At 41.3% G+C, this 144,179-nt stretch overlaps 2 protein-coding genes and 1 non-coding gene across 10 annotated transcripts in view; all 3 read right to left on the bottom strand.

Moving 5' to 3' along the window:
* The window catches only part of FBXO22 (F-box protein 22), a 27,580-nt gene extending 12,077 nt beyond the window's left edge, over positions 1-15,503 (bottom strand). The window contains exons 1-5 of one of the 3 annotated variants that reach the window (XM_053594194.1): positions 15,252-15,498; positions 14,751-14,889; positions 10,304-10,391; positions 8,565-8,660; positions 5,696-5,860 (exon numbers count right to left, since the gene is read on the bottom strand). In XM_053594194.1, coding sequence (XP_053450169.1) covers positions 5,696-5,860; positions 8,565-8,660; positions 10,304-10,391; positions 14,751-14,889; positions 15,252-15,394 — 631 coding nt within the window. In that variant the 5' untranslated portion in view covers positions 15,395-15,498. Of the gene's footprint in view, positions 1-5,695; positions 5,861-8,564; positions 8,661-10,303; positions 10,392-14,750; positions 14,890-15,157 lie in introns of all 3 variants that reach the window. The other 2 variants (XM_053594195.1, XM_053594196.1) reach the window with 2 other exon arrangements.
* A 1,964-nt stretch (positions 15,504-17,467) lies between these two features.
* Positions 17,468-75,663, bottom strand: UBE2Q2 (ubiquitin conjugating enzyme E2 Q2). Of its 6 annotated transcripts, XM_053594197.1 has the most exons (14): positions 75,201-75,642; positions 66,314-66,376; positions 63,139-63,240; positions 57,462-57,566; positions 50,198-50,254; positions 46,705-46,845; positions 44,437-44,521; positions 42,996-43,056; positions 42,116-42,206; positions 34,748-34,806; positions 28,661-28,709; positions 28,114-28,209; positions 21,999-22,065; positions 17,468-19,092 (listed from the first exon to the last, which is right to left on the bottom strand). In XM_053594197.1, the coding sequence occupies exons 1-14, from the start codon at positions 75,387-75,389 to the stop codon at positions 19,061-19,063; spliced, it is 1,197 nt and encodes a 398-aa protein (XP_053450172.1). In that variant the 5' UTR covers positions 75,390-75,642; the 3' UTR covers positions 17,468-19,060. The 6 variants fall into 6 exon arrangements, with proteins under 6 accessions (XP_053450172.1, XP_053450173.1, XP_053450175.1 ...); XM_053594198.1 differs by lacking the exon at positions 66,314-66,376; XM_053594200.1 differs by lacking the exon at positions 57,462-57,566.
* A 3,982-nt stretch (positions 75,664-79,645) lies between these two features.
* LOC128589321 (U6 spliceosomal RNA) lies at positions 79,646-79,752 on the bottom strand. Its single transcript, XR_008380916.1, has one exon. It is a non-coding gene; the product is annotated as a U6 spliceosomal RNA (small nuclear RNA).
* Between the last annotated feature and the right edge of the window lie 64,427 nt (positions 79,753-144,179).

Consider the following 144,179-nt stretch of genomic DNA (forward strand, 5'->3'; position numbering starts at 1 on the left):
TGGCGGGTTCGAATCCAGCCCAGGCTTGCCAAAACAACAATGGCGGCTGCAACCAAAAAATAGTAGGGCATGGTGGCAGGCGCCTGTAGTCCCAGCTACTTGGGAGGCAGAGGCAAGAGAATCGCTTGAGCCCAGGAGTTGGAGGTTGCTATGAGCTGTGATGCCACAGCACTCTCTACCCAGGGCGACAGCTTGAGGCTCTGTCTCAAAAAAAAAAAAAAAAAATTATATGTGCTATGATGCTGGGTCAGAATATACATCTCCTACGTGCCATGTCTAGCAAACTGTAATTATCAAACATGGGTTGCTATCTTCTGGAATACTGCCAGTTTCAAAAGAGAGAATTTATTAGCCCCTTCTCTGCTTTTGTGAGTTCTTCCTATGAGGTCTTATAGTCCTATAGCTAAGCACCATAAGGCACAGGGAGAGAAACCACAGCCCATGAGCCAAACCCAGCTCACCTCCTATTTCTCTCTATAGATAAAGCTTTATTGGAACACAGCTATCATTTCCGTACCGTCTATGGCTGCTTTTGAACGCTGACGGCAGAGGTGAATAAACACCAACTGGAACACATGGCCGGCAAAATCTGAAATATTTACTATCTGGCCCTTTACAAAAAAACCCTGCCAATCCCTGAGGGACATTAATATGAACGGAGGGCTTTCAATGTTGAGTAACACAGGAGAGGGTGGCTCCAGGTATCTGGCTCAGGAATTCAGCCTGGGACTAGGTGGAAGGCACGTCCCATGTCACAGCCTCCAAACGTTCACTCCTCCCCATTTGGATTACTACACCTTCTTGAGCACATAAGAGACAAGAGTCCAAATTTAGACAGTCTTCCCTAAGTTTCCGTGGGGAACTGGTGCCAGGACCTCCCTCGGATACCAAAATCTGCAGATGCTCAAGTTCTAAAACCGTATAGCATTTGCATATAACCTATGTATATCCACCCCTATACATCAAATCATCTCTAGATTACTTACAATTCCTAATACAATGGAAATGCTACATACATAATTGTTACACTGTTATTGTTTAGGGAATGACACAAAGTCTGTACATGTTCAGTACAAATGCTTTTTTCCCTTCTCATAATGTTTGATCTGCAGTTGGCTGAATCGGCGGACACAGAACCCACAGATGTGGAAGGCTGAATGTACATAAAATTAGGACACAAAATAGCACGTGAAAGAAAAGAGATTATTATCTCAAGCTAGGCAAAGCTTCAATTTCCAGAAGGTCAAGAACGGTATGAAAACAATGCCTTGGAGTAAGCCAGGACTGCTGATAGCAAGTGGTTCAGCAAAGGACCCCTGTGAGAAAGGTTTCAAGAGCAGGGTAATTCTGGGTTTGTTTCTCCTTTCAGTTTTTTCATTTCTATACTTGGCCCTATAGGTGAACACGGTTTAACAAATGTAACAATTGTATCATAAAATGGATGGCTTCCTCTGCTCAAGATTTTGGCTACTTTTTTGTAAAGTGACAAACTGGGATTCTAACTTTCACCAGTGCTGTACATCAGCACCTCATCGAGGATTCCTCAGGTGCTCCAGGGGGACAGAGGAGAGGGTACTGCCCAAGGAAGTATCATATCAGGTTTAGTCAGATGACATTTAGCAGAAGCCCTAAATAAAAACCCAAGACACGCACTTCCAAAGGAGTTGATTGTTCCCAATTTCTTCTCACAGTCCTGCTTCTCCTGTCCCAGAGTTCCCTATTTCTGTTCTCTGCACCACCATCACCCCTATCTCTTAGGCATGAAACTCAGGAGTCATCACTGAGTCCCCAGTCTCCCTTCTCCATAACCGGCCACCTGCAAATTTCCTCCAATCAATTCCCTGCTTTCTGTGCCCTGCCTGGCGTTATTTCTTGCCTAGACTCTGAATGAGGGCTCCTCACTGGTCTCCCACTTCCAGCATCACCCCACTATGCAGGGCTGCGTCTCTGAGGACTAAGTCCAGACTCTTCAGCCCAGCCTCACCACACTCCTCCTGCTCCCATGATTCCCAAATGGAATTATTTTCTCTTCCCCCCCATGCTCCACGATCACCGGCTCTCTGTGCCTGTATATCCTTCAGCCTTTGATAAGGATGAGTAAGATCCTCATCCCTCACAGGCCCTGTCACCCTTCAAGGGTTCAAACAATGCCTGCCTGCTCCATGCGTGAATCCTGATCTGCTTCCCACTGGCAGGACCCCTATGGCACATCCCCATCCAGGGTTATGACTGTACAGTCCTGTACCACATAATGTCACTTCAGTCAAGGATGGACGGCACAGATGGCAGCAGCAGTCCCATGGGATTATGATGGAGCTGAAAACTTCCCGTGGCCTGGTGATGCCGTGGTGCAGTGCATTGCTCAAATGTGTAGTGATGCTGCTGCAAACAAACCCACCGCCCTGCCAGTCACGTGCAACACAGTTACGCACAGCACATCCATCATACCTGAAGCTGATAATAAGCAACTATGTTACTAGTTTCTGTATTTACCCTACTATACTTTTTATCACACTTTTAGAATATACTGCTACTTACAAGAACTCAACTGTAAAACTGCCACAGGCAGGTCCTTTAGGAGGTACTGCAGAAGCAGGCGCTGTTGTAACAGGAGATAACGGTCTGTGTGCTACTGCCCCTCACGACCTTCCCACCGGTGGGACAAGATGTGGAGGTGGGAGACAGTGACATTAAAATCCTAACCCGGTGTAGGCCTGCACTAATGGCTATGTTTGTCTTAGTTTATAACAAAAAGGTTAAAAAGTAAGACGAATAAGCAAAACATTTTGAAAGTAGAAAAAGCTTACAGACTAAGCATATAAATATTTTGTACGACTGTACAGTATGTGTTTTAAGCTAAGTGTTATTTTATTACATAAGAGTTAAAAAGCTAAGAAAAATGTAAAAGTTTATGAAGTAAAAAAGTTATAGTAAGATAAAGTTAATTTATTATTGAAGAAAAGAAAAATTTTTAACTTTAGTGTAGCCTACGCACACAGTGTTTATACAGCAGTGCACAGCAACGCCCTGGGCCTCATTCACTCACCATGCGTTCTCTGACTCACCCAGAGCAGCTTCCAGAACTGCACGCTCCATTCATGGTGAGAAGTCCTACACATAGGTACCATTTTTTAAAATCTTTTATAAGATATTTTTACTGTACATTTTCTAATGCTTGGATACGTTCAGTTACACCAACACCACTGTGTCACAACTGCCAACAGCGTCCAGTCCAGCCACATGCTGCTCAGGTTTGCAGTCCAGGACAGCAGGCTCGACAGCACAGCCCACGCGTGCAGCAGGCTACACGGTCTGCGTGAGTATATGCCACGATGTGTGTGCACAGTGACATCGCCCAACACTGGACTTCTCAGAACTTATCCCCATTGTTAAGCAACACATGAGTGCATACATATCTTTCCTACCCTTCCTGGAATGTCACTGAAACAGAATCTTCATTTAATTCCTTCTCTAACCCTATGAGAACTTTTAATCAATTAAATACAACTAGTGTAGGACTTCTACATCACAAACCAGCTGTGTTCGTGTACAACCATCTCCTTGTCTCCTTCAACCTCTATCTCTTCTCCCTTCCTTGTACCAGATTTGCCACTTGAATCCTTTCCAGAGTCTGACTGAAGCTGCCCTGGCTTTACACCAAGGCCTTCAACGGCAGCTGACACTTTCATAGACTGCCAGGCAATGTGCAAATAAATGGCTCTCAAACCAACATAAATGTCTGACTCCAACTTCTCCTTTGAGTCTTAGACCTACTATTTTTTAACCACTTGACCAATTCTGAGTAAGATCTGGTTTGCCGAACTTTGTTAGCTCCAGCCAGCCTTCCAACCTCCAGTCTCATTATAATAATGACAAACTCACCTAGGCCTGGCCACATAACCACATTTGCTCCTAAAATATTTTTTCCTTTACACTCAACATTTAGCTTAGTTTTAAAGCCACTATCTGATCTTTTCGCTAAAGGATATTTAGTGTCCTTTAATAATTCAGCTAACTCTGCTATTTATGTGCCTTAAGAGCCTTAGCTTTCTATTCTTATCAGAATTTTGTTTCCTCACTGATAATATTCCATGATAAATTCAACCTAGCAAGGTTGTGAAGATTAGAAATACCACAGTGCCTAGCACACAGTATCTCCACAAATGTTAGCCATTGCTGTCAGTATCAGCAAAGACACACAGGAGCTCTGCTGGCATGGACGCCCCTGACCCCTGACTGCTCTTATACTCAATGCCCCTTGGAGCTCCTTCCGGCCTATTCCTCCACAGACCACGAGGCCAACACCAGCCTTCTATCTACCATCTACTGAGCAAGGCATATTGCTAAGGCATGTGCTTTACATAACTCATGTCATTCAATCCTCACAAATGTTAGTTATTTCTAACTTGAAGAAAACAGAGGTTTAGAAAAGTTAAAAATTTGCTCACAACTAGAGAGCCAAAAAGTAGCAGAACTAGGGCAGCTACAAGCCTATATCTCTATTTTTAAAGAATGACTACCTTCTATTTATTTATTTAGTTGACAGATAAAATTGTCCTTATAATGTACATCATGATGTTTAGAGTAAACACTGGGGAACAGTTCTATCTAGCTAATTAGCATATGTACAATGTGCACATTCCTTTTTTTCTGATCAGTAAACCAAAACAAATTTCTCCTTTCCCACTATACAATTTTTTTTTTGTGAGACAGAGCCTCACTTTGTCACCCTGGCCAGAATGCAGTGGCATCATCATAGCTCGCAGCAACCTCAAACTCCTGGGTTTAAGCAATCCTCTGCCTTAGTCTCCTGAGAAGCTGGGACTATAGGCTATCTGCCACAATGCCTGACTAATTTTTCTATTTTTAGTAGAGATAGGGTCTCACTCTTACTCAGGCTCTTACTTGTCTTAAACTCCTGACCTCAAGCAATCTTCCCACCTCAGCCTCCCATAGTGCTAAGATTACAAGTGTGAACCACCACTCCCACCTGCTATAGAATTTTTTATTCCTGCTGTGTCATGACCCCTAAGGCCCTGTTCTCCATCCTTGCAGGAAGGAACCAGCATGACATGGATTAGAAGTACAAGCTTATGGGAGGCGGGCTAACCTTAAGTGCAGGTAGCCCTGAGCCCCCTCCTCAGTGGCTGTTTATTAAGGTCATACACAACAGGTGGGGAGAGTTAAGGTAATGACATAGGAGGGCTGCCTGTGTAAGGACTGCCACGTGCTCTTCCCTCACATGTTCTTTCCCCACAATCCCCATAAAGAAGTACTAAGCATCACTGTTTAACACACGCTTACTAGGGAGTGACTGATCTCATCTCATTCCGGAACACTGAGTTACTTGAGGGATTGCCCCTAAGTCACAAAACGTCTCCAGGCTTGCCAGGAGACTGTCCTGTTCTCAGCGTTTCCTTTTAATGTGATAAGAATCAGTAACTGTGCTTTGCAAGCATAGTGACCATTCCTCTATACTGCTGGGTTCAATGCCATTTCAAGAAAATCAATTCTATAAATATCTACTATATAAGCCTCTATTTATCACTAGTTTGAATTATCTACATCTCCACTAATGGGTGTACTTAACTCAGATTCTCACAAAGGGGCTTAATAGCTACCAACTATCCAGAAATAGAAACAGAAGAAAACTAATCAACATAATGAGCAATTAGTGATAAAAACAGTAACTTACCTACTTCAGTGAGTTGATGTCTTTCTATTGTTAATTTCTTCGGATCCTTAGTAAAATGGAAGGGCTGTATTTTTATTCCTTCAATTTGAGGGAATAATAGAGCAAAACCAGATTCTCCAATTTCTATTTCCTGAGGTCGATTGCTACCTGATCCCATTGGAGTCACTAGAAAAAAGTTAAATAGTTTCACGAACAGGTTCAACAAGAAGTGAAGTTTAATTTGGTAACAGTATAGATTAGCCAGTCCCACCCAGATCACTACATTCAGGTCAGGAAGATAACCATCAAGCTAATGGGCCACTATCTGAGGAAGTTTTTCAGCTTTGACAATTTTAGGGTGTAGTGTCAGGATGTCTGCAATTTAATTTTCAAATGTTTGAGAAAGAAATGGTCTTATAAACAAACAGACAAAGCAAATGCTGCAAAATCTTTTCAACTGGTGAATGCAGATGAAGAACATACGTGTACTTACCATACTATTCTATTATTCTTTCAAGATTTCCACAGGTTTGATGTTTTCCAAAATTAAAAAGTTGGGGAGTAGTAAATAAACATTTATAGCAATTTCACTTTTTAAAATTTACCCTAAAAATATTTGACAATCACATACAAGTATTTTTATCACCAAATTTTTAGTAAGAAATAAAGGAAAAAACCATAAATGTACTAACTGGTATTTAGATCGAAAGTGACATTTGTATAATAGAATACAGCCATTAAAATGACAAATGTGTACATATTTTTTTTTATTAAATCATAGCTGTGTACATTAACAAATGTATATTTATTGACAGGAAGATATGTCTGTAATATGCTATGAATTTTAAGGCAGAAGTTATGGATTAAATTGTGTCCTCCCAACCCCCAATTCATATGTTGAAGAACTTCTCATATGACTGTATTTGGAGATAAGGCCTTTTATAAAAGAGATGGTTATGATTTAATGAAGTCACAGGGATGGAGTCCTAATCCAACAGGACCAGGGTCCTTCTAAGAAGAGAAAATCGTCCAGGCGTGCTATGTATAAAGAAAAAGCCACGGAAACACACAGTGAGGACGCCACTGCTGGAACCATGCTGGTCTTGGACTTCCATACTCCAAAACCGTGAGAAAATATCTGTTGTTTAAGCCATCCAACGTGCGGTATTTTGTTATGTAGCCCTAGTCAGACTAATAAAGTAGGTTACAAGTCTATAAAAAATATTCTCTCATATATATATATGTATATATATATATATGTATATATATATATACATATATATATATATGTTAACATATCGTTAATAGAGTGGTCAACTCTGCCGTGTTTAAATTTTTCTTTTTGCTTACCTCTATCTTCTAATTTTTCTTTTTCTTTTCTAACAATAAATGACTGTAACTAGGCTAAAAATAAAATCTTTTTGAAAAAAAGCAGTAAGCCTGTGGCTCAAAGGGATAGGGCACCGGCCCCATATGCCGGAGGTGGCAGGTTCAAACTCAGCCCTGGCCAAAAGTAAAAAAAAAGCAGTAAGCCTTTTACAAACCAAAGCTAGGGCAAAATGAAGAATAATATTCATTTATGAACACTTGAAATCCTTTGTACCTCTCTGCACAAGAGTCTTAAATTCAGATCAAAAGTCTTTCAGTAAGATTAAAAATGCTAATTATACAGTACTGTGAGTTGGAACAAACAAAATAATTAACATCCAACATTTAACTTCTTGCTTTCTATACATTGCTATTCTTTTTTTTTTTGTTGTTGTTGCAGTTTGGCGGGGGCTGGGTTTGAACCCGCCACCCTTGGCATATGGGGCCGGCGCCCTGCTCACTGAGCCACAGGCGTCGCCCTATACATTGCTATTCTAAATGGTTTACACGTGTTAATTCACTCAAGCCTCACAACCCTCCAAGGAAAGCACTACTATCATCACCCCTATTTCATTGATGGGGAAACTAAAGCCCCAGAAGTCAGATAACTTGCTCAAAGTCATATAGGCAGTAGGTGATACAGATCGGTCCTATTGAGGAATGTTAACCACAGCCCCATCACAGTCTCAACAGAATCTTCCCTCCCATTTCCTATAGAAAACAATCAAAAACAGTAAAAATAAGGTTGGGCACGGTGGCTGATGCTCGTAATCCTAGCACTCTGGGAGGCTGAGGCGGGTGGATTGCCAGAGCTCACAGTTTCAAGACCAACCTGAGCAAGAGCAAGACCCCATCTCTAAAAATAGCCAGGTATTGTGGTGGGTGCCCACAGTCCCAGCTACTCGGGTGGCTGAGGTAAGATAATCGCTTAAGCCCAAGAGTTTGAGGTTGCTGTGAACTATGACGTTATGGCACTCTACCAAGGGTGACATAGTGAGACTTTGTCTGAAAAAGAATAAAATAAATAAATAAAAATAAACAAAAATTCACGAACAGCAAGCAAACACAGCAAAGGATAAGACCTCATGCTATAAATGTCAAACAGTAGTAGCCACCCAGAGAAATAGAAGTTTCCTAACAAGGCCCATTTTAACTCCTAATCCCAGTCCCATCTCACCCCTCCCCACCAGAAACAGGGCTAGGGGAACTGACAAAACTCTGAAAATGCTCATGAATCCGTTCTAATTTGGATAGAGGCAGAATGAGATCTTTTCCCTCCTATGACTGGCTACTAAGTATTTGTTACATTTGGTTTACAAAGGTAGCCTTGAGACTTGAAATACTAACCACAATAACTTAAACATTAATATACAAGGCAAATATAATACCTTGGTAAATGTAACTTTTTTGTATTTTTGATGGCCACTAATATAAATGTGCTTTTAAGCTACAAATAATTCAGCAATCTATAGGATCCCACATTAATGTAAAGAAGAAATTATAAGTTGCTAATTTCTCTCACCTACAATTCCTGGGGTCACAATTCCAAGGATTTGGCATTGTTTCGGGAACAGCTTTTCAAGGGCAAATGCTGTTTCCATACTAGTTCTTTTCCTTGCTGTAAAAATACAGTAGTAAAATGATTAAATACCATCCATTTAAAGTCAAATCTGACAATATAAAAGTCATCTGATACCGGAATGCTTTACAAAAAGTCTAAAAGCTTTTATTAGAACCAATGTTTTCTCTATTGTGGACTCTGCTTGTTCTTTTAAATTCTAAATCTAAACTTCAGCCTCACTTTGTTCATATACTGCTTTTGCCCCAATAACACCAAATTTAGCAGCAGCAGCCTAATGTTAGACTTGCTATTACCCTCCTGTTCAGTTGACAGACAGCATAACAGCCGCCTGACTGCATAAACAGTCAACTAGATACAAGTTAGATTAGGAGAATCCATTATCTAAGTCTAACCCAGGACTCAGCACGCCCATCTCAGATACTCAATCTGCTTTTCTCTTAGCAAGCCAAGAATGCACAATCTCTGCAGGTAACTTTGGTAAATGAGACCCCATGTTCAAATACAGTAAACAGCTTGTGTAAATAAAGTCACATCCTGTTTTAATAATAAAAAAAAGAAATGCTTGGAAGATGAAATGAGAAAAATGCCTTTCTAAAGAATTTGTTTCAACTGTATCACAAGGTTTAAAAATCAATCTGAAGCCAAAAGGGCTCATCGAGCAAAGTTCAATGACAGATATGAGGTCTAACAAGTAAGATCACGAACTTGCCACCATGCACTTACACTGGAAGCACTGTGCAAACAACATGGTAAGGTTTCATAACCTTGGTATATCAAGTGTCTCACAGCTGTGTTTGTGTCAGCACACTACAGTGTGTTGCTGAATGGTGATCATTGTTATTGTTGCATGTTTCCGTGTGCCATTCTGAGAATGTCAGAATTTGAATTAGAATAACCAACAAACATTCATAAATTTCTTGTTAAACTTGACAAGGGTGGAAGTGAAATGAGGGACATGTTAGTCCAAGTTTATGGGGATAAGGTCATGAAGAAAACAGCAGTGTACAAATGGATTAAACATTTTTCTGAAGAGAGAAAAAAGCATTACTGATGAAGAGAGGCAGGGCAGCAAGTAACAAGGAGAACGCTACACAAATTTGTCATCTTCTAAGTCAATACTGCTGGCTGACTAAGTAAACACAGATAGACAAACAGGAAAACTTTAACTGAAAATTTTGACCAACAACTGATGGCTCTTGCATCATAAAAATACACCAGCACACATGGCCCTGTCTATGAAGGTGGTTTTACCAAGTAAAGAATAACTGTGTTGGAACACCCTCCCTACTCACCTAATCTGTCCTCCAATGACTTTTTTCTCTGCCCAAAGATAAAGGAAATATTGAAAGGAAGACGTTTTGATGACATTCAATACATCAAGGGTAATATGACAACAGCAAATTACTTTGAAGGGTGGACTAGGTGGTGAGGGTGGTGTGTAGCTTCCCGAGGTGAGTACTTTGAAGGTGACTGTAACAATATTTAGCAATGAGGTATGTAGCACTTTTTCTAGGATGAGTTCGTGAACTTAATTCTTGGACCTCATATATCCACAACATTACAGGGTGCCATCCAGAGCCCCCAAAAGTCAGTAACTCTCAGGACTAGTATAATATTGAACTCCAAGCAAAAGGTACATAAGAAAACAAGAAAAACAAAATTTTTCTTTTGCTATTTACCTCTCTTATGGCCACGACACTCTTCCAGATTAATGAAAGTTTCTGAATCAGCCATGTAGAGAACTGTATGTGGTAATATGCGAACATTCTGCAAAGAAAAAAAATCGGAATTTGATCCCATGAATCTGTAAGTGCTCATGTGGTCCCTCAAAGCATCTCCCCTGTCCAAATTGCTGTTGCCCTACCTTCCTTCAGGCCAGTGCTGGCATTCTGAATCCAGCTACTTCTCACTCATGCATTCACTATCAACTCACTTACTAAGCATCTATTATTTCTTTTTGTACAACTCATTCCAGTCCTCAGAAAGTTCATCTTCATAATGATTATTTAAGCTCTTAGAATAAAAACATCAAGTACCAGCAAAAGATGCCACTTGCTTTATGTGAACAGACTTCACAGTAACAAACATCTCAGCAACAGGAAGGCAGACAGGCAGTATCACTCCTCTTTTCACTGCCTGTCAAATCAAATCCAGGCCTGCATTTCCAGCCTCATCAACTAGCTTCTTCTAGGGGCCCTTAGCTTACGATTATCTAGACATCTACTTTCACGTATGTTCTCCTGCTGCTCTCTTCCTATAGAACTTGATTTAAGATTCTAAAAAAAAAAAAAAAAAAAAAATTAGTAAGGCACAGTAGTGCACATCTATAGTCCCAGAGAGGCCAAGGTGGGAGGATCATTAAAGCCCAGAAGTTTGAGGTTGCTGTGAGCTATGATGATGTCATTACATGCTAGCCCAGGGAACAGAATAAGACCCTGTTGCTTTAAAAAAAAAAAAACTAGCCAGGGGGCGGCGCCTGTGGCTCAGTCGGTAAGGCGCCGGCCCCATATACCGAGGGTGGCGGGTTCAAACCCGGCCCCGGCCAAACTGCAACAAAAAAATAGCCGGGCGTTGTGGCGGGTGCCTGTAGTCCCAGCTACTCGGGAGGCTGAGGCAAGAGAATAGCTTCAGCCCAGGAGTTGGAGGTTGCTGTGAGCTGTGTGAGGCCACGGCACTCTACCGAGGGCCATAAAGTGAGACTCTGTCTCTACAAAAAAAAAAAAAAAACTAGCCAGGTGCATGGTAGCTCCCACCTGCAATCCTAGCTATGTGGGAAGCCTAGGTGGGAGAATCAATTGAGCTCAGGAGTTTGAGACCAATCTGAGCAAGAGCAAGACCCCATCTCTACCAAAAACAGAAAAAATCAGCTGGGCTTATTCAGACTCATCTGTTTTCCACTAAATCTTCCAGCTATAGACAAGTGAACTAAATGAAAAGGATGAAGATATTCTGTCTAAGCTGGTTATTTTCAAAGATTTTTACTAGCACAATGGAATGAAGTCCTTGGCATACAGCAAGTACTTGTTGATAAGATGAAAAATGTTGATTCATTATAATTTGGGAGAATACTGAGATGTTTCAGAATAGATTCCATATAAACTCACAAGGTACTGAGATGAGATGATGACCTGAGGCCTCAGGGCTAGATAAGACCTCTGGATATAGTTTCTGTGGTCCACACAGCATTTTAAAAAAATGTAAACTGGTTGCCAATATTCAAAATGCCACAAACTTTTCTATTTTTGAGTCTCACTCTGTTGCCCAGGCTACAGTGCTGTAGCCTCACGCTAGCTCACAGCAACCTCAAACTCTTGGATTTGGGTTCAGCTTCAGCCTCCTGAGTATCTCGGCATATGGGCACTCACCACAACACCCAGCTAATAAAATGCCACAAGATTTTTACACGAAAAGTGGACTTCCAGATGCTTTTGAAAATCTAGACATTCTGATAACACTCAAAGACTGTATAGCTCTTGACTGGGGCTAAACAGAGGCAAGCCTTCTCTAGTTGGCCATGGCCCTACCAGGGCACCCGGCCACGTGACCCTCTTCAGCTATCTGCCTGACCTTTGAGTATTCTGGTCTGTGATGCCTGGTGCAAAGAGTAGACAGAATTCAAGAGATTTAGCCCTTGGTGTTAATTCTGCAGCAAACCAATAGAATAACTGTCACGATGTTTTTTGCCTTCAAGTTTCCTATTTGTAAATATTAGAAGTCTGGTCCTGAGGTTTTATGAGTCTCTCTTTTCTGGCACCCACTGGGAAGCAATTGCTGAATTCTCCTTCCTAACTCAGAAGCAATGACAATGACAATGACAAGCCTCAACACGAAATGTTCTCAAAGCACAACTAAGGCAAATAGGAACACATTCCATTATTCAAAGAAGTTACAAATAGCAAGTGATTTTATAAAACTTTTAATGGACTTTAAAACATTTCTAATAAAAAGTTAAATCAACTTTGTTTATGGCTATGAAAGTACCATGTCCACTAGATAATTTGGAAAACATAAACAGTGTGTTTGGTTTGGACTGGATTTCCATGCTTTTGTCTCACTAGTAGTTTATCACAATGTATATAGTTCTTTAGGAGTACTACCATATGAATTTTAATAACAATATTGAGAGTATTTAATTATAACTACTAAAAACTTATATTCCAGCTACTGTAGGTAATGCATTATATTCATAACCTTTTCATTATTTAATTCTTAAAACAGTTCTATATGGTGTGGAGAAAGGACCTGAGGCTCAGAGAAGTTAAGTAACTTTCAAATTCACACTGCTAGTATGTGCCAAAGCTGGAGTTCACACCTAAGTTTATCTGGCCTTAACATCACCATAATGTATAAACTTTTAAAGCCTGCTGTGGTAAAAATTTGAAAACTAGCCCTACACAGAGAAAAATCTTAAAAAGCATTAAAAAAACAAGTTTCTCACAAGGAAACTTGCTAACATTTTGGCTTATTTCTTTTATTCTCTTTTTTATTTGTTTTTAATAATTCATATTACATTAACCATATAGTTTCATAATCTGCATTTTTTACTTTTAACATCAATATTTTCTCTTGTCATTAATGCAAGTTTATCATTTAATGATTTCATTTATTAGATTAACAGTAGGTTGTTTTTAATTTTCCTTATGATTAACAATGCTCCAAAGAACAATTTTGTGGGAAAGTCTTTGCTTGAATTTTTTCTTTCTTTCTTTTTTTTTTTAAATTTGTTTGTATTTTTTATTTACATTTTATATTTTTGTACATATTGTTAGGGGTCAGCCTTTTTTTTTGCACTTTTTGGCTGGGGCTGGGTTTGAACCCACCACCTCCGGCATATGGGGTCAGCACCCTACCCTTTTGAGTCACAGGCACCGCCCAAATTTTGAATTTTTTCAAATGACAAAGTTTTGGAAATAGCAGGATTTGGGCCAAAGTGTCAGAGAAGAAAGTCCTCTAATAAGCCTGCCTTTAGATACTGCCCAACTCCTTAGCATGTGAGTGCCAGGACCCAAATAGGATAAGAAAAAAAAATCTACACAAGAAATGGGGAAATAGAAGATTGGTTACATATAAAGCAATACCTAAAAATACTAAGAATGATGAGAGCCAGGTTTCTCACTGTCCAAGGGACTATAAATATAAGCAAAGAGCAAGTTAAAGCAACTTGCAATTCTGAACAAAATCCTTTTACTATGAAGAACACTACTGGGCCAAGTGGCAAAATCAGAATGAGGAGATGGTAGGAATGTATCAGTGATAACTTCCAGATTTTGATGGCTGTAGTCAAGTTTGTAAGTCATACTTAAGTATAGTGTGATAGAACATCATGTCGGCACTTTGCTCTCAAAATTCTCCCTCCCACTCCCCCAGGGAGATGCTACAGCCTGCTGCTCCTTTGACTCCACAGTACAAGTCTTCACCTTCCCAGGTATTGCCCCCCCTGTTGAATCGGGGTCCAGAGGAGTAAAAGAGTACAGGATCAGGAGTTGAAATATTTAGGTTTAAGTTTTGGTTCTTGGCTTTCTAGTTGTACGACACAGAAGTTGCCTTCCCCACAAAATAGAAACTATACTTCTTGAAGGGAAGTAGGTGAAGGAAAGGTTCTGAGCAGCATTTATTGTAAGAGTGAGGATTTGGATATTTAAAATACCCAACATTTGATGAACAGCCAAATAAATCATGCCACATTCTTAATGTATAGTCCCTAAACCTGATGCTTACAAAATTTTTTCATGACATGAGAAAATGTTCCATAAATTAACAAAATTGGGATAAAAAAAAAAACAAAAAAAACTAGGTCTCTGGCTCGGCACCCGTACTCAGTGATTAGGGCGCCGGCCATATACACCAGGGCTATCCGGCCCGGGCCTGCTAAACAACAATGACAACTACAACAACAACAAAAAAACAGCTGGGCGTTGTGGCGGGCGCATGTAGTCCCAGCTACTTGAGAGGCTGAGGCAAAAGAATCGCTTCATCCCAAGAGTTTGAGGTTGCTGTAAGCTATGACGCCACAACACTCTACCAAGGGCGACATAGTTAGACTCTGTCTTAAAAAATATATATGTAGTTTTCAAAGATTAACCCACTAATCCTGAAAATAACTGCATGACACCCCTTCTGACTTGCCTCAAGCTCCTCCGCTGCCACGCGAACCAAGCAATGCCCCTCCAGGTGGCCGGCCTCAGCCAGGCCTGCGGAGATCCAGGTCACACTCCGATGGGTCCGCAACACTCTGCGCACACACTCCCTCCATAAGCGGCACACGCTGGGGACGCAAATGCACAAAAGATTGCGAAAGGACGTTCATCTCTCCCGCAGCTTAGAAACCCCCACCCGTTGCGTAGCAGCAGGCGATCCCTGCGGGAACCAAAATCCCCGGGAGAGGTAGGTGCCGGGGCGCTGGTTCGGAAGAGAGCCAGATGCGGAGAAAACCTTGGGGGGAACTTCGCCCTCGGGGAAGTACAGGGGAGCACTGCGACACAGGTAGCTAGCGGGGGGAGATCAGCTCAGCAGGACAAGGGAACCGGGCACACCCTGGATCTCTCTGAAAAGGCTCCCGCTGGCCTCTGCCCGCCCCGCCAGCCCGGGACATGCCCGAGGTAAGCTTCCTGCTTCCTCCGTCCTCACCCGGCCACTCGCAGCAGCGCCTTGGCGGGCAGGAAGGTGAGCACCCGCTCCACCACCTCGGCGAGGTTACTCAACACAAAGGTGCTTCGCGGATCTGCGGAGGAGGAGCCGCAGCGGTCTCCGCCACCGCCCACCGGCTCCATTCCTCACCCAGCGGCCGGAGCAAGCTCTACGGCGGCCCGGAGGGACCCGAAGCGAACTGCGCAAGGCAGCCGGGCCAGAGCGCACTGAGCAGGCGCCCTCGCCACTTCCGGCCGGGCCGGAAAGCGGGGCTGCGCGGGGGTGGGGCTGCTTCCGGCGCCGGTCTGGCAGCGACGGGCTATGCTCCAAGTGGCAAGAGAGGGGGCCGCCAGTAGTGACGGGATTTCTTGCTGGCCTCTTGAGTCAAAACACTCTTTCCCTTCGCGCCTGTGGCTCAAAGGAGTAGGGCGCCGGCCCCATATGCTGGAGATGGCAGGTTCAAGCCATTTTGCAGTTTCGCAAAAAGAAAACTGCAAAAGAAAAAAAACTCTGTCCTGCTCTGTGCCGCTCACTACGCTTGACGCGGGGTATTTGCTTATTTCACAGCTTTCTCTAACTCAAGAGTTCTTTGAAGACAGGGATTAGGTAGCATTTTTTGGTCTGTAGCCCCAGTGCTGGCTAAGTAACAGGAGCCCAAAGCTTGAATCCACAGCATGTTTAAGAAAAAATTGTCTTAGTATGTGAAAATCACTGCTTTTACTCAACACCTTGTGAACTTGGGTAACTAGGGTTGCCCAGACAGCGCACCGGTTCTACACCAGTGGCACCTGGGAATTTAAGTGTTGCAACGTTGTCAGTCCTTCTCCAAGCCTACTGAATCAGATGCAGGGTGGTGAGGCCCAGCATCTATGTTTTAACAGACTGTCCAGTGATTTTGATGCACGCTCAAACTTAAAACCACAGAACCAATAGAAGCACACACAGGCAGCTGCCTCCCCACCTAATAGCCCTTCCTCCAGCTGCTTCCTTTGCTGAAAGTCCTGATTGGCTTCCCAGCTCTTGAGGGTTAACTTGGTTAAATTAGTGGTTCTCATTTTGGCCTCAGGACCCCTTTACGCTCTTCAGTACTGACAACACCAAAGCCAAAGAATTTACATGTGTTGTCTATCCCTATTCACCATATCCAAAATTAAAACATCAATATTTAAAAATAAATCACAACAAAATAATATTTTTATGGACAACTTTCCCAGTCCTCCTAATGGTAAATAGTATAACATCACTTTACATTTTTAAAATCTCTAACTTCTGACTTAATAGCAGACAGATGGATTCTAATCTGCTTCTGAATTCAGTGTTACAATATTACTGGTCATGTAGCCTCTGGAAAACTCCACTGTACACTGAGTGAAAATGGGAAAGGTTTATTACAAAGTTTTGACCTTAAAAATCTCCAGAAAGCATCCTGGGGTCTCTAGGCTTCCCCAAATCATGCTTTGAGTACCATTTGTCCAACCCAATTACGTTGTTTCATTCTTTTCACCAGCCACTTGTTTAGGGGTGGGCACAGGCCCCTGTTGCAGCCAAAGAAAGGTGAGAGAGGCAGTATGCTTGGTGGGATACAGCTTCTAAGATTTCCTCACCTCTTAAGGAGATACTAGCAGAGAAGGGTCATTATCTAACTCTGGACCAAATACCGTGGCTACCACCCAGATATAGTAAAAGATAAAACCAACAGGCAGTGCCTGTGGCTCAAAAGAGTAGGGTGCCAGCCCCATATACCGGAGGTGGTGGGTTCAAACGCGGCCCTGGCCAAAAAAAAAATAAAATAAAAAATACAACTAATGTGGAAAAATCTCAACACAGCAAAACCCTGAAGTGCTATAACTGGAATTGTCCCTACGTCTGTATTTCCTGCCTATGAGATAACCTGACAACTATGTGCAAGGAGGCCCTGGGTATGTTAAAGAGGGAGATTATTATAACCAGGGGAACTAGGGACAGACATAAAGCAGTCTTGAGTTTAAAAAATGAAGTGCAGAAGTGGGGAAAGATTGAAGAAAAACTGAGTGTACCAAATATACACCTTTTCTCAGTTCTCTTGCTCTTACAAAATCAATCTGCCTCTCCTCCTCTCAAAACTTCCCCTTACTCCATCTTTCCTTAAATACCCTATTCCAGAAACTCAATAGAGCCTACAGAACACCTGAAGCAGGAGTGTCTCTTACAAGGGGAAAAGGGACAAAATGATTTTCAAATGGTTCTTTATTCATAAACTTGATGCAAGTTTACAAAATTTATTATACATTGCCAAATAAATCTGCAATGAAAAATACCGCCCCCAAAATAAAAAAAAAAAAAGCATGCCAAATGTGCAGCTCTCAATCTGCTAGCCATCAGGATATTAAAGAATTCAAGAATGTATTCAAGATTCAGCCTTAGGTTTAAGGAACTTTAATGCTTTAAAGGATTCTGCCTTGTCACTTGTTCTCTCAGTAACTGGCAATCAGAATTTTATACAAATGTAACCCAAGTGAACAAGAATACCAGAAAGTCTACTTCCCTCTTAACCAAAATAGAATCAAAAGAAATTAAACACACGCAATAATGCAGAAGTGCCAAGTCTTTTGGATGTGGTTTACAAAGTTAAAAACGGAATCTTAAACCCAATGGATAAGAAACACTTTTGAAGTTTGTAACTGGTGTGTGCAGAAAAGTGTGCTTCTGGATTTCCTTTTAAAAGTGCTTAATACCTACAATTTATTTTCAATCAAACCTGGGTATATTAAAAAAAATCAATTACCAACCAAAAAGGACTGACTGGTTCAGGTAAGGCAGTAAAATGGAGAGTACCTTGATTTAAGTTTTATAAAAGAATTAATAATGTACATAGAGTTCCTATTAGTCTTTCAATGTAAAAGCCATTGTTATAACTATAGCAATAAATTTAAGAGTCTCCAAATTAGGTATCTTTTTGTACTTAACTGTGCAGCTTTTGTTCAAAGAGTCTGTCTTTGTGCCAATCACTTTAAAAGTTTATTAGTTTACAAATGATTGCAACATCCCGTTAATAAAATGGAAAAGTAAAATGACTTAGTATTTTAAATAACTTCAATTTCTATATTGTGGCTCTTCTTCATAAGAAATATTGAACCAACAATAAGCAGATTCAGCCGAGCAAGACTCTGATGCCCCAGTGAAAACACTACTTACAAACTTTAACTGGCATAGCCTTGCCCTGCTTTGCCTAAAAGTCTAACATAACTCAATTAAGGGTGTATCTTACGGAAATAGTTCGTATCTTCACATAGCCATACAGAAAAATAATTTAATGAGTAGGTTTCCTGTGATTATTTTGGCAATATCATAAAATGGTTTTAGACCTGAAAGAGCTACTGATTTAGAAGATCTTAAATTTTCTAAACCAATATCAAACATTCATTAAACTTTTATTGGCTCTACACAGAAAAATATCTTGCAATTTTCTTCATAACCTATGGGCTCAATATAGGAAAGTTACCCTAAAGCTGCATCTTCAGTAACTTGATGCTAACTTGTCTGTTGAAAAGATTTCATTTTTCAAGAGAGAGAGATAAGGAGTGGCCAATATGTGTATTTATCAGGAAAAATACAGGAAAGGCCCCATTGCTCAGTCCAAGATACCTAAAATGAGCAAAATGAAAAGGCTGTAACTTATACTGTATGTCAGTTGACAGATTATCCACTAAAACATCTATTAGCTAACATCTTCGGTACGGCTGTTATAGGGGCACTCAAAGCTTGTGTCTGCATGTTCGAAAGATTTTCTTTAAAGCAACATTGGTCCAAACATACGACAGTCAACATATTTAGCCATCTTCCTTTGGAGGTGTGTACCAGCCTGAAATAGAATGCAAAAAAAAAATTAAAATACTTTAATTCCTAAAGCAACTAGAAGAACTAGAATTTATTAAAGCTAACTATAGTGTCTATTCAGAATTTTAGTGTTTAAATTTACTGTAAAAATTACACTTATACGTGGGTCAGTAACACTGCATTGTGATACATTCACAACAGAAAGTTATTTTCTATGAATAAATTGTGCTTGCATTTTCAACACAAGAGCTTTATATTAATGGAATTCTTAGCTAAAAATGACAGTGTGGAATATTAATACATAAAATATTTTATTGCATTTCAATGCTGAACTTAAAAGTAAACTTTACAGGGCAGTCCCTGTGGCCCAAAGGAGTAGGGCGCTGGCCCCATATGCTGGAGGTGGCAGGTTCAAACCCAGCCCGGGCCAAAAACTGCAAAAAAGAAAAAGTAAGCTTCACTAAAAATAACTATTCCCTAAACAAAATCCTGATATTTTAGAAAGAACTTGGCTTGTCATCAGCACAGTGATGCCATTTCACCAATGAGGAAGCCATCACAGCAGGTGCAGTGACTAAATAACCATGCCTAAGATCTGAGTTGGTAGCAGAAGCCAACCTAGAATTCATCTTAATCTACTGTACATTGTGACATAGTTAACAATAGAGTGTATTCTTGAAAGATGCTAAAATAATGGGTGTGAAGCATCTCACCACAAAAATAACTAAGTGATACATTTGTTAATTAGCTAGATTTAACCATTCTACCAGTATATACTTCAAAACATCCATGTTGTACACAAAAAATACAATTTTATCTGTCATTCTTTTTAAATACAGATTTAAAATTAAAAGACCTGAATCTCTCCTGCTTCTCAATCCATTGTTCTTCAACCAAGATTAAGCTTACACACTCACACACATTTTTGAATATAGGCTATAATGTTTGTTTTAAGAAAAAAGTAAGAGGGAAGAAAAAATGTGACTATTTCCCACACTCCACAAAAATCTAAGCTCTCCATAGAAAGGTAAACTAAACTAAGTACTGTTTGGTGCAAAACTGACTAATATTTGTAGAGCACCCACATGGTCATGAAGTAGTTCCTTTGGGTCTATTTATTATGCCAGAAATGGTTATGAAAACCTGGCCTGTCCTCAGTTTTATCATTTCCTTCCTTGGCTTGAAGATTTTGTTTTGAATACCATTTCCAGAAGTATGCAATCACTGAACAATTGACAAGTTTGGCTTTGTCATTAAAAGTGAACACAGGGCGGCGCCTGTGGCTCAGTCCGTAGGGCGCCAGCCCCATATGCCGAGGGTGGCGGGTTCAAACCCGGCCCCGGCCGAACTGCAACCAAAAAATAGCCGGGCGTTGTGGCAGGCGCCTGTAGTCCCAGCTACTCGGGAGGCTGAGGCAAGAGAATTGCTTAAGCCCAGGAGTTGGAGGTTGCTGTGAGCTGTGTGAGGCCACGGCACTCTACCCAGGGCCATAAAGTGAGACTCTGTCTCTACAAAAAAAAAAAAAAAAGTGAACACAAAACACAAATCTTAAGTAACAAACTGCCACATTACTAGCAAAGTAAAGAACACTTTCCAGGCTCTGGTGCACACCTGTAGAGTCCTGCTACCACAGAGGCTGAGGTGAGAGGATCACTTGAGTCAAGAAGTTAGAGGCTGCACTGAGCTAGATCACATCTGTGAATAGCCAGCCTGGGCAACATAACAAGACCCTGTCTCTCAAAAAGTTTATTTTAAAAACATCTTACTGTAAATACTCTCTTAAAAAAAAAAATCTATTATTTACTTTGCATAAAAAGGCAGTTTCACTATCCCTGCTACAATGACTGCCTTATTATCAGCAGTTAGTTACAAAGTACTAAGCACATACACCACTCTTTTCTGTCACAAGTTTGGCAAGACAGACATTATGTCAATTTTAGAGATGAGGAAACCAAGGCTGACAGAGATAATGAGACACAGGACTTGCTCAGACCATAGACCCAGTGAGTGATAAAACTGGCACTTAAAAATGGGTATTCCAATTCCAAGTTTACTTTTTTTTAATCTGTTAGAGACAAAAACTGCAATAAGGCAGAAGCAAAATTTAAAGAGCAATAAAGTTTATGAAAGATATTTTAAAATTTAACTTTTTTACTAATTTACAACTCATCCTCAAGTGTATACTGAAATTAGAAGTATTCTTAATTGAATAGATAAATGTATAAAAGATTGTCAAAAGCATTAAATATAGTCTAAAGATGTTTCAGAAAAAGCTGGTCATGGTCCTGATTATATTTACTCAATTAGAACAAGAACTCCACCTATAAAGAGTTTCTTTTAACTGATTTCCTATTCTATTACCATAGATGTCAAGTGAGCATACTGAGTCATTCATTCATTTTATTTATTTATTTTGTTTGAGACAAAGAGTCTCACTCTCTTGCCTTTGGTAGAGTACGTGGAGTCACACCTTACAGCAACCTCAAACTCTTGGGCTTAAACAATACTCTTGCCTCAGCTTCCCAAGTAGCTGGGACCACAGGCACCTGCCACAATGCCCGGCTATTTTTTGTTGCAGTTGTCACTGTTGTTAGCTGGCCCAGTACAGGTTCAAACCAGCCAACTTTGGTGTATGTGGCTGGTGCTGTAACCACTGTGCTACAGGCGCCAAGCCTGAGTCATTTAATCTCACAGAAAATCTTGACTGAGAGATACCCAGCTCAAGTATTTAAGATACAAGAGAGTAAAGGAAGAACAGTGATGTTAAAAGTTCATTAAAAGATTCTAAATGAAGCACAAGTTAAATTTTTTTCACTATGGTTAACAGTGCTTTAAGAAATTAAAGCAAAACCAGAAATTAAACACAATAAATGTCAATATATTATGTAAAACTTTATAATTGCCAATACATACTTGTCGAATTAAACATACCATTTTTCTCATGTATCTGTACAATGGAATTATAGGATTGTTGAGCTCTTGCTAGATTATATTGATTCTGAAAGAGAATTATACATTTTAAATCAAAACTGTAATAGATGAAAATTAAAATAAATTTATGAATGCATCACTGCTGTGCTTAAATCTCAGGAAATTGGTATTTCCATTTAAAAAAAGTTTAACTTTATACTCTCATTTCTCAATTTCATTATTCTTTACAATGTTCTAAGAATAACAAAACCAAAATTATACCCCAATAAAAATTTAGAAGCGTCACAGTTCATTTCTATAAGTATTCCTACCAGCGGACAAGTACCAAGCTTTCTAGCTCCAGTGCTCCTCTCCACACTGATGAGTCAAGTTAAAGGATGCTATGTGGACATGAGTAAAATTTAAACTCGCTTCCTCAAAACTTCTACAGGAAAAAAAAAAAATGCACACACACATACACATCTTAAGAAAGAAAAAAAACTGTTATTAAAACTGTAATACTCAAGTCACATTTGACTTCTACAATGACAAGCGGAGCTCAATGTCACTCTCACAAGCACACACACACACAGCCCTTTCAGATAAACATTAAGCTTCAAGGGTTACACATACGGCAATTTGAGATAGAAATCTAAATGCCTATTAATTGGCACCAATCCATTACTAAGAGTCTTCTTTGGGTAAAAATATACTGTTTCCTCGAAAATAAGACAGTGTCTTATTTTAAGGTGTGCTCCCAAAGATGCGCTAGGTCTCATTTTCAGGGGACATCTTATCTTTCTTGTAAGTAGGTCTTATTTTCAGAGGATGTCTTATTTTCGGGGAAACAGGGTAGAATCCTTTCTAAGGAGCCAAATCTAGGATTAATTTTGTCACCCTAAGTACAACTGGCCTATATCTTAACTTCCAATTAATATATCATGAGCATTCACCATAGTGGTACATACCTAACATATCATGGAATTTGAGTAAAATTCACACAGTACAAGAATCAAAAATGTACAAAAAAATTCTAAGTGAAAATTGTCTTCCAACCACCCAGTTCTCGCCATTCACCCACCTTCCTCCACTCAAGTTAATCACTATTACCCTGTTTCCTCAAAAATAAGACATCCTCCGAAAATAAGACCTACTTACAGGAAAGATAAGACGTCCCCTGAAAATAAGACCTAGCGCATCTTTGGGAGCACACCTTAAAATAAGACACTGTCTTATTTTCGAGAAAACAGGGTAGTAGCTTCTTGTATGCCCTTCTTTAAGATTCTGTAAGAAAGCTCACATACAGCCCATTGTTAGTCACTGTCCCATGCTTTCCAACAAACGGTTATATTCTACAGACACTATTCTGCCTCTTTTCTCACTTAAATCTTGGAGCTTGTTCCATATCGGTATACAGAAAGCTTTACCTTTCACTCTTTTTAAACAGTGAGGTATTTCTATTGTATGTATGTTCAAATAGTTTTTAGTCAGTATTGGTAGACACTTAGGTTGTTTTCAATATTTTGCTATTACAATGTTGCAATAAGCAACCCTGTAAACATATTTGCAAAGTGTTGGTAAAAAATGTCCTAGAATGAAGCTGCTGGGTCAAAAGACTTACATGCCTTTGTAATTTTGAGATATTGCTAAGTTGCCCTCTACAGGACTATGTAATGTGCTCGCCAACCAGACTTTTATGAAAGTATCTTGATACAACCTCACCAATAGTATTTCATCAAACCTCTGATTTTTGGCAATGTACCATATGAAAGATGGACTCAGTGTAGTCTAATTTGCATTTCTGTTATTCAGTGAGATTGAGCATGTATCCATATGTTCATAAGCCATTTATTTCTATTTCAATAGACTTTTTATATCCTTTTCCCATTTTTCTAAGGATAATTGTGTCTTTTTTAATTTCTACGAGTTTAATGTAGCAGAGCCCTGCCATAACATACCTAAAAAACTAAAACATAAAATATGCAGCATCATTCTCAAAGTTAATGAAAACTAGTGTTTTTCGGTCTGCATTTTCACAAAAAAGGATAAAAATGAAAAATTTGGAAACAGTCTGTACATGACAAAGCACAAATACACTGAAATTCCCAAATGACTGTAAAGCAGTGACATCCTAATCCTACTGCCCACCCACTCAAGACACAGAAAAGGTCAGCCTTTCCACTTCTCAACTGTCCAGAGCAAGGTATTACAAGTCCAGTTTAAGGGGAATGTTTCTGCATAGGCTTTGCTGTAACAGGGATTCAGCACTTTCCATTTTTCTAATTTACTGATTTCTGCCTATCTCTTTATTAATTTCTCCTTTTTGCTTTCCTTCAGGTTACCTGATTATCCTTTCTAAGAGGCTTGATACACCTTTTATTTTTTTTTTAAATTTCAGATTAATGTGAGGGTACAATTAGGTTACAATGTTTGCATCTGTTAGGTAGAATCCCTATTGTAGCTGTGTCCCACACCCAGGAGATATATGGGAAAATGCCATATACCCTTACATTGTGCCCATTAAATGGGACCACACCATCTCCCTTCTTCCCTTTACCCCACTCCCTGTCTTGAATTGAGTTTTTCTCATTGTGAGGGTGTCTGTTAGATCATCTATTGGCTTCATATTACTATTGAGTACATTGGAGACTTGCTTCTCCATTCTTGTGATACTTTACTAAGAAGAATAATTTCAACTGCATCCAGGTTAATATACAAGATGTAAAGTCTCCATTTTTGATGGCTGAATAGTATTCCATGGTATACATATACCAGTTTATTAATCCATTCCTGGGTTGATGGACATTTAGGTTGTTTCTACATCTTGGTGACTGTAAATTAAGCTGCAATAAACAATCCAGTATCAATGTCCTTATGATAAATTTTTTTTTTTCTTTTAGAAAGATGACTAGTAATGGGACTGTGGGATAAAATGGAAGGTCTATTTTGAGTTCTTTGAAGGTTCTCCATACTTTTTTCATTTTTTTTTAATAAGGATTTTAAGGTTGTGAATATTTCTCTGAGCTCTCTTTTAGTTTGGTAAGTAATGACTGTATTATTAATCTCCATACAATCTGCAGTTTTAATTTCAAATTCCCTTTTGACTTAAGGGTATTTAAGTGAATTTTAAAATTCCACAAAGAAACATTTTTCTGGTTTTGTTATAACTTATGGTTTTATTTAATTAAATCAAAGAATGAGACATCTGTCCTTTCTTACTTTCTAGAATTTGAGGTTTTCTTCATTGAATAGAATTAGCTTCATGATTGTTTCAGATAACAGGGTGAGAATATTCAAAACAGAGGGAAAGGGAGAGAGAGGTAGTGAAGAACTAACAGAATTTTAGTATTTTAATTATGGTTCAATTCCAGGTATTTCTAAATTTTCATTTGATTTCTTTAAACCAAAATTTAGAAGTATGTTTATGCCAGGCATGGTAGCTCACACCTTGTCATCCTAGCACTATGGGAGGCTGAGGCAGGTGGGTCACCCGAGCTCAGGAGCTCAAGACCAGCCTGAGCAAGAGTGAGATCCTGTCTCTACTAAAAACAGAAAAACTAGCCAGGTGTTGCAGTGGACACCTGTAGTCCCAGCTACCCAGGAGGCTGAGGTAAGAGGACTGCTGAGCCCAAGAGTTGAGGTTGCTGTGAGCTAGGATGCCACTGCACTCTAGCCTGAGGAAACAGAGTAAGACTGTCTCCCCCCCCCCCCAAAAAAAAAAAAACCACCCACAAAACTAAAAATAGATGTTTCGTTTCCAAATTCACGTAGGTTTTTATCAGTCCCTTATCATTACACCTTCTAACGTTACTTGCATCATATTCAAATTATTAACATATATGGAAGGAATTGTTTTTAAATCTTTGGACTTCATTACTTTATGAATACATGGAGAACTTTTCCCCCTATTTTCCATAGATACTTGACAAGGACAGACAATATCTGATTATTGAATATAGAGTTCTATGTTTATCCACTAGACCATACCTGTTAATTGGTTACTCAAATCTGTATTTTGACAGTCTGTTTAACTTACCATAAGCAGAATATACTGAAGTCTCCAAATATAGTGGTAGATTTGTCAATTTCCCCCTGGGGTTTTTAGCCGGTTTTTCTCTGTATTTCAAGGCTATTTTGATAAGTACATAAAGTACAAAAATTGCTATCATCTCCCAGTTAGCTGAGACTTTTATCATAAGTAGTTCACTAATGCTCTCTGTTCCAAAATCCTGTGTTTGATAGATACTAGCGCTCCATCACCCTGTTTTTGATTAATGTATACATATCTTTATCACCCTCTCCCGTTATAAAACTAAATCTTTTTGTATCTTCATATTTTAAATATCTTTCTTAGAAATAGCTGGATTTGTTTTATTAATTTAATTTAACTGGTAACTTTAGTCAATTTACATTTCTTATGACTGATGTATATCAACTTGCTTTACAACTTCTATTTCTCTTACTTTCTAATATAATTTAAATATTTCCTCCTGGGACTCTACTAAGATATATCTTAGACCCCACTCACCTCTTTCAACTTGTGCCTATCTATTCCCATATCTCTCTATGCAATATTCTGAATTACGACTTTGGAAATACTATCTAATCAATTTTCTCTTCTGATGTATAAATAAATTTGAATTTCTCATTTCAATAATTATATTCTTTATTTCTCTTAAGTTCTGCTTACGTGTTTTTCATATCTTGTAGTATTGTAGTCTTACTGCTTGACCAATTTTATGAATTCCATCCTTTTTTTAATATTAGATTTCACATATAACTATTTTCTCACAATTCTACTATCCAATGTCTATTCTAAATCTGATAATTCCAAAACTTACACAGTCTTTGGGGATACATGTCCCCATAATTAATAAATAAATAATTATTCATTATTTCTAACAATTCCCCTATCTATTGGATTGCCTTCTTGAATGCTATAATCTTTGACTAAATTCATGCTTGCTTAACTTTAATCTCTGGGAATCCTAGAGGCTTAAATAAGAGATGCTCTCCTCCAGAAAGTATCCATGTCTGCTTTTAAAGCCAGCTGTGGATACAACTAAAATAAGACCATATTAGCCCCCTGGAGAATCTCAGTTTTAAGAAAGTTCTCAGATTTGGATCCCTGAGCTCTTTGTTATAAAAGACTGGACTGCGGGGTATAGGTAGCCACTTGATTCTCCTTGCCTGGGAAAAAATAAAACAGATCTCTCACCTGAATGTGATCACTGACTAGGGGACCTACCAGCAAATCATTGGCAGTCTATGGGCAGTGGGGAAAGATCAGTGCCCTTCTGGCTGGAGAAATAGGTCAGGAGCTGCCTCAAGGGCTGTGTTCTCTAAGATTACAGTATAACTCAACTACCATTCCCTTCCATAATAGTGAATGGAAGCTTCTTAGAACACTATCTTGCCTTTGAACCTCAAATTCCTACTGAAGTCATGACAACAGACCTCTGCTTTAGAAGGCTTCCTCACTGCTATGTCCTAGAGTTGATGTATACCCTGTGATTCATGTTAACTGAACAGAAAACCAGCCTGACCAACTTCCTTCTGTCCCATGGCTGGCTCTCAGCTCCTGCTGCCTGAGCCTATGCAAGCCAGACTGTCTGGTTCCAATCCTTGCTCTGCTACCCATGACCTTAGACATGTTATCTAACCTCTCTGTGCTTCAGTTTCCTCATCTACAAAACAAGGACAATAATAGCACCTACCTTTTTAGGTTATTAAGAGGGTTGAAAGAGTTAACATAAGTAAAAAGTTCAGACTAGAACCTAGCACATTAAAAGCACAATTGGAATTAACACAATAGGATTACGTGATCTTAATTTTCCAAGACTTCTAAGTACATATAATTTATTATGCTGTACATACCCATAATAAATTTAAAACTTTAGATATGTTTATACTAAATATAGCAAAGACAAAAAGAACAGATAGATACTAGATACTATGTAATTTATTATTGGTGAGTATCTTCAATTTTCTGATGTCTACTATAGATCACTTCTGTAACAAGAACAAACCAAATGAAAATGAAATGGTCCCAAAAAAAGTCAACACAGAAAAAGAACCCTCTTAAGGTAACATAAACTATATCTTATACTCTATGTAAAATTCTTATTAAAAGTACCTTATTTGCTCCAAACTGTACTCTGGCTTTGCCTTTTACTAAGGTGGCATTTATTTGCATGATGACGGACTCTATTGAGTAGGCACTGCTCCAGCCCTACAGGAAGAAGAAAACACATCGCGGAAACAGTAGTGTTCTCCATTCCCACTTGGGAAAGCCTAACAAAATGGCATATTAACAACTCCAAAACAGCAAATCAGCGTTAATAAGTTGGTAGTCAAGGGGACAAAGTAAAATTGGACCATTTCCAGAATCACACAAAAAAATAGACAAACTTACATAATCAATTGCCTAACATGAGCAAAGCATCACTTTAAATAAACATGACTCTTAATGCCTATCCTAGCATAGACTCAGCATGAAGTACAATGTCATTTGACTGGTTTACCTTAAATAGTTTTCTTTCATTATTAAAAGTAGATGCTATTTAAAAAAAACTAAATTTAAGGCAGGTGCTATTACATAAGAACTTTTCTACTTAGAATCTGATTTACATAATCAAAACATTATTGAAATTGACAACTGAGTACCCATAAGAAAATATCACCTGTTTTGTGAGAAGTTCCATACATAATGCTCCTCCACCCAAGACGTACCTTAAAAAGAAAAAAGGATCATACGAAATTCTCTTGATCTCAATATTCTTTCTTCAACCATTTTTAAAGTGCCATTACTTAGAAAGTATGTACCTAAGTAAGATTAGAAGATAACATGCAGAAAATGAAAACTACTGTTAGGATATAGAAATACGGGTAGTATTAATGGTTCTTAGAACAGAATACTTTTAGACTTTTATAATATCAGAAACTAAGAACTTAGCCCTAAATATTCTGAAGAATGGGACAGAAGAACCAGTTTTCTTAAATGAGATTCAAGTGTTCTTTGCATCTGAAACTTTCGCTACCATCATGTTACTCAGCCAAGTGTTTTTCCTCTGACTATGGCAGCAACTTTACTGCATGAATAATGAATATCTTCTGGACGTTTTTAATGGGTTAAGTTTTTATCCACTCAGTTGTTAAAATCAAATGGTTCTGACCACAAAGCCCCTCTCTGAGACTCAGTTTCTTTTTGAAGGTCCAAGGACTGCTCTCAGAACCAAAGACAACTCCCCTGAGCTCATGAGTTGGAGATCAGCCTGAGCTAGAGTGAGACCCTAGCTCTAAAAATAGCTGGGCGATTATATTATACATAATTCCAGCTACTTGGGAGGCTGAGGCAAAGAGAATCACTTGAACCCAGGAGTCTGAAGTTGCTGTGAGATATAACACCACGGTACTCTACTGGGGTGTCAAAGTGAGACAGTCTCAAAAAAAAAAAAAAAAAAAAAAAAGAAAAGAAAATAATTCAAGTTGGGTGAATACCTTTTGTATTTTCTCTGAATCTTCCATTGGGCTAAAAGAGTATCCAGTACATAATGAACATCTGCTGATTTAACAGTATTAAAAGATCTAGGTTCTCACTTAGAATTTGGTTCTACAATTGCTCAAAGCCTAGTAATCTGTCAATAAATTAACACCATACTCGATCTATACATTTTGGAAAACCTAAAGGTAGACAGGGACTTGTTTTAGGAAAAGGAAATATGCAGTATACACCAAGTAACCCATTATCCAACCACCACTGTTCCTTTAAGTACCCAGCCCCTCCTACCGAGGAGTACAGTCTCATCCTGTGGTGAAACTAACTCCAAAAAAAAAAAAAAAAGGAAATGTTTGCATTTGCATGTCAAAAGAAAGCACAGTGTATATGAGCACCTGATACCCACACAAATATTTGTTGGATGTCTAAACACAAGTTAGAAGTAGTTCTAGTACCTACATAAAAAAAGTTAGATAAGTAGGGCGGCGCCTGTGGCTCAACGGAGTAGGGCGCTGACCCCATATGCCAGAGGTGGCAGGTTCAAACCCAGCCCCGGCCCAAAACTGCAAAAAAACAAAAAAAGGTAAACTTTTCCTTAATATACGCTATCACCAGCACTTACACCTAAAAGGAACTGTTGGTTCTAGTTCTGCACTCTTTTTTTTTTTTTTTTTTTGAGACAGTCTTAACTCCTAAGTAGAGTATCCTGGCAGCATCACAGCTCACAGCAACCTCAAACTCCTGGGCTCAGGCAATAATCTTGCGTCAGCCTCCAAAGTAGTGGGACTACAGGCATGCACCACTATGCCTGGCTAGTCTTTTTAATTTTTTATCGGAGACAGGGCCTCACTCTTACTCAGGCTGGTCTCAAACTCCTGAGCTCAAGCAATCCACCTGCCTCGGTCTCCCAGAGTGCTAGGATTATAGGCTTGAGTCACCAAGCCCAAACTGAATTACATTCATTTTATCAATATGTGTTCCAAATTCTTACAGCTCTTTGCCTCCAAACAAAGAGTTCCTAGTGAATAGTGAGACAGTTCATGGACACTAGACAGCAAAGAAAAAAAATTTTTTTAACATTAATAATCTAAGTCACACACATGAACATAATATTTTTAACTTAAAAAATTTCAGTTGGCAAAGTTGTAAAGCAAACACTACTCTAAGCTCAGCCTCTTTAGGCATTTGATTGATAGTTACTGTTAAAGAATTCAGTTACAAAGGCAACATTTTATATAATTCTGTTTATCTAAAATGTCCAGGATAGGTAAATCTAGAAAGACAGAAAGATTAGTGGTTGCCAGGACCAAAGATCAGAAAGACGGGCGGTGCCTGTGGCTCAGTGAGTAGGGCACCGGCCCCATATGCCGAGGGTGGCGGGTTCGGACCCAGCCCCGGCCAAACTGCAACAAAAAAATAGCCGGGCGTTGTGGCAGGCGCCTGTAGTCCCAGCTGCTCGGGAGGCTGAGGCAAGAGAATCGCGTAAGCCCAAGAGTTAGAGGTTGCTGTGGGCTGTGTGACGCCACAGCACTCTACCCGAGGGCAGTACAGTGAGACTCTGTCTCTACAAAAAAAAAAAAAAAAAAAAAGATGAGAAAGACAGGGTGTATAGGGAGTGACTGATAATGGGTATGGGATTTCTTTTGGGGGTGATGAAAATGTTCTGAAATAACTTGTGATGATGGTTGCACAACTCTAAATATACTAAAACCACTGGACTGTCCACTTTAAAAGGGTGAGTTTTAGCACATATGTGTATCATAATAAAGCTTTAGGTTAAAAAAAATTGCCTATGTCAAGAAATAAATACGTAGCAACTAGAAGACATTGTGTGCTCAATCACACAATGCATTAACTTTACCCTAATTCTGAGATGGCGAGCTCTGAGTTCCATCAGTATTTCACCTCTTTCAGTTCTCCAATTTAGTTAACTCTTCCTTCTCACTGAATGGCTGACTGATTCTGCCTCAATTGAGCTTTTCCATTTCACTGCTCTTCCCACTCCCCTCACTGCTGCACCAGGTGAGGGTCATAGCCTTTCACTCTGAGACAGCAGCCTGGGCTCTCAATTTGTCTTGTAGCCTCTTCTACTGTCACCAGATTTATCTTTCTAAAACATTTTCTTTACTGGTGTTCCCTTGTTCTTGCCCCAGTTATGGAAAGATGAATTCAATACCCAGGGGTAACAGTTTGCTCACAAGGGGGAAAAAAAAAAGTCTTACTACTCCATGGTATTATATGAATCCTACCCTCTTTGTGTCAGAGCCCAAACTGGGTGGTATGCTCTGAATAGATCCTGTTCTTTCCTAGATATGTGATTGTGTTTACTTTCATCTATGTAAATAATTTTCCTTCAACTTCCACCAGCTGACCAAACCCCACTCATATTTCAAGGACCAGCGGAGATCTCACTGACTTCACTGAAGTCTTCCCAGGCCACTACTGCTTTAAGCCTCAAAGAACATAAAACCATACTTAACATTTGACATTCAAAAGAGTACTTATACTTCTAATTCTTTTTCATAAAGCTGGCATTTGCTATAATGGAAAACACTTATTAGGAGTCAGAAGATTTATTTGGATAAATCACAAGCCGACTTATTACTCAAACTTTTCACTGAATAATGGAGATAAAAACCCCATTGTTTTAAAAAAGAATCAATGAAGAGAAGCTATGTAAAAGATTTTAAAACAGAAAATGGAATTATTCATAAGTTCATGTATGTGTCTCTATTACTAGGAGTAAACTACTTAAGATCACAAACTTAAAATTCCTGGGATATCTCACGACAAAGTGTGGAAAACCTATGCTAATCAATTTTATAATCAAATTTCATAATGTTTCAAAATATTTTTATCCATTTATCTTGAACTTACAAAATTTTTCCAAATCCTTTCCTTGATTATGTTTTTCTCTTGAATAAGACTGAACAAAAATAACCTTTCTGTTCCCATGTTTATGGGAATTTTGAGTAAATATCACAATTTTATGAACGAGCATAAAACTAAAGCATAACAATTATGTCTTCTCCCCAATCAATAAAGGCTTCATAAAAAATAATATTTTAACATGAAATGATGAAAAACATAAGAACTACAACTTGGTGGCTAGTAAAAGACTGATATCTAAACAAGAGACACAAAGGTTAAAAAAATTATCATTTTTCAGTCCTGGGTTTACTTTGCATATGTAAATATTTGGCTAGGTTACCTAACATTCCAGCTTCCAAAGTTGATCAGCTTTAGTTTCTATAACACTTTTACTGCCTAATCCAAAACAGTATAGGAAAGCCTTAAAAGTAACAAAATGAAGTTTTACACAATTCTAAACAACTTTGTTTCATGCTCAATTAACCTATGACTTCCATTCATCCTTGTGATCAATTCTGTAACAGCCTAACAAAACACCCTGAAGTTGGCCCATTACTTCGGCTTTTCTTGCTCTCCAGCAGGAAACATATGGGAGTCACTCAGAACTTTGGATTTCTAACACAGTAGCATTTTCCAAAGCTGAAAGGAGAGGACAGCATTGTCTGAGAAGCTGTGGGATAAAAAATTTATGAATTAGATAGATAAATTTGGGAAAATCTATTTACCATCATGTTGGGAAGTCACATTAAGGTTCCAAGAAAGTCCTTTGGTAAAGAATAGTTTGAGCCTGGTTTCCCAAAATCCTGCAATCCTTTCGAAACAAGTATCTATGAATATATCATTGTACAAGTACTCACAGAACATCCTGAGGGATGTGGCTGCAGGTATCAGGTAAGCAAACTCTTAAAAAGCTGTATTACTGGCCGGGTGCAGTGGCTCATGCCTACAATCCTAACACTCTGGGAGGCTGAGACAGGAGGATCAGTTGAGCTCAGGAGTTAAGAGACCAGCCTGAGCAAGAGCGAGATCTCATCTCTACTAAACACAGAAAAATCTGTCAGGCACCATGATGCACACCTGTAATCCCAGCTATTCAAGAGGCTGAGGCAGGAGGATCATTTTAGCTGAAGAGTTTGAGGCTGCAGTGAGCTATGATGCACTCCACCCAGGATGACAGAGCAAGACTCTGTCTTAAAAAAAGAAAAAAAAATAAAAAAGGAAAAAAAAAGAAATGAAGGGCAATATTACTTTACTATGTTGCAGAACTTGAAATGGGTTCAGCACATCCATATGTAACATTAAACTTTTTTTTTTAAACCAAGCTTTTTTCCCTGAACTTCAGACACCATGCACAAACAACTATTATTCCATAGTATCAACACCACAGTTAATATATATTCTGACTACAAGAAACAGTTCTTAACAAGTGCTCTCCCCACCCAAAAAAAAAAAAAAAAAACAGAAATAAGCATGTAAAGCAAACTAAAATAATAAGAGCAAACCACTTCTTCAGAAAGTTCTGAAGTCTTTTACATAGTCACCCCTATTTTTACCCTAAATGTTAACTATTACTATTTCAACTGTAGAAATGATCAAAGTAAGGTCTGGACATTTTTAGATTTTAATCATCATAATATGGATTATCTCACAAAATGGAATAAGTTGTTTGAAAATTCCCTAATTAGTTTAATTGCTCCTACATTAAGGATCTGTATCATAACTAATCTGAGTACAACAAATTCTGATCTTCTCCTCATCGTTGTAAGACTTCTAATCACAAAAAAGCATCAAAACTTCAGTAATACTGCATGACGATTAGCATTTGATTCTACTGAACTGAAACTACTACCTCCAGATGGAATCAGACAGCCAGCACCCTGAGATTTCCTGTGATTATAACTAGAAGTAGCAATTAGGATCACAGGCATGTGGGAATCGCTTTCTAATCATAAAACTTTCTCTCAACCTTCAATCACAAAATTTATACTTGAAAATATTTGGGGGTTTTTGTGATGAATATATATATATAAACAGGAACCATTTTTTAAAAACTTCACCTATAAACAACATAACAGTTTATAACCAATGGTTTGTGGTATAGGTGCCCCAGACCCATAGCATCAATTTCACTTGAAAATTTCTTAAAAGGGCGGTGCCTATGGCTCAAAGGAATAGGACACTGGCCCCATATGCCGGAGGTGGTGGGTTCAAACCCAACCCTGGCTAAAAAAATAAATAAATAAATAAAAGAAATTATAGTCTTAAAAAAAAAAAGAAAAGAAAATTTCTTAAAAAATGTAATGTTCAGGCCCAGCCTAGATCGAAATCAAAAATCCTGGGACTAGCTCTCCAAATGATCCCATTGCACACTATTAAAACAATAATAATAACTTAAACTTACCCTCCTGAGAGAACAGGTAACACCACTCGAACAAACGGAGGATCAAATGGAAAGTTATCCTAAAAAGCAAGTTAAGTTTAATTAATTTTAAGACTATCCTTAAGACTATTACTTAGAAGATTCTAAGAGTCTATAAAGAAAAGGTACATTTATTATCAGATAATGAGTGAGGGTCATAAAATTAGTACCAAAATACAAAATGAAATGAAAACCAAAGCAAATAAAATGAAGTTAAGATCAGGCTCAAACAGAATTGTGTTGGTAAACTTAAGAAATCTATGACGGGGTTCCACTTCCACAAGAACTATTAAAAGAACCATTCCAATAACGATAGACTAGGCAGTACAGATCAATCATCTGGCTGAGAACTAGAAAAGATAGAATGTTAACAATTACAATGCTAAAAGCAAAAAGGAAAAAGGGACCCCAGAGAGGTCTTTTTCCCCTTAGGTTTTCTTCCAATTACAGAAGAAAAAGATAAGAGGTTGCTTTTTGAAAAGTGATTCACAACTGTGGCTTTTGTGACCTGAATAAGCTAATGATTCCAGTAACTCCTGGGAATCTGCTAAAGATTCCATTAACTCCTGAGGAAAGAACTACACAGAGTATCCATAAAGTTCTGCAATTTGAAATAGTTTGACTTAAATCAGATGGCTTCACTAGAAGAGAAAGAAAACTGTTCTTTGGTTGGTTGTACTAAAATCTACTGCTGTTGTCCAAAGAAGGTTTAGAACCCATTACAAGAAAGAAGCACCACACAGAATTCCACATCGAAGTGGATGGAAAAATTTAAAGAAACAGGTTTTGTCAATAAGCCACGGTCTGATAGGCCACGTGTTAGTGAAGGAACTGTAGCGTCTGTAGAAGAAACCTTTCAGGCAAATCCAAGAAAGTCATTAAGAGCTAGAGGCTTCCAAAGTCTGCTGTACAGAAGATTCTGCGGACAAGACTTCACATGAAAGCATACAAAATTCAAGTGCATCAAATGTTAGAAAGAGGATTATCATGCACAACTTTCTGTCACCAGTTCAATGAAAACCTTAGCAATGATGCATTTTTCAGTAATTTGATGTTCTCCAATGAAGCAACATTCCACACTAGTGGCAAAGTCAACAGGCATAACTGTCATATTTGGGGAACTGAAAATCCACGAGTCTGTTGAACATGAAAGAGATTCTCCCAAAGTTAATGTGTAGTGTGCTTTGGGCAAAAATCGAGTCATAGGGCCCTTCTTTTTTGAAGGGGGTGTTAATGGTGATAACTATTTAGAAATGCTGCAACATTATTTATTCCTTAGCTTGAAGAAGCAGGACTGATAGAGAATATAGTGTTCCAACAAGATGATACTTCTTGTTGCGTTGCTTTGCATGTTACACATGAGAAATTCCCTAACAGATGAATTGGAAAAGGTGAATCATTTTCCTGGCCTCCACATTCACCAGATTTAACTCCATTGGGTTTCTTTTTATGGGGACATGTGAAAGCTAATGTTTGTTCAACCAAACCTCAATCTTTAGAAGACTTGAAAATTAGGATAACAGACATGATTGCTGATATTACTGAAAATCAGCTTGAAAATGTTTTCCAAGAACTACAGAATGTATCACCCTTTGTATTGGTAATGTTGAAAATTAACAAGAATAAATTTTTTTTATCCTTAAAAAAAAGAAAGAAATAAGAAGTTCACAAACCAAGTAGAACTCATAGACCCACAGGGAGATAAAAGTTGGAGTTCAGGGTCCAAAGAGAGGCCCTGAGAAGTCTCCCAACACTTTAGGCTGGGACTCTGAAGGATAAACTGCAGACTGCCCTAAGAGGCAACGAAGTCCAGCTTTAAACCATGTCAACTCCAACTGAATGAAGTAATCCTGGGTTGCTAATACCCAAACATAAATCTTCTCTGGAGAAAAGGATCAGCTAGGCTTCAAATTAGTTCTATGATTTTTCATATGTAATATCTATTCCTAAAAATAATCAGTTACATGAGACTTACAGACTACACGATCAGAAAACAAGAGGCACCAACAATAGACACAGGGACCAAAATAACAGTTAAAACAACTGCTGAATATGTACTAGGAAAGACAGACAAGATGGAAAACCTGGCAGAGAACTGCAAATTATAGAAATGAACCATATGGAAATTCTGACATTTAGAAATACAACTGAAATTAATAACTTAATGGATGAAATTAACCACAGCAGAAACTTGAGAGATTCCGTAAACTGGAAAATAAGTTAGAAAGGTGGAAAATGCAGGAATTTAAGACACAAGATAATGTATAGAAAAGGCTTATCACATACACAGAGTCCTAGAAGGAAAAAGAATGGGGCAGAGCAATATTTGAAGATATGGATGCTAAGAATTTTCCAAAACTGATCAAAGACTTCACAAGATTTAATCATCCCTTCAAGAGAAAGTAGAAGCTAAGATAAGAAAATTATCTTCAAGATGCTGAAAGAAAGGAATTGCCAACCTAGAAATCTATCCTCAATGAAAATACTCTGCAAAAACAAAATACAAGTATTTTTCTATCCACAGACGCACACTAAAAAAAAAAAAAAAAATACCAAAGAGTATTTTCAGGCAGGAGAAAGATGATCCCAGGTGTAAACATGGAGGAAAAAGAACATGAAAAGAGTAAACATGCATGTAATATCTAAGTGGATATTGACTGATTATGTAAGAATTACTGTGTAGGGTTTTTTGTAAGTATAGAACTGAAATGCATGACAGTAACAGTAATAGCACATATTTGGCAGCGAGTGCATCAATTCCAAGTGTTCTAAGGTCCTTGCATTGACAAGGAAAAGAAAAACATTCAAGCTAACAAATTTATATTAGATTTGACAAGTCAGAGACACATACTCCAAATGTAGGGCAATAAAGAAGAACATAACAAGGCCAGGCGTGGTGCTCATGCCTGTAACCCCAGCACTCTGGGAGGACAAGGTGGGTAGATTGCCAGAGCTCATGGTTTCAAGACCAGCCTGAACCAGTGACACGCTGTCTCTAAAAATAGCCAGACATTGCGATGGGCCCCTGTGGTCCCAGCTACTCCAGAGGTTGAGGCAAGAGAATCACTTGAGCCCAAGAGTTTGAGTTTGAGGTTGCTGTGAGCTATGACACCACAACACTCAATCAAGGGCAACGAAGTAAGACTCTGTCTAAAAAAAAAAAAAAAAAAAGATACTACTAAGACTATAGAGGTGAGAAACTGGGGTAATAACCCCAAAATGAAAATGGAACATGGAACAAGAATGAGAAATAGAAACTGCCTAAAAACTGTAGATTTACACCTAAATATCAATGAAATAACATTAAAAGCAAGGGACTAACTGATTCAATTAAAGACAAAGATGACAGCCAGGCACAGTGGCTCACACCTTTAACCCTAGCACCTCCGGGAGGCCAAAGCAGGTGGATTCCTTGAGCTCAGGAGTTCGAAACCAACCTGAGCAAGAGAGAGACCTCATCTCTACCAAAAATAGAAGTTAGCCAGGTGGCGGGCACCTGTAATCCCAGCTACTCAGGAGGCTGAGGCAGGAGGATTACTTGAGCCCAAGACTTTGAGATTGCTGTGAGCTATGACGATGCCATGGCACTCTACATAGGAGGACTGAGTGAGACTAGACCACAAAAAAAAAAAAAAGAAAGAAAAGAAAAAAGAAAAAAAGACAAAGACCATCAGACATGATAAAAGTGTACGAAGAGAGGAATATGAAAGAAAAGAAGCCTCATCATCTACATCTTAGGCTATCAACACAACTCTCTTTTTCAAATTCTCAGGCCTGGGAACTAAAGTTTTCCAGAAGAACAAGAGCCTTTCCATTAATGAACTGACTATAGCTAAAGTGGCTAAGAATCTTTAACCCTCAAATAAGATTTTGAGAAACAGAAGTTATGAACACTCAATCCTACTAACAGAATGATATGCATATTTCTGATGGCTAAAGTGGATAATCTTAGATTTTGCAAGTTAGAAAAAGAAATCTACCCACACAAGATCCCAACTTAATGACAGTTGTTACAATCCACTTTCGAACAAGCAGCTCACCTTTTATCTACAATTTAACAGACATAATGAAAAGAACAGATGCAAAGTTTGGTAAAGTAAAACTCATTTAACCTCCTATTATTTAGATCTTTACCTATGTGATGCCAAATCAATGACTACAAAGCCTCACATCAATGAGTTATGTGAGAACTATGTTCATTTTAAGTAGCTCTGAATAACTTTTCTACATCGAAACCTGGGAATTCTATTCTATAAACTCTGTACAGTGGAACTCAGTAATCAAAATTTTATAGAAATGAAAAGGAATTCTTCAGGAAAAAAAAATTTTACATTTTGGCTTCTTTTTTTTTTTTTTTGCAGATTTTGGCCAGGGCTGGGTTTGAACCCGCCACCTCTACTATACGGGGCTGGCTCCCTACTCCTTTGAGCCACAGGCACCACCCAGTATTTGGCCTTCTTAAGGATTTTCTCTCTGAAAGACTACAACACCAGAAGGCTCTAAATAGTTACAAATCACTTCCTTAAACTGAATTGAAAATAGTCTTGTTATAATTTGACTTAACTAGCTCTAGTTTTACACCCTATGTTCAACAATGAATGAAACAAACTAATACTTCCACATACTCAGTCTTTCTTTTTTTTTTTTTGGCCGGGGCTGGGTTTGAACCCGCCACTTCCAGCATATGGGACCGGCGCCCTACTCCTTGAGCCACAGGCGCCGCCCCAGTCTTTCAAATAGTCGAAGACAAGTTAGTCTTCGACTATTTGAAAGACTGAGTATGTCTTTTCTCCACATTCTTTTCTCCAAAGCCACAATTTATCAGCTACCTTAGGACATGGAAAAGAATCTCTTCCCAACCCTGTCTCTAAATGAGCCTCAATTTGTCTGAAGAAAGCCTTCTTAAAGTACTACTTCACAATTCAATTCAGTCAGAAAAATGTTTCCTTAAAAGCATAGCAAAATGGATTTGCCAAGCTGTTGTCCCATTCTCTCCTGCCCCCATTCCCAATCCTCAAGTTCCATTTTTCTCAAGTTATTACTGCGGACATCTGAGGATATAAATATGTATTGTTTTGGCTCCTTCCTGTGAACCTTTCTTTCTGAGGCATACCTGCTATCCTCCAAAGTATGTAAATCCCACTACTAATGACTTGGCAATTCAGTTTAAGGTCTTCTTCATAAGGTTAGTTAGCTCAAGGCAATCACATTCTTCCCAGGCATAGTAAGAAATACTCCAACCCCAGAAAAGGCCCTTCTTTCTGGTATCAGGAGCCATGTTCCAGAAATGCAAATCCAACAGAATTTCAGCCATCCACCTTGTTCCCTGCCTGAAGTTGTACCTAGACTAGAAAAAAATAATAAAAACACTACCTGCAATCACAAGTCCTCTCATTTCTTGGCCAAGATTTCACATTTCCTTAAAGATACCCTTCCCAGAAGGAAGTCACAGGGGAAGGGCACCTGAGGGGTTTTGAAAGTACAGGTAAGATTATTTTTGTTTTTGTTTTTTAAAAACACTCTGTTACCCCGGCTGGTGTACAGTGGTGTGATCATAACTCACTGTAACCTCGAACTCCTGAGCTCAAGTGATCCTCTCACCTCAGCCTCCAAGTGATTAGGACTACAGGCACACCACAGTGACTGGCTACATTTTTTTTTTTTATTTTTAGTTTCAGCTTGCTTGTTCACTCTTCTTCATTTGAAGTACTCTTTTGTTGTTGTTGTTCATTTTCTTCTTCCTCTCGCGATGCTCTTTCCCCTTTCCTCCCCAGTAGCTGGGATTACAGATGCCCACCACAATGTCCGGCTGTTTTTGATGTTAGTAGAGACGGGGTCTTACTCTGGCTCACTGCTGCTCATACTGGTCTTGAACCTCCGAGCTCAGGCAATCCACCCGCCTCGGCCTCCCACAGCATTGGGACTACAGGCGTGAGCCACCACACCCGGCCACCAGGCTGGTCTCGAACTCCTGGCTTCAAGTGATGCTCCCACCTCAGCCTCTAAGGTTCTATTTCTTAAGTTTGGTGTTGGGTACATGAGAATGTGATTTAATGTATTAAAAAAGAAAGTTACCTTCCTGGTTTTTCCAATATTTTTTGTTTGTTCTGTTTGGCCTGGGTGTTTCACTCATTCCCACCACACGAATCAGTAAAAACACAGTCATTAGCAATTTCAGTAAACATAGACCAGATCCCTATTCTAGGAGGACAATCCAGTTGACACCCATAGTAGTCCCTACAGTAATAAAACACGCCTATTTGGGAGATTTCAAGAAAGTTCAATCATAAGCTATGTCATCACACAAGACAGACATGCACAAAAAAAAGATAAGAAACTTTCAGAAAATTGTAACAATTCTTTTATAAGTACAAGTAAAGTGTTCTTTTATATCTTTGTTTTCCTTCAAAATATCTCATATCTGTAGACTTTAAACCATTACACTTTATCCAGCTTTCATATTAAATCATTAACATGTTATCTAGATTTCATTGCTATTCTTTTGACTTTTTTTAGCATCTTAAAAATACTTTATCAAATATAACACATAAATTTAGAAAAGTGCATAAAATACAGAGGTACACCTGAACAAGATATTCTAAGTACATGCCAATGTAACCACCACCCTGGTCAAGAAATGGATTACAGTTGGTATGACAGAAGCCTGCAGATGTCCCTTTCAGTTCCCAACTCCCTCACTGCCACGGAGGCACACTCCTTATCCTAACCTCTATGGTAATCACATCTTTTTTTCTTGATAGTTTTACTGTCCCCCCCAAAGTGTGAATCCATAAATTAGTGTTTTTCATCCCTTCTTGGCTCCACCAAGAAAGCCTTTTTAGAAATTTTTTCTAATTCCATCCCCCTGGCCCCACAAAATTTTAACACCACAGACATACTGCTATCTGTTTCTGTTCTCTGGCTCTTTGGGGGACAAATCATTGTTAGCAGCTAAGACCAATATTACCACCATTGAGAATGCATGCCCTAATCAACATTAGTTTTACGTATTTTTGAACTCTAAAGAAGTGAAATTATAAAAAACAGGTTTTGGAATCTGGTTTCTTTTACTCAACAGTGTATTCAAGATTCATACATCTTGTTGCATGTAGCTGTATCCATTTTATGAATACCACCAATTCTCCATTTTATTGAAACAAACACAGGTTATTTTCTATTTGGGGCTATTTTAACAGTCACTCTGAACACACTACTGGTATATTTAAGTACTCAATTTCTTACAGAGCACACTATGTCTACAAGAATTCCTGAGCCAAATGACACCAAATTGTTTTCCAAGCACTGCACAAATATACACTCCCATATGGAGACCCATTACTATTTTCTTACCTTAAAAGAGAAGTTAAGCAAAATATATTCTATGCCTTCTTTTTCTTTTAAGATCTGAAGATCACTGTGCAAAGGACTATCTGGGTCAACCCTAAGAGTTACAAAACAAAAAACAGTTCAAACAAAAAGTCAGAGAATTTTTCTTACTAAACTCAAAAATGAACCAATCAAAGAGCTAAAAACAGAGCCCCTAGGTCAAATTCCAGACAAAGGAGGTGTAAAGTCCTCTACTGCCCCAGGAAAAACAGGTCCCTATAGCCTCAAGCTCCCTGGGAATAAATGTGTAAATGGTCTCAGTACTCTATTCTAACAGTGGGATCAAAGTTAGCAGTCATTCTAAAATAAAACAATCATGTGTATATAATTTTTCTTAAGAACTCAAAAAAAATTTTAATATGCTTTCCTAAATTTGTATTATTAGCAAAGGAGTTCAAGGAATGAAATTTGCTATGGACAAGACAACAAAAAGTTAAATCACTAATAAAATCTAAATTTGTCTACAATTATTCTATTTTAGATTGCATACAAACTTTATGGACACCCTGTACATATAGGTCCTACTCAAATCCCTTATTTCAAATATAAACTGGTTATCATTAAGTTACTAAAGATGCTTGTTTCTAAGTTCCCATTGTTTTACTAATTCCACAAAACATTTTATCCTACGACTGGTCCCTCTTTTCGCCTCCTTTCTCATTTTACTTAATAAGCCTCAGAAACAGCACATTTTAACAATCTAAGAACTATCTCCATAGAAACAAAATCTAAAGTTTTAAGCAAAAGTAAAGATATCAAATTAAGAGAAAAAAATACTCCATTGTGATAGTATAGTCTATGTAGTACCACTGCAAAGAGTGAGATAACAAAAAAACCCACTTACTTCTGTAGTTTTACATGCCAGTCATATAAACTGTCATTTATGAGTTCCACTGAATAAATCCCTGTTAACATATAGAGCATGTTAATTACTCTTCATTCATCAGATAATTACTACTCTGGTATAAATGTATACAATGAATATCCAACAAAAGCTAGACATTTTGCTATTAAAACATGGAACTAAGCTATATTGCAAATATTTTAACACCAGAGCAGAGTATCTTATTCCCTTAACAAATAATCACTTAAGAGGATTCTTTAATGAGTTAAGAAACTGCCTACCATTAGCTTTGAGTAAATGAAAAAATATATATTACACAAAATCCTATGTACCTAAGATTTCTCTTCTATGTACATATAAACATTTCTATAAAGATGGAATTCTTTCTACATATATTGTTTTACAACCTTTCTTCAATTTTCTATCTTTCCAATTTATATCAATCTACTCTTGATCTTTTTAATAACTCTGTAGTAATTTATTTTATGAATTTACTGTAATTTAACTAATGATTTAACTAATTTTTAACTAATTTAACTAATAATTTAACTAATTTAACCCAATATCTGGTTATTAATTTTGCTATTGTAAACAATGCTGAAACAAGTGATTATTTAACATTTAAACATAAAACCAGTATTCAAATATTTCTACCCTATTAGATTTCTATAGATAAACTTTTAGACTTCTATAAGAAAAACTGTAAGAATACCCAAAGTTCTAAAAACTCAAACAAGTTTGGCTTATCTTGTACTCTATAAAGCATAGATTTTCTTGGTTTTGTTTTTAAGCAAGTTCTAACAATTCTAATTTAACAATTCTGATTCTGAGGACTCCTAAATGGGTTAGAATGCTATCTCCTGAAACAAGTTAAAGTTTGGCTCTTTGTCTTATTTTAACACTGCTAGAATCACTGTAACAACGAGGGAATTTTATGTCTAGTTAAGAGAGATTCCACTATATTCAAAGTCTTATTGGTAAGAGCACTCAACTCAAATAATGAAACGAAAAATGTTTAAAACCCACCCTATACCATAACTACCTCTATAATAAGAACTGATTATACTGATTTCAAAAAAGAAGGGGGATATCATAAAAGTCAACTTGGCAATAGTTCTTTGTACAATGAAATATACGTGTATCATCTTTTATTTACTTTCCAAAGCAATATTACTCATGCTTTTGCCAGAAGATAAAGAATTATATGCATAAAAACAATTTTTTTAAAAATCCAATAGAACAGTAAACTCATCCTATCTTATCCCCAACATCTTTTGGAGCTTGATTACATTTGAGTTTCACATCCCTAAAATAAAACAAAACATTTCCATTTCTGTCCAGTTATAAGAAACGACATTACCTAAAGACAGAAAACAAAAGAGATCAGGAACAACAGAGATCTATAACACGACAGGAACAGCAGAGATCCAGAGGTCCTTACCTGTTTTATAACTCTGTGATCTGTATATGTCCCTGAGCTCTTTCATAAGTCTATCTGAGGCTTGTACTGACCCAGACACTGCACCCTGAAACACAAAACTTGCTGTTTACCAGGGTCTATTGAGTCAAGTAAAGATTTAAGGTATTTTAATCTGATATAAAAGTTTACAGTTTAAAAATGGACCACCATTCCATTGTTTTTTTGTTTTGTTTTGTTTGAGAAAGAGTCTCATACTCTGTTGCCCTGGGTAGAGTGCCATAGCATCAGCCTAGCTCACAGCAACCTCAAATTCCTGGGCTTAAGTGATCCTCCCACCTTAGCCTCCCAAGTAGCTTGGCCTACAGGAGGTAACCACAAGGCTCAGCTAATTTTTTTTTTTAGTAGAGATGGGATCTTGCTCTTTCTCAGGCTGGTCTCGAACTCTGGAGCTCAAGGGATCCTCCCCACTCAGCATCCCACAGTGCTAGAATTACAGGCTTGAGCCACTATATCTGGCCTACCACTCGACATTTTATAAAGTCAAAAAAGTTAAGTTCAAGTAAATGGAGGATTATGAAGTTTTAAGAGGAATATTAACCTGGGGATAAGTCTGGTTCATTTGCTATTTCTTAGCATCTAGAAGAAGAAGAAAAAAAAAAAAGTCTAGCCAACATGTCCAGATCACCATGGACTCTGCAACACCCAGGTTGCATGGAATTCAGTTAGACTATTTCAAACCCCATCAACACTTGAAGACCCTCATCACATGTTAACTAAAATAGAGTTCCATTAATAAAACTACAAGCAAGAATGTTCCACTGACAGTCTAGTTCACATATTAAGAAACATATCTGTCTACGTGCATTTGGCTTTAGTTCTTATTAGTGCTGGGACTTTTCTAAAGATGAAAATGACCCATTTAACTGAATATAAATGAAACTAGTTTTTGATTATGTTAAATTTTGATTACATGAAATTAGAGATTTTAACAGCTGCCCTATACTTTGAGGAGGGGGAAAAAAAAAATCAAGTTAAAAAGATGTTGCTTTCTAGCTATGTGACCTTGAACTGGCTTAAATCCTTTTTTTCATATCTATAAAATATGAAGAGTACTGGGCGGCGCCTGTGGCTCAAGGGGTAGGGCGCCGGTCCCATATGCCAGAGGTGGCGGGTTCAAACCCAGCCCCGGCCAAAAACCAAAAAAAAAAAAAAAACAAAAACAAAAACCAAAAAAAAATATGAAGAGTACTTATTTCATACAATGGCTATGAAGACTGAATGAGAATAAAGCACTTAGCACAGTACATCATATGAAAGTGTTCAACAGTTTACAGCTGTTTTGATTACAACTCATACAAACTAGAAATGATCACAAGACAAAGCAAAGTATCATCAATCTAGATGCCACAAATCTTTTAACAATCAAGATATAGGATTGGCTAAATTTCTTTGTTCCATTAAAAAGAATTAACCAATTAAATTAATGTACTAAATAAGAATGAAGGAGGGAGAATAATCTACTAAGTTTTCAAGATTTGGTATCTACTTTTACCATTCCCTGTGTTTGAAAAGCTGTGCCTAAAACAGGTCCTCAGATTGCATGGGTTTGCATAACTAATACAAGGAAGGAAGAAAGAAGTTCAGACAGACAGCCAGACTACCATCTGATGTTTCTGAGCATTTTATGTATTTCTTGTTCTCATTTTTCACAGCAATAATCCTAAAGATACGTATTGTCCACATTTTAGAGCTGAAGAAACTGAAGCCACCAAAGATGTGTTTGCCACCAAATTCAGTGCTCATTTCATATGTCTCTGCTGCTTCACATAAAAAGGATTTAAGTCAAAAGAGAAAAATTGGGCGGCACCTGTGGCTCAAAGGAGTAGGGCGCTGGTCCCATATGCCAGAGGAGGCGGGTTCAAACCCAGCCCCAGTCAAAAAAAAAGGAGAGAAATTACTCTTGGTTGGGTCAAGATGGGCCAGACCAAGGGTCAACTTTATGAAGGTAAAAGAATTTAAATGTACTTTGTAGGAAAAGACTCAATTGGAATACGCAGATCCAGCAGGAGAGTAAGCAGAGAAAACACCCTCAAAACGAAGGACATATACAGGGGCCAGCAGGTGGATATGAAGAGCAGAACAGGGTAGAAACTAGACCGAATTCCTGTCACTAAGGTAAGGAAGAGGAAGAAGGCCCAAGATTGGTATCTTAACGAACTGCCCAGTGTTAATGATGATTACTTAACCACAGAAGTCCAGTTTCTAGAAACAGTATTTATACACACTTACATTTAAATGGTCTTGCCGTTGAGTCTTCCTAATTTTCTCTAATATTGCCAAATTTTCTTTTTCAATACCTTCATCCTCAGACTTTTTCCCACTAATAGGCTCTTCTTCCTTCATCTCATAGTGATCTAAGTCTTCTATATCCTACAAAAGGAAAAATATTACCTTATTCAAATTACTTTTTTTCAGTAGTTTCTTATGCAAAAGTTAAATTATTGATTCAACAGGAAACAGTAAAGAAAGAATATATCTGTTCCATGAAGAAGGGAAAAAAATCCTCACATTCAACTCAAAAAGGCTCCCTTCTTTTATATCCTGTATTTTACTTAAACCTAGATTCTGAGTAAAGCAGATTTAATAGCTTTACAAAGTCATAATTGTTCACGTAAGTCATCTTTTAAGTCTCATATAAGAACTTTTGAAACTGCAGCAGGGATCAAGAACCGTAATTGTTCCCTACTCAATCCTAGAATTGTAATCTAAGAAACTAGTCTAAGTTATCAACACAGATTTGGGCGTAAAAATGCCCATTTCAATCTTACAACCAACCACAGAACAAACAATATAGCATAATTATTTCTCTGTATCAATAAAAACTTTGAAATGAAAATCAGAATACAAAATATACAGAATCTCAATTATACCAAAATAAACATCGACAAAGAGAAGGACTTATACTAAAATGTTAATATTTGTTATCTCTGAGACATTTAATACTTTTCCTTATTTTCCAAATTTTCTGTAGTAAGCATATACTGACTCTTCCAATTAGAAGTCAGAAAAGGGCAGCACCTGTGGCTCAGTCAGTAAGGTGCCGGCCCCACATACCGAGGGTGGCGGCTTCAAACCTGGCCCCGGCCAAACTGCAACAAAAAAATAGCTGGGTGTTGTGGCGAGCGCCTATAGTCCCAGCTATTTGGGAGGCTGAGGCAAGAGAATCGCTTAAGCCCAGGAGGTGGAGGTTGCTGTGAGCTGTGTGATGCCATGGCACTCTACCGAGGACCATAAAGTGAGACTCTGTCTCTACAAAAAAAAAAAAAAAAGTCAGAAAAAATTTTTTGAATAATTCTAAGCCAACATGTTTAATTACCTGATTCTGTTCCCTCCTTTCCCCTATTATTTTATCTGCTCTTACACAAACACACTATACAGAATTCTTCTTTCCATACTAACTTAACTTCTGTGTTTTATGTCAATTGCCTTCCTGTCTAAAGGAGTAGTTACATATTATCTCTAAAGGAGTAGATACATATTATCTCTACTTTTTCAAGCAGACTAATTCATTGATTTCTAGACGAGGTTAACAACTACCTTCTGTCCAAACTCAATGGGTCTCTTTCTGGGAACACCATCTCTCCAACCCTTGTGACATTCCATTCTTATTCAAACTGTGCCTGCTCTACTTCACAGAGCACCCCCACCAGTGTGCACATTTTCAGCCCTAATCTTCTCTTTTATGCTTATTTTCTTCAGAGTTCTCACAAATGCTTTTAGTCTGTATTTCCCTCTCCTACACCTTCAAGCTGTTACAGTCCCATCCACAAAACGTCTTTACTTGAATATTAATCAGCACATCCCAAATTGAATTTATTATTATCTTTCTAAAACTATTCTCAGCACACTATTCTCTACTTCAGGGCTTCCCATCAATAATCACACCAAATAAAAAAAAATAATAATAATCACACCAAATAGAAACACTAGGCTCTAAGACACGACTTCTAATCATCTGCCTTTTCTAGCTACTCTTGCTTCTGATGACTCCAAAACATCAACCACCTCTCCCAAGAGAACAGCATCCAGGGCACCCAAACACATCATACCCAGGTCATTCTGGGCCTTTTCTACCACTTTATTTAATAGCCTAGAATATCTTTTCACCTATCCTAATCTAACATCCCCAAAGTCCAGCCTCCTACTTTCTAGATTTCCCTAAATGTTGCTGTCCTTGTTTATTATCTTATGAAGAAAAAAGGTACAGAAATTCTCCTAGTATACTTCATATTATCTTCTTCCTCATACATTGGATCCAGAGAAAAAGTTTAATGTTTTCATACAGTATATTCCATCTAAGTTAAAACGCAAACATTAAACTCTCTACCCTAAAGAGTCATATTCTATTGGGATAATTTTAAGACCCGCCTTACTCCCATACACAAAACAAGACTATAACTACTACTTCTGTCCTGAAGCATTCTAAAAGTATGTTTTGGATTAAAAATTTCCGAATCAAGACAATAAGGTAAAACTCAAATCATTCTAAGATTCAAACAGAAAAAATATTTTCAAATCAAGACCACAGAATTTATATACCTTCTACCCAATCAATGCAGAGACAGATCTTCATTCTGAAGTTTGAATTTAAATGCAAAGTTTCAGAGCCTGAAAACCTTGAAAATTGTATCAGTGACTGACAACTAAGTGGCCTAAACTCAGTGTTTTTGGAATTTGCTATACTAAATTTGCTATGGTCTAAATGTGTCCCCTCCAAAATTCAGGTGTTGCCAGCATGATGGTATTAAGAGGTAGGGCCCTTCAGGTGTGATTAGGTCACAAGGGTCCTTTGTCTTCGGTGAGATTAAGGCCCTCATTAATAAAGTTGCACACAGCATTCGGCTATCTGTCTTGCTCTCCTGGTTCTGTCATGTGAGGACACAAGAAGACCCTCACCAGACATCAAATGCCAACACCTTATTTTGGACTTCACCTCCAAAACCATAAGAAAATAAATTTCTGTTCTTTATAAATTCCCTAGTCTCAGAATCTGTTATAGCAGTATAAATAGATTAAGAAAAAATTCTTGGACAATTTTTTTTTGAAACAGAGTCTCAAGCTGTCACCCTGGTAGAGTCCCATGGCATCACAGCTCACAGCAACCTCAACCTCTTGGGCTTAAGCAATTCTCTTGCCTAGCCTCCCAAGTAGGCGGGACTACAGGCACCTTCCACAATGCCCAGCTATTTTGTTGTTGTTGTTGCAGTTGTCATTGTTGTTTTAGCTGGCCTGGGCTGTATTTGAACCCACCAGCCTCAGTGTATGTGGCTGGCACCCTATCCACTGAGCTGGGGGCACTGCCACACCCAACAATTTTTCAACAAGAGATGGTTTCACTGTTCCTGACAAGTAGTCTTAAAGTGTTCTCAGATTCACCTTTTATGCAAATATAGACCTTTTTAAACTTAGTAGTTCCTCTTCCTAAAAATAACCAAATATAGGTTAAGTACTGATTGGTATTAAATGTAAATACAATTTTAGGGGTAAATGTTAAGAGCTTTTATTTTACAGGAAATCAAATCCAAAGAATTCAGATAAAGCTATTTGCTCAAAGGCATATGATTAGAGGTAATGCTGGAGTTTGGAAATTATACTGCATTCCAAAAATAATGTGCTTTGCATTATTCCACATGAACACAGGTTTATAAAGCAGAATAGAGAATACTAACATGTTCAAAAATGAAGATATTTATAAAATGTTATTCTTACATAAAATACCTACTTCGGTCATCTCTTCCTCTTCCTCGTCTTCTGAAGTCACTTCTTCTGTTGTTCCATTCTGAAACAGAAAGAATTTGTCAGGGCTACACAGAACGAAGATGAACAGGCTGAGTACATTAGGAGACTGGTACCACAGTTTAGATACAACCTATCTGTCACTGCGGTTTCCACCAACCGAAAGCTTATTAAAATTAAAATATTTTTAAATCCAGCTTTGATAAGATCAGCTTTTGGAAAGTGAGACTGGGATCCAGAGATCAAATCAGACCAACAAAGATCTCAGCAGTATCCAAGCATCTGTTCTCAGATACTCATCTTGTATAATTCTTCAAGAAAAAAAATTCATTATCATGGAGGATATAACTCTTCTGGATTAGTGAGCTGGAGAATCCCACATGAGCATACATACCAGGCAGGGTATACGAACTCGTATTTGCTTAAAATCTGTATATCTTTAGACATTATTTGTCTGCTAGAAACTGAATAAGAATGAAGCAAGCAGCAGCTCCCAAAATGTTACAGTTCACTCCTTTTCACTTCTATTAACGTCTACATTCCAAATCAGACTGTGCTGAGTATCTAAAGAACATACCTAGCCTGAAAGTCTCAATGACAAAGTCATTTCAAAGCCTACCCCAGAGAATCTGTTTTTAAAAAGCAACCTGAGGTAATTTTCCTTCATTTTACAAATGAGAAAGCTGAGTCCCTACCCCTCAAAAGGGGTAAGTAATGTAACCAAAACACAAAGCCAGTTAGGGCTGTAAAATCCTCAGATGAATTTCATTTCAAGATGTGGCCTGGCCTTCTTTCCAGAACTCCACAAAAATGACAGAAGAATTTTATTTAAAATTTTTTTTTTAAAGTATACTGCAGCACTAAAAACCCCACGAACATAAGCAAGGTACCACCAATGAACCACAACTATAGGGAAGTGTTAGAAGACACAAAGTAAATAGAGTTAAACTACTGGTCTTGAGAAAGGCACGGAGAGGACCACTTTCCACATTCTTTGCTATACTTGTCCCAGCTATAGTTGGCAAAAATCACTCTCCTACATAGGACACCTAAGTTGATGGCTTCTTAGTAGATGCCAGAACCAGAGAAAAAAGAATGTTTCTAATATAATTCAATGCAGCAGCAAAACCTCACGTTTTTCAGTTCTGAGAAATGAAAAATAAGATCCCCCCACCTCAAAAAACAAAACACAAAACAAAACCTCACTAGAAGAGCCAGAACACATGGGCTTGACTGAACAAAGTGTTTATGATTAAGATCAACTCGTGACATTGCCTTAGAATAGAGAGAATTCTGGTTCTGAATGCTCCAAAGTAATACTAAAAAGTAAAGCCCCATACTTTACACAATTAGAGAAAACCACTCCAACTCCCAGAAAGAAAAAATATACAGAAAAAAGAATCGGGGCTCAGACTTTCCATTTGTTAACAATAAATACCAGAAGATAAAAGTGTAAAGAACTGGGAAGAGAAAGGCCAGGCATGGTTGCTCACACCTGTAACCCTAGCACTCTGGGAGGCTGAGGCAGGAGGATCACTTGACCTCAGGAGTTCAAGACCAACCTGAGGGAGAATGAGACCCCGTCTCTACTAAAAATAGAAAAACTAGCTGGATGTGTGGCAGGCACCTGTCCCAGCTACTTGGGAGTCGGGAAGAGACTGGAAAGAGAATTAGTTAGAATGATTTAGAGCCTCCTAAAGAATCTTTATTTAGCACCCTTTACCAAGCTTCATCAGGACAGGAACCACGTCTGGGTTTGTGTACTACTTGATCCTCCACACCAACTAGAGTGCTTTTTACAGAGTCAGATATTCACTGAACGAAAAAAACTGCAAGTATTCAAGGAGCACTCTCCATACACATTCCCACAAACCCTTTTTTTTTTTTTTTTTTTTTGCACAACGGAATCTACCCTGGGTAGAGTGCCATAGCCTCATGGCTCACAGCAACCTCAAACTCTCAGGCTCAGGTGATCCTCTTGCCTGAGCCTCCCCAGACCCAGGACTACAGACTCTGGTCACAACACCCAACTTGTTTTTCTGTTTTTAGTAGAGACAGGGTCTTGCTTTTGCTTAGGCCGGTCTCAGACTCCTGAGCTCAAGCAATCCACCCACTGAGCCACTGCGCCCAGCCCCACAAACCCTTCTAAAAAGAAAAAACAAGTATATTATTCAGGAATATAGTTGGAGGGCAGGGATCGGGGGACTGTGAAATACAAGAAATGGCAAGAAAAAGACTAGGTATGGTGGCTCACAGCTGTAATCCCAGCACTTTAGGAGGCCAAGGCAGGAGGATCACTTGAGGCCAGGAGTTTGAGATCAGCCTGGACAAGAGACTCCATCTCTACAAACAAAACAAAACCACAAAAATGACAGTAACACCAGTAGTTAAGTCTCAGCAATTGCTGATAAAGCAGCTTAGAAGTGACAGGCAATAGTGACTATATTGACAAACTAAAAACCTAGAAGACACCTGAAAATATTTCATTAAGTTTATTTCCTAGAAAAATCTTAGGTTAAAGAAGAAATTCATCCTCATGCCCTAGTAACCCAACTCCTTCCTAAGTATGTGCCCTGGAGAAATGTTTACACAAGGCACCATAGCATATGGACAAGAATCATATTTGCCTCCTGTGTGTATTAAAAATTAACAAAAGACTGTTCCTAATAGCAAAAAACTGAAAACACCACAAATGTTTATGTTACAGTCAAATGGATAAACATTTATGGTATAGCCGAACAATGGAATAAATACAGTAATGAAAAAGAAGTATAGCTACACTCAAGATGAACGATTTCCCCACAAAGCTGAGAACAAAGATGGGAAACACAACAGAATGCTTGAAAACAGTCAACAATAAACCATATCGTTCAAGGATGCATACATGAGTGATAAAACTAGAGAAAAGTAAGGTACAGATTAGCATTCAGAGGGAAGATGATCTGCAAGGAGCCTGCAGACAGTGTCTATACTGTTAATGATGTCTGAGACATCAGTATTCCCGGGTATTCACTCTGTTACACTAAACTTTGTTTTACCAATTTTCAATACATGTTATATTGCACAATAAGAGGTTTTAACAATGAGAGTAATGTGAACAAAAGATAGGATAAAACCACTTGGGCAAGACAAACTACTTGGAAAACCTAAATTTTAAAACTTGTGCAATGAAGTCTAATAACACTCCAAGAAGTGTACAACCTCTTAAATGTTTAAAAAGCAATTTAAATTACATTGATCCACTAAAGTGGAAAAAGCAAAATAAAAAGGAATAATTAAAACACAAGCAAAAAAGAAAACATACGACATTTAAAAAAAAAACTCTTATTTCAAAAGATCAATAAAAACAGATGAGCCGTAGACAAGTCATCAAGGCAAATGAAATAAAACAAGAATATAACCACATATGAATGTTATTCAAAAAATACATGTTCTGACAACTTTACAACAGTTTCAAAAGTATAGATGAAGTGATGATTTTTTTCTAGGATCTATGGTTACTAAAAAATGACTATAGAAGTAGAAAATCTTGACAGACCAATACATAGAAAAGACTCATCCAAAACAGATCAGGCTCAGATATTTATTTAAAGCAGGTTTTCTCCACCTCAACAATAGTGATATATTGGACCAGATAATTCTTTCTTGAGGGCAATTCCCTTGTGTGTTGTTAGATGTTCAATAACATACCCTCTACCCATGACATACCAATAGCACTCCCTCACCAAAGCCAGTTGTGACAACCAAAAACATCTCCAGGTATTTCCAAATGTCTCGTGGAAGGCAAAAATTACCACTGGTTGAAAATTACTGGTTTAAACGGTCAAAGATCATAGAAGATGTAAAGCTTCCCAAGTCATTGCCCTGCACAGTCCTGATACAGAAATGAACCAAGAGACTAAAGGAATAAAAGCAAAACTACATTACAATCTGACTTAATATAAAAGTTAAAAATCCAAAAATAAAGCATTACCATATCCTTTCTAACAGTGTTTATTTATGGGAATGCAAGAATGATTCAAAGTTAGGAAACTGTCATGTACTTCACAAATTATGTTATACCCATACTTAAAATCACAGGCACAATCATGGAAACTAAGGTAGATCTACATGCATTATGCCCACTTATGCTATCACTAAGTGAAAAACACAAGTTGGTTCTTCCTTCCAGAAGAAGGAAAAAAGTTGAACACAGAACGTATTTCCTTCCCGTAGTATCTCTCTCCTGAGGCTCTACTAGAATTACAGTGAAAAACAAACATGGTATAAACACAAAAGGAGAAAAGGAATGGGGTTACCAACAAAAAGAATTCACCGGGGAAGTGCCTGTGGCTCAGTGGATAGGGTGCCAGCCTCATATACTGAGGATGGTGGGTTCAGACCCAGCCCCGGCCAAACTGCAACAAAAAAAATAGCCGGGAGTTGTGGTGGGTGCCTGTAGTCCCAGCTACCGGGAGGCTGAGGCAAAAGAATAGCCCAAGCCCAAGCCCAGGAATTGGAGGTTGCTGTGAACTGTGTGACACCATGGCACTCTACTGAGGGCGATAAAGTGAGACTCTGTCTCTACAAAAAAAAAAAAAAAAAAAAAAAGAATTCACCTACATTAGCAGATGATAGTAAATGGAGGAATGGTAATTAACGAAGCAAAGCAAATAAAGATGCAGAGGGATAGGGCGGCACCTATGGCTCAGTGGGTAGGGCACTGGGCTCATATATCAAGGGTGGCAGGTTCAAACCTGGCCCTGGCCAAACTGCAACAAAAAATAGCCAGGTGTTGTGGCGGGCGCCTGTGTTCCCAGCTACTCAGAAGGCTGAGGCAGAGAACTGCCTAAGCCCAGGAGTTGGAGTTTGCTGTGAGCTGTGACGCCATAGCACTCTACCAGAGTGCACTCTACGCACCCTGGAGGGGATCCAGACTGAGACACCAGGTACACTGGAGAGTTGGAGTGAGACGCAAGACTGAAAATAGATTAATCAAAGCCTGCAGACAGAACACATTTTCTAGCCCCTCAAACATACAGTTTCCCCCCATTTCCTTAAGCAGAACCCAGACAGACATATCTACCTTAGGCAAGAGACCAAAAGATTTCATCACCAGAGAAACAGAATAGTTCTGTCATCCTGAAGAGGAGCCACGCAAAGAGGCTCGTGCGGATGAGATGTCATGCACAGAGAAAGACCATGTGAAGAAATGCCCAGACACCAGACCTGTGAAGAAGTCATCTCAGACTTTCCAGTGCAGTCCAGCGTCCAGATGACACCAGTACCAGCCACCATCTAACTGCACAGTGAGAGTGCCCAAATGAGACCAGCAGAAAAACTATCCAGCCAAGTCTCGTTATCCCATACAATAGCAAGGGACAAATGAAATTGTTGTTTTATGCCATTAAGTTCTGGAATAATTGGTTAAGCAGCAATAAATAAATAACCAAAATAAAACTTAAAGTTATTACTGTCCAAATAAAATTTCCAAAAGTTGAAGAAACAGTATTACAGAATTTAGAATTAAAAGAAAAAGAGGTAGAATTTAGTAGTCTTTCCAAAATCAATAAATAAAATGGAAAGGAGAAAGTGAGTTTAAAAAATACATATGAAAGAAGATGACTGAAGATTCCAAGTTTGGAAAGGACTATCCATACTTAGTACCCAACACAACCAATGAAAGAAGATCCACAAGACCCACAACTAAGAACATCATCGTGGTATTTCAGAACACGAATGAAGAGAAATTCCTAAAAGTTTCAACAGAGAAAGTCATACATAAATGAATAAAACTCAGACTGACATAAGGCTTCAACACCATCATTGTTAGTCTTCAAAATTCTGAGGTAAAATTATCTTCAACATAGAATCACTATGTATATATTCAAATTCTCAATCAAGTATGAAGACAGAACATAACAAAGGTTAACATTTATTGGAAATACACTATCCACCAGGCACTATTCTAAATAATTGACACGTACCACTCATTTAATCCTTTAACTCCCAGGTGGTGCCTGTGGCTCAAGGAGTAGGGTGCCGGTCCCATATGCCAGAGGTGGTGGGTTCAAACCCAGCCCTGGCCAATAAAAAAAAAAAGAAAAAGAAAAAAAAAATACTGCTAATCCTTTAACTCCCCCAAAATATAGGTACTACTACTACTATCTCCCCCATTTTGCAAATGGGAAATTGATGCAGAGTGATTAGGTAATTAGTCCAAAGGAATATGGTTAATAACCAATGGAACCAAGACTCAAACCCATAGTGGTCTAGCTCTAAAACCCAAACTCTAGACTGTATTTTTTCAGAAGCTAGAACTCAGAAAGAGTACCAATCCACGCTTTCTTAGTGTTTTTCTTGAGGATGTCCGCAGGCAAATGAGAAAGGGTTAAGCCAAGAAAGATGCTGTGAGATCCAGGGAAAAAAATGGATCTATTCTAAGAGAACACACAAGAAAACCTCAAGACGACAGTTATACAGCCAGCCAAGGGTGTAAACTACCAAGACTAGGGCAGAACAGAGGGAGAGCTCATAGAAAGGACTAAAACAATTTTTTTTTTTTTTTTTTTTTTAGTTTCTGGCCAGGGCTGGGTTTGAACCTGCCACCTCTGGCATATGAGGCCGGTGCCCTACTCCTTTGTCATCCTGGGCGCTGCCCAAAACATAATTTTTTTAAACTAAGAATTGCTATAAGGAAGACACTGAAAAACCTACAGTTCACAAGAAAAGAAATATTGTAATAGAAAACTTGACTCTATGCTACCAAGTCCTAATGATAGTGACTATTTACATGACTAAAGATAATGTTTTAGGCAAAGAAGATGGGTTAGTGAGTGGTATAAGAGCTCAATGCTCATTTCTTACAGTAAAAAGTCAATAGTTGATGCCTAAATAGGTAAATTTAGAAATCCAGAGACGTAGGTGAACTAGTGAAAATTTCTGTTGCATCTGGGTTATTCCTTAAGCAGCACGGATAGACTTATGAGACGGCACTCCAAGTTAAGATAATTGGCTAAGCAAAGAAGCCAGGAGCATTTATGGAAGCCAGGAATGTTAGCAACAAAAATGACAGTGGTAGGGAGGAGGCCAATTGTTGGCCTATCACAGTAAATACCAGTAGTGGCAAAGAATGAAAATCTTAATTTTAGTACCTAAAACAAAAACAAAAAAATTCATTTGAAACACAAAAATTAACTTCTAAATAAGCAGAATAATAAAAAGAAAAATCATCCTAGTTTTACTTTTGCTTGAGAGAGTTTTTACTTTACCTGACCCGTGGGTAGTGGCTGATCTAGGCTCTCAACATCCAGGTGCTTAGGAAGGTTATATAATCTGCAGAGTTCACATATCAACCACTTCAACTGCTGACGAAGCTACAAAACACATGTCAGTAAATAAGTGTCATGTTAAAGAGCCCTCAGAAGACATGAACAATGCTATGACTACTGCAATTAATCCAGGAGGAAACGGAAAAGTTTGCTACTGCTTGACTGCAACCTACAGATAAAATAAGTCTTTAAAATATTTTTAAGAGCTGCTAGTGTAAGAAAGTTATAGCAGTATAGGGTGTGATCCCTACAACTGATATCTAGCAGAATGACAACAAAAAAAGCAGAGGAAGGGAGTTCCAGACATTGTCCGATTTCTAGTTGCTAACTTTTCTTAGAAATTTACAACTTCAGACAAAAGAACATTAATGCATTAAAAGGCTATAAAACAGTGTTACACATGGATTATAGAATTATAATATTCCACAGTCATATGCATTTAAAAGTATAGACACAACTGTGATCTAGCAGACGGAGGCTAGGACCTTGGATATGATACCTAATTCCCTGAGTTTGAGTCTGCCCACCTGTAAAACTAAAATTTAAAACTTTTCCAGGATGGTAGATTAAATGAAACTTATGAAAACACTTGATGATTAGTAGGCTCTTAAGTATCTTCAGATCTTAAGTATCTTTAAAAAATAAATAATTCACTAGGACAACTAACTACAAAGAGTAACTATAAATTTCCATTTTAAAACTGATTATTTTGTAAACAGAAATAAGCAAGGTAAACTACATGCAGAAACAGGTTTTTCATTGTTTAATTTTTTTTCAATGTGTATGTAAGTTTATCAATTATGTTTTAAGAAGAACAGCTAATATGTGGTAGACTCAAATGGGATATAATAAGGCAACTTACTTCACTCGGTCAGAAATGGTTTCCTAGCTGTCTCTGACCAAGAAAAGAGAAGAGAAAGAAGCAAGTTTATGGCGTAAGAAAGACACAGGATTAGAATGGGTTAACAAAGCAAAAACAAGCCTCTCCAAAGTAGACAAAGGAGCAAGTGGAAATGAGGAAGGCTGAACAGTAAATTAGCATCAAACAAAAATCCTCATACTTAAAAGGAAGCAAAGCCCCACAGGGGATTTGTTATCCATCCAATAAGCTCTGTTTTATGCTAAGTACATAATGAAGTAAGATCTGGACACTCCAACCCCTGGCACAGGAGGAGCTATAGGAGACGCAGTGGTATGGTGGAGTCATACCAAATGAGAAAAAGAAGGTAGTACATGTTGTAGGAATTTAAATTTTATGTTCTTGCCAAAAAAAAAAGTATCTGAGGGATGGGGGGTTAGAAAGTAGTTGGACAGGTCTTAGAAACTTACTAGATAGTTCTAAGGGTGTCAGGAACAGTGGTGTGAAAAAGAACTGGATGATAGTTTCCACATTTGGGCATGAGTGACTAGTTTCATTATTGCATTCTGTACGCCCACAACACAAAGAGATTTGCTGAGGGAAACGTGATAAGGGTGGTGGAGTGCTAGGAGGCAGATGAGTGGAAATTTAAATGTCATTTGGAAACCCATGGCACATCCAAGTGATATTCCTTTAACACATATAATACAAAGAGAGATATATGGGTTTGAAACTCAAGATAAATTTTAGCTAGATACAGATTTAGGAATCCCTGGAATATAGGTCATGACTTAAGTAATGGGAATGGAAAAGATTACTCAGAGAAAGCACAGACTGAGAAGAGAAGAGGCAGACCAAGAAGAGATCAGAGGAAAGCAAGGCAGAGTGATAAGATAAAAGCAGGAGGCAATCATCTGATGGGAGTCCCATTAGATTATCAGTTCCCAGAGGTCAGGAATATGTCTTGTTTTTTTTTCTTTTTTTTTTTTTTTTTTTGTAGAGACAGAGTCTCACTTTATGGCCCTCGGTAGAGTGCCGTGGCCTCATCCAGCTCACAGCAACCTCCAACTCCTGGGCTTAAGCGATTCTCTTGCCTCAGCCTCCCGAGTAGTCTTACTTGTTTTTAATACCCACCACTCATCATGGAGTCTGGCATAGAATCCAATCAACTTTTCAAAAATACTTTTCTGTGTTCTATTATTAACAGTTTTCTGTATCCACCCAAAAGGGAAAAACCAAGTATAAAAAAGCATTGTGATTTTTTTACAACATTGAATGCAAAAGGTTTTTTCACACACAACATTCTATGTCTTAATTCTACGCCACAATTTTTAATCAACTATCGGTGAACACTAATAAATGTTTGTTGATGGAGAAATATTTCAACAAGAGATCAACAGTATCAAAAGGCTGTAAGGGGTCAATTTTGGAAAGAAAAAAGAGCCACTGGATTTGGCAACTAAGATTTTTCTTTTTTTTTTTGTTTTTTTTTGTAGAGACAGAGTCTCACTTTATGGCCCTCGGTAGAGTGCCGTGGCCTCACACAGCTCACAGCAACCTCCAACTCCTGGGCTTAAGAGATTCTCTTGCCTCAGCCTCCCGAGTAGCTGGGACTACAGGCGCCCGCCACAACGCCCGGCCATTTTTTGGTTGCAGATTGGCGGGGCCGGGTTTGAACCCGTCACCCTCGGTATGTGGGGCCGGCGCCTTACCGACTGAGCCACAGGCGCCGCCCAGATTTTTCTTTTATTAAATCATAGCTGTGTACATTAATGCAATCATGGATAAGAGATAAATTTTACTGCAACAATGAAGGCAGAATCCAGATTATAAAGAGTTAAGTGAATTAAAGATGAATTGCTTATTTCCTCAAAAAACGAGACTGAGAAACTGGCAGAGGATGACTATAAGATACAGTCGGAGGTGAACTATTTTTCCTTAATTCAAATATATTTACTTTTTATAAAGTTAGGCCCAATTTTATATCCTATTTAACTTTAGGAGCCTTTTTATGTAATATTTTAGATACTGAAAAATAATTTGATTCATTTCTGCTATTTTAAAACTGGTGTCTTTAGATCTTTAAAGGTGACCTCCTAAAAGGACACAGCAGTTAATGGTGCTGTGTCTGTCACTCTTTCTCATCATCCCTTTGCTGGAGAATGGGAACATATGTCTGTATAGCTTTTAATTTTTATTTCTTACCTTCATGACTCTCCATGCCAGCCTTAACTCTTCAAATATATTCAAACTGATGTCCTTCTGTTCTTAATTTAAGAATAGGTGTGTTTAAAACAACCTATAACCTATTTCGACAAAAATCTTGAGTTCAGACTCTTAATGTTCCCAAATGGCCAGTGCTCTCCAATTATTTACAGAATAATCTATTCCTTTTTTTTTTTTTTGGTTTTTTGGTTTTTGGCCGGGGCTAGGTTTGAACCTGCCACCTCCGGCATATGGGACCCGGCACCCTACTCCTTGAGCCACAGGCGCCGCCCAGAATAATCTATTCTTTATTGAATTAAAATACCCCCTTTACTTTATTCTAAATCAGTGGTTCTCAACCTACCTAATGCCGCAACCCTTTAATACAGTTCCTGTGGGTTGTGACCCACAGGTTGACAACCACTGCTCTAAATCCTCATTTGCATGACTCTAGTCCTAAACTTCTATTGCCTTTATTTGGTGCAGGACCAGTACACAATTTTTTTATTATTTTTTTTTTTGAGACAGTCTTACTATGTCGCCCTCAGTAGAATGCCGTGGCATCACACCTCACAGCAACCTCAAACTCTTTGGCTTAAGTCAGTCTCTTGCCTCAATCTCCTAAGTAGCTGGGACTACAGGCATCCACCACAACACCCGGCTATTTTTGTTGTTGTTTCTGTAGTTGTCACCGTAGTTTTTTAGCAGGCCCAGGCCGGGATCGAACCCACTAGCCCCAGTGTATATGGCCAGCACCCTAACCACTAAACTATGGGCACCAAGACCAGTACACAATTTGTTATTTAACATCTGCTTGAGCAAGTCTCTCTTTTTCTTCCTTTTGGTGACAGAGTGTCACTTTGTCACCCTCGGTAGAGTGCCGTGGCGTCTTAGCTCACAGCAACCTCCAACTCTTGGACTCAAGCAATTCTCTTGCCTCAGCCTCCCAAGTAACTAGGACTACAGGCACCCACCAAAATGCCCGGCAATTTTTACAGATAAAAATCTCACTCTGGCTCAGGCTGGTTTCGAACCTGTGAGCTCAGGCAATCCACCTGCCTAGGCCTCCCAGAGTGTTAGGTTTACAGGCGTGAACCACCATGCCCAGCCTTTAAATTTTATTTTTTATTTACTCTTTTAAACAAATTTTAGAGTCATTTCGAGTTCCAAAAAAGTCTGCTGAGATTTGTACTAGAATTGCACTGTATTTATAAATTAATATGAAGACAAGTGATACATTTAATATGAAGTTCACCCATCTCGGAACATAGTATTCAAGTCTCAGTCCACTTAGAAAAATTTTATAGTTTTATTGATATAAACCCAGCATATCTAAGTTTATTTCTGGCTATTTTTATTGTGATTGTCAATAAAATACTTTTATCACTGTATCGTCTGATTATAACTGAAATTTGGGAAAGCTGTTGATTTTTATATAATATAGCTTTTACAAGTCATCTTAATTTTTTTCAGTTGGTTCCTTGGGATTTTTCTTTTTAGTATAAACAATCATGTCACCTGGAAATGTTTTAATTTTTTTGACAGGACCTTTGTGACATGGGAAATACAATAATGTTAAATTTCTAAGACATAAAACTATTTAGAATGTAACTTCAAACATATATACAAGGGGTTATGAATTTTTTTTCTTGTAAAGGAAAAAAATACTAGTAGAAAACAGCCATCATGTCAACAGTGGTTACTTTGAGAAACTATGGGAGATTTTAATTTTTTTTCTTTTTTCTTTTCTAGTTTTCTCACAATGGCTGCTTATAGTTTTATAATCAAAGAAAACAGGTTTTCAAAATTTTTGTAAGATGGAAAGTTACATTTCTTTATATATTAGAAAAAACCTTTCTATTTGAACATTTTTGGCACTTACTGCAGACTTACAATCCTTGAAAAAAAAGAACATTCCCTAACACTAGTACAGGAGTCATTCAATTTTCCTTCTCATCTACCTTGGTCTTATTCCATTTCCCACCTTGGCTAGTGGTCTCTCCCAAAATGTTTGCTTACTTCAGTGTTTAGAACTCAGGGAAAAGAGACCCCTAATTCCTAATCTAAAATAAGGCTATACAAGTGGGAAATAAAAAAGGAGAGACCGGGTGGCACCTGTGGCTCAGTCGGTAGGGCGCTGGCCCCATATACCGAGGGTGGTGGGTTCAAACCCGGCCCCGGCCAAACTGTAACCAAAAAATAGCCGGGCGTTGTGGCGGGCGCCTGTAGTCCCAGCTACTCGGGAGGCTGAGGCAAGAGAATGGCTTAAGCCCAGGAGTTGGAGGTTGCTGTGAGTTGTATGAGGCCACGGCACTCTACCAAGGGCCATAAAGTGAGACTCTGTCTCTACAAAAAAAAAAAAAAAAAAAAAAAAAAGGAGAGACCAAGTAGTAAAGAGAATTTGAAGGACTTAAAAAACATACACATCCTGGTTTTAACCCCTCTAAGATTATCAAATAATCATTAATCATGCTTTTATAGCACATTATCTCTTAATACTTAATTGTATAAAATGTTCTTAAAAAAAAAAAGTAGCTTGGCTTATTTTCTCACCGAATTGTTGTTCTTTGTATCTTCTAGACGTTCCAGAACTGATGTCAGATTGGGGTCATCAGAGTCCACAAACCATATGGGTGAAGAAGATGGGTAGGATTCCTGTTTCAGAGACATCTATGTTAAACACATTTACATACAGCCTGACAGAGATATAATGAAACCACATTACTAAATGTCAAGAGGATCATGGATTTAAGTAACTTATCAGAGGGAAAAAAGGCAACACATTAAGGGCAGCGCCTATGGCTCAGTGGGTAGGGTGCCGGCCCCATATACTGAAGGTGGCGGGTTCGAACCCAGCCCCAGTCAAACTGCAACAAAAACTAGCCAGGTGTTGTGGTGAGTGCCTGTAGTCCCAGCTACTCAGGAGGCTGAAACAAGAGAATCGCTTAAGCCCAAGAGTTTCAGGTTGCTGTGAGCTGTGATGCCATGGCATCTACCAAGGGCGACATAGTGAGACTCTGTCTCAAAAAAATAATAAAATCCTCTACTCACTATATTGCTTGTTTTCTGAGTAGTGTAATTATAGAATTTGAGATTTTTCTTTGCTTGGAAAATGGACCCTAAAGTTTATTCCATTTAATTTTGTTTTTTTCCAAATAAAGTTTCATTTAAGATTAAAAGGCAGAATGTAATTTCTAAAGGAACAGATTTCTTAAATGAAGTTAATATTAATTCTTTAAATATACCAGATGTCAGACAGCAAAACAAACAGTAACACGGGGCTGCCAGAGCCCTTCCACTTGCCATAGCAGTTGGACTTTTGAGACAACCATTCTCCTTGCATACCCATGGTCTGTGTGCCATAGCTCCTAGAATCAATGATGCTCTTGCAGTGCGGTAGGCAGCCTCTCAAATGGCCCCAACTGGACGTATTCATACCCTTGTAAAATTTCTCCCCTCGACCTATTGACACCTTTAACAGAATACAGGAAAAGTAATGGAATGTCACATCTATGATTAGGTTGCAAAAACAGGATAACGTCTGCCTTCTCACTCTCTCCTGCTCTATTGCTTTCTCTGATGGAAGTTGGCTGCCAAGTGGTGAGCTGCCCTATGGAGAGGCCCACATGGTAAAGAATTGAAAAGGACTTCTGACGAATTGCCAGCTAGCAAATGAGGGTCTCAGTCCAACAGGCTGTGAAGAGGTGAATCCTGCCAACTATGTGAGTGAGCTTGGAGACGGATTCTCTTCCCGTCTAACCCTGAGGTGACTGCAGCCCCCACCAACACCTTCACTGCACAGTAAGAGACCCTGACCCAGCATACCCAAGATAAAACTGCACACTGACATCTGACCCACAGAAACTGAGATGTTTGTAGTTTTAAGCTGCTAAATTTGTTATAGGGCAATAGATATCTAATTCAAACACCATGAAATCCAGTATTTACTCCACCACATGAACTGAATACTACCATGAAATGCTATCAATACATATATATTTTTTAAACACAATTATGTGTTGATTAAAAAGTTAATGAACTAATAAGCATTATGTGCTTTCATCCACTAACATTTACTTTGTTCATCTGTGCTGTTTCCTATTAAGAATTGGGGAAAAGATTACTAGATATTAGGTGCAGAACTAGGTTTAAGTTAAAGCACTGCTTTCAGAAGTATAATCTTCATTATAATATAGCTGAAGCCACAGAAACTGAATGTTTTTAAGAAAGGCATTTTACCAAACATTCTTTTAAGAAAAAGAAATTGTATTGAAGTAGGACATGAGTAAAGGTATTAGTAGATCTGTATAGTAATGGTTTATTTTTCTATTCTCATTTCTCTAACCCTTACTGTGTCCCAAATCCCGTTGCAGGCAAAAGGTAAACTGTCTTCAGAATGAGTACTGTTCCTCAAGAAAGCCACTTATTGAATATTACATTTTCTTCTTCAAACTCTTCAGCCTACTTTGGGAACATACCATTTAGATCATTTTTACTGTTTTAGTTTTGTATTTTCTTTAGCCTTAAAAGAAAAAAAAACTAGATTTTTTTAGTTTTTTTTTAGTTTTTTTAGATTTAGATTTTAGATTTAGATTTTTTTAGTTTTTACTAGACAACACTAAGTGTTGTCTAGTAAACTTCTGCATAAGCAAAATAAAATATACATTGTTGCTATAGCCTGAAACATATTAAGAGAACTGCAGAAACATTAACTGAATTCCTTTCCTACCTCAGACATGTTTTTCAATTCTGAACATGATAAAATATGATATATAACAGGTCTGAATACCTTTTTCTTTTTTTTTGGCCAGGGCTGGGTTTGAATCCGCCACCTCTGGCATATGGGACCAGCGCCCTACTCCTTGAGCCACAGGCGCCACCCTGAATACCTTTTTCAAATGGTTCCCAAAGGGGGCCCTCAAACCTCTAAGTCCAAACTGTATTTCTTAATCCCAGAAGAAAAAAAAGTAATTTTATCAGAAGGACATCTGCACTGGAAAGTCTATTACAGTTCAATTCACAATTGCCAAGACATGGAAGCAACCCAAGTGCCCATCAACCTATAAATGAATTAACAAACTGTGGTATCTGTATATTATGGAGTACTATTCAGCCATAAAGAAGAGACTTTTTTTTCTTTTCTATTTACCTGGATGGAGTTGAAGCACATTTTTCTTAGTAAGGTATCACAAGAGTGGAAAAACAAGTATCCAACATACTCAATATGAAACCAATATAAAAACAATTATACACCCACAGGAGAAAAAAACACAAGTATATTCAAGTGGGGGGAAAGGGTAGGAGACAGAGGAAGGGGAGGAAGGAGATAGAAAAATATAAAAATAAAAATAAGTCCAACTATTTCTATAAGAATACTAACATGTTGGCGGCACCCGTAGCTCAGTGGGTAGGGCGCTGGCCACATACACTGAGGCTGGCGGGTTCGAACCCAGCCCAGGCCAGCTAAAACAACAATGACAACTGCAACAAAAAAATAGCCAGGCGTTGTAGTGGGCCCCTGTAGTCCCAGCTACTTGGGAGGCTGAGGCAAGAGAATCGCTTAAGCCCAAGAGTTTAAGGTTGCTGTGAGCTGTGATATCACAGCTCTCTACCAAGGGCAACATAATAAGACTGTCTCAAAAAACAAACCAAAAAAAAAAAAAAAATACTAAGATGTTGATATTTGCAGTAGTGGTACAGATAGAGTGATAGGTGAAACTGCTGGTACCTTAGCATCAGTGAAGACAGTAACACCAATACCAGCAGTCACAGTATTCTTCATCTCTGTGCACTGGAGGTATTTAAAAGGAAGAAGACAAAAGAGGTCAGTTTCACTTAATAACGTCTACGATGAAGCAGTAAAAATGAACTTACTAAATCTTGGTCCTAGGATATTGCCAGTGATGAAATGTGATATATACCTGAGTACTCTTACAGACTACGTGAGAAAAAGCACTTGCGTGACTGGCTTGAGGTGAACTATCCACCTCGATGGAACACCATCATTACCCTCAAAAATGAATGACAAATAATGGTTACTCCAACTTGGATTTCTGGCAGATGTTTTCTCAACAATGAATGAAGAGAGTCTGTCATTTCAAGGAGAATAAAGGACAGTACCTATTGTCAATAATAAAATTCAAGCTTTTAAGCAGTCAGAATGTTGGAAAACTTGTACCCACCACCATGAACTAGATGTCTTCCCAAGAGTGTTCTCATAAGATTGAGGGCAATATGAATTATGTTTTGATATTGTATAATAAAAATGTATCAACATTTAGGTCTCAGTGAACCAGTATTTTCCAAAGGGGAAAAGATCCACTCAAAGTTCAAGACCAAGTTTTAATGGAGTATCAAAGAATATCCACAACTATCTAAAATGGCTATTAAAATAGTCCTTTTTCAAGCCAGATATCTGGGAGACTGGATTTTGCTTGCATCATTTCAACCAAAAAACACAAAACAAATTGAGTTCAGTAGACGAGAGACCAGATATCAAAGAGATTTGCAAAAAATGTTAAGACTGTGCTACTATTCTCACTGAATTCTTTTAGTTTAGAAAATATGGCTCTTCATAAAGCCATTTATAATATATATAGTAATTTTTTAATCAATGTTTTAAATATTTCTACTGATAAATAACAGATAAAACCTATATAAACAAAGGCTCCTTAAACCCTCAATATATTTTGAGTGTAAAGGAACCCTGACCTCAAAAACTTTGAGAACTGCTACCTTCCCCATCTACCTTCCCCACTCAACTAGAATTTCTTTCTTGGAAGAAACATCCTTTTACCATTCTTTACTAACCTTTGCAGCTCCATTGGGACTAGTCTTGCTACCTCCATCCCATCTTTTTCCTTCTCTCCCATGACATAACACCTGACCAAAAGACTCTACAGCCAGCTCCACCTTAGCTGTCAAGTGGACTAAGCCAGGAAAATTCAGGTCTTTCTTGAGGCTAGAGAGCTCTCTTTCTGGGAGACCTGGAGTCACAGGGACAATGTTGGCCAATCTGGGGTAGTCAATATACATCTTGCCTTCATCAGGAGTAGGGCGAGTATATGGAGATAAATCACTTTCTAAAAAGTCATAGAAAGTATACTTTCTGCCATGGCTATCAGAATACCCTCTTCACTGCACACTTGCTAACATTTTTCTCAATCTGATAAAAGCTGGTACCCAGAAGGAAAAAAAAATTCCAATACAATATAATTTCTAGAAACCAAATGAGCAATAAGTCACCACTTCTAGGAAGGTTTCAAGAACATGATCTACATTCACAAGCAATTAGCTCTAGCTATTAATGTTCGAAGCATTATTTATGACAAAAAAAAAAGCCCTAAACACATTTATATGTGCAGTACTAGGAGACATGACGTACAGTCATACGACAATTGAAGCCACTGTACAGGAGAGTATGGTAATGACACAAATCTACAATATTGTGCAGTAAGATAGATTACAAAATAATCTCATTTTTTTAAGAAAGGGGGGAGGGAGTAAATATAAGTGTAAGAGAAAGAGATAGCCAGAAAGATATATACCAAAATTGATAGTGGTATCTTCTGAGTGGTAAGATGACAAGTAATTTTCAGTTCTCCTTACAGATTTCTAGATTCCTTACAATAAGAATGTCTTATGTTCTATATTATATATTTCTACCACTACCCCTGGAAACTTAAACCTTCACAAACAAGGTTCAGGTTTGTTCAATGTAACATTTAAAAGACAATCTACAGTATTTTGAAAGACATGTAAAATTCTTAAACCTATATATTAATATTTTCCATCTCTCATATACTTCAAGCTTTGCAATTTTTATAAGATTAACTGAGCTTTGTATCTATCTTGAAAAGACAGTTTTCTTACGATGGCTTTTAAAATGACCTGTGATATGCCAATTTTTAAACATTAGATGGTGCTCAAAAATCCCAATAGAAGTCAGGCAGTTTTCCTTAACAGGATGTTTGCTTCTAACACAGCTCTTTTTTAAAAACCAGTTATGAAAACTTTAAAGACTTAAGTACATACAGAAAAACTGTCCAAGCATCTAATTATTCAGGTCCTTTGTTTCTACTCCATTCTACTGTTAGTTTAACAGTGATTTTAAGGCTCGCAGGATGAAGTTGTCCATTATGGCCAACATGAAGGTTACTGTAAACAAACAACTTCAAACAAGTTCACCAACCCCACCATAAACTTGTCCTAACATGGGGTAACACAGCTCAAAGTTCATCAAGCCAACGTCTTTGCCTATGACTGCTTAAAAATAAATTTCTGTATTGTTCTACATAAATCCACTAAGAGACCAAGGTGTGGCTCTCTTTCAAGCATAAGCCAGCAAAACTGCCTGGCAGAATGCTCAGTTTTTGCTGTCTTTCCAAATGGTAGGACACAGCCATCTCCAGGGATTTCATAATTTGGAAATTTGTGCACATACTTCTTATTGAAGGTTCAGAGACATAGCTGTTATAATTCTTCTAGAGGCCAATTACAGAATAGTACTTTCACACTTTGTTGTTCAATAAATGGGAATGAAGAATGAAGTAAACTGGCAAAATTACCATATAGTACCTTAATAAAATTTGAAGTGCTCTGACATATAAAAAACACTAAAAATAAACATACAGAACTATATACTATTCCCTGCTAATCATTTTACAAGTAAATAATCAAGTACCTAACCCAGAACCCACAAAATCAGAGTAAAAATACTAATACATGGTTAAAGAAAAAGGCATATATACGCGCCATGATTTTAAAAAATAAGCTTAAGTATCCAAACACAGGCAGCAAATTATAGCTACTCAGAACATCATTCTAAGTGAACTGAGGCAGAGAAAACAAAGGTGCTAAAGAGGATTTGGACCACCTGAGCTACAAAAACCCACTGGATAGTTTCTTTGGTTCTGAGTCTCAGAATGATCAACTAGAGCAGCGCTTCTCAACCTGTTGATCGTGACCCACAGGAACTGTATTAAAGGGCCATAGCATTAGGAAGGTTGAGAACCACTGATCTAGAAGAAATCACTTAACTCTGTTACAAAGGACTGGGGGAAAAAGGACCCATCCTTTATCACTCTGGCTCTCCAGTATGCTTTACATTTTGCAATTCATTTGCCCACTCCTCAACGAGCTGACATTCACCTTACTATCCTTTTCCATCTAAGATTAACCCTCCCCCCCCCCAAAAAAAAAAAGTTACTAAGGGATATACCATTCACCAAAGAGAAATCTAAGGGTCCTCTTCATATATCTGTTCCTTTCAAGGAAGGGCATAAAAATGGGGATGGAGCAAGATAGATGAGCACTGGGATTTTGACATTATAAACTGGCTGGATAAATGAAAACAATGATTTCTTCCAGCCTGAAAGTACCACTTAGGTATTTACCATGACAGTTGTGATATTTCCAAATGTTTCTCCATATGTTCAGTTTGGGAATATAATCTGTCCCATGAGGGTAAACCAAAGAAAAGGTCTTTGGTTCCTCGGTCAAGATTTGTTCATTATTTCCTTGTACAACTTTGGCTCCTGGACTACTTTTTATCAAGGTGAAGACTAGAAAAATGAAGTTAACAGCATTGCCTCATTTCCCATGAAAAGCTGTTATACAGCATTTTCAAAATAATGTGTTATTCAGCCACAAATGACCCCACCACTTTTCTATTTGCATACAGCAGAATGGTTACCGAAGAGCATTCCTATATGGTCTCTTGCAGGGCAAAAAGTATTACCTGTTTTATACAGAAACACAATAGAAGAAGTGATTTGCTTCAAGTCCTAACTACTAAGTAAAAGCTAAACCTATCCCTTCCTCCTAGATTCGGAGTTCCAACATCTTTAAATTTAGTATCTTGCTGCTGGGAAAAGGAACTTTTTGGCAATGAACAGAAATTTAATTAGCTCCCCAAAAAGAGTTCCACCAAAAGTAGCCTAGCAAACAGGCTCTCACACAGAAAAGGAATGATTTATGCTATACAAATAACATAAAAAATGAAGTTTCATCTGTTTACCAGTAATTTACTTTAGATGTTTTTCTCTAACATAGCAATTCTCTACCAAGAGTCCCCATATGCCAACAAGTCCATAAAAGGAGTAACGGAGTTGCAAAATTAGGTAAAATACTTCAAAAGGACTAAAAGAAAGCTATATACTAGCTTCCAATAAGGCTGCACAGGTCATTAAAACAAGGTGTTTTGCTTTTAGGTGTGATCATAACAACTGGATGTTAGCACTCACTAGCAATTTCACTGTTTACTGAAAATAATAAAACCATACATAAGTTTGTGTAGCTTGAAGTATTACAACTTCACAGAAGACAAGTAATAAAAAGAACTCCTTCAGATTTTAAAAAAAGCATTCTTCTCCCCTTATATTTAAGATCAGTACAAATCTGTGCTAAATACAAGGGAAATTAGCTTAATCCCCTTGGCTTAAAGAGTAAGACATCTATGTTTGGATGGGCTTTTTTCCCATTTCTTACGCTGTCTTTCATATGAAGTCAATGTACAGATTTCCTATAAGCCTTCAATGACCTTTTTGTACCATCCATGAATATTCTTGGTATTATCTCTGCAATTTTTACAACCTCTTGGCAGCAAACTCACAAGGTAGTTAAGATTTCTGTTCAAAATAGAATATAGCTAGAATGAGGCCATATAGTCAGTAAAACAAATATTTACTGAGCGGAAGGTGAAAAGCATAAAGCATAATTGAAGAATATTTTCCCTTGCTACCGTAAAAAAAAAAAAACCTCGCCAGCCCCATATGCCGAGGGTGGCGGGTTCAAACCCAGCCCCAGCCAAACTGCAACCAAAAAATAGCCGGGCGTTGTGGCGGGCGCCTGTAGTCCCAGCTGCTCGGGAGGCTGAGGCAAGAGAATCGCGTAAGCCCAAGGGTTAAGAGGTTGCTGTGAGCTGTGTGAGGCCACGGCACTCTACCCGAGGGCGGTACAGTGAGACTCTGTCTCTACAAAAAAAAAAAAAAAAAAAAAAAAAAAACCTTTTAAAAAAGACGTAAGGCTAAAAAACATGATAAATATAACAAAAATTTAAAAATAAAAATAATAAAAACAAAAATAAAAAAGATATAAGGCCAAATGTAGTAGCTCACACCTCTAATTCTAGGACTTTTGAGAAGCCAAGGCAGGAGGATCACTTGGGACCAGGAGTGAGAGTAGCCTGAGGGTAACACAGTTAGACCCCATCTCTACAAAAAAAATTTTTTTAGTTTTAAAAAAAGACTTAAACACCCCAAGTTGTAATAGAATACAGTATAAAAAACATAACCAAGACAGAAATAGTAAGAACTAAAGGGAGGAAGGGGAAATATCAGCATGAACTGAGTATGTCCCAGAAAGGCCTTGAGGGATAGTCAGATTTGGAAAGATAGACTGGGTCTGGTAAGGGTTAGAAGTTGGAGGCACATTCCTCATGGGAACAACAGCTGATACAGAAGCCTGAAAGAAAAAGGGGGCACAGTGTCTTTAGGACATTATTCAGAAACTAACATGCATGCTACGAAGACAAGTTACTTATTCACTCAAACATTACAGAAACTGCATAAGGATGCTTCTTGGTGGACATGAAGAACACAGACCCTACCACATAGTGGTGCTAAATAAATACCTGAGTAGTCTGAAAAGAAAAAGTTAAAGGATAAGTCAAATTTATTACATTCCCCACAGTCCCTGACCCAACAAGGTCTCTTACTCTGTCACCCAGGCTGAATGCAGTGGTAAAATCTAGCTCACTGTAACCTCAAACTCCTAGACTCAAGCAATCCTCCTACCTCAGCTTCCCAAAGTGCTGGGATTCCAGGCCAAAACCACCATGCCAGGCCTTTTTTTTTTTTTTTTTTTTAGAGTTATAACTTTTTAGAGAATACCCTGTTTCCCCGAAAATAAGACAGTGTCTTATTTTAAGGTGTGCTCCCAAAGATGCGCTAGGTCTTATTTTCAGGGGACGTCTTATCTTTCCTGTAAGTAGGTCTTATTTTCGGAGAAACAGGGTAGCAATCACAAACCCAGTAAATAACTCCTGCCATCTGAAATGCAACTTTTCCTTGCTCGTCTAAGTAAATGGTATCAACATGAACAAGCCATGTGGATTTTATCAAAACACTCATCCAAATTTAAAAGAATCATTATCTTCTAGAATACACACTGAAAATTACAGATAAAGTATTATGTCTGGAATTTGCTTAAAAATCATCTGCAATTTGCTAAAAAGTATGGATGAAACAAGATTAGCAAAAGTTTATTAAAACTGTTGAGGTAATGAAGCCCCAACAATAAAAAAAAAAAAAAAAAAAGGAAACAAAAAAAAACTGTTGAGATTGGGTACATGGAGGTTATCTACACCTGTGGTCCCCAACTCCAATACCCATCTGTGGCCTGTTAGGAACTGGGTTGCACAGCAGGAAGTGAGGGGTGGGTGAGCAAGCAAAGCTTCATTAGTATTTACAGATGCTCCCCAACACAGGCATCACTGAGCTCTACCTCCCATCACATGGGAGGGGTGCTAGATTCTCATAGGAGTGGGAACCCTTCCATAAACTATACATTCAAGGGATCTTGATTATATGTTCCTTATGAGAATCTAATGTCCCACTCCCGCCCCATCCCCCATCCTGTGTAAAACTGGTCTTCCATGAAACCAGAGCCCTGGTACCAAAAAGGTTGGGGACTGCTGATCCACATCATTCAACTTTTGCATGTTTAATGTTTTTACATAATAAAAAAAGTTAACACACATTCATACCGTGAGTCTACCATAATTGTTTTCTGATGATGTCTATAATTCATTAGCATTTCAACTTTAATAGTTCCTACTAGTGGTACCTAGTCCTCACCAAACCCTCCTTTCCCCAAAGTATAAAATTTCTTGCTCCATTTCTGTTGCCACTACCTAATCCACTGATTATCTTGTCTGCAGCAGACACCTATCAGCCTCCAATACGGTTCTCAATAGGATACTGCTGGCATTTTAGGTGGGGTAATTCTTTGTAGTGGCAGATTGCCTGAATGTTACAAAACATTTGGCATCCCTATACCCCTGCCAACACAGCAACATGGCCCCCAACCCCACTGGGATAACCAAAACCACACATACATTTCCTGATGCCACCCACTTGAGAGAACCCCATCTAGCACTGGATGGCAGACACATTTTCCCAACTTATCTGAGTAACTCAGTAACTCCCTACAACCTACAAGTTCGGTCTCCCATCATTCAAACCAGCCCTACCTTTTCCTGGCCATACTTCAAACTTTTCAGGCCAGTCTCCTTATTATAGTATCACCTACTTCATGCTCACTGCTACTTTTTATTTTCCTTCTTGGAAACTCTTCACCAGCTTGTACCTTGGGCTTCAAGTCTGAGCATAAAGTCTAATCCTAAACAAACCACTTTCTCAAACTTTGGTGTCTTTTTGGGGTAGTTTCTTCTGCCTAAAATGCCCTTCCACCAGCCTTCCAAAATGGTACTCACCTGTAGAAGCCCAACCCCTCTCTTTACTGCCCACAAAGCCTTCTCTAAAAGCCCACCTCCCAGTCAAAAGGGGTTGCTCCATTTGGCTTTCATAATGGTAACACAGTAGCTATCATACTTTGTTGTATAAAACTGTTCCAAGAAGACTGATTTCTAAAAACAGAGTTGGTTTTAACTATATATAAAGAGGAACATGAAACTACCACCTTGACTCCTGTTATAAGAAGTATATTCTGCAATTTCATAAAAAACAACCTCATTATACACTTATGGAGAAAGTTATGTAACTGCAATTATTTTACTAAGACTACGGTTTCTAATAAGGTTGCCTGCTTAAAGTGAGCTTGTAAAGTGCTTTTCTAGCTTTGTGATATAAATGGCCGTTCTGGGCAGCGGACTTGGGCCGGTATCTCCTTTCACCTATCAATTTTCAGGGCTTACACACTGGAGGGGCGACATAAACTAGACCCATGACACCACCTGCCGCATGGAAGGTACGATACCCCTTTAGGAAACACTTCAGCGCGGAGCCACGCGAGGGGGGGGAAGGGATAATTCAAACAGCACTACAGGCTGCATCGGAAACTTTTTTTCCTTAAATGACTGCGTTTTCAATGTTAGTTTGTGCTTAAACACAAACCTAAAAAGAATTGGTTCAACAAGCGGGAACGAGGGAAACCTGACTAAAGAGGAATGAGGCGTTAAAAACTTAAAAGGTAGGGGAGGAAAAAAGAAAAAAAAAAGGCAACTTAAAGGCCTTTTGCCTTCCCCGCCCAGGCTCAAACAGCCAGAGCCGACGCGCCTAGCCGCGGGGCGGCTGCGGGCGGCCATGGCGACCCAGAGAAGCGAGGGCCACCGCGGTCTCCCACCCCGGGGCGCGGCGACGGGGGCCGCGAGGGACCAACAGCCCCAAAGCCAGCCCCGCGCGAAGAGCCGGAGAGACGCGTCCTCCGCCTCCTCCCACCCAAGCCTCGCGCAGTCCCAGCGGGGCCTGGGGCGGGCCACGAGCCGGGAAAGGGGCGGGCCGGCCCCGCCCGCAGAGCCGGGGGCCCCTCCGGGGCAGGCTCCCCTTTGTCCCCCTTCCGCCCCCGCCCGCCGGGGCTGCGGCCGGCCGCCTCACCGTGATGTTGCAGTGGAGTGTGAGCGGCGGCGGCGGCGAGCGGGGGCTGCCTGGCGACGCCGGCGGAGGCACCAGGAACTGGCAATGCAGCTCGTCCAGCTTCCAGCTGACGATGCGGAATCGCTCGTGGTTCTTGTCGAAGATGGACGCCAGGAACTTCAGCTCGGCCTTGAGCCCTGACACGGACATCTTCCCCTCATCTCCAGCAGGAGGGGTGCGGAAGGGGAGCCCGGCCCGGAGCCGCCGTCACGGCCGCGACCGCCCCGCGGGGCCGGCCCGGGCCGCGCTCTCGCGGCTCCGCCTCTCCCCGCCGCTGCGACCCGCCGGCTGAAAACTGGCGAGGGGCACGGAGGCCTCGGCGGGCAGCAGTGCGGTAGCCTAGCCGGCAGCTCCCTTTGTAACCGACTCCACCGGCAGGAGGCGGCGGCTCCGCGGCTTAAAAGGGTAACAGCGACACCGCCCCCGCTACCGCCTGGGAGAGGGCTGCCCCCACTCCGCCCCCATCCCCTCCCCATCCCGGCGCGCCGCGCGCGCGCCCGTACCGGCGCGTGCACGTGGCCAGCGCGCGCGCCCGGCCGCCCCCTCCTCGTCGTGACCCAGCCCCCTTCAGCCCGGCCCATCTGCTCAGCTCCTCGCCCCAGCGGACTGGAGGCTCGGGGCCAGCTGGCGCCCGGGTCCCAGAACACCCGGAGGAGCCGGAGACCCCCGCGCGCCCCCGCCCCCGGACGGGAGCCAGACACGTGCGCGGCCCATTGCGCCGGCCCCGGGGGCGGTTCCTCCGGGTGACCCTCGGCGGGCCACCCATTCTCCTGACCCAGGCTGAGCTGCGGTAGGAGAAGGCAGGGTGCGAGCCGCGGGCGCCACTGGGGACCCAAACCGGCCCGCCGATACTCACCCTAGTCTGAACCACCACTTCTCTAGCCCGGGTTCCCGGCAAGCACTCGCTGCTGCCTTTTCAGCTCTCAATCTATTTACCATACAAGGTGATTTGGCCCCTGCTGACTGCTCCCTCCCATGTCCCAAGATTTCATCCTTCCCGTGACCGCCATGTGTGTTCACTGCCATATACGTATATTCACCACATACATATAGTGTCTCTTCCCTCCCACTCCTCTGCCTTGACCTTTTTCGCCCTATTTTCCAGGCTTCCTCCCTATGGAGGCAAGGCTGGTCCCCCCCCCCTTTTTTTTTTTAGAGACAAGAGTCTCACTTTATCACCCTTGGTAGGGTGCTATGGCATCACAGCTCACAGCAACCTCCAATTCCTGAGTTTAGGCGATTCTCTTGCCTCAGCCTCCCGAGTAGTGGGACTACAGGCGCCCACCACAATGCCCGGCTATTTTTTTTTGTTGTTGTTGTTGTTGTTGTTGTTTTTTTTTGTAGAGACAGAGTTTCACTGTACCACCCTGGGGTAGAGTGCCGTGGCGTCACACAGCTCACAGCAACCTCCTACCCCTGGGCCTAGGCGATTCTCCTGCCTCAGCCTCCCGAGCCCGGCTATTTTTTTGTTGCAGTTTCGCCAGGGCTGGGTTTGAACCCACCACCCTCGGTATATGAGGCTGGCGCCCTACTCACTGAGCCACAGGTGCCGCCCTAGCCCCTATTTTCATAAAAGTCTTAGCTCAAATGTCATCTCAAAGAGGGCCTTCCTAACCATCCAATTTAAAAGAGCCACCCAAGCACACAGCATCATATCCATTGTCGCTGTCCAATACGGAGGTCTTATTCAGAGCTGTATCCCCAGGACCTAGAACAATATAGTAGACAACCAATATTATTAGTTGAACCCTTGCTCTTATTTGGAATCCCCAGCAGTTAACACTGCCTGGCACATTCCAGGTGCCCCCAAAATGAAAGACTGCATAACAGTCCAAAAAATACAATGTAGGCTCCGCACCTGTAGCTGAGATGCATAGGAGCTGGCGGGTTCCAATCCAGACCAGGCCTGCCAAACTATGACAACTACAACCAAAAAATAGCCAGGCATTGTGGCCAGGCGGTGCCCAAGAGTTTGAGGTTGCTGTGAGCTGTGACGCCACTGCACTCTACCCAGGGCGACATAGGGAGACTCTGTCTCAATAAAAAAACAAAAAACAAAAAATACAATATAATTGGTTAGGCAAAAATGTGCAGGACCAGCTTCCTGGGCACAGGGCTCCTAGCTTAGAAGGGCCCTGAGCATGGTTTAAAGCTCTGCTATCGCCATTTTGAAATTCTTAAGTTTTCAACAAGGGACACTGCATCTTCTTTTTAAGTCAGTCTTACCTAGAAATACCAGCCCTGGTGCCTAAATGTCTCCTGCTTCATGATCTACAAAACGTCCTTGGTTTACTGGTCCCCTTAGGTGACAAAATACAGAACAAAATGGGAAGACATTTAAGTCCATTGAATAAGGAATATTTTTAAAGTTTTTATTTCCATTTCCTTCTGAGATATTTTGTCATGTTTAAAAAGCTATGGTCCATCTTCTATGGAAAATCCTCCTGCATATAAAATTTTGTACTTAATGGGGATTCAAGGCCCTGGTACTAGAGATACCACTATACACTGAGACTGGGAGGAGAGTGGGTTCCAGTAGTGGACTCTGAATCTAGAAATAACTAGGATGCTATCATATGTTGGCATTATTGCTGGGTTAGGCACAGGAGTGGGTGCCACGTTAATTTTCCTTCAGTCACTGGTAGTCTTGGGACCCTAATAGGCAGGGCAATCCCAGACAAAGATTGGAGACAAAGGGGGAACTTGGTATGACTTGGAGAAGTAAATAACCTAACAAGTTATTTAATCTATCTAGGCTTTATTTTGTCATCTCTAAATTGCCTTGAGAAAATAAAGTACTTTCTAAATTGCAAGTGCTCCTTACTAGTTATATCTCAGAAATAACATACAAATATTATTTTTGCTATCATTTTTTGAACATCTCTGCATGCTAAGTCCTAAAAGGGCCAAAAAGATTCATAGATACAGTCCCCAAATTCAAGAAGCTTAATATTTAGCATAGAAAATAAAACTTTGGCTGCAAATAATAGAAAATTGATTTAATGAGTCTTGGACAATAAGGAAATGTATTATTTCTCATGATGGGATGTCTAAAAGCAGGACAAGGTCCAGGGTAGGTTGATTTGCGCCTTAGTATCATTGTCAAGAGCCCAGATTCTTTCCATCTGTTTTGTCAGGCTGACAGCAAGGTGACAGGTCACATCTAGACATCACAATGTCCAGAGGCAGAAAGGACACTTTCTTCCATGGCTCCTTAAGACATGGGAATATTTCCAAGAATCTTCCCAGCAGACTTGCCTCATGTGTCATTGGCCAGAAATGTGTCCCCTGCCCACCCTAAACCAATCGCAAACAGATGGGATTACTCCTTGGAGTCCAATCTTCAGGGGTGGACTGGCTGCTGGCGGGTCTCCACAATGTCTAAAAGGGACATTAAAGAGAATAGATCAATGAGATAAGAGGTCCAAACTACTAAACTATCAGGGAAGGAAGAAATTCATTCCAGACAACACTTGTATGAAAGTGTGGCCATGTTCAAAGGACATCCAGGAGCCCAGGCAGTTATACAGTATAGCAAGGGCCAAAAGAAAGATGAATTGGAGATATTATTTGTGACCAAATTTTGGAGCTCTGAACTACCATGCTAGAAACTATCATAGTTTCATTCAGTGAGAGTAACTCTTTTAAGAAAATTAATCTGTAATTAGCACACAAAATGGATTACAGTGGGTTTAAAATCATGAAGTTGCCACCAAGAAAAAGCAAGAAACCTTTGGATTCGAGATCTGGCCTGCCATTAATTCAGTGAGGCAAGTCACACCCAGCTCTGAGGCTCCCCAGCTCCAAATACTAAATTGGTGGTTCTCAACCTTCCTAATGCTGCAGCCCTTTAATACAGTTCCTGTGGGTCATAACCCACAAGTTGAGAACCACTGTACTAAATGGCTTTGGATCAGTCCAAGTCAGTACACTCCAGTGGGAGTAGGAAGACCACACTGATTCTAGTGACATTGCTGAGGTAGAACAGCTAGATCTTAGAGATGATGAGGGGACTGAGGGAGAGTTAACACTGAAATTCCTAGAGCAGATATCTGGGAGGGAGTGATCCCATTGACACAGCCAGGAAACGATGTTGAATTTGATGTGCTGATGGAACCTTGGGCAAAGAATTTGTGTTTTAGGCGGGGAATGTATAAGAGAAGTCAGGACAAGAGATAGATAACTGGATCAGCCACACGGGTGATGGTGGAAGCCAGGGAAGACACCCTGGGCTGTTGAAGGGATCCTGAGGAAGGCTCACCATTGATGGATGAGAGGGAAAGGAGTCATTTTAACATGTCAGAGGATGACCCATGTGTTTAATTATTTGTGGAAAGGACAAAAAAATTCAGGACCAAGAAAATGCCATGGGCTTTAGAGATTAGGATGTCAATGCTTTTTTTTTTTTAAATATGGAACGCTTCACGAATTTGCGTGTCATCCTTGCGCAGGGGCCATGCTAATCTTCTCTGTATCGTTCCAATTTTAGTATATGTGCTGCCGAAGCGAGCACGTCAATGGTTTTTTAAAGAAAACCATTGTGATAGAATGGTAGGCATAGGGTCAGAGTGATGTGGAAGTGAGGAGAGTATACACCAACTACTTCCTTGAAAAGTTTTCAGAGTGACAGGAAAGAGTAATGGAACGATGATTAGCAAAGCAAAAGGAAGCTTTGGGGTTGGATTGGATTTTTATTATGGAACAGACAGAAGTAGACTTACTAGGAGGTAAGTTCAGGCCCCCTGACACTTAACACAGGCCCTTGCTGGGTAAAGATTAACTGTTACTCCTAATTTAGTGTTTGTAATTTTGTATTCTTTTTCTTGAAAAGAACTCCAAGATTGAATAAGCTTCAGGCCCTACAAACTCTGGATCTGTTGCTAAGGAAAGAGCCATTTGTAGGCCATGAAAACTGGAGGTACAAAAGAGGAGACCTTGGAGACCTTGGAGGCCTTGGAGAGGAGGGAAAGAATGGGATAAAGAGATACCAGAAAGAAATGCCCCTCCACAGAGAATTGGGGAAGACACAAAGAAATGTTGAGTTAAACTGGAAGGCTGTTGAGAGACCTCCTACTCAATGAATACCCTTGATTTGATTAAAGCAAGTTTGGGGATTGGCAAGACATATAACTACAAAAGCCAGAGGACGAGGCAGTGCTGACAAAATCTGGTTGGAAACACTGATCATGGAGTCTCACCTAGAAGTGTGTGAAGGACCATAAACTAGGATGAGGTTCAGAGCCTGGAAGTCTCCAGGAAGACAGAGCAGGTTTAGTGGGACAGAAGGAGTGAGAGCTGCCACAGCCTGTACAGGGGAAGAATTTCAGACTTTTAAGAGCTTGAATGTGGAACATTTCCCAAAGATAGCACATTCCATGCTATTCTGTTCCAACAGATCCTTTAAGGCTGTGCCCAAAAGCCATCTCCTTTATCCAGGCTTCCCTAGTCCCCTAAATTGAATTTTAATCTTTCCTTTTTCTGAATTTCCCAGTGCTTTGCCCATTACATTTCTTATTTCATTCTGCCTTGGTTATTATGACTAGCTGGTTTCATGAGTGTTTCCTTGGCTAGATTACAAACTTCTTGTCTTAATCCCTTTCATACACAGCCCAGGCCCTGAGACATAGAAAGCATCCAGGAAATGATTGTCAAGGGAATATAGCTTACTAGAAGTGAAAGCTATACATTTAACATAACATCCCTCGTTATAGAGACTGGAAGTAAATGAGAGAAGTGATCTACTTTCACTGAAATCTCAGGGAAGCCGTGAGGACCTCTCCTTGTCTGAAGTGTACACACATCACTATGTGGTCAGTGGGCCCAGCAACCACAGGGCTGCCCAGGAGACACAGGAAGCTGTGCCCGTCCCTGTTGAGATGAACAAGTTACTCGTTATTCTGCTACAGCCAGCTCAACCAGAAAGATTTCTAAGATAAAATTTTCTTGAATTTGGAGTCCATATTGTAATAAAACTCTTATCTCTGATTTTCATTTTGGTTAGCAATGTCTACCACTTCTCTCTTGCCTATGTTATAAAGGGCTTTCAGATCAAGGTGCAAACACCTTGAATTTGTATGAATTTGGGGTGTATATATGTATGAATGTTATTCTGTGGAGAAGTTCTAAAGCAGCACTGTTCAATAGAACTTTCTGCAATGATGGAAAAGTTCTAAACCTGCTACTACTGGCTCCCTGTGATTCCTGAGCACTTGAAAAGTGGTTAGTGTAGTTGATTTTAATTTTATTTAACTTCAATTAATTTTCATTTAATTTAGCCACATGCTGCTGGTGGCTACCATATTGGATAGCACAGCAATAGATTATTGTATGATATCTCCTATAGCTTGGTATAGTACTATTGAAACATCTATTATTACTTACTCCTTGAGAGTAGTGACTAGATGTAACTAATTATATCTTCAGTGCCTAACACATACTCAGTGTTTAATAAATGTTTGTTAAAGTAATGACCACCCCCCAAAAATACCCTCAGATTTCAATTTTTCTCTGAACTTTGCTTTCTCATTCCTGAAATAGACAGGTATACTCTAAGATTTCTTCTGGTTAAAAGCGAAATTATCAGATTTTAGTTGGCAAATATTTACTTGTTCAACATTTACCAGGCACCTATTATGTTCCAAAGTATGATACTTCTTTTTTTTTTTTTGGCTGGGGCTAGATTTGAACCCACCACCTCCGGCATATGGGGCCAGCGCCCTACCCCTTTGAGCCACAGGCACCGCCCCCAAAGTATGAGATTTCATCTTTGTAGCTGCCTTAGGAAGCTATTATTATGCCCCTAAATATGGGATTTCAGAAAAGGGAAGTAATTTGCATTAGATCATACAAAAAATAACTGAAAAAAGTCAGATTTTTTTCTTTTGGTGGGGGGACAGAGTCCCACTGTTGCTCCTGGTAGAGTGCCATGGCACACAGTTCATAGCAACCTCAGACTCCTGTGCTCAAGCAATTCTCTTGCCTCAACCTCCCTAGTAGCTGGGATTACAGGTGCCCACCACAACACCCAGCTATTTTTAGAGGCAGGGTCTCGCTCTAGCTCAGGCTGGTCTCCAACTAGTGAGATCATTCAGTCTGCCCACCCTGGCCTCCCAGAATGCTAGGATTACAGGCATGAGCCGTCACGCCTAGAATTTTAACCTGGTCTGTTTATTTCCACTACACTGCTGCTTCTGTATAAACTATATAAATATACTGTTTAAGTGTAAATATGAAATAGCAAATAAATTAAAATGGAGTGGGTGGGGTGGCATAGTCACTTCCTCTTAGAAAAGCCATGGTTCTATAATAGATTCTTGATTGTTGAGTGAGAGATGCCATCTCCTACAGGAAGATCACCTGGGCTACTGAGGACAGGATGCTGTTCAAGAGAGGCAGGCCAGGATTATAGGAGGCCCTCCTGAACCCAATGACGGGAATCAGCTACCCTGGGGTCTTCTATAGTAAATTACTAGGAAAACTTTCAGGGCACTATTTCCCCTCTGTCACCAGCACATGAGAGCCTCTGGTGAAAGATTTCCTCCTCATCCCTTCCATAGTTACATTCATACATATGTTTGGGTTTTGTTTGTTTGTTTTTTATTTAAGGCTACTGAGTGAGGATATCCAGCTCTTTCTAGATGGAAGGTATAACATAGCTTTGACCCAATAATTTCAAATCTAATCATTTACCTTAACAAACTAGTTAAACATGTACATCAAGATTTAGTTACCAAAAGTGAGGGCAGCAGCAAATAGTTATAAAGCAATTGGGGGAAATTGAACATTAAATACTTGATGATAATATGGAATTATTGTTTAATATTTTAGGTATAACAACAGTACTGTAATTACTATGAACTTTTTAAATGGGGCCTTATCTTTTGCAAATATTTATGGATGAAATAAGAAAACAAAGATTTGTTTCAAATATTTGTTCTAGCTCTTTTAATAATAGTAGAAGACAAGAAAAGACACAATTGGATGTACCATGTTTTGGTATATCCAACAGTGGAATAACACCCAGTCATTAAATAAGGTTGTGTATATATCTAGAAGGATACATTGAAATGATAACAGTGGTCATTTTCTGGTAGTGACTTTTCAGGTGATTTCAATTTTCTACCTGTTTATATTTTCTGAAATATTGATTTCGAGCATGTATTATTTATGTAATTAACATAAATGCATACTTTTAAAGTGGTTTGTAGACATTTAAAATAGAGAAAGGTAAGTTATAAAAGAATTTTGCAAAGAAACTTTAAAGGGCTAGTTAAAAAATATGGCTTGGAGGAGCGTTATTTCTATCACAAAAAGACACCTGAAATGGATGCAAGCTTGGAAGCTGAATTACAAATACCTGAACTTCAGGGTCTAATGGCAAACAGCCAGTTCAACTGACACGTGTGAAATTTTATCTTTCTTTGGAAGAATTCCTCCTCCCCCAACAGGAGGAGTGCTTTGGGTTTGGGTTACAGGGTCCTTCATAGACATTTCTTCCTTGGGTGCGTCTGTGGCTGGGCCTTTCGTTTTATCCTGTGGTCCTTCTCTGCAGAGCAACTGTGGCCTTCCTCCTGCCTCTGTTCCAGGGCTTCAGGATGGTGCTATTTCCAGGAGGAATGTATGGAAACATGGACTTGATCGTGCATTTGGGGTTTGGCATAATCAATTGATACATTATAGGATTTTGAATAGCCAGAGTGCCTAGAATCTATAGTCATCTCCCTGGTTACATTTAGGTCTCATCTTGCAAGATATGAAAAATTAAGTAATAACAAGCACAGTCCTTCAGACCTAATGGGGAAGATGACCTGGCTCACTCAAGGCAAGGATATTTTTAACATTGCAGATATGCTTCTTCTGCTAAATAGCCTTGGGCTCTACTCAGAAGTGATGAAAACAAAACCTAAAAGGAGACTGCTTGTAGAAAACCAGAGGAGCAGTCAGGAGACTGGGGCGAGTTGTGGTTCCCCTGTGCTCTCCATGGAACATGTGGCCAGTCATGTCCTCTCACTGAGCCTCCCTTCCTGTGTGTGTCAAGAGATATGTTGAGAGGGTTCATATTTTCGTCATTCAAACATTTCCTTAGTTTCAAGTACCTAGGTGCAAAGCAGTTTTCTAGCTCTGGAGGAGCTTGCTTATAGGCCTGAGGGCAGAGCAAATGTGAACAGCACAGAAGATCAGACAACATGAAAATAGGATGGGAAGTGGTGCTTCTTTGGAATGGAGTGTGGAAGGGCAGGGGCAGGAGAGATACTTTGTCTCAACTGAGGAACTGATTTCTACTTTCTAAATATAACAGTTACTTTATTTAGTTTCCCTCTGTCTTTCCAGGAAGCCTAGAGCTGGTTGTAGTTTGGGTTCTTCTAGAATAGAAGTAAACTCTGAGAGACAGATTATAGTGCAAGTGATTTATTTTGGAGGTGATCCCAGGAAACCCTAATCAGGAAAATGAGGCAGAGAAGCAAAACAGCTTACCACGTGGGCAAGTGTGGTTCTAGTCACTCCAAGGAACTCTGGAGACATTGTGGACTATGCAGAAGTTATCCCAACCACGGCAAAGAAAACCAGTGTGTTTATTGGCCAGTTCCCCATTCACTATTGGCTACAGGCTGCTTCCAGGGGCATTCACTCTTGGGCACTCCCAGCTTGCAATGAGCATGGCCAAGCACACCCCCATGGTAGAGGCTGCAAATGTTGGCAGGCAAATCTTTGACTCTCACTTTTCAGTATTTGTCGTCTCTCTTACCTTTCCCAACTTCCCTTGTAGGTAAGTGCGGCCAAATATGCACCACTTCCAAGTTGCACCTTTAAAAGGGTAGGATGTGCACCATCCTGTGCCCCCTACACCACTTCCTGCTTGCTGGAGCTGAGACCAGAGCAGCTAACCTGGACTCACTGATGGAAGCCACATGTTGATGAAGGAGCCGCCCTTCCAGCCCTTGAATGTATTTCCTGACTATTATGTAAGAGAGAAATAAACTTCTTTCTAGTTTAAACATTACATTTTGTGGTCTCTTTGTTAATGTCAGCTTAGCCTGAACCCTAATCCACTACACTCCCATTCTCTCAGGGCTGTTTTATTTTTCTTTTTTAGCCTTATTTTATTACTCTTATTGGATTATGTCTTTTAGCATGACTCTTTACATCCTTCCTAGAAAGAAGTGAGTGATTTTAAAAATAAAGAACAACTAAACCCTTGTTCCGGATATTTGCCATATTCAGGGCTGCCAATTACCATCTCTTTATTTGGGGGACGGTTCTATCAAAGGTAAACAAAGCCAGATATTAGTTAAAGTGGTGAAAGCAGCTTTTATTCAGTAACTACTGACAGCAGCGAAAGAGCTGAGCTCCATTCCAATCTGTGCAGAGGTGACTGGGCATTTTGAAGGGAGAATGAGGGAGCAGGAGCAGGGAGTGGACAGGGCTAAATGAAAAATTACAAAGGGTCAGTCAGCATAAATGAGATTAGGCCAGCTGTGTCTGCTGGCTGGCGATTGTCAAAGTTAGAATTCTATCCTCCCCCTGAGAGCGACTAGGAGACTGAGAGACCAGGTCCAGTCCTTCTTGATGATTACATTTCAGAGAAATGGCTTTCAGGAACTTGAGAAAAACACTACTGAATTGTAGGAGATACATATACATCTCAAAGAGAAAGAGATGAAGTATTCACAATCCTAAATGCTTTTCAGAAAATGCTCAAAGAAGGGAGGTCGGGGTCTAGCTCAGGTGTTAGCTAGAACAAACAGTACATTTTTTTGACAGTCTTGAGCTTTTTCTGGCAAAACTCAAATGGGGACCAGGTTGTCCCAGGCACAGAAGTCACGTCAAAGGTTGGTTGAGTCTGGTAGTGCAAGGGTTTGAATGGAGTGTTGTTTTGTGGTTCTCAATTCCCACAGTAGGAATCCCATCTGCACCATGTAGGAGTGAGAATTTGTATCCCCAGGCTGCCCATGGCTAGGGTGCAGGCACTTTACCAATTTCTACAATAATCCTGGAGTTGTGAGTAAGCAAGATGAGGAGGCCAGGCTCAGGAAGAATGACCGTCAGCTAAGTATGGTGGTAAAAAGTATTGCAGGGTCTGCGAGCCTGATGCTCAGAGGCAGGTGTGGTGAGCCTGGGCCTGAGAATGAGCACATACTGCAAATGGAAGTGTTTCTGCCACCACCAGTGAAAAAGGCTACTGCTGGGGTGAGGATGCTGATGGAAACAGGAGGAGAATAAATCACTCCTCCTTTCTCCAGCCTTTTGGTCTTTTTCAAGCACCCCCTACTATCCTGTAGGCAAAGGAGAAATGTGGTGCGTAGCCCTAGTACCCCAAGCTAAGAATGGACGAGTAGGTTTGCAACTAGTACTGATATTAATAATAAAGGTGTTAGATGTTCTCTTGTGGACATTATTTTGCATAATGACATACGTTTGGCTACTTCCTTGAGCAATCTCTCTTCTTCTTGACCTAGGCATTCTCCCTAACTGAGCTCCTCCATTCCCACAGCTTTTGTTAACTATGTCTTTGTATGACCCCAACTTTCTACTCCCAAAGCAGACCTCTTTTCTGCACTGCCATCCTGCATATCCAACGGCCTATTCTGTGTCTTCTTGCCTTTGTCTCTCCCAGGCCCCTCAAACTGAACACATCCAAACTCTTGGACTCAAACTCTTGGACTCTCCCTGGAGCCTGCTCCTCCTGCAGCACCCTTTCCTATCTCATGCCAGCACTGAAAATTACTCCTGACCCTTCCCTCCTTCTCATTTCTCACACTCAGCACAAAGTTACCTTCTAAATATCTGTGAATGGCTTCTTCACCTCTCCCCATGTCCACTAGCCCTGCCCTGGTCTAGGCCACCACTCTCCTACCTGAGCTGTTGCAATACCCTCCTGAGTAAACACCTGCATCTGCTGTGCTCCCCACCAGTGCAGTCTTCTCCGTCACCTTGTAAACATCTGTCATGATACTCCCATGTTACAAAACTGCCAGTGGTTTCCCTCTACTCTTGGTATAAAGTCCAGAATGGTGGCCACAGCTTGCAAGACACTGAATGGTCTGACCATTCATTTTAACCCCCTGCCACAGGTTTGTTTTTGGTTATTACAAAGCTCCGTCTCTTTCCTGCCTCAGAACCTTGGCACACTTCTTTCCTTCTGCCTCTATTTCTTTTCTTGTTTTCCAGGCCCTTGCCTCACTATCTTCTATTCATCCTCCAAATCTCAGCTTAAATGTCACTTTCTTGGAGAAGCCTTCCTGGATCCCATCACCACCACTGCCACCTGGGCTAGGTGAGCTGTGCTTTTGTAAGCTTTAATAGCACCCTCTAATTCTTCTTGGCATTCATCTCACTTGTAATTGTTTATTTGTATAATTATTTGTTCAATGTGTCTTCTCAGTATACTTAAGCTCCATGAGGACAATGTCCCCCTGGTTCACTGCTGTAGGTTTGGCACATGTCACAGTGCCGGGCACATGACAGTGTTCAACAAATATTTGATGAGTGACTGACTGAGTGAAGAGATGACGACTGTGAGAGACAGCATAGCTTTGTAGAACTCACACTGGACTAGCAGCCACAAGACCTGGTTTCTAACCCACATTTGTCATTTCCTGGGTAATCTTTAGCAATAATACCTCTCTGAAGCTTTAGTCCCCTCGTCTTTAAAACAAAGGGATAATGGTCTCCCAAATTTCTTTAAAAAGAAATTTCTTTCTTTCTCACAGATTTCCAAAATGCAGTGAGGATTACTAGCAATGACCCCTGGGACCAAGTGAAAAGATGTCTCTACGTTGACTTCAGTTTTGGAAGAGAAGAGCAATACCTCTCCCCAGCCTTCCCACTTCAGCTTTCCCATAATCTCCCAATCTCACCACTTTGGGTTTGATTTTGCAGTAAGTATCCGTCTCATTAATCACCACCAAACCTACAGTTGGCTGGTATGTTTGGGAGATGAAGAAATAAGAGAAGTTAAGGTGTATCAAGTTTGAAACAGAGACGGGAAACTGGTTCCCCTGAAACAACTTCCCCTCTTAGGCTTGAGAATTATGGGGTCAGTTTAATGCAAGTCTCTGGAACATTGCTCATACCCATAAGCCCATATCCCAATCCTTCTGTTGGGGAAAAGGCCGTTCAGGTGAGTGCAGGAAATGGTGCTGAGGGTAGGAGCCAGCGTGAGCCTTGGGTTCATTCACAGTGGGCTCTGTGATGGGTTGGGGTCCGCTTGTGTTGGGTGTGTCAGGCATTCTGGGAATTCATGTCAAACAAAATCACTTATCTGCAAAGCCCCTACAAGCTGTCTGCTTTTCCCCAAACTGTTCCCTTGAAGTCTTCCTTCCCTGCTCCCCAAACCACCTAGGGATCAGTGCACCCCCACCCGTGCAAGCAGCACCAGCTCCAGCCAGAAGGTGCTGTTTCCAGCTATCATCCCCACCCCACTCCTCCAGGCCACACTTAGTCACACGCCATGTGGTTGAGGGTCTTAAAAGTCTCTCAGGGAAGCACAATTATATCTAGAACTGAAAGAAACATGTTCCCCCAAAGATCCTGTGGCCCCACTATATTATAATATTACCTACTTACACTGCGCTAGCAAAGACTCTCTTCTCACATGCCAGAAATCTAAGGAGCAATTGTGCAAAAAAGATCACCCTGCAAACAAAAATATCACATTTCCACAAAACCTGAGCCACTATATGCTTTCTCAAAGAATTAGATTTAACCGGTCACCTTTCTAAGATGGAGTGACTTGCCAGCTTGCTCTACCTAGGGAAGACAAGCTGCAGAAGATTGTGTCCATTACTCAAGCAGAGAACGCCCGATTTGGGGGCTGACAGCCTCCCCGTGCTCCATGCACAAGCCATGTGTTTTGTGGGCTGCTCCCCTCCACAGCCTGCACCTTTTTCTAGTTTGCACAAAGACATTGTATGAGCTTGTGGGGGTTCTGGCCTAGGAATCTTTCCCCCCTCCAGTCCTGGGGAGGATAATGACGTGTCCGGAAGAAGTATGAGTTCCTTCTATACCTTTGGTCCTCTCCTTTTCTGAACCTTCTGCAAAACATTATCTATTTCTTCTAAACAGTATCTGGTCATTTATTCATCATATTTGTGCTGGGCAGGATGCTACATTAGGAGGCTGTATCAGAATCTATTTCCCAAGAGAAAACAGGAGTTACTCTTAGATGAAGAAAATTCAGGGAAGGGGTTTAGTAACAAAATTACAATTTATAAAGGTGAATTCGTGGGGGAGCACCGGAATAGCGCAGTAACCTAGAGCTAATAGAAGCTAAACTGACATCATCCCTAGACTTAAAGAGAGGAGAGGATTATCACCTTCTCAATTACCAGAAGTTAGAATAAGAGAGAATCAGGCAAAGGCGTATTACTCAAAGTGTGATTTTCAGACCTGCGCAGGTCTGCCTGCCGTTACAGACTGTGAGTATGACAATTGAAAGTAGATGTTTAGAAAATTTCACAGTAATATCAAAGTATGTGATCAGTGTCTGAAAATGTTGTTTGGCATTTAGCTTTGTGTAGGAAGATGTTCTAATAAGGCATCTGAAATGATAGGAAAACATTCTAGGATACTGACTCATATTAAGAAGCTTGCACCACAATGTAAGTCACACTGCTTCCTTCATTAAAAAAGTCACACTCAGGGGAGGCGCCTGTAGCTCAGTGAGCAGGGCGCAGGCCCCATATACCGAGGGTGGCAGGTTCAAACCCAGCCCTGGCCAAACTGCAACAACAACAAAAAAAAATAGCCGGGCGTTGTGGTGGGCGCCTGTAGTCCCAGCTACTCAGAAGGCTGAGGCAGGAGAATCGCCTAAGCTGAGGAGTTGGAGGTTGCTGTGAGCTGTGTGAGGCCACGGCACTCTACCAAGGGCCATAAAGTGAAACTCTGTCTCTACAAAAAAAAAAAAAAAAGAAAGTCACACTCAGGCCAGTGTAATTCTAGCACTCTGGAAGGCCATTGCTGAGCCAGAGTGAGACCTCATCTCTTCAAGGAGCCAGGCATTGTGGCAGGCGCCTGTCTGTAGTCCCAGTTACTCAGGAGGCTGAGGCAAGAGGATCACTTGAGCCCAAGAGTTTGAGGTTGCTGTGAGCTATAACACCAAGGCACTCTACCAAGGAAAATAAAGTGGATCAGTCTCTCTCTTTCTGTCTGTCTCTTTCTCTCTCTCTCTCTCTATACATATATATATATATATATATATATGAAGGAATTAAAAGAAATAAAAAGTCACAATCCTTGCCCTAGCTCCCCATAAACGAACAAATGAATGAATGCCAGCTAAACTTTCAGTGTGCTAGGTGACATAGGAAGAAGTGTTAATTCCATAAAGGCTAGTTAATGTGTTCAATCTCAGGTTATTTTCTTTATTATGTGATAATGTGGAATGCTGATCATAAACAGCTATTATTACATGCTGACATCGAGTGGTTATCTAAGGGAAAAGTTCTGTCAAGAAAATTTGAACAATAGAATGAACTTGTGCTTCTACAAGATATAGGCCACCAGTTTGGTCCCAGCTTTTTCAAGTTGTGAATTGAACAACCAGACCTGTTTTTTTGTTTAATATGTTGCGTATTTTAATAATCTTAATGCTTTCAAACAAGGAAGGAATACAAACTTGGAAGAATAGAATTTCTACAAACCATCTACGGCCATACCACCCTGAACGCGCCGGATCTCGTCTGATCTCAGAAGCTAAGCAGGGTTGGGCCTGGTTAGTACTTGGATGGGAGAATTTCTATAAACCAAAGTAGCATATTCCATTACTTAACAATTGTCAATGAAGTTGGTAATAATTCTGATAACCATACATACGTTAAAAGATAACACCAAACATCTTACAAATCTGATAGAACATTTTCAGTTTTGTTTTTCATTGAAAGAAAATCCACACATAGAAAATGGGTAGATCCAGAGTCCATTTGTAGGCTAAACTGTTCTGCTGGCTACATACTGTTCATACTGTTCATACCAGATTGAAGATGAATTTTGAAAATTCAGCATCACTTGCCTCATTTTGTATAAAGGTAAAAATTGAACAGCCTGAGTCTGCTGAAATTGCTTAAAATTTCTTCTTCCATGGCTGTCAATGTACCTTTTTAAGATACATTTTTATCGGGCGCCTGTGGTCCCAGCTACTCGGGAGGCTGAGGCAGGAGAATCGCCTGGGCCCTGGAGTTGGAGGTTGCTGTGAGCTGTGTGACGCCACAGCACTCTACCGAAGGCCATAAAGTGAGACTCTGTCTCTACAAAAAAAAAAAAAAAAAAGATACATTTTTATGCATAGGTACATTAAAAAAAAAAAACACTGAAGCAGAAGTGGATTAACAAGCTGTGGTATATGTATACCATGGAATACTACTCAGCCATGAAAAAAGATGGAGAGGGCAGCGCCTGTGGCTCAGTGAGTAGGGGGCCAGCCCCATATGCCGAGGGTGGCGGGTTCAAACCCAGCCCCGGCCAAACTGCAACAAAGAAATAGCTGGGCGTTGTGGTGGGCGCCTGTAGTCCGCTGCTTGGGAGGCTGAGGCAAGAGAATCGCGTAAGCCCAAGAGTTAGAGGTTGCTGTGAGCTGTGTGACGCCATGGCACTCTACCCAAGGGCGGTACAGTGAGACTTTGTCTCTACAAAAAAAAAAAAAAGAAAAAGAAAAAAGATGGAGAATTTGCATCCTTTGTATTAACCTGGATGGAAGTGGAAGACATTATTCTTAGTAAAGCATCACAAGAATGGAGGAGCATGAATCCTATACTCAATTCTCACATGAGGACAATTAATGACCTAGTACCCGGTGGTGGGTGGAGGAAGGGGAGAGAGAGAATGAGGGAGGGATGGGGAAAGGAAGAGCAGAGAGAAGGAAGGAGAGAGGGGTCTCAGTGTGTGACTCACCTTTTGGGGGCAAGACACAATTGTAAGAGGGACTTTATCTAACAAATGCAATCAGTATAACCTTGTTTCTCATACCCTCAATGAATCCCCAACAATTAAAAAAAATAGAAAAATAAAACACTGAAGCAGTTTACATATGCATCACACCATGTGGGTATCAATGCTGTCAGTCCAACTTAGATTAGATAAATAAACAAGCAAAAATCAAGTTGTCACATTAAAAAATTAAAATATTAATATATGCAGTTTTCAATGTCTGCAGAGGCATTTAATATGGACAATTACTGTATCATTCATAATGGTTTTTTTTTAGAGACAGAGTCTCACTTTATCACCCTGGGTAGAGTGCCATGGCATCACAGCTCACAGCAACCTCCAACTCCTGGGTTTAGGCAATTCTCTTGCCTCAGCCTCCCAAATAGCTGGGACTACAGACACCTGCCACAAAGCCTGGCTATTTTTTTTTGTTGTTGTTGCATTTTGGCCGGGGCTGGGTTTGAACCCGCCACCCTCGGTATATGGAGCCGGCGCCCTACTCACTGAGCCACAGGCGCCACCGATTCATAATGTTTGATTTAGATTCAATTGTGAAATGACAAATTTTTAGACACGCAGCCACAATTCTCTATATTAATTGCTTATATGAAGATTTTTCAATAAGCAACGTATATCATTTTTCTGTAATTATCCTATTTTGTTTTCTATGTTAGGTTTTAAAAAATTATCTATTTTCAAATATAACTTTACAACTTTAAATCTAGTAATGAAAAATCTGGTCTTATATTTTCCAAGTCATTGCTTTTCAATTTTTCTACTAATTAATCTTTTCCTAATTCAGGTTTCAATGTGTTTTACAAAAGTATGACTCTGCACTTGATTGGAAGTAAATAAAACAAGCTGTCTTTCTGTTTGAGGAGCACTCTTGTGGAGTCGGCTGCAGAAGAGGAACCGGGAACTTTGGTGAGGGAGGCAGCCAATCTGCGGCCACTTCTTAAAGACAGAAGGACAAACAGACACCCTGACTATACTCCCCTCCCTCCAGTCTCCTGCTGGGGTGCTCTCCCATAGGCCCAAACCAACAGAAACCAGAGGTCAGCCTCCAGGATAGAGGGCAGGATGCAGCACAGGAGAAGCCACATCTGCGGGGCACGGAGATCAAAGTAAAAGCCACTGTTTATATACAAAGGTGCTCATTGGTGGGGTGATAGGCAATTAAGAAGCAGTATAATCAGGACCAAGGCAGAAGGAAAACTGGGGTGCAAGGGCTTGCACATCTAATCTAGGACACCCCTAACCCAACCTGGGAATTCAGGTCTGGGGCAGTCAGGGATACCCTGGGTTCGTAGGGAACATAATATCCAAACTGAAGAATGAAGAAAGAATAATAGTTAGCAAGGAGATAGGCCAGTAGGGAGTTGGGAGGATTATAGGTGTGAGCCACTGTGCCTGGGTCCAGGTGTAGTTTTTATGCTATAGAAGAAGTTTTTATTTTGATTAAAAAAAAAAAAAAACAGAGGGTGGGGAGGAAGCAGGAAGAAACAAAGTTTGGATTCAGAAAGGAGCAGAGATGATTGTAGTAATAACTAAATCTGAGAGAAGGCTTATCGGTACCACACACTATGCTTAGCTCTTAAAGAGCTCAGCTCTTTAATGCTCTTGACACCTCAGAAGGGGGTATTTCCACTTTGTAGATGAAGAAACTGAGGCACAGAGAGATTTTAGAAAGTAGCCTGAGTTTACACTGCCAATATAATAGTAAAAAGAGCTAGCAGCCAGTAGGTGGGCCGGCTCTGGCATCTGTGCTCTTAATCACACTCGGGGGGAGAGGAGCAAGCCAGAGTAGGGAGGTTGAGGGCAGACAAGGAAGGTAAAACCAATGTCTACCTCCTTCACTGTTTCACAGTGAACATGAGAACCATGGTTATTCCTCTTCCTCAACTTAGCTATTCAATGTAACCTCAGTGCCACATTGGTCTTTGCCCCCACTCCTAAGATGCCAAAACCTGTCATCTGCGTTGGGTGAGTTTTTCCCATTTCTGTTTAGCATCTTGGCTTATACTACAATGGCAAGAAGACAAGAGGCTGGAGACCTATACTCAAGTCCTAGCCTGTCTCACGCAACCAATGGGATGAACACCAGTCTGAAATAAGTTTTCTTATTCTGGTGGCTCTCCTTTTGTCTTCTTGTACAGCCTGATACAAATTTTCTGCCTTTGCCACATTCCCTCCCACTCTGGACAGTTTGGTGATTGATAACTGGGTTATTTTATTACTGATAGCTCTGACTGTATTTGCTTTCCCAGTTGATGTGTGTTGCTCATCAAGTGCCTTGTCATCTATTAATCCAGGATAGTTACTGAGTTCCTGTAGGTGGCACAAACAAGCCATTCGATGTGTGTGCGTGTGTGTCCCATGGGAACAGGGCACTGCTGAGTTCAGGCTGGTTCTCAGCTCCTGATCTGTGGGCAGAACACATTCACAAGGGAGCAGTGCGCTGTTTTGTCTCTTGCAGCGACGTCATGTTGCTCATGTTTCATGGTTTTCAGAGTTCATTAGTTTTTATTTGCTCTCGGTTAATATCTAGCTCCATGGATTGCGTCAGCAGAATACCCCCCAAACTCAAATTTACCCACTTAAATATAGTTGGAAATATGTGCATGTTATTTTTTGTGGCTGACACTGGATGGCTAAGGGCACCAGAGCTTGGAGCTGGAGTGCCTGGGTTCAAATGCTGACTCTGCTAGTTGCTACCTGTAAAATACTTAACGGCTTTAAAGCTCACTTTATTTCATCTGAAAAATACAAATTATTAAATGAGAGCACCTATGTGAAAACTTTAAGCACACTTTGCCTGGCTCAGGAAAGTCCTCAACCGTTATTAGCTCTGATTATCACCACACTGACTGCATGTGCGTTAATGAGGTAGGAAAATGCTCACACACAACCACAGAGCGCTCATTTTCTCAGCACAGTAGGACAGGTGCCTGTGTTTTAGTTCAAAGCCCCTAAACTCAGAGGCCCAGGCAGTTGTCAGTTTACCGCACAGTGGAGCCATCTTTTCTGCTGATGAATGAAATTGACATAATGCCCTCATTTTTTTTCTTTTGAGCACCAACCACATGCCGAAAGCTGTCTATGTCACGAAGAGCACACTTCAATGGGCTGGAGGGAGCAGTCCAGCCTGGGGAAGAATGAGAAATGAGAGTGCTGGGATAAAGAGAAGAAACACCCAGGGGATGCATGTCGGGGAAAAAGATTAGGGGCTGGTAATGAGTTAGGAAAAAACTGGCCATCTGCTGGGCCTACAGATGGCTCTTTGGAGAGGACATTCAACAGGCCTGAGGCCACAGATCCTAAGGGACAGCCTGCAGCTCTAGGCTATCTGTGGAAGAGCAGAGAGTGGCACCTGGTGAGAGAGGTGCCACTTGACATGGCTTGAGCCTGTGTCTACCGACGGAGTTCCCAGGTCCCTGAGACCGAGGTAGGAGATTATGCCCAGATTGGGAGACTCAGAGTAGAGCTCTGCCCACCCACACCTCTTTCTTCTCAGAGCATCCTTGATCACAGTGGATAAACTAGTTGAAAAGCTGGGCAGACTCCCATGATGGCATCTACCAGGCTAGGCCTAGCTTCCCTCAACCTGTGACTGGGGGTGATGCCATTTGCCCGTAAGCACACATTGGAAAATCTTCACGTGCACAGACACACTGTGACCCACAGAGACAGCTGTGGAGGATTCCTTGGGTTTGGGTGAAAGCCCTAGCAGTTGCCTTATAAATATGTACGATTGAAATAGGATGTCCTGGAGCTTAGCTAACCTTTTTGCTTTTCCTCTTTAAGATAAAGGAACTGCTAGTGCTGTTTGCTTTATGAAAGATAGCCCTGTCATCATTTTTAGAACACTGGGAGAAAGATTTCTTGGGAGGAAGCTGGCCTGAGCCCTCAGAAATTCTTCTCTCTCACTGGAGCACCAGCTCTGGAGTCCTAGTTACTAATCCTGGCTCAGCCACTCTCCAGGTGCGTGGCCTTTGAGACACTGCTCGACTACACGAGGCTTGGCTTCCTCTCCTGTGAAGGAAGTGATGACACTGTTGCAGGTGCGGTGCCCCTTCTGTGGTGATGGTGACGATTAATTGAAATAATACATGTGGTTAGTACGTTTGTACATGACCAGGCTCCATAAATGGTAGCCCCAATAAACTTTATAGTTTTTTAAGAGGAGGGTTTCCCTTGGATTCAGCCCAGTGACAGAAGCATTTGAAAATGCTGGGTATTGAGTGGCACCTGTGGCTCAGTGAGTAGGGTGCCAGTCACATATATCAAGGGTGGTGGGTTCAAACCCAGCCCCAGCCAAACTGCAACAAAAAATAGCCAGGCATTGTGGTGGGCACCTGTAGTCCCAGCTACTTGGGAGACTGAGGCGAGAGAATCGCCTAAGCCCAAGAGCTGGAGATTGCTGTGAGCTGTGACACCATGGCCCTCTAGCAGAGGTGACAAAGTGAGACTCTGTCTCTAAAAAAAAAAAAAAATGCTGGGTATTTCCTACAGTTCTGAGCCACCCCCTATCCTCACCTCCAGAGATGCTGGCCATTTGCTCAGTGGGGCACCCCAGTCTCTTTACTCTTGTTTGGGGCTGTGGCATTTGCCCTGGGGCTAGGCAGAACTGTCGCCACAGACTTGACTGGAGAGAGTCCTCCTCTTCCCAAGTTAACCACAGGAAAGCCACTTCCACCCCGTGACTACAGAAAATCAAAGGAAATGAAAAACACCACTTAGTCAACTACTCTTCAGTTGATGGGCAACGGATTTTTGCTGTTGTGAACAAAGCTATTAGGAACATTCTCTGTGTGTGTCTCCGGTTTTACATTGAATTTACGGTAGAATTGCTGGGCTGGGAAGTGTGTGAATATTTAACCTTGTAAGGTGGAGCCAAACTGTTTTCCAAAGAGGTTATACCAATTTACACTCCCAGCAGCAGTTCATGAGAGATCTCAGGATCTATATCCTCTGGTGGGGTCACAAGCAGTCAGAAAGAATGAATACCAGCTGTAAATTACAATAAGGACAAAGCTTACCAAGATAATATTAAGTGAAAACAACAGTTCACAGAAGGATGCCTTATTGCACACTTCATGTAACTTAGGAGACAGCTATAAAGAAATTATGTACCATATGTTAGGATCATATAAAGATAAGATTACAATAAAATTGTTTCTAAAGGAGCTCAAGGGGAAGACAGATACTCCTGCACACAGTTCACAGCAGCATTTTGCAAAGCAGCCACAACGTGGAAGCAGCTCAAGTGTTCACGGGCAGGGTGGGGGGGAGGTGGATAAGGAAAATGTGGTATGTTTATAGAATAGAATATTACTCAGCCTTAAAAAGGAAGGAAATTCAACATGGATGAACCGTGAGGATACTATGCTCAGTGAAATAAGCTCATCACAGAAAGACAAATTATATCATTCAGCTTATCTTCCATACTCAGAACAGTCAAACTCACAGTAGTAGAAAGTAGAGTGGTGGTTCCCAGCAGTTGAGGGGAGGGGAAATGGAGTTGGTTTATGGGTGCAGACTTTCAGTTTTGCAAGATGAAAAGAGTCCTAGAGATTGGTTATACAACAATGTGAATGTACTTAGCACTACTGAACTGCATGCTTAAAAACAGCAATGATGGTAGATTTCATGTTATATATATTTTACAATTTAAAAAAGAAAAAGAGGCGGCACCTGTAGCTCAGTGGGTAGGGCGCCGGCCATATACACCAAGGCTGGCAGGTTTCAACCCGCCCGGGCCAGCTAAAAAACAGCAATGGCAACTGCAACCACAAAAAAAATAGCTATGTGTTGTGGCAGGTGCCTGTAGTCCCAGCTACTTGGGAGGCTGAGGCAAGAGAATAGCTTAAGCCCAGGAGTTTGAGGTTGCTGTGAGATGTAACACCACTAGGGCGACAGCTTGAGACTCTGTCTCAGAAAGAGAAACAAAAGGAAAAAGGAACTTAAGGGAAGAAGGAACCTGAGATTCAGAAGTGGTTACCTGTGGCAAGGGGAAGTGACAGGGACAGGCATGGGGAGGTACCATGTATCTAGCTGGAAGTTGTTGTCAAGGCCCTAACTTTAATTTTGAGTGGTGAATTCTTTTAACAATAGTGCTTATTGTTTTTTAAAACAAACAACATATTAAAATGCTCCTGCAGATACCAGTTATGAGAGCATATCATGAACCAATTCTCTACCCCAAAATTCTCTGTAGGAAATTATAAACTGTCTTAAAATTTGTGGTAGCTCACAACCTGTAATCCTAGCACTCTGGGAGGCCAAGACATGAGGATCCTTGAACTCGGGAATTCAGGAAGAGCCTGAGCAAAAGTGAGTGAGACTCTGTCTCTACTAAAAAAAAAAAAACTAGAAAAATTGGCTGGTTGTTGTGGTGGGTGCCTGTAGTCCCAACTACTCTGGAGGCTGAGGCAAGAGGATCGCTTGAACCCAGGAGTTCAAGGTTGCTATGGGCTATGATGCCACAGCATTCTACCCAGGGTGACAGAGTGAGATTCTTTCTCAAAATAAATAAATAAAATTTTCAATAAGTACGTAAACATCTCCCCTAACATTTCTCTTCTGTCATTTTCATAAAGTTCTGATTTAAATTATTAGAGATAAAAGCTGCAGATAGAAGTTTGAACCAAAAAGAAAAATTTCCCATCTGGCAATTTTAGTCAAATTTCTGGCACGCAGGGGAGACAAAGAGAAACCTGCCCCTTCTAAAAAGCTAGATTTTAAAACAAAATGCTAATTTTATTAAATAACTCAAGTGAGAATATACTTGCAAGTTGCAAACTTAATATTTCTAATTTTTAATAAAATTGATCCATAGTATTTTTTTTTTTTTGAGACAAGGTCTTATTCTGTCTCCTGGGTAGAGTGCAGTGGCATCATCAAGCAAACCTCCTGCTTCGGCCCCCCCAGTAGCTGGGGCTACAGAGGCGGACCACCACACTCGGCTAATTTTTCTATTTTTTTGAGACAGAGTCTGACAATGTCACCCATGGTAGAGTGCTGTGGTGTCATAGCTCACAGCAACTTCTAACTCTTGGGCTTAAGTGATTCTCTTGCCTCAGCCTCCCAAATAGCTGGGAGTACAGGCACCCACCACAATGCCTGGCTAGTTTTTTGTTGTTGTTGTTGTTGCAGTTGTCATTGTTGTTTAGCAGGCCTGGGCCAGGTTCGAACCCACCTGCCTTGGTGTATGTGGCTCCTGGTTCCCTAACCGCTGAGCTATGGGTGCCGAGCCTAATTTTTCTTTCTTTCTTTCTTTTTTTTTGTAGTGACGGGATCTTGTTCTTGCTCAAGGCAGTCTCAGACTCCTCACGTCAAGCGATCCTCCTGCCTCAGCCTTCCAGAGTGATAGGATAACAGGTATGAACTGCTCTACCTGCCCCATAATAAATTTGACAGTTGACTTATTCTGGTCAAACTTTGTTATAGGATGATGGTTTATCAAGACTTTGCTCAGGTAGTCCCAGCTACTCGGGAGGCTGAGGCAAGAGAATGGCTTAAGCCCAGGAGTTGGAGGTTGCTGTGAGCTGTGTGAGGCCACGGCACTCTACCGAGGGCCATAAAGTGAGACTCTGTCTCTACAAAAAAAAAAAAAAAAAAAAAAAAAAGACTTTGCTCAGGTCTGCTTATGTCACAGGGTGACGAAATATATTTTAGAACTGAAAGTAACTGTAGAGATCATCTTGTCCAGAGACAGCAAATACTAGTCCTCAAACCCCGGCCCATGGCAGACATTGCTAATCAATAGTGGCCTATTTTCCCAGTAAGCCCGACATACCTTGGAATCCTGTACGAATGACACAGTTCTCCACGCAGCCACTTGATCAGAGCCGATGAAATGACACCTAGTTAACATCCCTTAATCTAGTCCAACCCTCTTCCTGTACATATGGAGAAACAGAGTAAAGCAAGTTACTTATCCAAGGTCACACAAGGGACATGTATGTCTCTTGCATTCCAGATCTAGTGCCTTTTCCACTACCTTTGAGTCAGCTCTTCCTTTGGGGCTCTGACATAAACCACAAGTTCTTGTCATTGCTAGAATCCCAGCCTCTGCTGCTGTAATGTGCTGATTCTAACCCCCATCACACGGCCCCATCCACAGGCATTTTTCTTTCTGGACCTTGTAGGCCTCTCTCTCTCTCTCCATCCTTTCAGCTGCTACTGGTGGTGAGACCATCCACGGAGGAGAAAGAATCCTCCTCGTCTCCTACGAAGCTCCTCAGACAGCTCCCCAAGCAAAGGCCTTTATGAAGTGCATCGCAATCCTGCCAGAGCCAGGCAGACGTAGCCCACCCTGGGACTGGACTACAGCAAGAACATCTCCCTTCTAAGGTCATCTTGTCAACACAGAGCAGGTTCCATTTCAGTGCCTGAGCTGAGTCTTCCTCTGTACCTTCCTGCCCCAGTCCATACCCAAATGATCAGAGCATTCATTCTCTAAGAAAACCTACAAACTCTAAATTGTTAGACAAAAGAAATGGAGACAAAATTCCAGGAACAGGTATGCCATGTCCTATGTGAAGAAAAAGTACCCAATGTACTCACCCTTATTATGAAACTAATGTAGGACCTTCACATGAAAGCTATAACCCAGTTACAACCTAAGAATAGGGAGAAGGGGGAAAGGGAGGGGAGGGAGGGGGGAGGGAGGGGGAAAGAGGGGGACTAATGGGATTACACCTGCGGTGCATCTTACAAGGGTATATGTGAATCCTAGTAAATGTGGAATGTAAAGGTCTTAGCAAAATAACTAAGAAAATGCTACAAAAGCTATGTTAACTAATGTGATGAAAATGTGTCAAACGATCTATGAACCAAGTGTATGGTGCCCCACGATCATACTAATGTACATAGCTATGGTTTAATAAAATAAATAAATAAATAAATAAAAACAAAGTTAAAAAACACTTGGTGCCCTATGAAAGTGACCTTAATTAGGATGCTTTTACAGAGCTGGAGAAAAGCAGCACCACTAAGGATCTGTGGGGCACAAAATAATGGAAAGGCCTTTGTACCTGAAAGAGGCACTCGGGCGGGCAGGGCACGGTCTTCTTCCCTGAATCATGTGAGGATATTCTACAACCTCTGCCAAGATGCCTAGACTCCAACTAAAACTCAAATGGTTTTTTTTTCTTCCTTTTTTTTTTTTATTAAGTCATTTATACACAGATCATAAATACATTTATGCCATTATGGGATTAAATGTATTGATTATCTGTACAAATTGGAGTGCTTACACCCTACTAATCAACATAGTTTTCACCTCATTTACCCAATTACAGCATTAAGACATTTGTGTTCTATACCTGATAGATCCAACTTGTACTTGCAATGTGCTCCATAGGTGTGGTTCCCCTAAAACTCAAATGGTTTTACCAGCCCTACTTCCAAGTGAGAAGTAAGGACTTCACCCTAAAGCCATAGAGAAAGCATTGCAGATGACTGGTCCAACCAACCTTTTCATTTTGGATATGAGAAAGTGGAGCACAGATCAGATAGGGACTGGCCATAGGTCAGACCTTGGTAGTCAAAGTTTAAATTCAGAGCCCCCAGCTTCTACCTACAAGTTAAGGCTTTTCCTCAGAGCCTGTATTGTAACTAGTGGGCCCTGGAAAAGGGATGTATCCAATAGAGCGGATCAACCTACAGGGGAAAGGCTAGCCTCCCTGAGCAGCACACTGCTGCTGGTGACAGCATGAAATTTAGGGACCCCACAACTGGAGGGTGAGAGCAGACAGACTGGGACTGCAACTGAGAAGCCAACTATTCATTATGTGCTGGCACACATCAATCATTTCAACAAATCTGGGTGATTCAACCCATTTCCTGGATGAGGACATGGAGGCTCAGAGACAGTAACTTGTCTAAGGTGGCCTCACTAGAAGCTGCTGTGCCATTTAACTCCAGCTTGAGCCTGGGCCTCCTGTCTGACACAGACTCAGAGCCACCTGAGGACACACAGAGTCAAGCCACTCCCACGTGGATTTTTAAGAACCTCGGGGTTGGGTAGGAGTATATTTTCTTTTGACACTTGCAATGAAAGCCCTGGGTAAGCAACAGGACTGAGGGTGGGTGTGGGGAACTTTTTATTTCTTTTTGTGGCAGATATTTAATCATTTTAGGAGAATAAAATGTTCTCAAGCCTCTTGGCAGTAGCTAATTTTATAGAAGTATTCTATTATAAGGTATTCCTGCTAGCTCACTGGCCTACATCTTCCAGAAAAGAAAACTTTGCATTTAATGTTTAAAATGAAATAAATACTTATTTTTATAAAGTATCCTGTTTCGTTTTGTTTTGTTTTCAGGCTAAGGCATATTGCTTATACCTTATTATGAATTTGAGGAATATAGGAAATTGAGGGATGCTATGAGCCTGGTAAGGGGACGAAGACCCTGTGAGTGCAAGGTGGGGTTTTTCCAACCATGTTGTTTCATGACAGGAATGGTGGCTTAACACACTCAACTAATCCCTTATCTATGCATATTTATATTGTTTCAGTTTGGTTTTTTTTTAAGACAGAGTCTCACTATGTCGCCCTTGGTAGAGTGCTATGGCATCACGGCTCACAGCAACCACCAACTTTTGGGCTTAAGCGATTCTCTTGCCTCAGCCTCTCAAGTAAGTTGGGATTACAGGTGCCTGCCACAACACTGGGCTATTTTGTTGTTGGTGTTGTTGTTATTGTCGTTTAATAGGCCTGGGCCGGGTTTGAACCCACCAGCCCCGGTGCATGTGGCTGGCGCACTAACCCCTGAGCTATGGGCACCCAGCCTTGTTTTTAGCTTTCAAAGTGTTATCAACTATTTTGTAACAAATATCCCTTAGTTAAGTCATAGCTAACATATAACATTATTTTTTATGATGAATTACTAGAAATTACTAGGCAGGTAATTCAAGATGTTTGATACATACTGTCAAATTGCCCTCTAGAAAAACTGCTCCAAATTATATTCAGACAGCATTGTATGAAAGCCTCATTTTCCCAAACCCTTTACTTTTTCCTGTTTAATTATTGTTACTAATGAAATTGAATATTATTTTATATAGGCATTGGCTATTTGTATTTCTTTTTTTTTAATTGTTCATTCATGTCCTTGACCCATTTTCTATCACCGCACGTGTCTTTTCCCTATTGAAGTACTTCTATATAGTGAGAACATCCACACTTATCCACACTGATATGTTTCACTATATAAAAATCAAAACTTTGTATATTTCAAAACACCAGAAAAACAGATTAAAATACGAAAGACAAACTGAGAAAAACAAATTTGCAACAGATAAAACAATTTTTCTTTGTAGCTTCTGTATAGTACTCACCATCATGCTTACAAAGTCGTTCATCATCCCCAAGATCATACAAATACTAATTTTGTGTTTTCTATTAGTTTGCTAGTATGGTTAGAATTTCATTTGTTAACATATTTACAACAGCTGGAATTAATTTTTGGTATGAAGTTTAAGCAGTAATGATTCTAACTTGATCTTTTTCCAGATAGTTAATGGCACTTGATTCTAACTTGATCTTTTTCCAGATAGTTAGTTAATGGCCCTAACATAATTTATTCTCCGGAGTCTTAACACCATCTGTATCACATGTTAATATATGTCCTTATAAAAATTCAGGCTTATTTCTGGACTTTGCATGATCTGTGATTTCTTCTAAACGCTAAAGCTATCCCTGGTTTGGAGATTTTTGTTCATCTTCTTGTCTTTTACACTAGCCTGAGTTCCTTGAGGGCAGGGTCCTGCCTTATTCCTCTTTGTACCAGAGAGCTTACTGCTGCGTAATAAAGGTAGGGCACAACCACAAACCCCAGGCTTCAGGTTGCCAGATTTAGCAAAGAAAGGTGCAGGATGTCCAGTTAAATTAGAATGTCAGATAAACAACAAATAATTTCTTGTATGGGTATGTCTCATGCAATATTTGGAATATATTTGTATTTATCCTAAAAGTTATCCAGACATCTCCACTGGAACACGAATCATCCTCAGACCTTCAACCTCTTCTTGCCAGGGATGCTAAGCAGGCAAACAAGAAATTCTTCTACATAGCAAATGCCACAACTGAAACAGGCTCAAGTCAGAAGCGCCCAGCTGGCTGCATGAGCAGGTGGGGAATGCAACCCTTCTACACCTGCAGAGGCAGCATCCCAGCCAGGGAGGGACTAATTTGTGGCCAGTCCTCCCCAAGGGCTTCTCCCTCCTAGGCCCCAAGGACCTTGAGCTGAGTGGAGCAGGGCAGACACTGTGTGATTCCACTGCTGACTATTCATATTCCTCCTCTTTACTTCTCACATAAAGCGGAAGCAGGGCTCTCCTTCCCTGTTGTCACTCAGTGTGTAATACCTGACTGGACACATTCCATAGACACTCACGCAATGTTGATGAAATAGATGTTCTGTTTCTCTGTTTTTATTCTACCCTTTCTCCTTAGTGATAGCAAAAATGTCATTCATACTTACACAGGTGATCCAAGCCCATATAGCCTGTAGACTTGGTCCAAATGTCCCCTAGGTGTCCCCAGTGACAATGGTGAATGAAAACCAGCCTGGCCCTTGATGTCATGGAGCTTATTGTCTAGTAGGAGAGGTGGCCATAAATCACATAATCAAAGTTTTATTTAATTGAAAAAGTCAAGGAGACATGAGAATATATAGCAGGGGACTAAGTCCGATGGAGTGAGTAGTCAACACCCCAAACGAGGGACATTTGAGAAGGCGTTCACTAACTATCTAAGAGAAGTGTTTCTGGCAGACAGAATAGCATGTGCACAAGTCCTGCGTGGGAAGGAGAGCACCCTTAAGGATATGAGGTGAGTGGAGGAATGAGAGAGAAAGAATGAAGCAAGAGAGGGCTACAGAGACAGGCAGGGGCCAGGTCTCAAATGTATCATTTCATTATGTTGGAAACACACAAAATCTACTCTTCTAGCTGCGTGACATATACGACACACTGTTGTTAATTATAGTCACTCCATGGGGCTACTCAACACTGGACCTTAGTCCTCCTGTCTCCTGTACTTTTTTTTTTTTTTTTTGCAGTTTCTGGCCGGGGCTGGGTTTGTTTGAACCTGCCACCTCCGGCACATGGGGCTGGCGCCTTACTCCTTTGAGCCACAGGCGCCACCCTGTCTCCTGTACTTTTGTCTGTATTAGCCAACCCATGGCTAGTCCCCTCTCCTTCCTACCCTTCTCTGCCTCTAGTAACCACTATTCTAAAAGAGTAGATCTTAATCAGTGATTTTCAACCAGTGTGCCATGAAGGGATCTTAGTTGTGCTGCAAAAGTTTTTAAAGATCATTAGTTAAATTATTTTCAAAAGAAGTTCAAAGTTTTTTTATTCTTTTTTTTTTTTTGATCAACATAATCTAAATATGCCATGGAATTTTAACTATAGGTTCAAGTGTGCTGTGAGATAAAAAAGGTTGAAAACACTGTCTTAAATGTTCTTTCCACACACACAAAAAAAGGTATGCAAGGGAACAGAAATGTTAATTAGCCTTATATAATCATTTCACAATGCATACATATAGCAAAACATCAATCACATTGTACATTGTAAATATGTAAATTTTTGTAATTTTTGTAAATATGTGTAATTTATGTAAATATGTGAGTTATACCTTAATAAAACTGGGGAGGAAATTAAATATAATGTTAAAATAAAAAACAATCACAAAAACTCAAGAAAATCACTAGTTCAGACCAGTCTCTTATGGATGAGGTTACTAATGTTCAGAGAGGTGAACTGACTTACTCCATCTCACACAGCAAGTCACTGGCAGAATGTGTCCTAAAATCCAAAGCTAAGCTGTTTTCTGTTCCTTTGCTTTCCATTTAGACTAACGGTCACACTATGCCAGGAACCGGTCAAGAAACAGAATTCTAGGAGTACTTGCCCCCTCCTACCACCCTCCCCATCCTCGCTCATAATCACCCTCAGCTGAAAGGTATGTGAGGCAAAGGACTCTGGGATGATTTCCATTAAGGTGTAAATAGCTTCCACCATGATTTTTATTTTTATTTATTTATTTTTTTGAGACAGAGCCTCACTTCGTCGCCCTTGGTAGAGTGCTGTGGTGTCACAGCTCACAGCAACTTCAAACTCTTGGGCTTAAGCAATTCTCTTGCCTCAGCCTCCCAAGTAGCTGGGACTACGGGCACTCGCCACAACACCTGGCTATTTTTGTTTGTTGTCGATGCAGTTGTCATTGTTGTTTTAGCTGGCCCAGGCTGGGCTTGAGCCTGCCACCCTCGGTGCATGTGGCCAGTGCCCTACCCACTGAGCTACTGGCACCACCCCATGATTTTTATTTTATCAAGACATAAATCCACAGTTGGATGGATAGGATGCCAGGCAGTGGGATGAAGACAGATGGGGAAACTGCTATGAAGTGGGAAGGTCAGGCACTGAGATCCCCAGTCATTTTATAAAGAACACCTTTGAAAATGTTCCACATAATGGTCCCTTCTCTTCCCTTCTCTTCCCTTCCCTCTCCTTCTTTTCCTTTCCCTTTTTTTGAGACAGTCTCACTCTATATAACATAAGGTAGAATGTTCTGACATAATAGCTCACAGCAACTTTAAACTCCTGGGTTCAAGCAATCCTCTGACTCAACCTCTGGAGTAGCTGTAACTACGAGGCACCTGCCACAACCCCTATTTTTAGTAAAGATGGATTGTCACTCTTGCTCAGAATGGTCTCCAACTTCTGAGCTCAAGTGACCCTCCTGCCTCAGCCTCCCAGAGTGCTAGGATTACAGGTGTGAGCCGCTGCCCGGCCTGCACAGTCGTTTCTTTTTTGTGTGTGTGTGTTTTTTGTATTGCAGTTGCAGTTTTTTTGTTTTTTTTTTTTTTTTTTTTTTGTCTGGGGCTGGGTTTGAACCCACCACCCTCAGTATATGGGGCTGGTGCCCTACCCACTGAGCCACAGGCACCTCCCTGCACAGTGGTTTCTTATCTCCACTGTCCGGGACCCTCAAGACCCCATTTCCTGAGAGATTTTGTTTATTATCAGACAAACTGCACTCAAAATCATGCTTCATTCATTTTCCTAGGATCGTTCTCACACAGAGTTAATTCCAGCTCCCTAAGAAGCAATGTAGCCGCACATGGATTGATACTAGATTTTAACTGGGCTTCTTGCATTTTGCAAATACTGTTCAACCCCAAGTCCCCCAAAGAGGACCAACTTTAGGGTCAGGGACCCCTGGTTTCAGATTCTAGCTAAGGGGCTGTAAGCAGGTCACTAGCCCACTCTGATCCCACATCCCAGTTGTATAATCCCTTACTTCCCGCCATTCGTGAGGCTGGAGATAATGTATTTAAAGTGCCCACTCTGCGCCCAGCACATAGTGGGAGCTTAGTAAATTTAAGTTCTCTTGTTTACCTCCGACTGAGAAAGGCAGAGATGAGGGGAATGACACCGAGGAAGCGTCAGCTGTATGCTTTACCCAATAAAATATCTGAATTAGGCCTCGGTTTCAATTCTCCTCCAATTCATTAGGGATGAATTGGAGGAGAAAAAGCTTGTCTTTGTCATTTCCGGCGAGGCGTGTCTGATTCAGTGATTGGGGCTTCACTGACAGTTCCAGCCCACCCCACAGCAGGGCTGCAAGTCTCACTGCCACCTCCAAGTATCAGGGGCTGGGAGGAGCATTTCCCCCAAGACACCTGCAGATGGCAGCAGAGCCGCGCGGGAGCCGCGCGTTGCTCCCAGCCGGCCAGGAGACGCTGCAGGGGAAGGCGGGGCGGGGACACGCGGCCCCCAGCCCCGCTGCCAAGCGGTGCGCACAGTTTGCAAACCGCACCTTTGTCCTCTGGCTAATTCCTCTCTTTGGTAGGTTGATCATGTGATTTATCCAAATTCAGACGCCAGGACAACAGACATAACCTTATCGGCACCGCCTGGCAGACCGGAACACACGGCCACCCTACCCTCTGGTCACTTTTTCTTTCTGGTTTCCCTTCCTTTTGATTTTTCCTGTTTTCCTTTTTAAGCACGCAACGCTCTTGTTCCCCAGCACCATTATCTTTGAAGATGCCCTTGCAATTGGGATATTTTGGAACATGCAACATCTGCTTTCGCTTCTTGAGTCTGAACAGAGTCTCTCTGAACCCCCTCCGGCGGCTGCTTTTAGCTTCCAGTCAGAAGACTCTGTTCCCTCGGTTACCATCTCCATGACTCAAGAATTAAAGAGGCCAGACGTGGAAAAGTGACCCTTCTCTCAACTTCTGTGCTTCTTACAGTCCTATTTACTAAATTCATTCCTGTAATTTTGTTCTGAGTGTTCTGTCCTTTGTCTCTCTGAATTTAAGTATATTGGTTTATTGCGTTGCAAATAGACAAGTCCCATTAAGCAAGATTCTTAGGTTTCCAGATCAGCCCATTACTCCATTCAACCCCAAATTAGCATGCCATTTGTCCCCTTGTTTCTGAACCCTCTTCACTTAATAGTCTCATAAACATCCAGCATTTCCAAAAAGGGCTCAAACTTTTCTCACTTCCATTTTTAGTTGATTCATTGATATCCAAGTAATGGATTTGTCTTGGGAAGTCATTTGTGCCCTTAAATTTATTTTTAGGTTTCTGCTAGTTAATGTATCTCTCTCTGTCATTCACATATCCCTACAAATGGCTGTGGGTTTCAGTCTTAGCCTAAAATGTAGGTTAGAAATGTGATTTTATCTGAATAAGACAGATAATGTGAGAAATTTATTTTTAATTTACTGACATTTTCCTCACAATTCTCATACATAAGAATGACTCTCCTGGTCACAAATATGTATGTAAGCAGAGGAAAATTGGGCTCTAAATATAAAATCTTAAAATAGCACTGGATCATAAGATTTTTCTACCACCATCCTCACTGTTATTATTACCTTTTTGGTAAAGTATATCTACTATGGTTTGGGTGTTTGTGCCTCCTCCAAAATTCATGATGGAATTCAAACACCAATATGACAGTATTAAGAGGTGAGGCCTTTAGGAGGTTTTTAAGTCATGGGGGCGGAGCCCTCGTGAATGGGATTAACGACTTTATGAAAGGGCGCCTTTCATTCCACTGTGTAAGACACATGTCCCCCTCCCCCATTCCCAAGGACTCAATGTTCAAAGTACCAAGTTGGAATCAGAGACCGACAATGAGCCCGCCAGCACCTTGATCTTGGGCTTCCCAGTCTCCAGAACTGTGAAAAATAAAGTTGTTTTTTATAAATTACCCAGTGTTGGGTATTTTGTTGTAGCAGTCCTGATGGTCTATGATAAAATTTTACATAAAAATTACAGATACAGGGCGGCGCCTGTGGCTCAGTCGGTAAGGCGCCGGCCCCATATACCGAGGGTGGCGGGTTCAAACCCGGCCCCGGCCAAACTGCAACCAAAAAATAGCCGGGCATTGTGGTGGGTGCCTGTAGTCCCAGCTACTCGGGAGGCTGAGGCAAGAGAATCGCTTAAGCCCAGAGTTGAGGTTGCTGTGAGCTGTGTGAGGCCACGGCATTCTACCGAGGGCCATAAAGTGAGACTCTGTCTCTACAAAAAAAAAAAAAAAAATTACAGATACATACCTTAAGTTACAACTCTGTATTTTTACATATGTACACATCCGTGTAACCATCGCTGAGTTCAAGATATAGAATGTTTCCATCACCCCAGAAGGTTCCTTCATGCCGCCTTTCAGCTACTATCCCCCTCAAAATCAACCATGATACTGACCTCTCTCACCAGAGGTCAGTTTTACCTGTTATTGAACTTTATGTAAAGTTCAGACACCATCTGCTCTTTTGTGGCATGTTTCTTTCATGCAACATAATCCAGTGAGATTTAGCTGTTTGGGGGTACTGGTAGTTGTTTATTTTTCATGTTGTGTAGTTTTCAATTTTTTATTTATTACCCTTCTAATTTTATGTCTAACTCAATGCCTTGTGGGGTCTATTGGTCCTTTTGGCTAGACCGATATTAAAAATTCTTCATTATCAATGGAGCTTAGGAAAATTTTAGAAGACAAAAGCCTAACTTCCCATCTTAAACTGTTTCCTTGTCACAGATGCTTCACTCACTCTTCTCCGTGTGGTACTTTTTCCTTACAAAGCTGATGAAAAATTAAGGAACTAAAATGTTCCTCATTGTGTCATCTGCTTAGGGATGCTTGTCATCTAGATAACCGGGTAGATATTTATAATCTGAAATGTTAAAATAACAATAGCAAGCACTTACTGCTGCTCAAAGAGCTTTACATATGTTATTATTTTTCTCTCAAAACAACTCTGAAATAGACACTCTTATTGTCATCCCTACATCTCAGATGAGGAAATCAGGCACAGGGAGGCCAAGTAAATTTTCTAAGATAGTGGAGGCAGGATTTGAACCCGTGTGTTCTGGTTTTGGAGCCTGTACGCCTGCGCATCTCACCATATTGTATAGCACAAGACTTTATGTAGTTATTTTCTTCTATTAGCCTGGCAGAATTTTCTAAATAATTCAAATCTTATTAATCTGTTTCAAAGAATACAACTAAATTGAAATGGAAGATTTAATATAGAACGTGTGGCATTCATGAATAAATTATAGGACTCGCTGTTTTTAAATAATACTTATTTGCTTATCTTGTGACTTTTGCCACACAGGGTTATTATGTGCAAGCCTCATTTTCCTTCTGTTCAATAAAAGGAGATGGGCTCAGAGACGGAGGCACAAATTTATCAAAATCTCATCCTCTGGAAAACTGGAGATACGTTAGTGAGATTGTGGTTGAGAAGGTGTTGAATGCCACTTTTTGTCACCAATGCTGTTGAACAGGGTTGTAAGCCTTGGCAATTAACATATGTGATCAACAAATTTCTCATAAAAATTATCAGGGTTCTAGATGTAATTATCTTCAAGTTTTATTCCACTGCTAAAGTTATGTATTTTCTTTCTAGATGAACCCCTTAATCTTGGCTCACTTTTTTAAATTAAACATTTCTCTGCCTCTTTATGCTCTGTTTTATCTCTCTTGATGCCCAGCGCCAGGTTTTTTCTTCTACTTGTAAGAAAAAGATAGAGATTTTCTATCTGTGTACTTCTCCTTCTCTTCTGCCCCCTCCTCCTCTCTTTCCTCCTCTTCCTTAGAAACAGGGTCCCACTATGTTGCCCAGGCTTGTTTCAAACTCCTCCACTCAAGTGATCCTCCCACCTCAGCCTTCCAGATAGCTAGGACTACAGGTGTAGACTATCATGGCTGGCTAATTTTCTATCTCTCTTTAACCCTCCCCCGTGTATAAGTATACACACAAATATACATGCATGTAGGCACACAGACATGCACACAAGACCAGCACATACTCGCAGACATGTATTCATATGTCTAACACAATAATGCACACTCTGCTTTTCTGTCCTTCTCAGGACTCAGGGTTCTCGGAGAGTGGAAAGAATGTTGCATCGTGAGTCAAGAATCAGCTGTGCAGTGCTACCCAAATGTCTTCCCTTTGGGAATCTCAGTTTCTTCATACGTACACTAGTAATAATAATTTCATCTTTACCTACTCATTATGGTTATTCTTTCTAAAGATAAAACCGAAAGGATAATGTTGTGCCCAGGAGTTCCACAAAGACCACACTGCCAAGCCAAATTTACAGCAGAGTCCTTTTATTGAAGAGCCAGCCAGCGACTGCCTGAGTGTCAGAAACATGCTCTTCATTTCTGAGAGCAGCCCCGAGTGCTTAAGGGGTCGGGTTTTTAAGGCTTGGTCTGCATCCTGGTTGGTGCACACGCTGTCCAAGTGCATTCGGGGGGGGCGGGGGGGTGGGTAGCCAGCAAGCAGAATTTTGCAGTTAGTTAGCCATACATCATACATCTTTGTTTTAATATTTTCCCCTATCTTAGTCTCAGTATTTTCTCCACTTGGTATTGTTTAAAAGTCAGTCTGGGAACAGTTGGTACTTCCTGGTTTGCCTCCCAGGGAGTTAGCCAAGCAAGAAACTGGGAATGAACTACAAGCAAGAAATCAGTTAATACTTTCTCATTTATCTTGGGAGTGAACTAGACTTATTTCATTTCATTTGAAAGCTTGCAGTCCAGAAATTTGCTAGGAGTTAACTGGTATTTTTCCATTGTAGCCTGGGCCTGACACCTTTCTGTCTTAGCTAGGCCCACTAAGCCTATCAGTAAGAGAATAATTATATGTTGTATAGTAAAAAATTTGTGGCTCGGCGCCTGTAGCACAGTAGTTACAGCACCAGCCACATACACTGAGGCTGGCGAGTTTGAACCCAGCCCAGACCTGCTAAAAAAACAACAATGATAACTTCAACAAAAAATAGCTGGGTGTTGTGGCAGGTGCCGTAGTCCCAGCTACTTGGGAGACTGAGGCAAGAGAATCGCTTAAGCCCAAGAGTTGGAGGTTGCTGTGAGCTGTGATGGCACAGCTCTCTACTGTGAGGGTGACATAAGACTCTCTCTCAAAAAAAAAAAAAAATTAACTTGGCTTGCAAAGAGGCCTGGCCTTTGTCCTAGGCTCCTGAGAGGTAATCTCCAACATGGTTTGCCTGATAGCAGTATCTTTCTTTGCCTGGGGACCTTGGATCCCCGTGGTTAGTCTAAAATGAGGTTTAGGGTGCTGGGTAGCCATACCAGAAAAACCAGCTGTGTGATTCAGGGTGAGGGCTATGGGTCATCCCGGGAAGGAGTGCAAACTGAGCCAAGCCATGGGGATAATCCAACATGCCTATGTGACTGAGTCCTAGTAAATCTCTGAACACTGAGGCTTGGGAGTCTTTGATGGCTGGTGATACTCATGCATACTACACAGCAATGCTGGGCAATGAAGCATTCCCACTGCAAAAGGAGGTGCGGGAGGCAAGAGAAAACAATGGAGGCTCCATGAGGATGCCTTCCTGGGCTCTGCCTTATGCCTTCTTCCCTAAGTAATTTTAATCTATATCCTTTCCCTGAATAAACCATAACTGTGAGCATAGCAGCTTCAGTGAGTTCTGTGAGTTCTAACCAGTTTTTAGGAGTAAGCAAGCACAGTTGATCCACCACTTGTCTAAAAAAATCTACTTTTAAATCCTTGAACCAAAGAAGTCCAAGCTGAGAGAGTCCTCACGAATCCCCTCATCCAACAGATTTTAAAGCCAAAGCTGAGAGCATCTGCCTCAGACCAGGCAGAAATTAGGCTCCTTGAGAGAAATAGGTGCAGCCCTGCTCAGGCCCTGGCCTACCAGACCCTGGCTGCGGTGGGATGAGAGTTCACTCAGGGTCATAGCCCCTGGGGACAAGGATGGGGACAGACCAACTCTTCCACTTGTAGGACTCTGGGGATGAGCTCAGCTAGAAAAGGGCATGGTACTAGGGAGGAAATGTCTTTGATTTTCCAAATCATCACCTCCTCATGCCGTGATCCACATTAGAATTCAGTGTAGATATAGCACCTTTAAATAGCCTAAGCCTGAATTCAGGGACATATGTCCAGCTTCCTGGCTTGTTTCCTGGTCTCCAGCTGTGCTCACTCCTTATCCCTGCCCATCACAGATACCAGATCCATCCTCCCATTATTCTTTTCGTTATGTTACTCTCTCCACCCCCTCATGGCACCTTCCACACTAAAGGAAGTGTCTCCACAACCTCAGCCTGGCATTCAAGGCTCTTCCTGATGTGGCCTCACTTCTCACTGCTCCACTGCATCTCCCTTGGCCCCTGCCCCATTGGACTGATTTCTCCTATACACCAGCTGGACTTTCCCACCTTCATATCCTGTGACCTTCCTTTGATTTCTTCCTCCCTCTCTTGAAGTCCAAATGCTATAGATTAAATCATGTCTCCCTGAAACTCACACAGTGAAGGCTTAAGCCCCTATATGATTGTATTTGGTAACAGGGCCTTTGAGAGGTAAGTAAGATTAAATGAGGGCAAAAGGGAGGGGTCCTAACCTGACAGGATGAGTGAGAAGGCCTTGTAAGAAGGCACATGTACTAAGGAAAGGCTAGGTGAGTATGAAATGAGGAGGACCATCCGCAGCCCAAGGAGAGAGTGGCCACCAGACACTGACCCTGCTGACATTTTTTTTTGAAACAGAGTCTTACTTTGTTGCCCAGGCTAGAGTGCTGTAATGTCAGCCTAGCTGACAGTGAGAGAGGATACCTGAGAAGGTTGAGGTCTAGGAGGACAGGTCTTCTCAAGGAGACCACAAGGATACACCTGTGGGGTCCTCTCCATTGTGACTCAGCTCTTGGGAATTTGTAAACTTAACTTCCATTCTGTGAAATCCCGAGGGAGTGGAGAGTGCCAGAGCTATTGGCAGAGGGGCTGTGCCTTGGAAAGTGTTGTGGTTAGGGCAGTCTGGTGAGCTCTGGATGGCCCTTGAAAATCTGGGGGAGAGAGTGTAAATCTTGTGCTGGGCAGGGCTGTATCCATATCTGCAGCAGGGTCTCCAAGGTGAACAGCCTCTGGAAGTGGGGAGGAGGTCCAAGTCAGAGGTCTCCTGCATGAGTCCTTTGTCTAGGGGTAAATAATTGGCCCTGAGAGATATTTTGGCCAGGACTTGGTAGATGGAAAAATACCTTCACAAACTGAATGGGTGTTCTAGCAAATGAATGAACGCAGCCCCTCACCTTGGATGAGGTTATTAGGTCTTTGCAGCGGTTTTTGTCTGGGGAGGGGATTAGGGTATGTGTTCCTTAGTCAGGGTGGAGCCATCCAAAACATTTCAGGCTACTTTGTTCATGACCTTGCTAGAACTCAGAGGGCATGGCCTGAAACACGTTTGTGCTGGAGATTGAAGTCTGTTGTCTGAGCTCACCTGAGCCTAAAAAATGGGGGTTCCCTGTCCAGCCCTGAGTGGGAAATCCTTATCAATGTTTATCTCATAAAATGTCTCTCATTTATAAAATGTAATAATTTGGTTGTTTAAATTGTTGGAAAAACTGAGTCTTTGTCAAAGAATAAGATTCTTGCCTTTTAAACCTTCTAATTATCAGTTTGGCCTAGTGAATGGGTGACTTCATAATGAACTGTGATCCTGTTTTGTGGGAAGTGAGTTTTTGAGAGAAAGAGAAATTAGACAGAAAGAAAAATGGCATTGTATGAGGAAAGAATCTTGTGTGATGAATGTTGTCCTAAAACAGAGTGGTTGTTTAAGAAAGTGAGAGGCAGGGCAAAAGTTAAAGGAAGTTTAGAATGTTTATAGATTGTCTGTGCAGGTTAAATGAAGCTCATAAAAGGGAATTTGTGAAGGAATTTACATGTAATCTAGTTGACTATGTATTTCCTTTAAAATCTTTTGGCTTGTAATTTCATTTAAACAAATGTTTTGAGCCTTTGATATTTGACAAACCTTCCAAAATCAGAACCCTAAATTTGGGCTTGGTGCCCGTAGCACAATGATTGCAGCGCCAGTCAACATGCACCGAGGCTGGCGAGTTCAAACTCGGCTCAGGCCAACTAAACAACAAAAAAACACAACTCTAAATTTGGTCTTTTTGAAATATTATGCTGAAAACCTGAGAAAAACAAATTAAACTTATTTGATTTATTAAAAATGTATAGGTAACATTGTCAAATATGAAATGGTGATTAATTTTGTATGGGTTATGGTTATATATATGTTCCAATATTATAAAGCATTTGTCTGTCCTAATGTATAAAGCATTGGTCTGTCCTAACATATTGTCAGGAATAATTTTAATTCATCTAAAAAATAAAGTGTTTTTTTGTAACTGGCTGAGTCCAAAGTTTGTCCTAAAAAGGAAAAAAAAAAAAATATTAAGAGAGGATAAAGAATTCTCTCAAATTCAAATTTCTGATGTCTTTGGAAATTGAGTACCTTCAGACTAGAAGTAGACTTTTAGAACTTTGATTGAAAAGTTAACATGTCTATGAGTATTGCTAATCTAACTTCAGACAGAACATAAATCAGTCACGTAGAACTGGGCTAGTTTGTTATGGCGTTTTGTTTGAAATATTGTTGATTCTTTCTATGTTCTTTTTTCCAGAAGTCAAGAAAATCATTTTCTGTCTTTTGAACTATTCGTAGCTTTTCAAGCAATTTATGTACTTATGAGCAGAATTTGAAACATGTATTTTTTCTCTCTCCTTCATTTCTCCAGAATGTGAAGGCCATTTGTAAGTATTCTTAATTTCTGACAATACAGTTATTTGCATAAGTTCAATAAGAATCTGTTTTGTTCTATAGGACATGATGAAGGCCCTGGTTATTTTACCAAGGCTTTGGCTGGAATAGCATTTCCAGAGTTATCCAGACTGCATTAAAGAATTAAGGTTGACTTTATAAGGCCAATAAAAAAGCCCTCTGGAAAACTGGCCAGATACCCATAAGTAACAATTACTGATGGGTCCAGGAATCAGAATGTGCTTGGAGAAGAGGAATTTACCCAATGCATACAGGTTATCTAATGGCACAGATGAAACCTGGGCTCTGAAAGGCTTTAAAGTCCAGCCTGAGATTCCTTATAAAAGGTTCCAACAAAGCCAATTTTAAAGGAAAGAAAAGCCTAGATGGCCAATAATTATTCTTACTGCACTTTATGCAAATAATCAGACCCAATATACTGAAGGTACAGTTTATTTTGGCAATTGAGTTGGTTCTGCTATAATTTATCTTTAGTGGAAAGATAAATTGGAGAGAGAAAAATGATTCAAAGAGAAAAGAGGCTGGGGCCCAGCCTTGTCTGTAATGTTAGCTCATAAAATGAGATATAACTGTTTTACTAAACTGATCTTTTAAATGGGACTAAGAGACTGGCCAAAGAGTTTAGAATTATATACAGTAGTTATATTTGCTCTGAAGCCTTAAGACTCAACAAAGGTTGCCTGTTGGCTATACTGGAAAATTTTGTGCAGTATTAAATGTTATCTGCTGTGTCTATATAGATACTTCAGGAAAAATTAAAACCTAAAATGAGAATTCCCCAGTAAATGGTGTAACTGTAACACCACATCCTACTGTGCCTAATCTGTATACTCTGCTAAGTCTGTTGCCAGCAGAAGCCAACTGGCCCACTTGCCTGGTCTTTAAAGATGCCTTTTTCAGCATAAGGTTGGCTCTGGAAAGCCAGAGGCTGTTTGCTTTCCAGTGGGAGAGACCAGACACAGGAATTGCAATCCAGTACATATGGACCAGTTTGCCACAGAAGTTCAAAAACTCACCCATGATTTTTGGAGAAGCACTGGCTTGTGACCTTAAGAAATTCCTGGCTGAGGAATTAGGGTGTGTACTGCTCCAGTAAGATGATGATCTCCCATTAGGGCATGTCAGTCAATGGTGTGTCACCTGCAGCCAGTTCAATGTGCACCAAAGACCGATGGTACCCCCAGGAATCCAGTCATATGGAGCAATGCCTTTTGAGGACTTCCAGGTAGACTTTACTGAAATGCCTAGGTTTAGAGGAAACAAGTACTTGCTGGTGATGGTCTGCACAGACTTGGAATAGGTAAAAGCCTTCCCCACCAGGATAAAAAGGACTCCTGAAGTAGTAACAGTGTTGCCCAGAGAAATCATCCCATGGTTTAGGTTGCCACTCTAGTTTAAATTTGACAATGGGCTAGTCTTTATAACAGAAGTAGTGCAAATAATAGCTAAATCTTTGAGTATTGCCTGGGAACTATATGTAACTTATAGGCCTCAAAGCTTGAACAGTATAAAGTTCATGAACAGGGCCATAAGAACAGGAATCAGTAAATTCTGCCAGGAAGCAAAGCTTAATTGGATACAGGCCTTGCCACTGGTATTATTCAAAGAGGCCTCTGTTAATCCTCTGCAATTTAGCAAGGACTCCTAAAAGAACTGAGAAAGACTGAACTGAATAGACAAAAACCCTAGAAGGAGTAGCAAGGAAAATCTCCACTTGGGTAATTAACTGTGTTCTGTTTAGTCTTTTGTGTTTGTACATCCTTTCTCTCTGGAGGATCAAGGGGACCAAATCTAGGTCCAGAATCAGAACCTGCTCCCCCTGAAACCAAAGTAGAAAGGACTTTACACCATCATCCTGACCACAGACACAGCAGCAAAGGTGAAAGGAATCCTCACCTGGAGTCATCACAGCTGGCTGAATAGAGCTTCCCTGCCCCTTGGGAAGTAAAGAACTTTTAGGATGATCAACATGCCCAGCTCCAGCCATATACTGGGAGCTGGCTGGTAAACGCACAGCTGAAGCCTGAGGAAACTCCTCGAGAGACTTGTCTTAATTGGACTTTGGACTTTGGGAAAAGGGGTGGAGGGATGTCACACAGGGTAAAGTAAAAACTTGTATGTATATTAACCCACTATCACAGTACTATTAAGGCCTGAGTAGAGAACCCAAGAAGAATCACAGTACCTAAAATCTAAGTGCTGAAAAGTAATTAACATTGGCACCCGCAGAACCAAGCTGATATTGAGACCCCAAATTAAAATATATTGGAGTCTCAAAAGTGGGGAATGAGAGAGGATACAGAGAAGGGTGAGGTCTAGGAGAACAAGTCTTCTCAAGGAGACCACAAGGATATACCTGCAGGGTCCTCTCCATGTAAACTTAACTTCCTGGAACTTGGAAATTTCCAAGTTCTGTGAAATCCTGTAGTTCTGTAGAGGCTGGAACAGCATTTCCCACTTGATTCAAACTGGCCAATGAGAAGGGTACCTATGGATTGGAACTTTTTGACTGTCAATAAAAAGGGAAATACCAAGCCAGTAGGGGAGTGTGGCCATTTGGAATTCTTCTATGCCGGAAGCTCCCAACCAGTAAATAAAGCACTTCCTCTTATAAACATGGTGTTTAGGTGCTCTTTCTCTCCGTTGGGCCTCGTCTTCCTGCAACAACAGCAACCTCAAACTCCTGGACTCAAACTCCCCTCCCTCAGCCTCCCAAGTAGCTGAGACTACAGGTGCCTGCTACAACACCTGGCTAATTTTTCTATATTTGGTAGAAATTTGGTCTTACTCTTGCTCAGGCTGTTCTCCAAACTCCTGAGCTCAAGGGATCCTCATGCCTCTGGGCCTCCCAGAGTGCTGGGATTACAGGCGTGAGCCACCACACCCAGCCTCCTGCTGATGACTTGATCTTAAGTCTTTCCAGCTTACAGAACTGTGAGAAAATAAGTTTCAGTTGGTTAAGTCCCCCAGTCCACTTGTATTTTGTTATGGCAGCCTGAGCCGACTAAGACACCAAACAATATCCGTCCTTCAGGGATCTGGTTTAAATATGAGGTATCCAGAAAGAAGATTCCCGCTCCCTGTCCATGCTGGCCCTCTCTGTGTAAAAACTTTGGGCATTTTTAAATAGACTTCAATGAGACTGGCTGCTCCTTCAGGGCACAGATAACTGTTCAGCTCTGTATACCCTGCCACACCTGCCACACGATGAGTACTCAATAACCTGTGAAAGGGTGGCACATGACCGGCAGTGATTTCACAGACCACCAAGACTTGTACGAAAGGCCTTTATTGGTGAGGGAGGCTGCAGAGCAGCACCAAGGAGGAGAGAAAAGAGAGAGAGAGACCAAAAGAAAAGCATACCTTTATATAGGTTCAGTTAGAGGCATTCTCAGAATGCTAATGGGATGGTAGAATAGCCAATAAGGAGTTACTGCTCTGGCGGGAAGAGCCATTAGGGGCAGGCCATAAGTTTGAAGTTTTCAGTGGGTAGCTGTAACTTTAAGAGTGAGACAGTTAGTCTTGGTATGTTGAAAGCAGGAAAGGGCTTTCTGGGGAAGGGGCTTTTCTGGGGCAATTACATAACATTCCTCTCTTCTTGATATGTTAAAAATAGGGGGTTTGCCTTGGAATAGGGGATATTGAGTTTCCTTCTTCTGCAGCTTCTTCCTGCTGAGAGGGGCACGTAGTTTCAATTGGCCAACTAGAGGATGAAAGATCGCTGGGAGGATGTAAGTTTTTGCTTTTAGACTGCCCTTTTAGCAGTAGCTATTTAAAAGTGGTGTTCAGGAAAGTCTTGTGGCCTGGAGTGGAGTGTAGCCTATTCACGAAGAACAGTTTCTTTTTGTTGTAGGTTGGGAGCTGTATCTGGGGTGTAGGTTTGGAGCACCAACTGAATAGCTACCTGTTGAGACAACTTTGAGAGTTGAGAGTTTGAATAAAATGAGTTATGCATGGAGCCACAGCCACCAGCCCAAGGATGACGACTATAGGTGTGAGGAAAGGTAGAAGTGTAACTTAGAGTGGGTTTTGAGTGAACCAAGAGGAGAAGTCTGATGACTCTGATTCACATTTTTCAGAGTTCAAAGCTTTCTTGGAGTGATTGGACATACTGAAGAAGAGAAGACAAGATTGAGGGAGATAATGGGCTATCTGATGGTGTAAGTCCTGGAGGAAGAATGGGTCTGCCAAACATCAACTCAAAAGGAGAGAGGTTGGAGGGGTTTTTGGCAGGGAATGTAGGTGTAGAAGTGCCAGGGGTAGAAGAGTGACCCAGTCTAAGTGAAGTTCAAGCATAAGGTTGGTTAAGGTAGATTTTAGGGATCTGTTAGACTTTTCAATTTTCCCTGAAGATTGAGGATTGAAAGGAATATGGAAATGTCAGAGGATACCTAAGGCTTTGGTTAAGGTTTGAGAAATGGTGGAGGTGAATTCAAGTCCATTGTCAGACTGTAAAGAACAGGGGATCCCAAAGTGGGGAATAATGTCTTTGAGTATGATAGAGGCAATAGTGGTAGCCCTCTTTTTTGTAGTAGGAAAGACTTTAATTCAACCTGAGAAGGTATCTACTAATACTAAGAGGTATGTATAACATTTGATCTTAGGTATGTGTGAAATCAAGTTGCCAGTCTGTTCCAGGAAGAAGTTCCCTAACCTAGGGAGTTGGAAAGTGTGGGAGGCGAGACTTTGTTTGTGGGTTGGAGTGCTGGCAGATCTCACAGGATGATGTAAGTTGATTTAGGAATTCTGAATCTATCTGTGAGAGAGGAAAGAAAGCTTTGAGAAATTTTAGTAAAGTCTGAGAGTTGGGGTGAAACAATTTGTGAAGATAGATGAGGAGGTCACCAGGTTGGGAGGTTGATACGTTTCCTTTATTGTAGCAGCATTAGGAGTAGAAACAAGCAGGTGAGAGGAGGTGTCAGGAGATGAGTGTTGTAGAGCAGCTGCACATGCTGCACAGTCAGCTCGTTTGTTACCCTTTGATATAGGTGAGTGGTTAGATTGATGTGAACGGCAATGGACAATGCCTATAGTCTTAGGCAATTTAGAAGCTTCTAGTAGTTTGACAATAAAGTGAGAGTTAAGAATAGGGTTATCTTTGGTGTTGCATAAGTCTCGCTCTTTCCATATAGCTGCATGGGATAATAATATGTGGAATGCATACTTAGAATTAGTATAGATAGTGAGAGGTTTTCTCATCCTAGGGTGAAGGCTCTGATTAGTGCTTTTAGTTCTGCTTGTTCGTTAGTGGTAGAAGAAGGAAGAGAGTGTGCTTCAATGATCTCATTGGAGGACACAATTGCATAGCCTGCTCTATGAGTTCCCTCATACATAAAAGAATTGCCATCTGAAAACCAGAGGAGATCAGTATGGGGAAGAGGTCCTTCTTGTATGTTGGAGAGGCAAGGGAGAAGAGTGTCTAGTGTTTGAAGGCAATCGTGAGTGAGTGATGAGTCAGAGGGAGTAGGCAAGAGGGATGCAGGATTTAGTGTGGGATATGTGTTAAAAGATAATGATGGGTCAGATAAGAGAGAGGTTTGAAGGTTAATAATGCAGTATGGTGGCAGGATTTGAAGATTTTTGTGTGTCAAAAGATCAGATAGAGAATGAGGGGATAATGCCAGTCTGTTCCAGGAAGAAGTTCCCTAGCCTGTAGTAGGAACCAAATGTGAGTTTCTTCGATTCTTGTATTAGAGTAACTGTGGCTGCCAATGCCTTGAGACAAGGGGCCCAACCTCGAGCAGTGTGATCTAACTGTTTTGAGAGATAAGTAACTGGAGCAAAGGTGGGGCCTAGCTGATGTCCAAGCACGCCTAGAGCAAACCTACGGTTTTCTGTGACATATAGGAGGAAGTGGCAAGAAAGATCAGGAAGGTGGAGGGCTGGAGCTTCTAATAAAGCACACTGTAGAGATTTAAAGGAAGTGGAAATGGAGGTTAGGAGAGGCTCATAAGGGTCACCTCGAGTAGCATTATATAAAGGAGCAGTCAGGAGAGAAAAGTTGGGAATCCATGCCCTGAGGTATCCAGTTAATCCTAAAAAGGAGAGGAGTTCTTATTTTGTGGTGGGTAGAGGAAAGTTGCAAAGAAGGCTTTTTCTGTCTATGGTAATAGCTTTGAGGCCTGGGGACAAAAGGACACCAAGGTAAGTGACTTCCTGTTGGAATAATTGAACTTTTGAGGGAGAGACCCGATATCCCCTATCTGCAAGGAAATTAAAGAGGGAAGAGGTGTCTCGCTTACAGTCATGTAAGGTGGGACTACAGAGCAGGAGGTCATTGACATACTGAACCAAGGTTGAAGGAGAGGGATCATAGGACTGGAGGTCTCATTATAATGTCTGGCCAAATAAGTGGGGGCTGTCACAAAATCCCTGGGAGAGTATAGTCCAAGTAAGTTGGGAAGAAGTCTGAGAAGTAGGGTCAGTCCATGTGAAGGCAAATAGGTCTTGGCAATTAGGGTGTAAGGGAATGGAGAAGAAGGCATCTTTGAGGTCTAGCACAGAGAAATAAATGGTCCAAGGTGGGATGGTTGATAGGAGGGTGTATGGATTAGGGACTACTGGGTGTATAGGAATGACCACAGAGTTGATGAGTCTTAAATCTTGTACAAAGTGAGAGGTGCCATTAGGTTTTTTAATTGCTAGTATGGGAGTATTATATGGTGAGTGGACAGGTCGCAGAAATCCCTTTTTTAGGAGATCCTGTATAATAGGTTGAAGTCCCAGGAGACTAGATTGGGGAAGTGGATATTGATTTTGAGAAGGAGAAACAGAGAAGTCTTTTAGCTTAATAAGAACTGGAGAGCAGTAGGCAATTGAGGGGATTTTGGTATCCCAAACCTTAGGATTTATTTGCTCTGGTGGAATGGGCCAGGGCGATGAGTCTTTGATGGCTTAGGAAAGGATGGAGCAGAGCGAGGCAGAAGGAGATGGGTCAGCATCTATTAATTTAAAATCAAAAATGAGGGCGGTACCTAATTTGGAAAGTATGTCATGTCCCAGAAGGGGAACTGGACAGGAAGGCAACAACAAAAAGGAATGTATAGCAGAAGAGAAATTGCCAATCATGTAATGTAAAAAAGGAGTTTGACGTGGATGGTGGGAAAATCCTCTACCCCAACAATAGAGGTAGGCGACAGGGAGGTAGGACCACTGAAGTCTTTAAGAACTAAGAAGCTGGGGCGGCGCCTGTGGCTCAGTCGGTAGGGCGCCGGCCCCATATGCCGAGGGTGGCGGGTTCAGACCCGGCCCCGGCTGAACTGCAACCAGAAAATGGCTGGACATTGTGGCGGGCGCCTGTGGTCCCAGCTGCTTGGGAGGCTGAGGCAAGAGAATTGCTTAAGCCCAGGCGTTGGAGGTTGCTGTGAGCCGTGTGAGGCCATGGCACTCTACCGAGGGCCCTAGAGTGAGACTCTGTCTCTACAATAAAAAAAAATAAAATGGCTTGCTTTAAAAAAAAAAAAAAAAAAAGAACTAAGAAGCTAGCTCCTGTGTTTAATAGGAAGGTGATCATTCTACCTGCCACCATCAGGATTACCCTTGGCTCCACAGAGGTGATCTTCATCAGGTGAGAGAAGGCAGGGTCTTGTCAGTCTTCAGAAGAGGCAAGCTCCAACAAGTCTGCTGTAGGTGCTGCAGGTTGGCTGGCCCCATGTCCTCTCTGGGCCAAGGGGCAGTCAGCCTTCCAATGGCCCTTTCTTTTGTAGAGAAGGCATGGGGGCCTGGGATTGGAGCAACATCATACCCAGTGGTCTTCTTCACCACATTTGTAGCATGGTCCAGGTGGTTGAGTCAGGAAGTGGCCTTTGGCCCCTGATGACTTAGTGAGGTTAGAAATGATGGCCTTAGTGACACAGTTTGTAATGTTTTGAACTAGCATTTGATAATCTTGGGTTTGAGATTTTTTTATTTTCTCTTCAGAAAATATCATCTCACCCCGTGTAAACTTTAAAGGCTGTGTCTAAGATCGCAGCTTGGGGTGTCAGGGGTCCGTGCTATAAGCACTTTAGCTTAAGTTTGATGTTGGGGTAACTTTGGTTAAATAAATAAGTCATGAGAACGTTTTTCCTATCTATTGTTTCAGGATCTAAGTTAGTATACTTAACAAAAGCTTCGGTAAGGCGTCGGAGGAAAGCTGAAGGATTCTCAAACTTATCTTGTATGATTTCCTGTAATTTATCATAATTGATAGCCTTTTTGGTGGAAAATCTAAGTCTGCAAAGAATGCAGGTAATAAAAATGTCTCTCCTTTTTTCCCAGCATTTTTATTGTAATTCCAATCTGGCTGGGAGTTAGGGACTGCAGTGTCACCTGTAGGATGCTCATTGTTTGACATATGAAATTGACCTGCTGCCTCTTTTGCCCTCTCCCACACTCATTTGCACTTGCCAGAGGTCAGGATATTAGCTAAAATAACAAAAACATCATGCCAGGTAAGTTGATAGGACATAGTAATAAATCGAAACTCTTGACTAAAATGAGAAGGATTACAAGTAAAGGAACCTAGTCTAACCTTAAGGTGTGTGAGTTCAGTCACGGGGAAAGGAACATAAACAGAAACTACACCATCGACTCCAGCTACCTCACAGAGCAGGGCCAGGAAGTGAGAGGGCGCTGAAGGTCCCTCTAATTCTGGAGACCAATGGGAACGGTATCAGGTGAGGGGACCAGAGGGAAGTGAAGGATAAGTAGTGGATGCAGTAGAATTAGTTTGCAATTTGTCTACATTGCTGCATGGTGGCACTGTAGGACCATCATATGGAGGAGCTGGAGGAAGAAAGAGGTAAAGAGGTCCAGAAGTATTTTTTGGAGCAGCCAGTGGTGGACTGAGAGACAACACGGAGGAACTTTGAAGGCTAGTTGGAGGGGAGGAGTTAGGAGATGAGCTCAGATTGGTTGATGGGGAAGTAGGAAGGATAGAGGGTGGAGGCACCTGTGTGGTTGAGGGAGGAGCCGAATATGGTGGGGCCAGTACAGGAACTACTCTGGTTCCGGAACTGGTGGCCATTTGCCTGTGTGGTAGAGGTTCATCTGCTGGGTCAAATAGGTCTGGTTCAGGGGGATAGAGAGCAGAAGAGCCTTTTGCTATAAGAATTTTGGAATCCCTTGAACATAAATTAGGCTTGGTTTTAAGATACGAGAAGCCCTGAACATAGGGGACCTTGCTCCATTTGTCAAGGCACTCACAATAGTTATATAAGTTTCAAATTAAAAAAAATATCAAATGAACCATTGCTTGGTTAGACACTTTGGTTGTCTAGTTTGTAAAGTGGCCAAACCTGGGTAGAGAGTTTAATTAATTTTTTTGACTTTAAGTCTAATCCTAATTCTACCAGATGGTGCAATAAGTACCCCAAGGGGGAGTCAGGTGGGATAGAATGGCCTGTACCCATGGCGATTCGTTGCAGGAATAAAGCATGAGCAGAATCACGTGAGGACAAGGACAAGGACAAGGGGCGGACATCTCCACTGTTTTGTTGCTGGCCATGAAGATGAGAACACAGTCTAGGACAGTTGTCACTGTACCCCAGATCAGTATCAGACCCTTGGAGCTGAGGAGATCTTGAGACCTGGCACCAGGAATTTTCATGCGAGGCGTTGAAGCCCTGGGCTAAGCCATGCAAGGTTAATGAGAATAGGGAATTCAAGCCTCAATAAATGGGTGAATCACCAGGAATGTAAGCAACCTAGCCCATGTTAGGGAAAACTCATTCCTATATGGATATTCACCAAGTCTGGATAAGGCCGGTGTTGGGTGCTGGTTAGAGCACCTTGGCAGATAACACAAACCAATTTGGTGGTGAGCACCAGGAGAGCAGAAGAGGTTAGGGAGCCCCCAGGAGCTAAAACCTGGTGGAAGGGGTGGAAGCTATCCTTGGGAGCATTCCCTAATTAGATCCCACTTCTGACACCAGATGAAAGGGCAGTACTCAACCCACAGAGATCTCACAGACTACCAAGGCTTGTACGAAAGGTCTTTATTGGCGAGGGAGGCTGCAGAGCAGCACCAAGGAGGAGAGAAGAGAGAGAGAGAGGGATGGGGTGGGGAGAGAGACCAAAAGAAAAGTGCACTTTTATATAGGTTCAGTTAGGGGAAGTCTCAGAATGGTGATGGGACGGTAGAATAGCCAATAAGGAGTTACTGCTCTGGCAGGAAGACCCGTTAGGGGCAGGCCATAAGTTTGAAATTTTCAGTGGGTAACTGTAACTTTAAGAGTGAGACAGCTAGTCTTAGTCTATTGAAAGCAGGAAGGGGCTTTCTGGGGAAGGAGCTTTTCTGGGGCAATTACCTGACAACCTGAGCAGGTCCATGAGCAAACAAATGAATGAAGGTAGTGAGACAGATGATAAACACTATGGAAGATGAGAGAAGAGGACTTACTCCCGGAGGCCCTCACCAGGGAAGTCTTCCATGAGGAATTTTTGAAGCACAGGGAGGATCTGGACAGGCAAAGGGGGGAGATAGAAAGATCTCAGAGGTGAGATCACAGGGGTATTGGTGACAATGAAGATGCCAGACTGACTAGAGCAGAGGTTCCCCTGTGAGGCAGGAAATGGCCACATTTGCAAACCAAAGAGAAAGATTTAGTATTTCTAGACCCAAGGGCAGGGGGATGGACTTGACCTTTGGAAATTATTCAAAACTAAATGGCCCATGCCAAGGTTTTATAATGAAAGCTCCAGGGATGATCCCACACACAGGTAAAGCCTTGGGGTGAAAAGTGATGAGGCGGGTCCACTGTCATTGATGGAGCAGCTCTGGGAGAAGTGCGCCCACTTGTATGTTCTGGAGGAGGGAAGGGGCTTAGAAGTGATCTGGCCAAACCAGCATATTTAGGAGGAAAAACTGAGGTCAAGAGAAAGGAAGGCATTCAGATAGCGAGGGAGGCAGGACCAGATCTTGGAATTCCTGAGACCAGTGCTGCCCGTGCCACCCTGCTGACTACTACTCCTGGGGTAGCTGGGTAGGCAGTCTGTATTTCTTGGTTCAGATATTCCCAAGGAGATGGGCCAACCCAAGCCCAACAGTCCTTGTGGTAAACACTGGAGGTCTTGTGTGGGTTTTAACTCCATGGTAACATTCTGCAGATCTAGAATGTGCCTGCCCCACAGTCACAGTGGGATCCAGGAAGGCCTTGAATGCCTGTCAAGAGCCAGACCTTTACCAGGCAGAGGATAGTCTCCGGGGAGAAAAGGGAAATGCAGGGACTGGATGGGATCTGGCTACTGCTAGGGGAGCTTGACTTGTGGCAGGTGGTCTGGGGGCTCCCTGACTGCAGATCTAGGTGGGCCTACAAGGGACAGCTCCCATTGGCCTCCTCAGAGGAAAGTTTGAATTCTTTTCCCAGTCCAGAGCTTGTCTCTGCCTTTGCACAGTGACAAAATTGTGTTCCTCCCACCTAGAGCTGGAGATCAGTTAGCATTGGGAGGTAGGAGGAAGGAGAGGTGGTTGCAGTGACTTCTGAGGCCTCTGGTGTCTGGCTGAAAGGGAGAGTAGAAAGATTTGGGCCTGGTGGCCTGTGCTCCCACGGTATCTCTGCTGCCAAGCTGCTATGTGCAGGCACTCAACCTCACTGAACTTCAGTTTTCTTATCTGTAAATTGAGGAAAATGTCAACATCCTCTCTGGGTACGAGGGAGGATCAAGTGAAGTTCAGCTCTACACAGATACTTCAGCTACTTGTCACTAATTTGCAGTCTTCTTTACCTCTGCTCTGTGAGCTGTCAGCTCCAGATCTGCTGGGTCTGGAGATCCGGGGACCAGGCAGGAAGCAGCTTTGCCCCTGGGTAGCAGAATCATGGAGCAAAATGGATCCTCAATGATACAGGAGAATGTTAGGAAGGATGAGAGAAGAAGGATGGGAGGAGGGTTTGGGGTGGATGAAATCCATTCAATCCCCTCTCATTTATTTGGTCCTACTGTGTGCCAAGCTCAATGCTGGGCCCTGGAGGGTCAGACTGGCAAGGCTCTCATACATTCATTCATTGAACATCATTAGTTATTGAGGGACTTGTATGCAGATGCCAAGCCCTGGCATAGCTCAGGCCAGACACGGGGTGAGGCAGGCAAATGAGCAATTGAAATGCAGGGTGGTGAGGGGCCTGAGAGAAGAATGTGCAGGTGCCCTGGCACAGAGGGAGGCAAAGGCCTTTGTGGTAGATGGAGGCTCCTATCTGAGGCTGCAATTAATTCCCCAAGGCTGGAGGGGCCTGTAGGTACGGTGGTGAAAGGGAAGGCTGGAAAGACCAAGAAAAACTCTGAATGCCACCAAGAGTTGGGGCCACATAGATGTAGGGAGCCACAGAGCATCTTCACAAAAGGGCAAGGTTCAGATTCTAGTTTGCAGGGTGGCAAGTAGAATGGAACTGGGGGTTGGAGAAAAGATGAAGGGAAGAAGGAAGAGATGAGACTCCAGAGATGGTTGGGAGGACTTGGTGACTGATGGGCTTTTAGGGAGTAGGGAGCAGGGGCAGGCAGTCATGACAGCCTACATTCTCTGTGGAGAGGTATGTAGGCTTGTCGTGTTTGAGGGGCCTGCAATCTGAGTGGACATGTCCAGCTTGAGATTAACTGGAAGTCACCAGCACATTAATGCATGTTTCCTGACTGTGGTTACCTGTGACAGGCCTCAGCGGAACTTACTAACAATGCAGTTTCCCAGACCCACTGGCTCAGAGTCTCTGGAGGGCTCAGCAATGTGCCTCCTGTAGCTTTGTGTCCCCAGATGGCCCAGGACAATGGATTTAGAACACCAGAGGCTGCAGATCATGGGGTGAAAGCACACAGGGAAGGGGAAGCCAAAGAAATGGGCAGAGAACTGAGGTCCCCAGGCCCTGGACAATAAAGAGAGAGCAGGCGTTCAAGTCACATAGGTGGCCAAGTGCCTTAGTCAGCTCATGCTGCTAAAACAAATTATCCAGATTCAGTAGCTTAAACAACAGGAAAATCTTTCCCACAGTTCTGGGGGCTGGGAAGTCTGCCATTAGGCTGCCAGCAGGGCTGGGTTTCGTTAAGGGAGGAAAGGAGGAGGGAGCTCACTTGTGTTTCTTCTTATAAGAGCACTCATCCCATCAAGAGGGATGCAAACATTTAGTGCACAGCACCTGGGAAGGGTCATTTAGGCCCAGATGAAGGGCCAGGATGCCAAGAAGGGCAAAAAGTTTCATAGGCATGGCCCCGATGCATCCCAGGGGATGGGAAAAGCCATTGGAGTTTCAAGCATCCCTCCTGTGGCAAGGGATATGCTGGTTTCTCTCCCCCAACACTCGCAATGGCTCAGCAGGTACATCCATGGGAGGAAAAGGACTTTGATGCATTATTCAGTGCTCTCCAGGGCAAGCCCTTTGAAAGGGCCAGGGTGACAAAAATCACAGAATCAAGAGTTAAACAAAGCACTGGCTTGCAGGGCTTGGAAGCAATGGAAGCTGTTTCCCTTTTCCAGGCAACTGGACACCTCACCTCTTATGGGGTGAGAGGGTCCTCAGGGCAGGGTCTGGGTGGGAGTGGAGGAGAAGCCTTTTACAAAACCAACAGTGAATCACCAAGGGCTGGAGCTCAGCTGAGCTCAGGGGAGACTCAGGTGAATAGGAGGTACCCCTGGTTTGGACTGGGGATAGGGGGAGGACCCCATCCAGCATCAGTTCTGCTCTACCAGTGTCCCAGAATTTTGGAGATTCTGAAGGTAGCTTGACCTGGGGCTTTAGGATTATCTAAGATGGGTGTCCAGAGGGAGGGTATGAACTACTAAAGCCACAGGAGAGACCCAGGCCACAGCTCAGGGTGGTGCAATATGGGATTCCTGTGTCTGGCACGTAGTAAGAGCTCAAAGACTAAAGAGGGGACAAGATTCCCACCAGCCTCCTGTCTCCCTGGCCCACCATGCTGGGGTTCTGCCTTACTGATGCTAAAGATCAACAAGCAATAAGTGGCCCTGAAAGACTTGGGACAAGACCCCCACTCTGTCCTGGGTTAACACGACCCCCAATCAACTGCAAGAGACGACATTTGATGCAATCAGCATGAGGGTTTTTTTATTTTTATTCCAGCATGCCGGGGCCTAACCCGTGACTCTCTCAGGAGCCGAGGAGTTAAGCCCCGAACAGCAGATTTTACAAGCTTATAAAGGCAAAAACCACAGAGTAGGGAGGGGGAGCAGACATAGCAGGGGCTCTAACCATAAAGTAGGGAGAGGGAGCAGACATAGTAGGGGCTTTCCAGATAAGAAGAACTCTGGTTCATTATTCAACTGTCTTAAGACAAGATTAACAGTTAAACATTTGTTTCAGCCCGGGGCTATCTTCTGGAACAGTTACAAAAGGTCACATTCTCATGGTAGGGGGTGAGAGGTGGTCACATTCCTATGGTAGGGAGTGAGAGGTGGTCACATTCTCATGGTAATATTTTCTTTCAGCCCCTTCCCAACCTAGCCCCTCTGGGCTGCAGACCACATACCATCTCCAGGAATCCCTTGGAGTTCACTGTGATGGGGCTTCCTCTGCTCTGAGTGTGGACCTGGGCATGAGCTTGGCCTTAGAAGTCACTTGGCTGGATTCAGACTCCAGGTTCCAGTTTAGCAATGTTGCTTATTAACCATGTAGCTCAGGCAAGCTATTTAATTCCTCCAAGCATGGATTCCCTCATCCTTAAACAGGAACTAATAATATGTCCCTATGGCCAGAGCTCACAGAGAGAAGTGCGCAGCAGAAAGCCTGGCACATGAGAAGCACTGAACAAGTCCTAACTTGATGGGTGAGTGCATAAATGAAGGGAGTGGGGCCTCCCCTGGGATGGACCTATAGTAAACCCTCCCTATCACTCAGAAGGTCCAACAAGTGAGGGAGTAAGAGAGAGTGATAGTGTGGGGACACCTCCGGACTTGAGAGGGATCTGGGGGGCCCTTTCTGGCACCATGCCATGAGGAAGAAGAGGATTAAAGATGGGAGATTTCCTAGGACTAAATGAGTCACCATGGGACTTAATTTCAGGCACCCAATTTACATGATAAAGCCTCAATGAAAAGGCTATGAAGGACAGAAATAAATGTAAATGCCTAATTCAGTCTTCTCATAAAATGATCCCTGAAAAGTTGGTTTTGTAGAAAGTTTCTCCCTGATTCCTACACAGAATGTGGCCCTAAGAGTCCCTGAGGATTCTCTCACCCCAAAAGAGGTGAGGTGTCTGGTCACTTGGGAAGAAATGGTTTTGATTACTGCCAAGCCCTGCAAGCCAGTATTAGGCAGTTAGCTAGATAAGAGCAGGGCCGATGACCGATGTGGTTAGGCCATTTTGGACTGGTTTGGGTCAGGCTGACCTGGGCTGTTATGGGAATGAGGCTGATTAAGACCTTGCAAGTGGATTGTTTTGGGACCAGACCTAATTAAGACCAGCTGATGCTCCTCAAAATTGTGTATAAAACCCAAAACTGTCCTTTCCACAGAGCCTACAGTCACTAGGATGGGGCCTGGCTTGCTATACAAATTTTTAACAAATTTTCTTTCTTTTGCTAAAACTTAACTTGCTCTTAACGATTATTCCGGCAACAACTTTGAGTCACCACACTGCTCTAACATCAGTGTTCTTGGCTAACTCTTGATTCTGTGATCTTCTCACCCCACCCCTTTCAGAAACTATGGTGTTTATGGGGTAACATTAAGAAAGTAGGGACTCAGTCTTTTTTATGGATGAATTCCATTGTATACATACACCATAATTTGTTAATCCATTCATGGGTTGATGGGCATTTAGGCTGCTTCCATGACTTGGTAATTGTGAGTTGAACAGCAATAAACATTCTGGTACAAATGTCTTTGTGGTAAAATGATTTTTGTTCTTCTGGGTTACATCTTTTATGTTCACCTGGATGGAGTTGAAACACATTCTTCTTAGTAAACTATCTCAAGAAGGGGGAAAAAAAGTATCCAATGTACTCAATACTATTATGAAATCAATATATAAATATTTACGCACTCATATGAATGATAAAGTACAAATATAGTCTAGCAAGGGGAAGGGGTGAGGAGGGAGAGAGGAGAGGAAGTGGGGGGAAGATTGATAGGAGGAGAGAGGACATTTGGTGGGACCTCACCTAATGCACACAATGCAAGGTCATTTAGCATACTCCTCCCCAGGTAGGGGGCTCTCCTACAGCTTGAACTTTACCTTGAAAATGAGAACAATGTAACATAAAAATTTGTTCCCTCATATTAATTTGAAATAAAAAAGAAAAGCTTTCAGGGTCTTGGTAGAATTTGTTGCCACCCCAGGACTTGGACCTTCCCAAGAGCTGCAGAGGACATTTTAGCTGCACTTCACAATCCTGATTTCAATCCTCTTCTGTTCCACTGCCGTGACCACCAGAGGCTTTATTAGAAGACCTCATCCTGATATTACAACAACATTTACACCAGGTGATGCCTCTCCTGGGAGCTCCCACCTTCCACTGGCCTCTATTTGTGACATTCACGTTGACATTTGAGTGCCAAGTACCCTCCTCATGAAGTCCAGCATTGACAGCTCAGATGAACACAAGACATTATAGAAATCCTACAAGCCAACCAGGGGAAAAGTGAAGACCAACCATTCAAGGAAAAAGGGCATAGATTATCTATTACCCATGGTTCATTTTTTTTTTTTTTTTTTTGTAGAGACAGAGTCTCACTTTATTGCCCTCAGTATAGTGCCATGGAATCACACTGCTCATAGCAACCTCCAACTCCTGGGCCCAGGCAATTGTCTTGCCTCAGCCTCTGGAGTAGCTGGGACCACAGGTGTCCACCACAACACCCAGCTATTATTATGTTACAGTTCAGCCGGGACCGGGTTTGAACCCGCCACCCTTGGTATATGAGGCCGGCACCTTACTCACAGAGCCACAGGCACCGTCCTACCCATGGTTCATATTAATTAAACTAAAGACATGCAGGCTGATAAAAGACTTGAATAAGGCTTGGTCCCAGAGAAGCGTGGGAAAGAAATGCCAACACTAGCAGCCTTGTTCTCAGACTCTGACAAGGGGCAAAGTTCACATCTTTGGTCCCAATTCTGATGGAAGCCTTCCATGGAAAGTTCTCAGTTTTCAAGGACTCCCACACTGGGCTTGGCCATTTGACTTGCTGTGGTGGATGGGACATTAGCAAGTGGAATACAAGCAGAGGATACAGCCTCCTCTTGGAACACAGCTGCCATACTGGGAGGAAGCCCAGGCCATTCTGTGAGAGAGAGAGACAGGTCACATACAGGGGCCCTGGATGGCGAGACATTTCATAAGGCAGAAGCCATACAAAGAAGAGAGAACCAAGACATACCAGCCAAACTTCCAGGTGAATGTAGTCACATGAGTGACCCCAACCAGGGGCAGAAGGACTGTGCAGTCAACCCCCAGAACAATGAGAAAGAACCAATTGTCTTAGCCACAAAGTTTTGGGATGGCATGTTATATAGCAATAAATAAGCATAGAGCTTTATAAAAGTGAGATGGTGAGTTCTCCATTTCTGGGGATATTCAGCAAAGGACTAAATTTCTACTGGAGGAAAACTGTGGAGGCAATTTTTACATTGAGCAAAGGGTTGGACCAAGATTACAGAAAACATTTGTCTAAATCGTAGCTAGAACATTCTATCCTTTGTCTCCATCATCCAGGAAAATATTCTAATAAAAAAAATCCAGGTGGTAAAGTGTAGTGATCAAGGCCCTACATTCAGGCTGTCAGCATCAAAATCACGGCTCCATTACTTACTAGCTGTGTGACTTTGGGTAAACCACACGACCACTCTGAGCCCTTAATTCTTCCACTGTAAATTGAGTTAAGAGCATCTAGTCCATGTGAGGTGATTGTGAGGGCTGACTGATGTGGTTCACATAAAGATCTTGCCGCAGTGGTTAGGACACAGAGGCTAGCAGACACTGCCCGTAATGTCAATGCCCTTATCCCAGAGGGTCTCTCACGCAGCAGCTCCTGAAAGTCTTCAGGAATGTCACAAGTCCAGATTTCTGACTCATACTGTACAGTTGCAACAACTCACATGACCTCTCAGGCTCTGCCCACACTAAGACTCTCTTCTCTCCCTTCCCTCCTGTCAGACCACCACACAGCTCCACATCACATTTTGGTGACTTAATAATTTTCATTTTGCCACTTCCCAAGAGTGAGCCCAAAGACGCATACTAGTGATGTTGGACAGAGGCGGCAAACAGCAAGGCAAATAGGATACGGCCAGGTACCCTTTCCACTGGGTCTCATTAAGCAAGAGCCAAGAGTGGGAAGGTCAAGGGGGAAGGTCCAGGAGCCTTGAAGGGCAAAGTAGGGCACAAGTTAACCTCCTTCTTCAGTCCACAACAGACACCTGAGTGGACCTTGGCCAGGCGGTGACCACTCAGGGATAAAGAAGACACAGTCTCCAGGCACTCTCAGATTTGGGAGAACAGAGATCTTGTTAGGTGATCTCTGAGTTTCCTTCTAAGTTTTTAGCCTCGTGTTCTAACCCCTGGCAGAATCTAACCCTTGGTGATTCACGCTATCAGCAATTAACCAGACTTGGCTCTGTGCATGTATAGTGTCAAGATGTATCTCTGCTTCCCACCCCATCCTTCCTGGAAGTCACCTTGGAGGTAGATTCCAAGGTGACATGGGGCCATGTTTACCAGTGGTCAGAGGCACGACTATGAACGGCTCTGCACTTGGGCACGAAATCCGCAAACCCCTCTGCCTCCATGGGCCTCCCTCACAGATCAGGCTGAACCCTGGGCAGCTAAGCCTGCTCATCTTGCTTCCATGCCTGTCCTAGGCCAGAGCCCTCCTGGGGCCTCAGTTTCCTGCCTCTGTACCAGCCTGTGAGCAGTTCATTTCTGAGGTCCATGTTGAGTGGGTATCAACCAGGGAACATTGTCATAAGCAGAGGCAGGGAGCTGTTGGTTTGTCTTGGGTAGAGTCTAGAGATGCTACCAAACTCTCTAATGAACCAAATGCTATCTAGTCCAAAATGTCGAAGAAAACTCCAGGATAGGGGAAGGAGTGTCCTCCAAGGAGCATGGCCTTACGGTTAGAGTCCCTCTAAGAAGGAAATGGTCCTGTCCTTATCTCCCATGGGTCCATATGGGAAAGAGAGAACAGTTACACCAGGGTAGAATCTAGGCATTATGAACCTTGAAGCCAGAAATAGTACAATCTCTCCCTAATAATGCAGTCCAAAATGGGGTGAGTGAGAAAAATGCTTCCTTCTATCCTTATAGTATATGGATTTAAAAGGTCATTTAAAAATATGACAAGGACATTCATTGCAGTGCTATTAATAACTGACAAAGATAAGATTTATCAGGATCAGATAAATAAATTATGATACATTCATACAGTGGAATTACATGCACTTGTTAAAAAGAATGAGGTCAAGGTCAGCCAGGCAAGGTGGCTCACACCTGTACTCCTAGCACTTTGGGAGGCTGAGGTGGGTCCCCTGAGCTCAAGAGTTTGAAACCAGACAAGCAAGAGTGAGACCCCATTTAGAAAATAGAAAAATCAGCTGGGTGTCATGGTGCATGCCTGTAGTCTCAGCTACCTAGGAGTCTGAGGCAGGAGGATTGCTTGGGCCCAGGAGTTTGAGGTTACTGTGTGCTCAGGTGAGGCCACGGCACTGTAGCCTAGGTGATGGAGTGAGACTCTGCCTCAAACAAACAAATAAACAAACAAACAAAAAATAAGGTGGCTGACTAGGCACAGTAGCTCACAGCTACAATCCTAGCACTCTGGGGGCCAAAGAGGGAAGATCTCCTGAATTCAAAGTTTAAGGCCAGTCTGAGCAAGACTGAAATCCTGTCTCTACTAAAAATAGAAAAATTCGCTAGGCAGCTTGGGGTGCACCTGTGGTCCCAGCTATTCAAGAGGCTGAGGCAGGAGGATCACTTGAGCCCAGGAGTTGGAAGTTGCAGTGAACTATGATAATGCCGTTGCACTCTAAGTCCTGGTGCCAGAGCAAGACTTTGTCCTGGCTCCACCCTTCAATAGTTTGCTTCCCCCTCTTGAGCAAAACTTTGTCTTTGCTCCATCACTGGGTCTCAGAGTGCAATGGCATTGTTATAGATCCCTGCAACCTCCAAAAAGAAATAAAAAGAGGTGGCCCTAAATATAATGATATGAAACAATCTCCAAGACATATTGTTAAGAATACCAGCAAGATGCAGGAATGCTATTCCTACTTTACTAATACTTGTGTGAAAATGTATTTGTGAATATTTATTTATTTATTTATTTATTTTTGTAGAGACAGAGTCTCACTGTACCGCCCTCGGGTAGAGTGCCGTGGCGTCACATGGCTCACAGCAACCTCTAACTCTTGGGCTTACGCGATTCTCCTGCCTCAGCCTCCCGAGCAGCTGGGACTACAGGCACCCGCCACAACGCCCGGCTATTTTTCTGTTGCAGTTTGGCCGGGGCTGGGTTTGAACCCGCCACCCTCGGCATTTATATAAACATATATACTCAGTATGCACAGACTCAGAAAAGATACACAAGAATCCAGTAACAGCGGTTGTCTCTTGGGACAGGAGCTGGGGCCTGGAGGCAGGAAGAATTAGGAGAGAGATTTATTCTTCACTCTAGGTTCTTTTGTATCTTTTGAATTTTATACTCTGTGTATATATTATCTATTCAAAAACAAACACTGATTAATTCCTGACTTGTGATTTTTTGACTTTATAATGGTGTGAGAGTGATATGCATTTAGTAGAAACCAAACTTTGAGTACCCCTACAACCATTCTGTTTTTCACTTTCAGTTTAGTATTCTATAAGGTACATGAGATATTCAACACTTTATTATAAAATAGGCCTTATGTTAGATGATTTTGCCCAATTTTAGGCTAATGTAAGTGTTCTGAGTATGCTTAAGGTAGGCTGGGCTAAACTATGATGATCAGTAGTTTGTGTGTATTCATGCATTTTTGACAAGATCTTTTCCATTTACTGTGATTTATTGGGATGTAAGTATCATAAATTGAGGAGCATCTGTAAAGTACATACAATGGGATATTATCAACCTTAAAAAGGAAAGAAATTCTGGCTCGGCTCCTGTAGCTCAGTGGTTAGGGTGCCAGCCACATGTACTGGGGCTAGTGGGTTTGAAACCGGCCGGGGCCTGCTAAACAACAATGACAACTACAACAAAAAATAGCTGGGCATTGTAGCAGGTGCCTGTAGTCCCAGCTACTTGGGAGGCTGAGGCAAGAGGATCACTTAAGCCCAAGAGTTTGAGGTTGCTGTGAGCTGTGATGTCACAGCACTCTACTGAGGGCGAGTGACATAGTGAGACTCTGTCTCAAAAAAAAAAAACACAAAAGAAAAAGATTCTGATATGTCCTATGACATGAATAAGCCTTGAAAACATTATGCTAAGTGTTAACAAGACAGACACAGAAGGATTCTACTTACACAATGTATCTAGAATAATCAAATTCACAGAGACAGAAAGTTGAGATTTCCAGGATGATGGGGAAGAGAGAATGGAGAGTTATTGTTTAATATGTGCAGAGTTTCTATTTCAGGTGATGAAATGTAGTCTGGGCAATGGATAGTGGTAATAGTTGCACAACACCATCAATGTATTTAATAATACTGAGCTGTACACTTAGAAGTGGTTCAATAGTAAATTTTATGTTACCTATATCTTATCACATTAAAAAATCCCAAATACAGCCTGGCACATCTGTAATCCTGACACTCTGAGAGGCCGAGGAGGGTGGATTGCTTGAGCTCATGGGTTCGAGACCAGCCTGAGCAAAAAGCAAGACCCCATCTCTACTAAAAATAGAAAAACTGAGGCAAGAGGATCACTTGAGCCCAAGAGTTGGAGGTTGCTGTGAGCTGTGACACAACGGCACTCTACCCAGGGCAGCAGCTTGAGACTCAGTCTCAAAAAAAAAAAAAAAATCCCAAATATGGAACATAGTCTACTTTAAAAGTTCACATTTTATTATTCCATTGTCTGATGACCCCTTAATGAAAATCTGCACCTTCCAGCGGGAATGTGTAGTGTCTAGAGTTCAAGCTTTGTAATAAAACTGAACTGAAGTGGACTCCTGGCTCCACCCTGCAATGATTTGCTTCCACCTCTTGAACAGGTGTCAGCAAACTTTTTCTGCAAAGGGCCAAATAGTAAATAACTTGGACTTTTCAGGCCATATATAGTCTCTATTGTGAGCATCTACTCCACTTGAAAGCAGCAGCTACTGTCTACATACTATTGAACAAACATGGCTGTATTCCTATAAATCAGGTCGGGGCCAGACCTGGCTCATAGGTTGCAGCTTGCCAGCCTCTGCCCTGGGGTCCTCAGTCCCCTCATTCGTAAGACGAGGGGAATAATTGTACGTACATCTTATAATCGTTGTGGGAATCGAATGTGCGGGGATAGTGTGTCAAATTCTTTGTTCACTGCCCCATACACAATACGTAGCCAATAAATGTTCATTATTTTTGAGGTGATTGTAGAGGAAGGTGCTAAGAATGCACAAGAAGGAAGTCACATGTATTGAGCACCTGCTGTGCACACTTGCAATGGGCAGGACAGCATTTTGATATTTTTATTAATTAATAAAATGTCTCATGTAGGCAGATGTGCTTTGGATCCATCAGCTCATTTCATCCTCATGACTGAGTTAAATGTTCTGGATCAGACCCCCAAGTCCACTTTGCTAGCAAGAGCAGAGGCAAGATTTGAATTCTCAGCCATCTTCTTCCAAAACCTGTGTTTTCCACCAGGTTTTCTGCCTACTCTTTCTCTGCTCATTCCCTACAACTAACGTGGGAGATGTGGGGATATCTGGGGCTGTTTTGTGGAGATGGTGCCTTAGCATGAGAGGCACTACTGGGGTTTGGGAAGGCTGAATGGCTGGCAGCGTTAGTCATTTCAATGTCTAAAAGATGAAAAATTAGTCAGTTCCCAGTGTCACTGGTATCCTATGAAGGAACACTGCATCCTATCATGCTGCCTGGATGTGAGTTCATTGCCACCCTGCCCTTGACCAGTCTTATGGGAAGACAGATTCACTGAGAGCACAGAGAGGCCAGCACGAGCCTAGAGGCGTCCATAGAGGCCAGCGGGCCTGAGGAGGATGCCTTCAATTCTGCTAGGAGCAGAAGGGACTGGTGGTACAAGCTGTTCAAATTCTTTACCTTTCCCTCTAAGTTGTGTGAAATAGTGTGATATGGTAGAAAGGGCACTTGATTGTCAGAAGATGAAACCACTGACTGGACCACTGACCAGCTGTGCAAGTGGGGTGGCTGGCTTGACCCCTCAAGAGTGAAAAGAGGATGACCCATGGTGTCCCCTTGCAGGACTGCAGCTAGAATCAGATGAAGCAACAGTGTACATAGCTCTGTGCAGAGGGAAAGCATTGCATTAGACACATCGTAAAGCAATTGTCAACAAAATAAAGCTCTTCCCTTTAAATCTTGAGTTTGGCTTCCAAAGGCTGTGTGGGGGTTTCATCAGACAGCACGGGCTGCCCCCAGCCCCTCCAGCCCAGCACACTGAGAATTGAGGTTTGATTGGATCTCCAGTAAAACCAGCCAGGGTGAAGAATGAGCCAGGAGAGAGCAACTGCGCTTCCTGTTGGCCATAACTCTCTGCAGTCATAGAGAAGCCATCAGTTTCCAGCCAGATGTTGAGCCAGAAAAGGGGCCAGAACAGCTCAATGGGGTCATCTGTCCGTCAGGCCCCACAAGCTGTTTTTCCCACAGCAGGGGAAGGAAGGGGTTAATAGCTCTTTTGGTCAAAATGCCAAGTTGGAATTAATCTATATAAATGTCAAGCCTGCTCTATCTGCAAAGATTAACAGGGTGATTATAACAGAAAGCCTGTCGGCAGGACAAGGCATTTTCTCAACAAGGCTCTGATTTCTATTTTTCTACTCAGAGCCCAGGCGTCAGCTGGGTCCCCTGCCTCTTCAGATCTAGCCAACTGTGGTCCTAGCCCTGCAATTCCACACCTTAGGAAGAAGCCTTCCCAAACCATCTGCAAGGGTCTGAGGGCTGCATCACATGGCCTGGCCTCCTACATGCCTTTTGTCAACCCAGCCATGAAACTTGATCTCTTCTCTAAGTCCAAAAACAAAACCAGAAAAACAGTCCCAGGAAAATCCCAAAGAGAGAAGAATTGGAAGCAGTTTTTTCCATGCCAAGACAGCAGACAACCCTGTTTAAGAGAAAACAGGTTTTGGAGTCAAGCTTTTAGAACCCAGACTCCCTACTTACTAATGGGGTGACCACTGGTTTTAGTATTTTTATCTCTACATTAATGGCTATTGTAAAGACTAATTAGATTTGTCATGGAAACGGCAGGCATATCCTACATGCCGATTTCAGTTAGAGCTCTCTGGACCACGCATTGATTTTGAATGTGTAGGCTGGCTAAACTACAGAGCCTGGCAACTGGTCAGGCAGAATTTGATCAGGGCTCTGGCTCTGTTTCTTTGTGTTTCCAGGGCTCTTGTGTCTTCTGTGTAATTGTTTTTGTTTCTGTTCAGCTTTCCTCAGAGTCACAAAATGACTGCAGCTGTTCTGGGTCTCACATCTACCCTCTGCAGCAGCCAGAAGAAGAAATTTCTTTTTTTCTTTGCTGTTGAACAAAAATCCTGGATTTTGCTCTTATTAGAACATTTAAGGTCAAGTACGCACTTCAGAAGCAATCACTGAGGCTGAGGGGTAAGCCATGCCTACGAGTGACTTAGCCCTAGGAGGCAAAGAGGTGCAAGTATGCTCAGTACTCTAAGGTACCCCAAAATCATCCATGTGGAATCCTATCTTCACATGTGTGTTCCCAAATCCTGCCACAATGACACCCATGAGATGCTCAGTAAGAGATTGTTGAATGCATGATGAGCACTGAATGAGGATTACAAAGGCTACAGAGAGAACGAATGTGTATGGTTAGAACACGAATCATTCTCTGAATCAGTTGCCCGGTGAATGGTAATTTCCCAGATATTCTTTTCAATAACATCCCAAGTTACAAATGTTGACCTTTGCCTTTCCCCAGAGAACAAACAGCTTGTTTCTTCCAGTAACACCTGTGGAAGCCTAAACAAATCCCCCTGCCAGGCCTCATGAGCTGCTTGAAGGCTGCCAGTGCTTTTTCTATACAGCTCACTTTAACCAGGGAGCGTGAGAGTCAAAAACCAATTCCATTTTTAATCACTGAGTACCATGAAGGAGATTAAATTTATCTTTAAATAGCTTTTTTAAAAAAATGGAAATATGGAAGAAATTGGGGTTTGGAAGGGCAGGGATTTTTTTTTTTTTTTTCAAATCAGAGTGTGTCGGGAGCTGGGCCCCAGGTAGCCATCCTGAGGGACACTCCGCAACTAGTACAGAGATCTCGGCAGGGGGAGGATGCAGAGTTCTAGGAGAGCAGAAGAACAGTGCTCAGGCTGTGAACAGGGACCCCTGCCTGGGGTTTGGTGGGAGGAGACAGGACAGTGCCCTGTGCTTGGGGAAGATGAGGAACCTCAAACAAGTGCCTATAATAAATCTCTGGGATTCGAACCCCCATATCTGTTGGCAATTGCCTGGATGACTGCTGCCTCCTCAAACTCCTGTCTAAGCCCAAACTCATCTCCTTGCTCATGCCTGCTGCCCCACCCCAATCCCAGCTCCAATCTCCGGTCTCTCCTGCATTGGCCTTCCTGGCTCCGGCCTCACCCCCTCCTATCTTCCCTCCATGTTGTCAGCAGCTCTGTGCTTCTAGCACACACATCATATCCTGCTATTCAGCTCTTCAGAAAATCCTCAGTGGCTCCCATGGCCTATAGAATCAAGTCTATGCTCTTTACAGGATACCCCAGCTCTACAGCTTGTCATTCTAGTCTCATTTCCAATGCACGAGGAGCCTCATTCTCAGAACTAGATGACACATCTGGCCCTGTCTTAGGGCCTTTGCTTGTGGTGACACGGGGCCTGCTTTGTACCTTTCTCTTCCCTGCTTGCCTTCCAGGCTCCTGTTCTAATGCCAGTTCCAGCAGGGCACCTCACTGGGGGTGTGGGATGGGGTGGGTAATTGTTTCCTTCTTCTTGACACTGCCCTCAGCTGGTGTCCCTATTTCAGTATGCGTTTTCATTTTGCCCAGGGCGGTGAGGAGGACGGCCACCTGCTAAAGTATACGAAGCATTTATGTTGTGCCAGGCTCTGGCCAAGTGAATTTACACACATGATCTAATTTAATCCGCACAGTTAGGGGAGGCAGTTTTATCCTATTTCACAGGCAGGGACCTGAGGCTTAAAAAGAAGTGACTCACCCACTTTTTTTTTACTGTTGGATCTTTATTTAAAAATCTGATCTGCCAATTTAGCGTTTTCCACCAATTCGGGGAGCAGAAACCTTAACAGGCTTCACGATCTTTTGCTTAGGTGCTGCCTTTGTGGGTGCCTTAGCAGCAGCATTGCAGTCTTTTTCGATGCTTGCTTTGCCCTTTTTGCTTCCTTTGCAGCCCTGATAACTTGTTCTCGCTGAGCCTTTCTAACTTCAGTCAAATTCCAGGTTCCACTTTTTATCTTCCTAGTCCAGTGAAGTCCCTCCTCCACCTCCCTGTACAAGGCAGCCCCGGGGTGCAGAAACCTCTGGAAACACATCTGTTCTCTGTTGTATTTAAATGGCCCTTGAGATCCAAAGCCGGCTGGCAGATCACGTTCTGGCGATCACTAATTCAATTTATCTTCCCTTCCCAGCCCCTGCCCTCCCAATGCTTGCTATGAGTCAGGGCCCCAGGCCCAGGACTGAGCAAGTCTGCATAATTTCCTGAATGTCACCAAACCCATCTGTCACTCTCTGAGCTTCCCAGACACCATCCCCAGTGTACCCAGGGAGGCTCTAAGCCATATGGCCAGGGAGCCCCACTGTGAAATCCCATTACTGCTTTTAGCTAATTGGCTTTAAAGTACGCAAAGTAATTAGGAAAAGGACCGTACACGTATCCCCACCAGGGAACAGGAAATACTCCATCCGGACAGGCTTAGAGAGCTTCCTCACCTCTCCCTCCCCACTGTGAACTCTTTTCTTCCTAATCATCTTCTCTCTCTGCTGTGGTGAGGCAGGACAGCTTAGTGCAATGCTTACATTCAGACACATGGGTGGTTGTGACAGGAGCAAGTTTTGAGATATTAACTCATCTTTTCTCTTTTTCCTCTCCTTCCCTCTCATTCCAACCAGTAGCAGCTCTGGACTTCACTGCTGTGGGGAAGGGATCTGGTAGAGCAGAGGGAGAACCTGCCCACTCTCTTATATAGCATTTCCTGCCACCACCAGCACCAGTGTGGTGTGCCAAAGAACAGAAATGACGGAGAGAGAAGATGGATGTCTCAGTGGCAACCTGGGTGGAAGGGTGACTGAGGGTAACATGTCTCCCTGCACCCCCAACCCCTGACTTTGCATCGGACCACAGAGCTGAGGCACACCTAACTGCACAGGAAAGGGACCTTGACTTTCACAAACTCAAATGTTGCATTTAAGATCAAGAGTGGTGATATTTCTTGTACACCAAGCTCTGAACTGGGATTAAAGGTTCTCCTGAGTGAGTACCTAGCAGCACTGGGGTTTTGAGTACAGCACTTTGCATCCATTCTCTCTGACCTCCTGGCAGCCCAGCAAAGAAGACATCATCACCCTTATCTCACAGATGGGTCTGAGGCCACAGGGAGGCTGTGGGGAAGGAGAAGCAGGTACCTGGTGTCTGAGGCTGGACTGGGACCAGGCCAAGCACACTGACCTCCCTCACTCTGAGAGCTGTGCTGATCAGCTCCCCAGGAGGCCACCACTGGCAGGACCCAGAGCTGGAGGAGTGAACACAGGGCCACTGCACCACTGCTGAAACCTTCTCTA

This window comes from Nycticebus coucang, chromosome 6 (assembly GCF_027406575.1).
Source record: "Nycticebus coucang isolate mNycCou1 chromosome 6, mNycCou1.pri, whole genome shotgun sequence".
NCBI classification, from domain to species: Eukaryota; Metazoa; Chordata; class Mammalia; order Primates; family Lorisidae; genus Nycticebus; species Nycticebus coucang.

Excerpts from the sequence above, each read along its gene's own strand:
- UBE2Q2 (XM_053594197.1), bottom strand. The coding sequence starts at position 75,389 with ATGTCCGTGTCAGGGCTCAAGGCCGAGCTGAAGTTCCTGGCGTCCATC. Across the intron at positions 63,241-66,313 it reads CTGTCTTCACTGATGCTAAG|GAATCCTACCCATCTTCTTC; the intron begins GTACCAGCAGTT and ends TCTCTGAAACAG. Across the intron at positions 28,210-28,660 it reads TGGAACTTCTCACAAAACAG|GGCTGGAGCAGTGCCTACTC; the intron begins GTGATATTTTCT and ends TTCTTCCTGTAG.